We start from the raw sequence: 139,933 nt of genomic DNA on the forward strand, positions 1-139,933 counted from the left end.
GAGATTCCGGAGCGGGCACTCCCCGGCCGCGAGACTACAATTCCCGGCAGGCCCCGCGCGGCTCGGCGAGCCGGGTATCCGGTGTCTGCCTGGCTCCCGGGGAGGAGGCTTCGGGCACGTCGGGGCGGGTCGCGCGCAGAGCTCTGGGCCCCTGGGCGGCGGAGCATCCTGGGATTCGTAGTTTTCGACAACAAGGGGCTTGGCTCGGGGGCGGGGCTCGGGATTCTCTGATGTCATCGCCTGGAATAGAGCTTCGCGGCACCGGGATCTCTAAAGACAGGCTTCGTTCCTTTGCAGATAAGCTGTTTGCCAGCTGCCCCAGCCTCAGTGCAGGAAGCACAGACTCACTGGCTGTGGCGTGACCCGCAGAACCACGCTTCTCAGCTCCCGCGCCAATTCTGCGCCCTAACCATTCCTACCTAGAACTGTAGCCCCACCTCCTACCCTAGGGACCTGAGCCTCAGAGACACTTAAAGGGTCAGTTGAAAGTCAGAAAAGATGGAGCATAACCATGTCTTTTCAAAAATACTTATTCATAGTTAGCACCTACTGTGTGCCAAGTCCCGTGATGGGCACGAGGCCGACGTCTGAGAACGAGGCAGGCTCCTTCAGGCCTTCATGGAGCCTGCAGTCTGTAAGGGGAGCGAGCCCTTAAGACAATGATAGGTGTTAGTGCCAGGCAGTAACTGGGCAGTTAGAGGGTGGGGGAGGAGGGGCTCTGTATGGGGTGGTCAGCGAAGGCTCTCCGAGGAACTGATATCTGAGCTGGAACCTGAAAAGTGAGAATTATTCAGACATGCCAGGGGCTGGGAGAGCATTGCTTGCCATGCCTTCACAGTGCACGGCACCACCGGGCTCTCGGGCCCTGTTTGCTGTGTCCTCCTTCCTTTCCTTCCGCTGCCCGGCCTTAGATCACATCCTTCCCTCTTCACATCTGTACCAGCTCTGTTCACAACGTCCTTCCTAGAGGAAGATGTGCAGGAGACAGGTCCGTGCCCAGCAGGAGGACAAGCTGCACGGCCAGGACGGAAGGTGCAAGTTAAATGCCAATGAGCCTGCGGGCATGGCGGGAACTCCCACTAGTTAACCCCTCCCGTCGTTGGGAACTGGGTGAAAAGTCTGGGCCTGCCTGGCCAGCGTGGCTCGGTGGCTGAGCATCGGCCTGTGACCTGGGGGTCACGGTTCCATTCCCGGTCAGGGCAGATGCCCAGGTTGCAGCTCGATCCCAGTAGGGGGCGTGCAGGAGGCAGCCGATCCCTGATTCTCTGTCATCATTGATGTTTCTCTCTCTCTCTCTCTCCCCCTCTCCCTCCGTCTCTGAAATCAATAGAAATATATATATATTTTAAAAAATAAAAGTCTGGGCCCTCAGCCTGGCCTCCTGACTTGATTCTGTTCATGAGGCAGAAAATCGGATTTGGAGTGTCTTTGTTAGGATCCTAAAGGAGCTTCGACTTTATCTCATCTGAACCAGTGGGAAGTGGAAGACAGCCAAAGACTTACCTGCGGAGACTTACCTGTGTGCCTCGCTGTACTGGCCCTTAGCGGCCAGCTGCTCACCTCACAGAGTGTTCAGAGCCCCATGCACGGATGGCAGTGAAAACACCTCACAGGCTTCATGGAAGGCTCTGGTCCTGGCTTTTACAGACTTCCACCTTCCACACTCCCAAGACCACTGGTCCGTGTTCTTCCGGGAGACCCTGGTCGTGTGGCCCAGCAGACACCCGTCTTCTCCAGGCCTGGCGTCCTCACCTGCTCGCCGGGTGAAAGGGTTTGGTTTCCCCACAGTCTGTGCACTGCCCAGAGCACGGTTTCCTCCGGCCCACAGTGGCCTTGGGGGTTTTGTTTTGTTTTTTAATTAAATATATTTTTATTGGTTTCAGGGAGGAAGGGAGAGGGAGAGAGAGAGAAACATCAACATGAGAGAGAATCATAGATCGGCCGCCTCCTGCACGCCCCACACTGGGGATCCAGCCCCCAACCCGGGCCTGTGCCCTGACCGGGAAACGAACTGTGACCTCCTGGTTCCTAGGTCAGTGCTCAACCCCTGAGCCAGGCCAGCTGGGCTGGGCAGAGTTTGTTGTCGTCATCGTTGTTTTTAACGGAATGTGTGGCTAACATTTAAAAGTAGGGAAATTGCACGTAAAAACCCAGATGTCACCTGCCTGATCCCTCTAAACATTTGAGCTTGCCTTTCCTAGCTAGAAGTTCTGGAAGGGGTCTCCAACTCAGGAATTCTAGAAGATTCTAGATAGGATATTTGGGACATACTTAAAATGAAAAAAAAAAATGAAAAATCCCTGGTTTTTCTGAAATTCAAATGCAATGTCTTGTGCTTGATCTGAAAACCCTCTTAGACAGTGGTTCTCAACCTTCCTAATGCTGCGACCCTTTAATACAGTTCCTCATGTTGTGGTGACCCCCAACCATAAAATTATTTTCGTTGTTTTCGTTGCTACTCCATAACTGTAATTTTGCTACTGTAAACAATATGTAATTATATATGTGTTTTTTGATGGTCTTAGGCGACCCCTGTGAAAGGGTCGTTCGACCCCCAAAGGGGTCACGACCCATAGGTTGAGAATCGCTGGTCTTAGAGATCAGCCCATAGGGGCGGAGGGTCTCTCACACCCTCGGGAATCTTAGTCCTCATCGGTCTTCTCCTTCGGCGTTATTGGCTGAGGGCTTTGAAATTCTTCCCTCTCTCGTATTGCCCAGCAAGCCCCAAAGGTGGTTTGACATTGAGAGCCACGTGCATAGACAGCGAGGGAGCCAGAGACGGGACTCAGGCGAGGCTGCAGGGTTGGGGCTGGGTGGGGGTTGGGTTGGGGTTGGGGTTGGGGTTGGGGTGGGGGTGGGGGTGGGGGTGGGGGTGGGGTTGGGGTTGGGGTTGGGGTTGGGTTGGGGTTGGGTTGGGGTTGGGGTTGGGTTGGGGTTGGGGTTGGGTTGGGGTGGGGTTGGGGTTGGGTTGGGGTTGGGTTGGGGTTGGGGTTGGGTTGGAGTTGGGGTGGGGTTGGGGTTGGGGTTGGGGTGGGGTTGGGGTTGGGTTGGGGTTGGGTTGGGGTTGGGGTTGGGTTGGGATTGGGGTTGGGGTTGGGTTGGGGTTGGGGTTGGGTTGGGTTTGGGGCTGGGGCTGGGTCTGGGTTGGGGTTGGGTTGGGGTTGGGGTTGGGTTGGGTTTGGGGCTGGGGCTGGGTTGGGGTTGGGGTTGGGGTTGGGTTGGGTTTGGGGCTGGGGCTGGGTTGGGGTTGGGGTTGGGGTTGGGTTGGGGTTGGGGTTGGGGTTGGGTTGGGTTTGGGGCTGGGGCTGGGTTGGGGTTGGGTTGGGGTTGGGTTGGGGCTGGGGTTGGGGTTGGGTTGGGGTTGGGGTTGGGTTGGGTTTGGGGCTGGGGCTGGGTTGGGGTTGGGGTTGGGTTGGGTTTGGGGCTGGGGTTGAGTTGGGGTTGGGGTTGGGTTGGGGTTGGGGTTGGGTTGGAGTTGGGGGTCGGGGTCGGGGTCGGGGTGGGGGTGGGGTTGGGGTTGGGGTTGGGGTGGGGTTGGGGTCGGGGTCGGGGTCGGGGTCGGGGTCGGGGCTGGGGTTGGGTTGGGGTGGGGTCGGGGTCGGGGTCGGGGTGGGGTTGGGGTTGGGGTTGGGGTTGGGTTGGGGTTGGGGTTGGGGTGGGGTTGGGTGGGGGTTGGGTTGGGGTTGGAGTTGGGGTTGGGGTGGGGTCGGGGTCGGGGTCGGGGTCGGGGTCGGGGTTGGGTTGGGGTTGGGGTTGGGGTTGGGGTTGGGGTTGGGTTGGGGTGGGGTCTGGGTCGGGGTCGGGGTGGGGTTGGGGTTGGGTTGGGGTGGGGTCGGGGTCGGGGTCGGGGTGGGGTTGGGGTTGCAGTGTGAGCAGGCCTGGCGACAGCCTCCCGGGAGGAGGACTTGGGACCGGCCAGCAAATGCAGCAACAAAACCTGAGGATCCTCTCTGGCTCCTCCTGCCGGGCTGGGATGGAGAGGGTCATTACGTAACTGCTTTCTTCCGTCTGTGGACTATTCCCTTGTTGAGATGACAGCCTGGGAGCCAACCAGGAACATCCAGGACCCACAGACAGTGTGAGGAATTCTGGGATGTTCCACGGAGACTGGTCATCTGAAGAAAATGGTGAGGAGTCTGAAGTCAGAATCTGCCATTTACATTTTTTTATTCATTTATTTAAATATGTTTTTATTGATTTCAGAGCGGAAGGGAGAGAGAGAGAGAGAGAGAGAAACATCCATGATGAGAGAGAGTCACTGATTGGCTGCCTCCTGCACGCCCCACACTGGGGATCGAGCCCGCATCTGTTGACCTCGTGGTCCTAGGCAGACCCTCAGCCACGGAGCCACGCCGGCCGGGCTGCCACTTACCTCTACGCCATCACTGCCGTCCCAGCGCCATGCCCCGCGCGTCTAAAGCATCTGAAGTTCACCCGGGAACACTTGCTGAGCCCCTGCCCCGCGCCGTGTGGAGAGGGCACGTGGCTGGCCCAGAGCCACACAGGAAGTGACTGCGCACTGTTGCCCCTGGGATATCGCCCTCCCCGCCCAGCGCCGACCCGGCCTCTCCCCCTCCCCTTAGCCATGACCACCTTCCCACACACGCCGTGTTCGTCTGACTTTCTGCACGCCTCACTCAGCGTGCCCTCCACACACAGGCCCTGCCTCAGTCTGGCTCATCAGTTTACCCTCAGCGCCCAGAACAGAAATGCCTGGTCAGTGAGGAAGGCCACCAGTCCCGTTGGGAACGGGGTCAGAGTCCGACGTCAAGGAGAGGAGCACCTCCAGACCTCACCCCCCATCCCTCCGCCCGTTCCTGCGACCGGCACACGCGGTCCGATGACTCAGCCGAAGGACCACCGCTCAGAGGATTTTACGGGAAGGAAGGTGATTGGGAGCCAGCAAGCGAGGAGCACACAGGGGGCTCAGCAGTGGGTCCCCGGACAAAGGGGTGGATTCGTCTTTACTCGGGGAAACCCATGCATACACATCAAGGTGAGCCCCGTCGTCACGTGTAGGTGGAGACCCCTGTGCCTGCGAACATGCCTACACACACATCACATGGTCAAAAACGGCAAACAGCCTGGCTGGCGTGGCTCAGTGGTTGAGTGTTGACCTATGAACCATGAGGTCAGGGTTCTATTCCTGGTCAGGGGACATGCCCAGTGGCAGGCTTGATCCCCTTAGGGGGCCTACAGGAAGCAGCCAATCAGTGATTCTCATCATGGAGGTTTCTCTCTCTGAAATGAATTTTAAAAAAAAATTTTAAATATGGCAAAACACCTCCAGCGCAGGGAGAGGACTGTAGTGACGTAACGGAGGTTAGTGAGAAAGCCCCCAAGGAGGGCAGTAGAGGGTCTCCCAGGCCCCGTAGACCAGCTGCGGGTTGAGCTGCACCAGGCCCTGGTTCTCCACCTCAGCCCCATGGTCTCCCTGGAAGGCCGGGGGGTGGTTGGTGAGGTTAAGGATGGCCCGGGCAGGGACAGGGGTTCGCTGAGAGCGCCTCAGTCCCCCTGTCGCCTCAGCGAGTCACTGGGCGCTGTTCGCACAGCTTCGCACGACGGGGCGAACTCCGTGGGCTCCCAGGGCCTCCGAGCCAAGTTAGGAATTCTAGGTGAGAGTCTGCGGTGGGCTGCCTGCCAGGTGCCGGCCATACGCTCACACACGTGTGTATTTCACGTATGAAGTAAACACGAACCACTCTCTCTGGACCCAGCTCTTCCCGTTAGGTCCCCTGGAGAAACTGGGTAGCAGAGAGTTAAAAACAGCCTTCCCTATTCTTCAGAGTAAAAGTGAAAGCTGGGAAGGAACTCGGTGGGGCTGGCTTTGTGGCTGGGCAGTCAGCAGGCGTCAGGAGCCGCACAAACCCCACCCTCGCAGCTGCAGCTGAGACCGGCTCCCGCCGGGACTCCGCCCCGTCACCCCCACCCGCTCCTTCCCTCCCCGCCCTCCGCCTCCCTCGGATTTCCAGCGGCTGGAAGGGGGGCCTCGCTGGACCGCCAGACCCTGCACCCGATGGCGACGCCCCTGCAGCCGCGAGTCCTGCAGGATTCCCTTCCCGTTAAAGAGCTTTGCCCCATCCCTCACCCAGCACTGCAGGCCCCCCCCCCATGGCCTCACCCCGCACTGCAGGCCCCCCCCCCATGGCCTCACCCCGCACTGCAGGCCTCCCCCCGATGGCCTCACCCCGCACTGCAGGCCTCCCCCCGATGGCCTCACCCCGCACTGCAGGCCTCCCCCCCCCTCATGGCCTCACCCTGCACTGCAGGCCTCCCTGCCCTCATGGCCTCACCCTGTGATGCAGCCCCTTCCCCCCCACCCCATGGCCTTACCCGGCCCTCCCCCCGATATTTTTCCGTTGACTTTTAGAGAGAGTGGAAGAGAGGGAAAGACAGAGAAACATGAGGTGAGAGAAACACATCCATTGGTTGCTTCCTGCATGTGCCCCGAGGCTGGGCAGGGGAGGAGCCAGCAACCGAGGTAGGTGGCCCTTGATCAGAATCGAACCGGGACCTTTCAGTCCACAGGTCGATACTCTATCCACGGAGGCAAACCCGTTAGGGCTCCTTCCATTTTTAAGTAAAAGTGAAAAGGAGTGTTATGGACTGAATGCTTGTGTTCCTCCCAACATTCCCGCGTTGAAGTTCCCACCACCACTGTGACTGTGCCCGGAGACAGGCCTTTATGGAGGTAATTAGGGCTAAACGAGGTCATGGGGTGGGTCCCTAATCCAAGAGGATTAGTGCCCTTCGGAGAAGAGACTCCAGAGAGCTCACCCTCCTCCCTCCCCCACCAAACGCTGGGAGACTGAGCCAGAGGCAGCCTCCCCAAGCCCAGAAACAGGTCTCCCCAGGACTGGGCTCAGCCCAGACCTCGATCTTGGACTTCCCAGCCGCCAGGACTGTGAGCAGTAAGTGTCTGTCTAAACTGCCCGGCGTGTGGCCTTTTGTTATCGCAGCCGTCTCTATAGCTGTGTGGTCAAGTCTGCAACTTTTTTTTAAATTGATTTCAGAGAGGAAGGGAGAGGGAGGGAGAGAGAAACATCAGTGATGAGAGAATCCCTGGGGATCGCGAGCCTGCAAACTGGGCCTGTGCCCTGACCAGGAATCGAACTGCGACCTCCTGGTTCATACGTTGATGTTCAACCCTTGAGCCAGGCCGGCTGGCAAGCATGCAACTCCTAAATATGGAGCCTGATAAGGTGTGGTGAAGCATCCATCTTATATAGAAACTTCTGTTTGAAACTTTAACCCTCTACTTCTGGCTTCTGTAGATGCCTGCTGGCTTAAATAATAAGGAAAATAAGACAGCTCCCATTTCAGAGAGGCCATTAAACCTTCCCCGGACGAAGTTATCAGTGCTGGCGTCAGGCCAAGCCCTTGGTCGAGTTCTCAAAGCCCCAGCACATAGGGCCCTTTAAGAACTTGCAAAGGGGACCGGAAAAACCCCATATAAGGGAGAAAAAAAAGGGTAAAATCCTGTAAATATGAGAAACTTCGTGTGTGATACCACCCAGAATTTGAGAGACATTTCCTCTGGGCCCGCGCGTGGTACATGTAACTCCATCTCTCTAAGTGTTGCTTGGTTCTTCTCCGGTTTTTCTGTAACAATGTGACCACCACCAGCTCCGGACGCACCGCTAACACCCCAAAAAGCTCCCTGTAGCCACCGAATCGCTGTTCAGACTCGCCCGCCCTCGGTTAGTTTTGCCCGTCCTTGAACCTCCCGTCAACGTAACTGCAGCCGAGGTCACGCTGTCCTCGGGATCTGACTTCTTCTGTCCAGCCCTCCGTCCGTGAGGCGTGTCTGTCACCGTGTGCGGGGACAGTCTGTCCTGTCTGTTGCTGTGCAGCCTTTCATTTCACGAGCAAGGCACCGTTTCTCTCTTCTTGGGGGGGGGGGCACTTGGGGTGCTTCCCCTTGTCCTTTTCTCTTGTTGCCTCCTCGGCCCCCAGCTCAGCGGGGGCTGGCCGCAGTCCTTGCATTTCTCCCATTTCTCTCGTCCTCACGTAAGCCCGTGACCAGGCCATCCATGTGGTTCCACGCCCACCAGCCCAACCCACCCCCCCGACCCCGGCAGCAGCGCTCGGAAAGCCGTCTCTGGCCCACAGCCCTTCGCCAGTTCGTGCTGTTTGTTGTAGGACCGTCAGCATTGTTTACACGGCAGGGGTGGGGAACGTCTGGCCGAGGGCCATGTCAGATGCATGAAAATCGCGGGGTCCGGCCGTGCCAAGCATGAGGGGTGAGTGAGTGAGATGTTGACCAGATCCAGCAGCTGCCTTTGAAGGTGATAATTCTGCACGGCCTGCGGACGGTGCTATAAATACCCACATGGCCCTTGGCAGGAAGAAGGCGCCCGCCCCGGTCTAGGACATCTGCTTGTGCAAAGATCGAAATGGCCGCCTCTCCGTGACCTCGGCCCTGGCCCAGGACGCTGTTTTGAGGGGCTGTTACTGGTGCCGGACAGGCCTGAGCCCCAGGCCCTCCCTCCCTGGCACCTGTGAGCCCCCCACTCCAGTGCTGGGAGCTTCAGTTTCCTCGTTGGCGGGATGATCCCTCCGCTGCCCGCAGGTGGTGAGGACGGGGCCTAGCGCATAGTAGGTGCTGTCAGATGGTGTCCATCGGCAGAGGCGTGTGCCCTCTGCCCGCCCCACCTCACACCTCGACTCCCCGTCTTCACTTCCCAACGAGCAGGCCTCCCTCTGGAAGCGCTCCTGCTGCCCTGAAATGCACTCCTCTCTCTGGTGCCCACACATCACCCCCGCCTGTTTACTTGGGACGTGGGAGGCCAACCAGGGAGTGGCGGGCCTGCCCATGCGGCTCCTCACAACAAAAGCTGCGCCTGACTCACTGCTCGGAGAAGCCGGCACATCGGAGCAGCCCCACACCTGTGGGCCGTGGGCTCCCTGTGGGCGGGGGGGGTGTGGGGGGGGACTAGGGGTGGGGGGCGGGCGGTGCACAGGCAGAGGGACTGGACAGGTGCCTTTCAGCCAGGCACAGGGTACAGGCTCTGCCCTGGGGAAATGAGAGGGGACGCTGAAGGGGCTTTTTTTAACTTAAATAAATTGTTTTTAAAATGTATTTTTATTGATTTCAGGGAAAGAGAGAGAGAGAAAAAAAACCCATCAATGATGAGAGAGAATCATGGATCGGCTGCCTCCTGCGTGACCCACACTGGGGATCGAGCCCACAACTCGGGCCTGTGCCCGGACCGGGAATCCAACCGTGACCTCCTGGTTCTTGGGTCCCTGTTCAGTCACTGAGCCACACTGGCCAGGACGGGAATGTTTGTTTTTAAACCAACTGGTGCAGCCACTTCTGGAAGGGTGCACACAGTGTGGCCGCAGAAGCGCTCTCCGTCCCAGGAGGCCGCAGCCGTCCCCCAGGTGGGAACGGGGCCTGGCCGCATGGCCCTCCATGGGGGCGGCCAAGGGTGGCCCTTCCCTTCAGACAAAGCGGCCGGCTTGCCGTCGCTGCCAGTCGGGCTGTTTGGCGCCCTCTCCCCCTGTCACTCCTGTGCAAGCCCCTCACCACCCCCGGATCACAGCCAACCTGCTGCTGCTTTTTAATCTTCTCCTGAGGGTATTTCCTCCATTGACTTTTTTGAGAGAGGATGGAGGGGAAGGAGGAGCAGGGAGAAGGAGAGGAAGAGAGAAGCATCGATGTGAGAGACACGTTGATTGGTTGCCTCCCATTTGCACCCTGTCTGGTTCGATTCCAGGTCCAGGGCATGTACCTGGGTTTCAGGTTTGCTCCCCAACCCTGGTCGGGGTGCCTGCGGGAGGCAACCGGTTGATTAACTGTCTCACATCAATGTTTTTCTCTCTCTCCCCCACTCCCTTCCACTCTCTCTGCAAAGCAATGGAAAAAATATTCTCAGGTGAGGATTAACCAAATAATAATAATAATAATTATAATAATAGCCCTAACCGGTTTGGCTCAATGGATAGAGCATCGGCCTATGGACTCAAGGGTCCCAGGTTTGATTCCGGTCAAGGGTATGTACCTGGGTTGCGGGCACATCCCCAGTAGGGGGCGTGCAGGAGGCAGCTGATCGATGTTTCTCTCTCATCGATGTTTCTAACTCTCTATCCCTCTCCCTTCTTCTCTGTAATAAATCAATAAAATATATATTAAAATAATATATATATAATATAATATATATATATTATAATAATAATAAGTAAGTAAGTAACCAGCAGTGCCGGTAAGAGGGGTGACAATGGTACTTGGTGCAGAACTGAGTTCGCTCCCCTGGCTACCCCAGCGTGGCTTCTCCCTGCCCCGGGGTGGGGGTGGCCTGCACCCAGCAGTCCTGGCAGACGTGTGGGTGGCACTGGGTCGCTGCTTTGGGATAGGCTGTGGGCTTTAAATTCCAGTCTCAGGCAGCTGCACTTGTAAGAAGGGTTTGTCAGGCCAGCGCAGGAATGTTTGTCTCCGAACTTGTACTTCCCAAGTTCAGAGATTTCTGTGCCATCAACACCGTGGACGTCGGGGTGACTCAGCCTCGCCCGGAATGTGCAGAAGTTCCCTCTCAGCCCCCAGCAAGGGGGGCTCGTTCCCGGCGAATTCCCGCCACTCAAGTGCTGGTTCCCATTCTTGAGGCGGAGCTCGCCCCCTAGTGGAGAAGGCTGGCACCTCTGGATTCTAGCCGATGGCGCCCCCACAGGTGGGTGAGAGCCGCCGGCTTGTTCTTGGATTATGGCTATTATTATTTTTTGTCCTGGGTGAGGAAGGCAATCCAGTGTGAGGGGTTCGGGGGGGGGGGGACCCCGCTGAGGAACTGGTGGCAGGGGAGGCAGCCGGTCCATGATTCTCTCTCATCACGGATGTTTCTCTCTCCCTTCCTCTCTGGAATCAATTAAATATATTTAAACACAAATTAAAAAATAAAGTGGCGGAATGGTCAGCGAGTCGGCCACTCTGCACCTCATAGCTGCTTCCTTCCCTTCCTGCCTCTGGCTCCTGCCGGGCCCACACTGCGGGAGCCACAGCCAGGGAGGTGGCGTCCCCAGCGGGAGGGGGTGTTTCTGTTGGGGATCCCATCAAAGAGCCCCAAGAATGCAAAGTCGGGCTGGGCCCCAGGGGCCTTAGGGGGTCAGGGATGGCAAATGGACTCACGTCTCCCCGGCTTTCTACCCGCAGACAACACAAAGGTGGGCGCTATGGTCTGAACGTGGCCCCAGAATCCACATGGTGAAACCTAACCCCGAAAGTGATGGCAGCAGGGGACGGGCCTTTGGGAGGTGTTAGCTCACACGGTGGAGCCCTCACAAACGGGGTTAGCGCCCTAATAAAGGGGCCTCGGTGCCACCCCGCCTGGTCGGCCACATGAGGACCAGGGAGGAGCTGGCCGTGCATGAGCCAGAGGGGGACCCCCCAGACACCACGCCGCGTCTGACAGCGTCGGACCTGGGACTGCCAGACCCCAGGCCGGGAGGTAGCACATGCCTGCTGTTTACACGGCACACGCCGCCCGCCGCTCAGCCAAGAGCCGACGGAGGCGACGGCGCCAGCTCCACCGAGACCACTGCTCCCAGCAAAGCCAGCTGACACCTGGGTAGTCCCTTCAACATCACTTTATTCTCCTTTATGCAGAGCGGTGGGAGAGAAAACACCCCGTAGATTCTTCTGGAAGCTGTCAAGATGCTGGGAAGATGAATGAGAAGATGACGTAGATCGGGCTGCCCACAGTCTGGATTTCCAAGACCTACAAGGTGAAGCAACGCAAAGGCAGTGGGGCTGGAACAGGAGCGCGGGGCCCCGCGGCGGGGAGGCCCTTCGCTCTCAACTCTGGCTGCTCATTTGAGTCACCTGGCGAAGGCCTTTAAAATACGCTTAAAATGTTTAAGTATATGCCTGGCCGACGTGGCTCAGGGGTGGAGCATCGACCCATGAGCCAGGAGGTCAGGGTTCGATTCCCGGTCAGGGCACAGGCCCGGGTTGCGGGCTCGATCCTCAGTGTGGGGTGTGCAGGAGGCAGCCGATCCATGAGTCTCTCTCATCATAGATGTTTCTCTCTCCCTCTCTGAAATCAATACAAATATATTAAAAAAGCAACAACACCATTAGTGATTTGTACCTTAATGGAACTGATGAGAGAGAGAGAGAGAGAGAGAGAGAGAGAGAGAGAGAAGAAACGACCACTCACTTGGCTCTTGCAGGTCGGCCTGAAGAACTGGAACGTCTGCAGGATGGGCTTGGTCCCGAAATCCTGCCATTGGCCATCCACCCATGCATGCGCCCTGATCTCGTACCTGACCAGGCGCTGGGGCTGCAGGCTGACCAGGCCGTGCTCGCAGACCTCGGAGGGGAACCCCATGTCCGCCGGCCTGATTCTCTGGAGGAGAGCCGCCGCCTCAGGGTGGGCCGCAGCCTCCCGCCAGCCACCCCCAGCTCCTGGCCCCTCAGCCTCCTGCGAAGTGCGTGGACCAGGCAGGCGTTTCCCAGAATCCCATTTCCTGGGCGCCTGCTGCGGAGTCAGCTGCCGTCTAAGCCCTGACCATGTGCCAACCGCTGGCCGATGGACCGGGGTTCGGCCAACCGGGACTAACCAAGCTCCTTGACCTGGAAGATCTTCATGGCGCTTTGCCAGAACGTAAACACCCATGTGGCTCGGTGGTTGATGTCACTTCCTGAACCAGGAGGTCACGGTTTGATTCCCAGTCAGGCCACAGGCCCAGGTTGTGGGCTTGATCCCCTGTGGGCATTTCCTGTTGCCTCCACAGACAAATGACCACCTCAAACCACCGCCCATCCAGTAGGAAATGAAGAGGAACTAAGCCCCACACGTGGAGCCAGAGCCTAGAATCCCCTCGTCCCACTCCCCCCGCAGCTGTGCCAAAAGAGGCAGGTGACCAGGAAGGCACTCAGCCTGAGGGCTGCACCTGTTCCATGAGCTCACAATAGTGAGCTCCCTCGATTGTTGCAATCAATCAAACGCATCAGGTCTGTGAGTGGGACTATCACCAGCCTGGCGGCACACTTCGCGAGCTGCTAAGTAACGACTGCTCGGCTGTTATTGATGTGGGTGGCCTGGGCCCCGAGCTCGGGGGCCCCGCCCTGTTGCCGCGTCCTCACCTGCATGTAGAAGCTGTAGGAGGTGCTGCTGTTTCGGATGCCCCTCATGGAAAAGAAGAACCCGTAGATCGCAATCATTTCCGAATACGACGAGTACTCCTAAGTTGGGACAGAAACGGCAGCGTGACGAGGGAAATCCGCAGCGTTCACAGGCCAGGGGACAGCCCGGCCGGCGTGGCTCAGGGGTTGAGTCTTGACCTACGAACCAGGAGGTCAGGGCACATGCCCAGGTTTCGGGCTCGATCCCCAGTAGGGGGCGTCTGGAGGCAGCCAATGGATGATGTTTCTCTCTCATCATTGATGTTTCTATCTCTCTCTTCCTCTCTGTCTAAAAGTCAATAAAAAACATATTAAGAAAGAAAAAATAGGTTCACCCTCACAACCTTAAACACAGGCGTGGAGTGGTTTCTCTCACGGAGCAGAGGCTCTCTGTGTGGGGGCGGGGGTGAGCCCTAACCCAGTCTGCCCAGGCCTTTCCCAGTTTTAGAACAGAAAGCCCAGCATCCCAGGGACTCGCCCCCATTCCTGGGAACCGGAACAGCGGGCCACCCTCGGGGAAATGTTGGACGTGCCCATCGGGTCGCTGAAGGGCCTGTCCCAGGCCCCTGTCTTGGGAAGTTTATTTCCTGGGGGGCGGTGAGCGTGCGGAGGAGGCCCCTCCAGCTTCCTCTTCTGCCCCGGGCTTCGTACCAGAGGTCAGAGGGATCCTGCGACGATCCCGCCCACGCCCAGCGCCAGTACCTTATAGAAGAGCAGCCCGAACCTCACCGCCTGGTGGGCGAGGTCTTTCGCGAAAGCCATGTCGCCTCCGCACTCCATCTGCAAAGAGAACAGTTTACCGGCAGCCTGATCACCTTTTGGAGATTATGTATGTCTATTGATCTCAGAGAGGAAGGAAGAGGGAGAGAGAGAAACATCCCTGAGAGAGAATCATGGATCGGCTGCCTCCCGCACGCCCCCCACTGGGGATCAAGCCCACAACCCGGGCCTGTGCCCTGAGCAGGAATCGAACCGCGACCTCCTGGTTCCTAGGTCGATGCTCAACCACTGAGCCCCCGGCCGGGCCTGACATCAGCTCCACATGAGCGCCCCGGTCCTCACAGCCCACTGTCCCGGGTCCCGCCTTCAGCCCTCCGGCCCGACCACGGTGCTCACTGAAAAGCTACTCGGTGCCAGGCACCGGCTCACGGCCTTCAGAGAGCGCAAAGACAAGGGTGAGAGACGGCCGAGGGGTCTCCCCGGGACAACACGTGACCCGAGTGCCCTGATCACGAGGCAGAGGATGGCCACAGCCACGGCCACAGGCAAAGGGGGTCACATGGCCGCCTCCCCCCCAACCCCACCCTCACCCCCATCCCTACCTCCACCCCCACCCCCACCCCCACCCCCACCTCCACCCCCACCCACACCCCCACCTCCACCCCCACCCTCACCCCCACCCCTAACCCCACCCCCACCCCCGCCTCCGCCTCTACCCCACCTCCACCCCCACCCCCACCCCCACCCCCACCTCCACCCCCACCCCCAACCCCACCCCCACCCCCACCTCCACCCCTACCCCCACCCCCGCCCCCACCCCCACCCCCACCCCTACCCCCACCCCCACCCCCACCCCCACCCTCACCCCCACCCCCACCCCCACCCCCACCCCCACCTCCACCTCCACCCCCACCACCTCCACCTCCACCACCTCCACCTCCACCTCCACCCCCACCTCCACCCCTACCTCCACCCCCGCCCCCACCCCCACCCCCACCCCCACCCTCACCCCCACCCCCACCCCCACCCCCACCTCCACCTCCACCCCCACCACCTCCACCTCCACCACCTCCACCTCCACCTCCACCCCCACCTCCACCCCCACCTCCACCCCCACCTCCACCCCTACCCCCACCCCCACCCCCACCTCCACCTCCACCCCCACCACCTCCACCTCCACCACCTGCCGGCTGGGCTGGGGGAGTGGACTTCAGGAGGCTGACGTTGGTGGCAGGAGTGAAAGGAAGGAGGTGACTGAAGAGGGCGGTGGGCACTTCCTGGGGACTTCCTCTCCCCTCCCTCCCTCGCCCCTGCTCCTCAGAGTCCAGCCCTGAACTAGGTCTCAGAGCAGCTCCGTCCATGGGGTCCTCTCCTGGGGGCGGGGCCTGAGCGCTGTGGCTTGCACGTTACAATGGCTATTTGTTGAGCTGAACTGCATTTTAACGAGAAACTCAGGCAGCGTCAGAACTCAAACACTGCCCCGTTTCATCCCCAAACACGTGGGGCCGGGAACACACCAGGAGCCCAGCTGCTCGCACGGACCGTTCACAAAGGGGGAAATGCCGCAGGGAGAGCTGCTCCCACGCACAGCGAGGCAGGAAACGCACACGAAGAACGAGAGGCCGCTGTTCGACCTCAGGGAACAGAAGGGACCGAGAAAAGCTCGCCCCCGTGCCGGCCGGCGCCCAGGGAGGCCGCTCCGGTCGCCGTGGGGAGGGGAGCCATGGGGTCCCACGCTTGTTCACGTGAATTCAGAACAAAAAGGCAGCGTTTTCCTCTCTTGAGAATCTCCTGGGAGAAAACGACTCCAGGGGCAGTTGGAGAAACCAGCGTGTAAATATGTCGACCACACCGTCGTCTCTAACAGCCAACGAACCACGAGAAACACCGCGCACTTTCTACGGGAAGGGACGGAGCGCAGCACGGCTACAGGGCCTCCCCGGGAAGAGCTGGCAGCCATTGAAAACGGTGCCAGGGAGCCCGGCCGGGGGCTCGGGGGCTGAGCGTCCACCTGTGAACCAGGAGGTCACGGTTCGATTCCCGGTCAGGGCGCAGGCCGGGGGTGGGGGCTCGATCCCCAGGGTGGAGCCTGCAGGAGGCGGCCGATCCGTGATTCTCTCTCACTGATGTTTCTCTCTCTCTCCCTCACTCTTCCCCTCTGAAATCAATAAAAACGTATTTTAAAAAAGGGTGAAAGGCAATAAAATGTAATGAGGTGTTCGCAACGCTTGTCTGTGGATGAGGGATCTGAGGGTGTATATTTGATATGTGTTTTCTTTCAACTTCTCTGCATTTTGAAACATTTCAATAATGAAATGTTCAATAACGTGGCATTGGTGCTCCAGCTGGTGTGGCGCAGTGACTAGAGCGTCGGCCTGCGGACTGAAGGGTCCTGGGTTTGATTCCCCGTCAGGGCACGTGCCTGGGTTGCGGGCTTGATCCCTACTGTGGGGTGTGCCGGAGGCAGCCGATCCATGATTTCCTCTCATCAGGGATGTCTCTCTCTCTCTCTCTCCCTTCCTCCCTGAAATCAATAAAAAAATATATTTAAAAAATGAGATGCGGTGCCTGTTGGGTGTGGCTGCGCGCCTTGGCCCCACCTACCCCTCCTGGTCAACAGGACGATGCTCTAAGCACCTGGGCTGCAGGGCCTCCTGCCCCCCCCCCCGCCCCTTCCCGTGTGGCTGTGCCACGCGCCCTGGCCGAGGCCCAGATATCCCCACCTCGAAGGCCCAGAGGTTTCAAATGCCAAATGCTCCTCCCGAGAAAGCAGTCAGGGAGGCCGTCCATTCCGATAACCGCTCTGGCGGAGCCGGCGACTCACCGCGTGGTAATGGTTGGCGGTGACCCGGATCAGCCAGGACTCGGGGAAGAAGTTAAGGTGCCTCAGCACGTCCAGGTCCTGGCCTGGAGGGAACGCAGAGGGGGGTGTTAATGGATTTGCTCATCGGAGAGTCGCCCCCGTCTCATCTACAGAGAAAAGGGCAGAAGTCAGAGCGGAGGCCCTCCCCAGGCCCGGACTCACAGGGTGAGCGGGACCCGTGGGACGTTACAGAGCCCCTCCCCAACGCGCCCCCCATCCCGCCCGAGCGGGGGGAGGACTTCCCCAAAGCGCCCCCCATCCCGCCCGAGGGGGGCTGAGATCCGATAGTGCCTTCTGAGCGCCTCGGAGCAACTTGGACCAAACTGCCCGGGCTCCGTCTCCCGCCCCGGGTTCGAGAGCCGTGGGTTTTATCTGGGTAACCGGACATGGCTGTGAAAACGTCCTCAGCAGCCCGGCCGGTGTGGCTCAATGGTTGAGCGTTGACCCAGGAACCAAGAGGTCATCTGTCTGTTCCTGGTCAGGGCACATGCCCTGGTTGCAGGCTCGATGCCCAGTAGGGCAGGCAGTCGATTGATGTTTCTCTCTCATCGATGTTTCTATCTGTCTATCTCTCTCCCTTCCTCTCTCTCTGAAAATCAATAAAAGCATTTAAGAAAAGAAAGAAAAAGTCCTCCAATGCCCTTTCAGACACAAAGATCTCACCGGGTGGCCTGCTGGGCCGCCCCAAACACACTCGCCAGTGTGGTGTCTCCTCCTCTGTCCCAGGCCCAGCTGCCTCCCAGGCCCAGCCTGAGGTTGGGGAGCTCCAGGCTGGGCCACACACGCCCCAGAGTTTCCCCCAAACTCGGACACGGGCACCCAAAGGGGCTGCCGCCAGGAGGCAGGGCTCGGGGAGGCTTCGGTGGCCCTGGCAGCGTGTGCTCCACGTCCATCAGCCCCTTCCGTCCGCCTCCAAGCTCCCTGGAAGCTCCGCTATGACCATTGTACAGACAGATAAACTGAGCCCAGGCAGCCACTCCCCAAAGCCTCTCACGGCTCAGGAGTGACCATGAGGGATCTCAGTGGACACCTTTGGAACCATCGGGCGGGCAGGTCCCCAACAGCCTCCCACGGACGCACTCCATGTCCTCAGAAGCTCAGCTGGTGGCTCAGTGGTTAAAGCACAGCCCTGCACCCTGTGTGCTCAGTGGTTAGAGCACAGCCCTGCACCCTGTGTGGCTCAGTGGTTAGAGCACGCCCGCCCCCGCAGGCTCACCTCTGATGATGCCGTGCAGACGCAGGCAGAGGAAGAGCTCCATGAAGCCGTACTCCATGTCCTGGTCCAGGAAGCAGGTCTTCTTGGGGAAGCTGGTGGCGCAGGGAGAACAAAGGCCTCAGAGAGCTGCTCTCTGGAGCGAGTGAGGCAGCCAGAGCCAGCGGTGCCTGGCTCTCGGGGGGTGAGGGGGGGTAGGGAAGCAGGAATCCGAGGAGATAACCTTGTGAAGGCCGCCGGCCATGACAGCGAGACAGATGGCTCTGTTCCCCGCTCCGCCTCCTGCTGAGCCGCGCGCATAGTAGGTACCCAGCAAACACCTGCTAAGTGACCAATGCGCACAGTAGGTGCCCAGCAAACACCTGCTAAGTGACCAATGCGCACAGTAGGTGCCCAGCAAACACCTGCTAAGTGACCAATGCGCACAGTAGGTGCCCAGCAAACACCTAAGTGACCGACGCGCACAGTAGGTGCCCGGCAAACACTTGCTAAGTGACCGACGCGCACAGTAGGTGCCCAGCAAACACCTGCTAAGTGACCGACGCGCACAGTAGTTGCCCAGCAAACACCTGCTAAGTGACTGACGCGCACAGTAGGTGCCCGGCAAACACCTGCTAAGTGACCGATGCGCACAGTAGGTGCCCAGCAAACACTTGCCAAGTGACCAACGGGGACACACGTCACTTTACAGAGGATTTCGAGACTCACGTTCCCACTGAGCCTCCCAGGCTCCCGGGACAGACGGAGGGCGGGTCTCATCGGCTCCACTTTACGGGTGAAAGCAGCGGCTCAGCCAGGACTCGGACTTGGGGCGTCTGAGGCCCTCCCGGCTCGGGGCCCTTTGACTGGGGGGCCGGCGGAGGCCCTTCCAACGCGCTTTCGGGTAGAACCGAAAAGGAGCAGGCTCAGCCCCGGCCGGCGTGGCTCATCCGAAGGGTCTCAGGTTCAATTCCCGGCCCCAGTCGGGGTGCCTCTGGGAGGCAAACAATCTCTCTCTCTCTCTCTCTCTCCCTCCCTCCCTCCCTCCCTCTTTTCCACTCTCTAAAAATCGATGGAAAAAAGACCCTTGGGTAAGGGTTAACAACAGAAACTGATAATAAACAAAATTTGAACAAGGAACAGGCCGGCGGGTACGTGACCGGTGTCCGCAGTCACAACACAACTCGCCTCACCTGCGGTCGCCTCTCACACGCAGGGACGCGGACGGCGTTCGCCAAGTCCCTTTGGAAACGCAGTCACTCCCTCAGGCAGAGCCCGGTGCCGGCCCGGGCGCTTCGCGATGATTTTTCCATGAATCAGGCGCTGTCCCGGCAGGCTGAGTGCACCCCGCCCCGTGTCCGCACGGCCGTCGCCTCGGCTGGAGGCCCCAGCCTGGCTGGGCCACGGTTCCCACAGCGTCGGGGAGCCCCGGGAGGGAGGCGTGGGGGCTGGGGAGCCGGAGGAGGAAGGTGAAGGGCTGGCACTGTGACTCTCAGAGCCAGGGCGACCGCCACCTCCTCACACCCGGGAAAGGCCCGGACTCAGGCTGGTCAGTGCGGGGCACGGCTCTCAGTGGGGTTCATGATCTCCACCCCCCTCCATGTGGCCGAGCCTGGTCCACCTCAAAGGGAGAAAATGGCCCGGTCGCGTGGCTCCGTGGTTGAGCGTCGACCTGTGAACCGGAAGGTCAGGGTTCGATTCCCGGTCGGGGCACAGGCCCGGGTTGTGGGCTCCATCCCCAGTGGGGGGCGTGCAGGAGGCAGCCGGTCCGTGATTCTCTCTCATCACGGATGTTTCTCTCTCTCCCTCTCCCTTCCTCTCTGAAACCAATAACAATATGCTTTTAAAAAGAAAAGGAAAATGGTGGCCTGACTGGCAACTCCTGAAATCTCAGAGCCTCCACCCCAGCGGTCGGTACCCCTGCCCGCGGGCCACGGGCCGGCCGGCACAGCCGGGATCTGCCAGGCCTCCGAGGCCTCCCAGCCGGGCGCCCGCCCACCGGCCCCTCTCGGCCGCCTGGAGGGGACACGCTGCTCCATCCATGTCCGCCCTGTGTCGCGTGAAGGGGAGGCGGCGGGCGGCGGCCCCCCTGGAGGCTGTCGGTGGGTCAAAGGCGGGCAGGCTTCCCCTGGCGCTGAGCTGTCTGTGCAAAGGCCTCTTTGGGGTCAGCACTGACTTTTCTGGGGCAAACGTTCCAGGGACCGCAGACAGGTTCCGCCCAAGCCTCCCCGCCAGTGAATCAGATGAATCAGGTGGGCTCCGGCTCCGGCCGCCTCCTCACACGCCTTCTCCACTGAAGGCACGGCTGGTCTCAGCCTGGACTGTAAACCCCGCGAAGGTGGGGGCGCGGGTCTGGTTTGCTCCCGTGCGCGGCGCCTCTCACGGAGCCCGGCTCAGCCGCTTGCACACGAGGCTGAGCTGGTCGCCCCAGCGCCCCGGCCTCTGTCCCCCCAGCCCATCCCTCCACTCGCAGTGTATCTCCCAGAAGCGCCAGGAGTTCCGGCCCCGGTGCTTGCACACACGTGCACACATGTGCACACACGGACCAGGCTACTCCATGCTGCTTTTCCCATGCGCAGGGTCCCGTCCGCTGTCGCCATGGTTATCTGTTGGGCCAAGTCTGTTGAGATGCAATTGGAGGTTGTCCTGACGATGAAGACGACGATGGTCCTGCCGGTGCCCGAAGGCAGAGCGGGGCCCGGAAATCCTGTCGCAGCCACTGTGCCCTTCGCAGGGTCTCCGCAGCCAGACCTCCATCCTCCGAGCTCTGCTCGCGGCCGCCGCGTCCTGGGGCTGCCAGGCTACGTGGGAAGCCGAGACGCTACACGAGGAAAGTGCAAGGTTCGGAGGAACAGGCATCGAAGTTCAGGGACCTGGAAGGGACGCTAGGCCCCGGGAACGGCCGGCGAGGGGCGGGCAGTGCGGGGCGGGCCCGGAAGGACGCCGAGGGCGAGGACACAGGGTCAGGCATGAGCGGTCGTGCCCGCGGCTGGCGGAGCCACCGGGGGAGAGGACACTTTGCTGGGCCGCATGGCATGACTCATGGGGTATTTTTAGAGGAATGTTCTGGTAAGGAAATCAGGCGTGGTCACGCCCGGATGCTCCGTTTCATGACGACTTTGTGGCCACATCTGCAAATGCCATTCATTAATCACCAGAGACACGCGGCCTCTGCCCGCCCGGCGCACAGACCCTAGAGCGCTCCCCGCGAGACGCCGGGGGCCCGGTGCCTGGGGGGGCCCCTCTGGTGCTCCGTGGCGCAGTGGTGTTGGGTTCGCCAGCTGGTGCACACCCAGGCAGCCAGCCCACGCTCTCGCTGCTGAGAGAGGCTCCCAGGAGGAGACCAGTCTGTGCAGCTGCGACCCGGGAAGGCTCCCTGGAGGAGGCCTCGGCCAGCTCTCCAGGCTGCAGATCCGAGGGGCAGAGGCGGGGGAGACGTGGCCGCAGGGGTCGGGGAAGCTGGACAGGGTGGAAACTGGCTTGCCCGGCTGCTTGCAGTGACCCCTTCTCGCACGGTGCGAGCCCACGCAGGAGCCCATCTCCCAGGGGAGAGACCATTAAACCCATCAGGACAAGCACGACGGGTCGTGAATGACGAGCCCTCGGCCCAGGTCTCACAGTGAGAGCGAGAGTGGGGGGTGGCGGCCACGGTGAGGCTCTGCTTGGCCGGTCCAGCTCGTTTCCTGGCCCCGGGGCGGTGACGGGTTCGGGGTGAGCTTCGCGGGAGCTCCCCCTTCACTTCAGGCCGGTGCCCTTCTCTGCACGCATTTTAGACTCTGATTAACGGTGTCCTTTTACGCCCGGCCGTGGCTCAGGGGCTGAGCGTCGACCTAGGACCCAGGAGGTCACGGCTCGATTCCCGGTCAGGGCACAGGCCCGGGTTGCGGGCTCGACCCCCAGTGTGGGGCGTGCAGGAGGCAGCCGGTCCGTGATTCCCTCTCATCATGGATGTTTCTCTCTCTCTTCCTCTCCCTCTCTCTCTCCCTAAAGCTCAATGAAAACATGCTGACACGTCGCTGTAGAGAGCGAACAGCCGCCTGCTTGGCTCGGCTGCGGGGGGTGGGGTGGGGGTGGGGGGGCGCGGTGGTAGTCGGGGGGGGGGGTGGTGGTGATGGTGGTTTGCAGCTTCCCGGACCCCAGCTGCCAGCTGAGCAGAGAGATGGCTTCTCCGTGGGCGACGGCAGCCGCTCGGCACACGTTTGTGTGTGTTTTTCCTGCAGGAAACGTCCCGTGTAATTCGGGACAGGCTGTCTGTGTTTCTAAAATAACCGTTGCCTGGAACACAGGCTGTGGGAGTGGGGGTGTGTTTCCTTCCCACACGGCGTCCTCGGGCAGCAGCGAGGACCAGCTGGAGGAGGCTCCGGGCCCCCTGGGCGGTGGAGACACTGCCCCCACTTCCCCTCGGCCGGCGCTCAGCTCGGGAGCAGGAAATGCGGTCAAATGAGTGACAGGTGGAAAAAGAGCGACGAAGAAAAGGGTTTCCTCGCAGGGTCCAGTGGGGACCCCAGCCCAGGACGCCGAGGACACGCCATGTTCCTGGAGGACACCTCACGTTCCTAGAGGACACCCCATATTCACAGAGGACACCCCGCATTCACGGAGGACACCCGATATTCACGGAGGACACCCCACATTCATGGAGGACACCTGATATTCACGGAGGACACCCCACATTCACGGAGGATACCTGATATTCACGGAGGACACCCCACATTCATGGAGGACACCCGATATTCACAGAGGACACCCCACATTCACGGAGGACACCCCACATTCACGGAGGACACCCCACATTCATGGAGGACACCCCATATTCACAGAGGACACCCCATATTCATGGAGGACACCCCACATTCACGGATGACACCCTACATTCCTAGAGGACACCCCATATTCACAGAGGACACCCCATATTCACGGAGGACACCCCACATTCATGGAGGACACCCCATATTCACAGAAGACACCCCCCACATTCACGGAGGACACCCCATGTTCACAGAGGACACCCCATATTCACAGAGGACACCCCATATTCACGGAAGACACCCCGCATTCACGAGGACACCCCACATTCCTAGAGGACACCCATGTTCGCCAAGGGCTACAGACCGTGGCTCTCTCTGCCACTTGTCCGTCTCCGAGGCCACAGCGCAGGGAGCCAGCGCGGGGCTCCCTCCCATCCAGGTCCTGAGACGGTGCCGTCTGAGGCTACGCCGGAGCCAGGCGGCGACGCGTCCTGTGAGCGTGACAGGAAACCGGCCTCTGGGCCATTAAACGTGCAGGGGGCGGATACAACGACTGGTTCAGAGCAAATGATGAGCCCTGGCCGGTGCGGCTCAGTGGTTGAGCGCCCTGCGGACGGATGGGTCCCGGGTTCGATTCCGGTCAGGGGCATGTACCGCGGTTGCAGGCTCCTCCCCGGCCTGGGCCCTGGTCACAGGAGGCAGCCAATCGGTGTGTTTCTCTCACGTGGCTGTGTCTCCCTGTCTTTCCCTCTCTTTTCCACTTTCCCCCAGAAAAGATCGATGGAAAAATATCCTCGGGTGAGAATTAAAAACAAACAAAACACACACGACACAGACACCGAGGACGTACATAGCGTTCGGCGCCGATGGCCGCTTTCCCGTCATAACGAGGCAGGAACCGCTGCCGCGGGGACACCGCGCACGGGTGCCCCAGGGAAAGCTCCCGCGCCTGGGCCTGCCCGGCTCCGAGCAGCTCGGGGCGTGGGCACCTTCACTCCGTGCCAACAGCGGCCGCGGAGACTCCGAGGGGCCCAGGAACTCCCGAGGTCACCTCTCCGCACCCTGGTCCCCGGAGGCTGGTCCCGCTGCCCCTGCGTTCGCCGCTCACAGGCGGGGACAGGGACGCACCCCCAGGCACAGGAGCAGTAATTCCCTCACTCGCCGCCGGAGGCAGCCTCAGGCCCTTCTGGACACGGTGCTGTGCCCGGAGCCAGCGGACCGGCACCGAGAGGAACCCGGCCTCTGGGATCCGGAGCAAAGCATCTTGGGACTCGGCGGCTCTGGGTGCCAGGCAGACTCCATCCCTTACTGTGCGCGTCCGGCCGCAGGTAAGGGGGCTGGTCTCTCTCTCAGTTTCCTCATCTGGAGAATGGGAATAGCAAGCCCCGCCCCGGAGGATCGAGGGGCGCGCAGGTGAAACAAGATCACACGGGGAAGCTCGGCAGAATCCCTGCCTCTAGGAAGCGTCACCAAAAGGTGCTCGCTGTGCGGTAACGAGAGGCCCGGTGCACAGACTCGTGCACTTGGGGGGGGGGGTGTCCCTCAGCCCGGCCTGCGCCCTCTCGTAGTCCGGGAGCCCCCAGGGGATGTCCGCCCGCCAGCTGGCTGCTCCTAAGCACCGCCACCGCCGCTGTGCCCGCCAGCCGTGAGCCCGGCTTCTGGCTGAGCAGGGCTCCCCTGTGGGAGCTCACTGACCAGCAGGGGGCAGCTCCTGCCTTCAGCATCTGCCCCTGGTGGTCAGGGCGCGTCATAGCGACCGGCTGTCCCGCTGTGGGGTCGGTTTGCACATTATCCTTCTATTATATAGGCGTGTTCTTGTTCGCTTAAATGATGGTCTGACGTAGGCGCGTCTCAGGGGTGAGGTTGGGGTGGGACGGTAATTCTCCCGAGAGGAGTGCCCTCTCCTTGACTGGCACAGAGAACGTTCTCAGAAGCCCGAGAGCGCGTCAATATTCCCACACCTGCATGTCATTCTCTTTCTCAGGGGTTCGCTGGGTCGAAGGCCTCCCGCAATCCCGGCCCCGCACTCTGCCATCACCGGGGCGCCCCCCCCCCAATACTGTGAGCAAACAGAAGGCCGCGCCCTCCCCGTCACCTGCTGAAGAAGGTCATCACGTCCTCGTGGGTGGGCAGCACCAGCAGCCGCGGGTTCACTTGCAGGTAGACCCACAGAAGCAGCGTCTTCAGAAGGTGGAACTCGCTGAAAACGAACAATCTGGGCAAAACAAAAGACGGAGGGGGCCTGTCAGGAACGGCAGAGACCACGCGGTCAGGCACGGAGGGGGCCTGTCAGGAACGGCAGAGACCACGCGGTCAGGCACGGAGGGGACCTGTCAGGAACGGCAGAGACCACGCGGTCAGGCAGAGAGAGGGAGCAGCGCGTCCGGAACGCGGCCAAGGCGCTCGGCCTGCAGGCAGCCGGGGGACGGGGCGTCTTTGGGGACCATCCGTGAGCCGCCTGCTGAGCCCAGAGCTGGGCACACGGCCACGAGCTCAGGGAACCGCAGCCCGAGGTCCATGGCGGGCGGGTCCGGGCTCCGGGGCCCACACGGCCTGTAGCAGCCTGGGGCCTCCCGAGAAACGAGGAGTAAAGAGCGGCTGGACAGCGGGCGCGCGCAGTGGGTGGCGTCTCTGTTTGATTCCCGGTCAGGGCGCAGGCCCGGGTGGCGGCTCCATCCCCAGGGAGGGGCGTGCAGGAGGCGGCCGATCCCTGGTTCTCTCTCATCACTGAGGTTTCCATCTCCCTCCCTCTCTGAAGTCAATAAAAATATACATATTTTAAAAAGAGCGGCTGGGGCAGCCGTGGGCAAACTACGGCCCGCGGCCCGTTTGAAATGAATAAAACTAAAAATAAAAAAAAAAGACCGTACCTTTTTATGTAATGATGTTTACTTTGAATTTATATTAGTTCACACACACACTCCATCCATGCTTTTGTTCCAGCCTCCGGTCCAGCTTAAGAACCCATTGTGGCCCTCGAGTCAAAAAGTTTGCCCACCCCTGGGCTGGGGTCTGCCTATGTCAGCTCTGCCAAGTAAGGGCGACTCCCGAACAGCTTCTCGAACAGCCTCTGGGACTCGGCTACCTGAGAACTGGCCTCCACGTTTCCTAAACTGTCGTATTCCCGCCCTGGCCGCGGAGATGGCACCGTGGCTTCACAATCTCTCACAGCCCTGCCCTGGCGGCGGCTCAGTTGGCTGGAGCGCCGTCCCCACATGCCAGGGTTGAGAGGTTTTGGGTTCGCTCTCCGGTCAGGACACACAGGAATCAACCAATGCGCGCAAAAATAAGTGGGCAACAAATTGGTGTCTCTCTCTCTCTCTCTCTCTCTCTCTCTCACTCTCTCCCTTCTTCCCTCTTCCTAAAGTCAGTACATAAATTGCCCTGGCCAGTTTGGCTCAGTGGACAGAGCATCTGCCTGCAGACTGCAGGTCCTGGGTTCGACTCCCGGTCAGGGCACAGGCCCGGGTTGCGGGCTCGATCCCCAGGGTGGGGCGTGCAGGAGGCAGCCGATCCATGCTTCTCTCTCATCATTAATGTTTCTTCCTCTCTCTCTCTCTTCCTTCCTCTGTGAAACCAATTAACATGTATTTTTAAAAAGTAAAGTAAAAACAACAAATACATTAAAAAAGAAAAAGAAACAATATGTCACCAGCTTTTCACCCGTCACTTCCGTGGTCTCGGAGGGGGAACGCCAGCCAAGTCCTGGCTCTAACGGGCCTGGAGCGTCACCGCCCACCTGTCTCGCTGTGTCTGGGCTCGGGCACCGCCGCCCTCTGGCTTATGTTTAGCCACCGCAGGGGCCTGGCTGTGGCCCTGGCCAGACAGGACCACATCTGTCACGTCTGGGCAGCGATGGTGAGCAGGAGGGCAGACGTCACAGAGCCACTTGTCTGCTGTCCTCACCAAGACCCCTGCCAGGACTCCCACCTCTCGGCGGCCGGGCGAGCGAGGTGACTGGGCAGAACTCACGGGGGAGAGCCCCAAGCCCAGAGGGTTCTTTGAGACCTTACGGAAGGGGCGACAGGGCTGGGGGTGGGAGCCCGGGAATCAGGGCCTGGTTTTGTTTGTATGAGGAAGGGTCCGTGTTGGGAAAAGCCCCTGCCTTTAGCGCAATAGCAGCCCCTGGGGGTGAGCGCCCGCAGGCGATGGCCAGCCCCTGGGGGTGACACCTGCAGGCGATGGCCAGGCTGAGGCCGGCCGGCGTGTCTCAGGGGTTGAGCGTCGACTATGAACCAGGAGGTCCCTGGTTTGATTCCTGGCCAGGGCACAGGCCCGGGTTGGGGACTCGATCCCCAGCGGGGAGTGTGTGGGACGCTGCTGATGGATGATTCTCTCTCATCATGGATGTGTCTCTCTCTCCCTCTCCCTTCCTCTCTGACATCAATACAAATACATTTTAAAAATAATAAATAAAGCAGGTGCCCTGGACGTCAGTGGGGCGAGGCGAGTTTACTCCGGAAGACGTGAGTCAGGGCGCTGCTGGCCCGGCCACTGCAGGCGCGAGGGCTGCTGGCTGCCCAGCCCGCGAGGCTCTGGCCTCCTGGCGCCCGAGAGCCGGGGCGGCGGGCCGTTGGACAGCACCAGGAAGGGTCCGGGCAGCAGGGCCCGGTTTCCCATTGGTCATGTTTCCCCGAACTTGAGTCTAGACACGGGCACGCCATGTCCCCGGCTTCTGTTCCCGCCGCGTGTTTTCCAGTGCCCGGCCGGCCCTGGCGTCCTGGCTGCGGCCCGACGTCCCCCCTTTTCTCGGTGAAATGCTACCGGCCGGCAGCTCAGTCTTTCCGAGGGCGGGGCGCGCTATGGGACCTCTAGGACGCCCTGTTTATCTCCTCTCCAGTTTGCAACTCTGCCCCCCGGAGGGCGGGGAGGGCACTGCAGGGAGGGCAGGGGGACGGGGCAGAACGGCCCAGGAGGCATCCTGGAACCCGGCGCCAGACTGTGCTGTGGACGGCCTCGAGGCTCATCTCCATTTCTTTTTTAAAAATATATATTTCTATCGATTTCAGAGAGGAAGGGAGGGAGGGAGGGAGAGAGAGAGAGAGAGAGAGAGAGACATCAATGTGCCCTGACTGGGAATCGAACTGTGACCTCCTGGTTCATAGGTTGACGCTTAACACTGAGCCACGCCGGCCGGGCTGTTGGCAGGGTTTTTTAAAAAATTACTGAGGCGCCCTGGCCGGTGTTGCTCAGTGGCTAGAGCGTTGGTCTGTGACGGGACGGTCCTGGGTTCGGCTCCCGGTCAGGGCACACGCCAGGGTTGTAGGCTGGATCCCCAGTAGGAGCGTGCAGGAAGCAGCCGATCCGTGATTCTCTCTCATCATGTATGTTTCTCTCTCTCCCTTCCTCTCTGAAATCAATAAAAGTATTTTTTAAAAATTTACTTAGGTAATTAATTAATTACCAGATGGACACGTGAGGGTCCTTACCCTGATGAGTACTGTGAAGAGAAGCCCCGCGCCCCGCAGAGCACCCAGGTCAGGCCCCACGGGCGCCCAGGGGCGAGGAGTTTGGAATGGGGGAGGCGAGGTGGTGTGCCCAGCAGGGGGGTAGGTGCCCCCCAGCACCCCCTCTCCCCATCAGCCTGCTCCCCCAGGCGCCCGCCCGCACGCACGCGCGCACACACATGCACAGACAGGCATACCGTGCGCACACAGACACAAGCATACGTGCATACATGCGTGAGTGCGCAAACACGTGCACGCACACGCATGCACAGACAGACAGGCATACCGTGCGCACACAGACACAAGCATACGTGCATACATGCGTGTGTGCGCACACATGTGCACGCGCACACACATGCATACCGTGCACACACAGACACACGCACACGCGCATACATGTGGCGCACACGCGCACACGCGCCCTGCAGCCTGCACTGACCTGGGGGACCGCAGCACCTTGAGCAGCAGCTCCTTGGGGATCTTCTGGAGGTGGATCTGCCTCCCCACCTCGGGGACCAAGTTCATCTCCATCCACTGCTCACAGCAGGCGCTGAGCGGCCCCTCCTTGTACTGAGAAGGGAGAAGCTGGTGGGGGAGGCACCCGGGCTCTGGCGCCCCCTGCTGGGCAGTGGTGGGGCGACAGGCGGGGGACGAGGAGCATCATGCCCTGGCTCAGACCTTCTCTGTCTGCGGGGCTCGGCGCACGTGGTCCCCGTAAACCAGCCCTGGCTGCTCCGGGCGGCTCACTGCTGCCCCTCTGACCGACGGAGAAACCAAACCGAGGCTCCAGGAGCCCTCTTCTCGCCGGGGGGCCCAGTAAGCGCAGAGCCGGGTCCCACCCCCGAGTCCGGCCCCCGGGCCCCCGGCACCCCCGCACCCCCGGGCCCAGGCCGGTGACGGCCACGCCGGAGGGAGCTCCAGGTCCAGCAGCGAGTAGGATGAGAGTCCAGAGGTCACGGTGCAGGTCCTGGGGCTGCGGTGCCGCCACCCACCGGGGGCTTCCTGATCGCCGACCCGGGAAGGTGAGGGCAGCGAGTTATCTTGGAAAACAGGCGTTTAGGACAATCTCAGATGCACCGTGACATGCTGGTCCCGTGTGGCCGAGTGTGACGGCCAGGCGTGTCTGTGTTGGCGTGAGCGGCCTCGCTCTCGGGGGGAGGCTGCAATGGGGGGCCGGGGCTCGCACCCGGCACAGCCGCTGAGACACCACACCAGGGCGCCCCCTCCTGGGCCCCCGTGTTCTGCGAGAGCTGGATTATATCCTTCCCAGCCCTGACTGGGCCCAGGGGGACGAATTCCCCTTCCCCCCTTCCCCCCTCCCCCCGCCTGCCATGACTCCCCTCCCCCCTCCCCGCCAGCCCCCCCCCCCGTGTCCCCACCCTGCTCCCCGTGACTCCCACCAGGAGGTCCCAGAGGCGGTTTGCTGTTTTGGGGCAAAAGTCTGTGCTGTCCCCATTCCCCACCACCAAGATCAAAGCTTGTCTACCTTTTGGGTGTAAAAACATCCTTTTCAAATAAGTGGTTTTTCAAAACTGTTCACTTGGCGAAATAAAATGTCGGTGCCTTTGGGGGACACGTTGGTGCGGGGCCGGGGGTGACCCAGAGTCTGGCAGGCCCCCCGGCACTCACGCCCCAGCCAGCGGGCTCTTACCTTGCAGCCCGCCTGGTAGAAGTTGGCAACGTTGCTTGGCGAGAGCCCCTGGACCATGATGGCCACGCACCTGCGGAGGCAGAACTGCTGGTCCCGGGCCCAGGCTGCCTGGAGGGTCCCACTCAGCCCCAGATGGCAGCAGAGCCTGGGGGGGGGGGGACACGGACACCCCCACATGTGGCCAGAGCACCTCCTGTTTGAGGGCCCAGGGGGAAGGCTGTGTCCCACGGGCATCGGCTCGATGGGCAATGTGGGCGCTGGTCTTTGGATGTTTCTCTCCTGTAAGGTCGGCATGGACCACGGGTAACGTTTGGAAAAATAACCCGATTCACAAGAAAGAACAAGGCTCTGTCAGAAATGAGTGGGGGGAGGGGGCAGTGGGGGGAGGGGGCAGTGGGGGGAGGGGCACATGTAATACTTCGAACAATAAGGACTAAGTCCGGCCGGCGTGGCTCCGTGGTGGAGCGTCGACCTAGGAACCAGGAGGTCAGGGTTCGATTCCCGGCCAGGGCACAGGCCCGGGTTGTGGGCTCGGTCCCCCGTGTGGGGCGAGCAGGAGGCGGCCGATCCATGATGCTCTCTCATCATGGATGTTTCTCTCTCTCTCCCTCTCCCTTCCGCTCTCTGAAGTCAATAAAAATATAGTTTAAAAAAATTTTAAATTTAATAAAACAAAACCCCCAATAAAGTTTAAAAAACAAGTGCTGGGGGCGGGGGGAGTGGCCGGGGAGAGATCAATAGGGAAAAAAGGAGCCTAATCTAATACTGTAAACAATGAACAATTTTTTTAAAAATTTAAAAAATACAAAAGAAAAAAGAGAGATGAGCGGGAAAATGAGCCCTGACAGGTGGACAACGCCTGTCTTCCCATGACCAGCGTGTGTGTGTGTGTGTGTGTGTGTGTGTGTTGTGTGTGTGTGTCGGGGGGGCTCAGGTGGGCGGAGGGTGTGTCACTGTCTGGTTCCTCTGCAGCCTCAGGGCCGTGCTCTGGGGGAGAAACCCTGATGCGCAGCCCACGGGAGAGGAAGGGTCCACGGGGCGGGTCCGCCCTTCCCCTCCCCCTCCCCCCCTGCCCTCCCCTCCACTCCCCCCCCCGCCCCCGCGGGCCCTGGCCGCCTCCCCACGGCCACCTCTGAAACAGGTTGCTGAACTGGAGGGCGTGTGCGGAGGCCAGCACCCCCAGCACCTCATCCAGGCTCAGGTCCATCTGGCTCGTGTACAGGTTCTTCAGGGCCGTGGCGAAGGCTGGGGGGCAGAGAGAGAGAGAGAGAGAGAGAGAGAGAGAGAAAGAGAGAGAGAGAGAGAGAGAGAGAGAGAGAGAGAGAGAGAGAGAGAGCCATCAGCGTGGGGTCTGCACCCGCCTCGCTTGCAGCGCCTTCCGTGCGGGGTCTCTCCGCCAGCAGGCGGGAAGGAGCCGGGACAGCGGCCACACTTGCTTGTTTGTTTGTGTTTGAAGTCTGGGCGGCTGTTGGTCCACAGCCCCCCCGAAAATGAACACAGCCCGGCAGGCGGGGCTCAGGGGCTGAGCATCAGCCTAGGAACCAGGAGGTCAGGTTCGGTTCCTGGTCGGGGCACAGGCCCGGTTGTGGGCTCGTCCCCGGTGTGGGGTGTGCAGGGGGCGGCCGATCCGTGATTCTCTCTCGTCATGGACGTTTCTCTCTCTCCCCCGCTCCCTTCCTCTGTGAAACCAATAAAAACGAATTAAACAAAAGAAAGGGCGTGAAGCCGGGCGCACGTTACCGATCTTGGTGACCATGGGGTCGTGGATCCTCAGCGAGATGGTGAGCCTCTTCATGGCGGGCCTCTCCCGGGCCTTCCCGGGCGGCAGCCCTGCGGGAGGAAGCGGGGTGCGTGCCGGTGGCTGCCCGAGGGACCGCTCAGGCCCCAGCCCTCGGCACGGCCTGGACCTGGGCCCTCGCACGTGCTGCGTTTTGTTTGCGTGTTGGCCTGTCTGCGGAGTGGATGCGTTTGTGAAATGACCGCTCATTTGGAAATAGCTGAAGGCTCACAAGAAGCTGCAAAATAGCACAGAGTCGCCCTCGGCCAGCTTCCCGGGAGCCGCCCTGTGACGGTCAGAGCTGGGCATGGTGCTCACGCTGCGTTTTAGAGTTATCAACTGCCCCCCCCGCCCCGTCCCCCCCCCGCCCCGTCCCCCCCCCGCCCCCCTCAGCCTGGACCCTGGTGGGACGCAGTGAGCAGCGGCCGTGGGGCCAGCAGGGGGGTGAGGGCCCCCTCTCTGCAGGGCCCCCTCCAGGGCCGGGTCTGAAGCGCTCTCTGCGGCCAGCGCCGCACGGATGGTCTCGGGACACGGAGGCAGAAGGAGACACGTGCGCCACCCTCCCCGGGGCACGTGCTGTTTCTGCACCACAGGCGGCCGTGCCCGCCCACGGAGACTGAGGCGTGAGGCCGGGCCATGCAGCTGAGGGTGTGTGTGTGTGTGGGGGGGGGGGGGTGTGACAGCTGGCCCACATCTGGTTAAGCAACACCGTGGAGTGACCTGCCCCCTCAACCCCCCGTCGGCGTGGCCCCCTGCTCCCTGTCTGGGCGCGTGGCGTCTCCGTGGCTGCCTGTCGCTGGTCTGGGCACAGGACCCCCAGGCACAGCCGGCCCCGCTCCGGGGCTCAGGGAAGGCAGGGCCCCGCGTGGGCGCGGGTGCGGGAAGGTCACAGCCGCCGCTCCCCCGGGAAGGGCTGAGTCACGGGCCTGCGGCCGGAAGACTCGGGCAGCTGGGCCCTCCCGGGGCTCAGGCCGGGCGGGCGGGACTGGCCTCCAGCGGCCTGTCTGGCTCGGGAATTACTGGCTTTGCGGCCTCGCCCTGGAGTGCAGCCCCTCCCCCGGGCGGCGGGCTGGGAGCCGGGCTTTTCCATGGCACCTGCCTGGCAGCGCCGTCTCTCTTCCCCGGAGAGGAAGCGGGCAAGGCCGCCAGGAGGGCGACGGGATTATAGGATTAAACAAGGAGAAAGAGAAGGAAAACAGTGACCTGGGTTTTTTGGGAATGAGGGGTCATTAAGAAAAGAGAAAGGAGACCAGCTGGTGGGGCTCAGGGGCTGAGCGTCGGCCTACGAACCAGGAGGTCACAGTTCGATTCCCGGTCAGGCACGTGCCCGGGTTGTGGGCTTGATCTGTGTGTGTGTGTGTGTGTGTGTGGGGGGGGGGTGCAGGAGGCAGCGGATCAGCGACTCTCTCATCATTGACGTGTCTATCTTTCTCTCCCTCTGCCTTCCTCTCTGAAATCAATAAAAGTACATTTTGGAACAGAAATGAAAAGAGACTGCTGGTGGGAATGCAGACTGGTGCAGCCACTATGGAAGACAGTATGGAGTTTCCTTAAAAAACTGAAAATGGAACTCCCATTTGACCCTGTGATCCCACGTCTAGGAATATATCCCAAGAAACCAGAAACACCAATCAGAAAGGACATATGCACCCCTATGTTCATAGCAGCACAATTCACCATGGCTAAGACCTGGAAACAGCCTAAGTGCCCATCAGCAGATGAATGGATTAGAAAACTGTGGTACATCTACACCAAGGAATACTATGCTGCTCTAAAAAGGAAGGAACTCTTACCATTTGCAACGTCATGGATGGAACTGGAGAGCATTATGCTAAGTGAAATAAGCCAGTCAATGAAGGAAAAATACCACATGATCTCACTCAGTCATGGATAATAGAGACCATTATAAACTTTTGAACAATAATAGATACAGAGGCAGAGCTGCCTCAAACAGATTGTCAAACTGCAGCGGGAAGGCCGGGGAGGGTTGGGGGGCAGGAGGTAGGGGGGTAAGAGATCAACTAAAGGACTTGTATGCATGCGTATAAGCATAACCAATGGACATAAGACATTGGGGGATAGGGGAGGCTGGGGGACTGTCTAGGGCGGGGGGATAAAATGGACACATATGTAATACCCTTTGTAATACTTTAAGCAATAAATTAAAAAAAATAAAAAATCATTTAGGAAAAAAAAAAAAAAAAGAAAAGAGAAAGGAAAACAATCCACATCCACGTGTAAACCTCCAACCACACGGACACTCAGACCCGCGCGAGCCCAGCGCCGGAACCGGCCGTCCTCCCAGGAAGCCCACGGAGACGCGCCACAGCCCACGCGCCTTCTCAGAGACGCGCCACAGCCCACACCCCGGCCGACGACGGGTCCCGTGTGAAGATGACCGACCTTACTGAGCGCGCCCCGCCCCCGGCACGGCTCGGTGCCGCCCCCGCTGGTCTGCGCAGCACGGCGAGAGCTATGATCCCACTTCACAGCCGGGCAGACTGAGGTCAGATCCCGAGCTGAGGTCCCAGCAGGGGCCTCGCTCTCACTGCCCGAGCGACCGCGGCCCCCAGACGGCAGGCGGGGCTCTCTCGGGCGCCGGCGAGAACGTACCTGGCAGAAGCCGCGCCAGGTGACTCACGCGGCTGGTGGGGGCCTCGCTCAGGGCTGTGACGTAGAGCTTGGTCAAGGTCTCGGACTGGAAGAGCTGGGGCAGGTGCAGCTCCCACTGGAAGCCCAGGCACTGGAGAGTCACGACTGCGGGGAGAGAAGGAGCAGCGCTCAGCCCGCGCCCCTCCGCCCACCGCACGCCCGGCAGCGGGCGGCTCCGGAGGAAGGAAGCCGCACGGGGACAGGCCGCCGGGGCCTCGGGGCGCTCCCTGCCTCCCGGGGACACGCCGGCCCGCCCCGCTCTGGTCCCCTCGGACACGGGCAGGTGTGCCTCAGGTCAGGACTGGTCAGAGGGAGAGGGTGCCTCTGGGGCCGGCTCCTGTGCACCCTCCGCTCCCGAGGGGATCTTCCCCACTCATTCATTTTAGAGAGACGGAAGGGACGGGAGAGGCAGAGAGAGAACCAGCGATGCGAGGGAGACACACCGATGGGCTGCCTCCCACACGCACCCCGACCAGGGCTGGGGCACCTGCAGCCGAGGCACGAGCCCTTGGCCAGAATCGAAGCCGGGACCTTCCCGTCCGCGGGCCGGCGCCCTATCCACTGAGCCACACCGGCCAGAGCCGTGTGTCGTCTTTATCGGGACCGTTAGCACCTGGACACGCGTCTGCCCGGCTCCATTTCATTCTTCGCACATTTGACGCATGTTTATGGCGCCGGTTACGCCTCAGGTTGGGCGGGGGGCAGGGACGAGGCGCACAGGCCGGGGGTGTGGCCTCTGCTCGGTCCCTTCGGCCACAGGCCCCTGAGGCAGCCACCTGCCCACGGGTCCTGGGCGGGTCCCCGGGGCCAGGAACTCACCTCCATCCCCGCTCGGCACAGCCTTCTTCCAAGTCCCGCGGCATTTTGTCTGAATTCTTGGGATGCACAACCTCAAGGGAAAACACGCAAAAGCCCAGGCGTTGGCAGGAGGCCCTTCTCATCCCGGCAGCGTCTGCAGGACTGGCCACGCCTGCCCTTGGGCCGCCTCCGCAGCGCCCCGTCTGCCGACCCGACCGCCTGCGCTCCGTCCGATGTTCCATCCAACGCGACTAGTAATTAAGTCCCCTGTGCTGTGTGCTGGGGGGGGGGGGCTCCCCCAGGAGGCGTTCAAAGCTACGTGTGGCGGCCTGGAGGGCCCCTCTGTCGCTGAGACCAAAACAATGCCTGGCACACAGTAGGTGTACACGTCTAAGGGAGAGAAGGCTCCGGCACTTCCTGGAAGTTAAGGCTTCTGTGTGGGGCTCCGCACTCGCCAGTCTCAACGTGTCCAAAACCGGAACTCGGACCCACACCCCCCCCCCCCGACCCAGCCCCGAGCCCCCGCCAGGTTCCTGTCTCGGGGACGGGCCCCGAGCCCCCGTGCCGCCCGCGGACGGAGCGCTGGCCGTGCGATCCGCTCCTCAACGCGGTAACATTGCCTCCTGAGTTCATCCATCTCTCTTTACATTTCTACAGCTTTTTATTGATTTTTTTTTTAGAGAGAAAAGGAAAGGGAGAGAGAAACATCAATATCGATTGGCTGCCCCTGCACGCCCTGCACTGGGGATCGAGCCCACAACCCGGGCCTGTGCCCTGACCGGGAATCGAACCCTGACCTCCTGGTTCATAGGTCGATGCCCAACCCCTGAGCCACACCGGCCAGGCTCATCCATCTCTCTTTGCTCTGTTGCTCTGACCTTAGTCCGAGCTACCTCACCCCCCCCATCGCTGCAGGTCTCCAGTCCCCTCCCCACCCCCAGGCCCGTGCCCTCTGAGGCACCATGCTGCACAGCCAGCACTGCACACCCCACACTGCACACCCCACACTGCACACCCCACACTGAGCACCCCACACTGAGCACCCCGCACTGCACACCCCGCACTGAGGCTTGGGCCTGTCCCGAATGCGAACCTGGCCTTGCCTCTCTCCTCTGAGTCCTTCCCGCTCACCCAGTGCCCTCAGCCTGGCCAGGGGGCTCCTGCGGTCTCTGTGGCCTCGCCCCCCACACTCGCCCCACCCTTCTCACTCTCCCTCCTCCGCCCCTCCCCCATCTTACTCCTGTTGCCTGGACTCGGCCCCCTCTGCCCCCAGGGCTCTCTCCCGGCCTCTGCACCCAGCAGCACGCTCCTGTGCCTGCCCCGTGAGTGAGGGGTGTTTCCTCGGGGCGGCTGGGCCAGTGCCCTCCCCGTGCCCGCCCTGGCAGCACCCCATCCTGCACAGAGTCTCGGGGCTGCCGTCCTCCTCACGCAGACACTCCGCACCACGCCTGTCCCACAGGCAGAGCCCCCGGCCCAGCCCCGTGGACGCCGGCAAACACGCGTCAGGGATCGACGATGCACAGACAGAAGATGATTTCCGTAAACACGACCCTCTGCCTGCTGAGCGGGAGGAAGCAGACGGCGTCCCATGTCCCCGGCCCGGAGACGGCGCCCGGGAAGCGGGCAGCCCAGGGGCCCTCGGCCGCCACATCTGTCGGCGTCACCTTCGCCGTGCTGCTCTCCAGGACCCGGGGAACCCCATGGGCCCCGTGCGTGGAGGGGGCTCAGGTGCCGGAACCCTTGTCCAGATCACGGCCGGACACGCGTGGCCCTTTCCCCGTGGGGAGGCCGGCTGCCCGTGACGCGGCCCCGGAGGCAGGAGGGGCTCGACTGTTTGTGCGACGGGAGCCCTGGGTCTGACAACACCCACCCCCCCCACCCCCCCCCTCCCCCCGGCTCGGCCGCACGTCTGGGAAGAGCCACCGAGGTCAGGGGTTCAGGCCCGGATCTCAAAACAGAGCCACGGGATTTGGAAACGATGGGCGATGCCCATGAGCTCAGCCGCCCTGGCAAACACCACCGTCATCGCGGGCGGAGAGAGGCCAGATGGCGGGCGTCGGGGCCCTGCCTGGGGCCCTGGCTGCCGGCCCAGACGCACCGTGTGTGGGGCGGGCTCTGCGGTTTCCAGGCCAGGCTCCTCCCAGGCCAGTGATGGGGAACCTATGACACGCTGTCAGAGGTGACACGCGAACTCATTTTTTGGTTGATTTTTCTTTGTTAAATGGCATTTAAATATATAAAATAAATATCAAAAATATAAGTCTTTGTTTTACTATGGTTGCAAAGATCAAAAAATTTCTATATGTGACAGGGCCCCAGAGTTCAGTTAGGGTTTTTCAAAACGCTGGCACGCCGAGCTCAGAAGGTTCGCCATCACTGCCCAGGTCCAGGCCGACGGGGCGTTAGTGGGAGACGGCGCCTGTGAGCCGTCCTCGCTGCCTGAGACCGTGTGGCACGCGGGCCGCTGTGCGGCCGGTGCTGGCCCCTCGCTCAGCCCGCGCTTTCCTCCGATGTGTCCAGGAGGGCCCTGTGTGGGGCGTCGCAGCGGGACCGGCAGTGGGCGCGGACGGGCCATCTGGCCACAAGCTCAGCAGACGGAGCAGCGGCTCCTCATGGCAGGTGCTGCCCAGGGGCACAGCCAGGCGGGGACGCAGGTGCCGATGGCCCAGGGCAGGCGCCGGGCACATCAGGTCTAAGGCACCTGGAGGGCCTGGCTCAGTGGCTAAGCGTCGACCTACATACCAGGAGGTCAGGGTTCGAGTCCCAGTCAGGCACATGCGCAGGGTGTGGACTCGATCCCCAGTGGGGGGCATGCAGGAGGCGGCCGATCCATGATTCTCTCTCATCATGGATGTTTCTCTCTCGCTCCCTCTCCCTTCCTCTCTGACATCAATAATAAGAAAAAAGAAAAAGCTTGGAAAAACAGGTTGGTCTCTCTCTGCCGCCGATCAGCACCCGTGCGTTCTCAGAGGAGGGTCCCACGGCCCCGCCCCGCCGAGGGACGGTCCCTCAGGCACCATGCCTCGTGCCGGCCACCTGCCACCACGGGCCCTGCCCGGAAGTGCGGGTCACTCCAGGGGGCGTGCCCTCCGCCGGCGCGGCCTCCCTACCTGTCCGGGGCCGGGGCCTGCAGCGTGTCGTCCACGTCCAAGCACATGGCCTTGCACATCTGGGACAGCGCCAGCAGGTCCCGGGAGAAGGGCTCACTGGGGAGGCGCCACCGGTTGGTCGAGCCGGCCATCTGGCGCTCCGGCCGAGCTCGGTGCTTCTTGGGAGACAAGAGAGAAAATGGTTTCTCAATCGCACACGCATGCCAGCCCTGCCACACGGCACGGCCGGAAGCAAACCAGGACACGCCCCACTGCGGTTAACGCCCACGTGGCCAGGTTTCCCATGAGCCCTCTGTGCAGGGCGAATCCATTCTGTATCTGTCAGTAGGCGGTTCCAGCGATGGGGGACCTGGGACAGGAGGTGCCGGGGCTGAGCGTCCGGGAGAAGGTGCTCCTTTGCCTGTGGCTCCGAAGAACCCCGAGGCGGGCAGGTGACGCTCCAGGAGCTGCTCTGGGAGTCCTCACCCCAGCGAGATCCCGGAGGCCAGGCGGAGGCGGCCGGCCAGCGGCCGTTCGGTTTTTGTAAATTGCGGTAAAATACACAAGACAGACCCACCGTGTGTCCATTTCCCGGTGTCAGTTGAGCGGCCTTCAGTGCGTGACTGTGCTGTCAGCCATCAGCACCCCTAATCAGAGCACTTTCATTCCCCACAGGAAACCCTGTCCCCCCACCGCCTGCCCCTGCCCCCAGCTCCTGGCAGCCACCAACCTGCTCTCTGCTCCTGCAGGGCTGCTGTTCTAGCTATCAATTTTTAATGTTTTTATTGATGTCAGAGAGGAAGGGAGGGAGAGAGAGAGAGAATCATCAGTGATGAGAAAGAATCATGGATGGGCTGCCTCCTGCACACCCCGCACTGGGGATGGAGCCCGCAACCCGGGCCTGTGCCCTGACCGGGAATCGAACTCCTACCTCCTGGTTCCTAGGTCGATGCTCAACCACTGAGCCACGCCGGCCGGGCCTGGGTATTTTTATGTAAATACAACGTGTGTGGGGGGGTGTCTGGCTCGTTCACTCAGCATCATGTTTTCAGGTTCCACCCACGTGGCAGCATGCGTCCACATTTACTGCCTCCAACGCGTGCTGTGGCCGTGGGCGGGCGCTAGCCTCTGAGCCTCCTGGGCCTCGTACGGTGAGTGGGAAGATGACCTGATGGTGAGGACGAGGATGTGGTGCCAGTGCTGATGCGAAAATGATAAAATCAGCCCGGCCGCCAGCTCAGTGGCTGAGCATTGACCTGTGAACCAGGAGGTCAGGGTTCAATTCCCGGTCAGGGCACAGGCCCGGGTTTGTGGGCTCGATTCCCAGTGTGGGGCGTGCAGGAGGCGGCCGATCCATGATTCTCTCTTATCATTGATGCTTCTCTTTCTCTCCCTCTCCCTTCCTCTCTGAAATCAATAAAAAATGTATTTTAAAATATCAAAAATGATAAAATAAAACACGGGCTGGGAGCCGTGCCCTGGTCTAGTGCCTGGAGCGTGGTGGGTGGTGGGAACGTGGAATTGGGATCCCCACGTGGTGATCAGCCCAGGACCCAGCCCTCTGACCCACGTCCCAGCAGAGTCGGCCGCTAGGCACAGACCGGCCCCCCAGGAGCCTTGGGGCCACGGCTCCCGCCACGCTGCCCTCAGGAGAGGCCCACCACTCACCTGATTCAACATTTTCACCAACAACAGCGAGGATTCCACGGGGGCAGGAAGGGAGGGAACCACCTGGAAAACACAACAGGTAGTTTCCCTTTTCTTTCTTTTATAAAAAATATACTTTTATTGATTTCAGAGAGGAAGGGAGAGGGAGGGAGGTAGAAACATCATTGATGAGAGAGAATCATGGACCGGCCGCCTCCTGCAGGCCCCCCACTGGGATCCAGCCCGCAGCCCGGGCCTGTGCCCTGACCGGGAATCGAACTGTGACCTGGCTCATGGGTCGAGCTGGACCCCGGAGCTCGCCGGGGCACCGGGAGGCTGACAGTTCTCTGCAGGGACAGGGGCTCCGAGAAAGCAAAGCAAAGACAACCAGGTTCTTCCCTTTTCCCGAGGATGGGACCCCGCCGATCACAGACTCGCTAAGTGCGATGGTCCCTGGGCTCCCAGCCCCTCTGCCTCCAGCCCGGACCCCCCAGGCCCCCCAAACAGCGCCAGTGGGAGGAGTGAGGGCTCTCAGGGCTGGAGAGGAGCAGCCACACTCACTGCTCCGCGTGCGTCCACAGGGGAGCTCGTCCGTGTCCGTCGGAGGCGCTCTCACTGCATCGGCCGAGGCGCGGGCTGTCCACCCCCCGAGGCTGGGTCCTAGCGCGCTCGGGGCACTGGGCACCAGGCGCCCGGCTGGCTGTTTTCCCTGCAGGGTCCGCGTGCTCCGGCGGGTGCTGCCCTCGGCTTCCTGGGTGCTGTGGGTGCCGTGGCGACTCAGGGACATTCTGAGTTCCTGTTCCGGCCTGGTCTCCGCACAGCTGCCCACACAGCTGGGCTGCGGGCAGTGCACCTCAGAGCCACCACGGCCACGCACTGGGGCCAGGCACCCCCTCAGCCTCCCTCCTTAGGGGGCGGTTGGGTCACCCCACTTTCCTGTGCCCAACTCCTCACAGCACGGGGTGGCCTGGCAGGTTCTCAAGAACGGCCCCTGCCTCCGGCCTCCTCTGTGAAGGGAGGGGCTGGCCCGGAGGTTCTCGGCCTCTCGGCCCCTCGGCCCCTCCCAGCGCTGTGTCCTGGGGGGTCTAGGTCTACCTAGGGTCCAGATGTGGTTTGATTAAAAGATTTACATAAAAATGGGCGAGCTGTGCCTCACTGAAAGCCATGCCTCCAGCTTTGCTGTGTGACCCGGGCACACCCTTACCCGGGGGCCAGAGTCTATGCCCCAAAGGGGTGTGTGGTGTGTGTGTTGTGTGTGTGGTGTGTGTGTTGGGGGTGTGTGTTGTGTGTGTGTGTTGGGTGTGTTGGGTGTGTGTGTGTTGGGTGTGTGTGTTGGGTGTGTGTGTTGGGTGTGTGTGTTGGGTGTGTGTGTTGCGTGTTATGTGTGTTGGGTGTGTGTTGGGTGTTGGGTGTGTGTGTTGAGTGTGTGTTGGGTGTGTGTGCTGGGTGTGTGTGTTGCGTGTTATGTGTGTTGGGTGTGTTGGATGTATGTGTTGCGTGTTGGGTATGTGTTGTGTGTTGGGTGTGTGTGTTGGGTGTGTGTGTATGTGTGTTGCGTGTTGGGTGTGTGGGGTTCCATTCTGGCAGAACCTTAACGGAAGGAAGGCTGTCTGCAATGGGCCTCCCACTGTGAAAATGGACGTGACTTTCAAGGAGGAGAAAAGCAGCCGCGGCGCTGGGAGCTCCGGCCGCTCACGAGACCTCGGCCCTAAAGCAGACACACGTGATCCCACCCGTTGCGAGTTCCTGAAGCCGCAGGTCAGCCTCTCCCTTTGGTTCCCACTCATCACCGCGGCCACGATCGCGAAGGACCATCTAATCTGGGGACGAGGAGCGAGAGGCGGGACCTGACAGGACGGCACAGCGGCGAGCGGGCCCAGCCCCTCCCAGAAAACCCACCTTCGCCACACGTGTTGCCAAGATCCAAAGAAAAACCTTTTATTTACAATAGAGAACTGTGTTCGAAACATGCATGTTCTTTTCTTATTAAAACGAATCGGCAAACGCAGATGAAGTTACATCCTTAAGGCAAGAGTCCCTGTGCAGCGGAACGTGCTTACGTCAGATCCAAGAGCCACTCGCCCTGGGGACTCGGGGTCAAAGGGCACGGCCAAGGTCAGGCTGTGTCCTTCGTGAGAGACGGGGACCACCTCCCTGATGCGGGAACTCCGAGGTCAACTTGCTCTGAACGATCCCGGGAAAACGCAAACCCACAGCAAGAAATTCCGCCGGCCCCTTCGCACTGCGGACGGCCCCGTCCCGGGCTGAGCGAGGGAAGGCCGTGCGGACGCAGCGGCGGGAGCACCTGTCCCCGACCTGGGAGCACAGCAGGGTGCCGACGGGCATATTGCACGCAACGGTCCAGTCCAAATGTTTGGTTCAAAGTTAGCTTTTCCCCATTTTGGCAATCAGTTCATCGCAAATCTTGGTGAGTTCTTCGATCTCTTTATTCTGCAAGTGAAGACGGAAAATAAAAAGGTTGCTGAAACCTCTTGGTTGTTTGAAGTCAAGCCAAGCAGAATGGTCATTAGATTAAAAAAAGAAGTTTTTATTGGTTTCAGAGCGGAAGGGAGAGGGAGAGAGAGAAACATCAATGATGAGAGAGAATCATGGACCGGCTGCCTCCTGCACGCCCCACACTGGGGATGGAGCCCGCAACCACCCGGGCCTGAGCCCTGACCGGGAATTCAACCGCGACCTCCTGGTTCACAGTCAACACTCAATCCCCGAGCCACGCCGGGCGGGCGGTCACTGGATTTTAAGAGGCCTTCCGACCTCTTGGTCCCCCTGAGAAATGAGTGAGAGCCCAGTTTTCTACATCCCGGCTCTAGCTGTGTGGCCTTGGGCAAAAGACACACCCTCTCTGAGCCTGGTGAGCCTGGTTCCCTCTCTAAGAGGTGGAGGACGACGTCTCTCTTTCCGAGAATTAAATGAGGCTGAAAACGGACAGTTCCTCAGCCCAGTGACCCCGGGGTCTGGCCGGCCTGCCCGCTAGAGGCCACACCCCCGCCCGTTACCTTCTGCTCCAGCGTCCTCTCCAGGGCGTCCACCCGCAGCTGCTCCTTCCGCAGGCTGGCCTGGTAGGCGGCCTGCTCCTGCTGGGCCTTGCCCCGGACCTGGGCAATCTCAGCGTTGGCCCTGCGGGGTGGGGGCACTCAGGACGACCACCCTCCCCCGTTTCTGCCGCCCCCTCCCTCCTCCCAACCAGGCGGGGGGACCGTCTGGCTCCAGCTCCCACCTACAAAGGCCCAGCACGGGGCCCACGAGACACCCCGTCCCGACCCCGCTGTCCGAAGCCGAGGGGCTTTGGTGGGCGCCCCGGATGCACCCTTTGCCTCTCACAGCCCACGCTGGGTGCCAGCTTATCCCGAGCCATGCCGGACTGTGCTGAGCGACGCACCCCGACCTGCCCGTGTCGGGCCCCCCGTTACCTGTCCAGCTTCTCCTCCGCGTGCACCTTCAGGGCCTGGTACCTCTGCTCCTCCTTCTTCACGCGGGACAGGTACTCCTGGGCGCACTTCTTCAGCACCTCTTCATTCTGCCGCGAGAGAGCCGACGCTCAGCGCCGAGCCACGCCGGCTGGGCGGGCATGGCGTTTTAAGGGACAGGAGGCCCTTCAGGCCTGTGGGTCCCCCTGAGAAATGACTGGGAGCCAAAATAATCTATCCACATCCCAGCTCTAGCTGTGTGACCTCGGGCAAGTGACACACCCTCTCTGAGCCTGGTTCCATCTCGAGCCCAGGGAGGAAATGCCGCTGGGAACCCCAGGAACTCTGACGAGGGCGTAACTCGGACGGCCAATCCGACCCCCCGCCCCCACCCGCCCTCCCCGACCGCGCACGCACCTTGCGGAAGCCCTCCAGCACCTCCTTCATCTTCTCGTATCTCCGGAAGAGGTCGGCCAGGGACTTCTCCACGGAGTTCAGGTCGGCCAGGGCCTGCTCCTTCTCCAGCACCAGCTGCTGCACCGTTTGGTGGGAGACCGACTTCTCCCGCTGCTCGTCCTCTGGCGGGAGAGAGGCACGAAGCCATGGGCCCACGGGACCGGGCCTGGTGTCGGCGCCAAGGCCGCAGCCTCACCAGCAGGCAGCGCCGACTCAGCGAGACCCCGTTCTGAGCCCCCAGACTCTCCAGGAACCAACCCCAGGGCCCTGCCTCCGGGGCCTGGACGGGCGCAGTATCACACGGGGGGGTGGCGGGGGGGGTGTTGGCCGCCGCTCTTTGCGCTGATGGGGAAAATCTACGAGGAGACGCCAGTGGTTCCAACGGCCCCACCGGTAAGAGAGACACCATTCCCACTGAGTGGTGTGTTGGGCAAGAGTGACGGGTCCGCAGTCTGGGCTGGGGAGGGGGGGGGGGGCGGGGGGGAGAGGCGGGGGGGGGAGGGGTGAGGGGGGGCAGGCCCTCCTGAGTGTGGTCACGATACAGAGACGGCCCGGCCGGCGGGGCTCAGGGGCTGAGCCTCAACCTATGACCCAGGAGGTCAGGGTTCGATTCCCGCCAGGGCACAGGCCCGGGTTGTGGGCTCCCTCCCCAGTGGGGGGCGTGCAGGAGGCGGCCGATCCATGATTCTCTCTCATCATCCATGTTTCTCTCTCTCCTCGTCCCCCCTTCCTCTCTGACATCGATACAGACATATTTTCAGAGATAAAGAGACGAAGGTGTCTTCCCTGAGCCTCTCAGGGAGCTACTCCCGTCAGAACGAGTCTCCGTTATGCACCTAAGGCCGTGGGGAGGGGGGAGAAAACTGGCATCTGTCTGTGGCACGTCCCAGGGGGGGGCACACCTGGGGGACCCCAGGCCCGGAAGGTGCCCGATGTCCCCTCTGGCCCGGCCTCAGGGCGCCCACCCCGCGGGGCAGTGAAAAGCCACAGAGTCGGGGCCCCCGGGCGCCGCTAGTTCCCGCTGAGACCCCGGCCGGGCCCCAGCCTCGGTCTCAGCCTCCTTCCCGGAGAGGGAGAGGGGATCGCTTCCCTCCCAGCCCCCGGGACGAGTGAACCAGACACGCACGAGGCCTCCGACGCCGAGAACCCGTTCAGGGCCCAACGGCATCACCGCCCCGGCGCCAGCGCCACGTCGGGGGCCGGGACCCAGGAAGGGAGCGAACATGTAGCCAGAACAGAGCCGCCAGCGACCTGCTCGCGACGCGGAGACGCAGGGAAAGGCGTTTCCCGAGTCGCCAGCAGCCGCGTGCTTCTCACTCTCTGAGTTCAGTGGCCTCAAAGCCGGGGTCCCCGCGCCCCGTCCAGCACCCATGCGGGCTGCTGTGAGGCGTGTGGACACCGCACGGGCCTTGTGAGGGGAGCTTGTCACAGCGGGGCCCAGATTTCCAGGTTCCCTCCCCCCGCCCGCCCTCCGGCTCAGGGAGGCCCAGGCGGCGGGAACGCCCCCGTCTTGTCCTACAAGTGCAGCGCCCACTCCTCAGATCAGAAAACCAGCCCCAACCCGGGACTCCGCCCCCAACCCCGTCCCCGGACACCCTCTGGCTTTTTCCAGGCAAAACGCGATGAAACGGGGGGGGGGGGGAAGGGGGGGGCAGCCAACACGCAGAAGCGAAAGGAACGAAGGCGGGGAAGCGGACACCGGGTGCGGGGCGTCACGTCGGGGAAGCGCGTACTCACCCGGCTTGCCTGTGCGGTTTGCAAGCAAAGGGCAGAAGCAACAGAAAACGGAAGCAAAACATGGTCAGGGCGGTTAGAAAAGCAACCCCGAGCGCACCCCCAAGGCAGGCGAGGAGGCTCCTTCCGCCCTGAACCCCGGCCCCCACCCCGAGCCCGGGCACCCCTGTGGGAGCACACGGCGGGGACAGCAGGATGGAGGGACCGATGGGGGGGGGGTGTGCAGCCCCTGGGACCGTTAAACTGGGGCCAGCCCGGGAAGGGCCAGCGCGGGGCGGGGGGGGGGGGGTGCAGGGTGGGGGGGGGGGTGTATGGGAGCTGGTTTAACTCAGGACGCGACTCTGCTCTCTGGACCCGCGGCCCCTCCAGGAGCAGTGCTGGTTAGGTGAGCGCAAGCGAGGAGACAACATGGAACCAGATGCCACCGTGGGTGTGGGCTCCCCCGCGGGGAGACGCGTGGCCGGCCGGGGCCTCAGCCCTCCGTCCTCGTCTCCGGCCAGCACAGGGGGGCCGGGGGATCCAGGGCCCCGGTCAGTGGCCTGGGGCAGAGGGACATGGGACAGCACAGATGGCCGCCTCCCTGAGACGGGACACCAGCTCTGGAAGGTGAGGGACGAAGGGGGCTGCCCGTGGGGGAGCGAGGACAGGCGTGAGGAAGGGACACGGCGAGACCCACCCCCCAAAGATGCTGCCCAGGAGGACGCAGGGGCTCGCGTGGTGGGTGCCGCCTGTGCAGCGAAGGGTGAACGGTTCGATTCCCGGTCAGGGCACAGCCCGGTCGCAGGCTCCATCCCCAGTCGGGGGCCTGCAGGAGGCGGCCGGCCCATGATTCTCTCTCATCAGTGATGTTTCTCTCTCTCCCTGTCTTCTTCTCTCTCTTTAAATCAATTTAAAAACAACAACAAACAGCTAAGCAATAAAAGATGGCTGAGCGGCCTCCCCCCCAGCTCAACACTGGCCTCCACGTCACCCCAAGAGCAGAAGAAGGCGTGACCCGGAGCCCCAGGGCGCCTCCAGGTGAGGCCGCCTTCCCATCCCGATCGGGGCCCGAGGCTGTGCCCAGCGGCCGGTACTGGGAGGCGTGAACCCTCACCGGCCCGTTCACCGGCAGTTTCAGTGCCGAGGCCTGTGCTTTATCCCATCCACACGGATTCGTAAATGCTCCCTCCAGTCGCATAAACAGGCTTCATCTGATAGAAAGCGGGCACCGCGGGCAGAGCCTAGAAATACCCACAAGGCCCCTCCCCCAGTCCCCCCCCCCGCCCCCCCCCCCCCCCCCGCCAGCTGCGGGAGAAACGGCCTTTCCTACAATAAACCCAAACTACAGCTCCTTCGACCGGAACGCGCACCGTCAGCCTGGCCATCGCCCCAGCTCCTCTGACCGTGACCCCGGGGAGGCGCGGGCTGCGGCGTGAATGACACCCAGACGCTGAGGGAGAGGCCAGAGTCCGCGTGGACAGGGACGGTGGTGTGCGGGGAGCAGGGAGCGGGTCACTCCACGTCCGCAGGAGGAAATGACTTTTACGTTTTGTTACTCCTCACCCAAGGATGTTTTTCGATTGATTTTGTAAGAGAGTGAAGGGAGGAGGAGAGACAGAGAAACATCGATGTGAGAGACACATTCATTGGTGGCCTCCCACACGTGCCCCGACCGGGCTGGGGATCGAATGCCTGCAACTGAGGTCTGTGCCCTTGACCGGGAATCGAACCCGAGACCCTTACGCGTGGGGGGCGGACGCTCAACCACTGAACCACCGGCCAGGGTGGGAAAGATTGTTTTAAAAACTGGTAACATGGACCTAAGCCAATAAACAAACACAAAACGACCCCCTCGAGAAGTGACCACTCGTGTAGACACTGGGCTTGGAGCTTCTGCAGACCTCCCCTCGTTAATGAAGACAGACCAGCCGGGTGCAGCTCACACCGGGGCCTGGCTCCTCGCAGGCCAAAGCGGCCCACGGCGCTGGCTGCCGGAGGCTGTGCTGGGACGCCCTGGGGCGCGGCCGTGCCGGGCGAGAGAGAAAGTGTTGGTCAGATACCAGGCGCCCACATCAGGAGGGAAGCCGTGGGCAGGCGGCCACAGCTCCCCCAGCCTGGCCAGGCCCCGGGTGAGGCCGAGGGGCAGGTGAGGCTAAGCGACCTCGGGGTTTAGACTGGATTCCTCGTCTCTCCCAGGAGCAAAAGCCCAAACATCCCAGGAACCAACCCGAATCCCTTCCCCAGGTGGGCCGTCGGGCCGGTCCCGCGATGGCCATCGAGGTGACGCCACGGCCCCCACGGGCCTGCGTAAGGGCGAGGGGCCTCCGGCAGGTGTGTCCAGGAGGCCCCAGGTCCTCGGCCGGGGCAGAGCCAGGGATGCCCGACTGAGGGGACCAGGGGAGCCCCCAGGCAGGACACCCACCTATCATCTGCGCGATGGTCTTCTCGTACTCGGCCACGATCTTCCTGCGAGAGAAGGACACGTGTCGGAACCGTGACAACAGCACAGAACGGGTTTTATTTCACACGGGGCCGCGTGCTGGACGTCGGCAGCCGGACCGAGGGCCGGAGGACACGTCTGGGCTCACCCGTCTCGGGCCACCTCCAACCGCTGCCCTCGCCTTACACACCCAGGGGCTCTTTGCCTCGTGCCTGAGGCTGCTCACACCACGCCCTGTGCAAAGCCTTCCAGGTCTCCCCACCACCCACTGAGAAGAACCTAAAGGCCACACCTTTAGCCTGACCCCCAGGGCCTCCCCCGCCTGCCCGGGTCCTCCCCCATCTGACCGCCTTCCACGCCAGCTCACCGCCCAGTGGCCCGGGGAGAACAGAAGGCCTCCTCGGGCTTCCTGACCCCCGCGCCTCGCTGTGCTGTGCGTTTCCCTTCCTACTCCCTCCTCCCAGCCTCTCTGTTCCCCGAGGCCCAGGGCGAACGCCGCCGCCTCCAGCAGCCCTCCCTGGTTTCTCCTCGGAACTCCAGCCGTTTTGTCTGAATCTGTCCAGGCCACGCTAAGTCACACGGTGCAAGGGGCCGCCCACTCCGCAGATCACTGGCACGTTTGCCGTGAAAAATGGAAAGTGCTTGGAAGGATTCCCCGGACATGGTGCCGGCGGCTGCCCGCGGGGCATGGAGCTGGAGGCCGCGAGGGGGGAGGAGGGCTCTCACTGTGCGCGTGGGATCCCACCGGTCACCCCTGCCCGCGCTACTCCAACCCGAGTGAAACGGGGCACGCACGGTGGACTGTGAACCTGGGACGGGAGGACCCCGTCCGGGGCCGCCACTGACCTCATCTCCATGACCTCGCGCCGGCTCTCCTCGTGCCTCTCCTTCCACTCGGAGACCTCTCTCTCCTTGGCGAGGACCTAGCACCGGAGAGAAGAGGGAACGCTGGGCCGCGTGAGGGCGTTCAGACCCGCACAGCTCCCGGGCGGACGGGACCCAGCGATCACCGTGGAACGAAAATGTCCTACGCCAAGTAACTGTTTCCCGAGAGTCCCCGGGGCACGAGGCAGGAGGAGGCCAGACACCGGCCTTCACCACGCCCACTGGGAGCAACCGGAAGGCAGTGCTTTTCGTTATAAATCAAACGACCATAAAGGCTCGTTAACCGCGTGGAACCGACCGGCGTGGCTCAGGGGTTGAGCATCGACCTGGGAACCGGGAGGTCGGGGTTCGAGTCCTGGTCAGGGCACAGCCCGGGTTATGGGCTTGATCCCCGGGGGGGGGGGGGGGGGGCATGCAGGAGGCAGCCGGTCCATGATTCTCTCTCATCATGGATGTGTCTCTCTCTCGTGCCCTCTCCCTTCCTCTCTGACATCAATAAAAATCTATTTGAAAAACAAGAGAAACAATCGCATCAAGAAGATCAAAACCCACAGTCTGCGCCTCCTGTGCCTGCAGTGGTCAGAGGGGAAAGTCGGGGTCCAGAGGCGGGCGTGGGCACGTTTGTTTACTGACACGGGCCGACGCAGGGCCCCAGCCTGGCCTTGCCCGCCGCCCGCCGCGTACCTCTGCCCGGGCGACCTGCAGCGCGGCGTCCAGGTCCGGCGGCTGGAACAGGAGGCCGGGGGCCTTCTCCGCCTCCGCCGCCCCGATGCGGGAGTACAGGGCTGACTTGGAGATGGAGACATCGGCTGGGTGAGCGGCTTCTCTCTGCGGATGGTTTTTAATTAAAAAAAAAAAAAGCTCACATCAATCCTGGGACAGGGTTGCATTCATCCGCCACGAAGGGCCCGTTGTATGGTTTCGAAACAGAGAACGTCCCACGGATAAGAAGGCGCTAAAGCTAATGGCAGGGGGCGCAGGCACAATTGATGGAGATAGCCTTTGGCACCTGCGTGGGCAAAGAGGCTGGGCGGAGGCCTCCGGGCTCCCGGCTTCCGCCTCCCGGCTCCCGGCCCAGACGGCCATTTATCAGACACCAGGACCTAGGCGCAGTGAGGGAGACCCAAGGGCCTCCGCCAGCGGCTCTGCTTCCCTAAAACCTGGTGGAACGACGCTGCACCCCAGCCCACGCCTGCCGAGTCTCGAATGAAGGCAGATCTGAGTGTTTTTTATCGTCGCCCGAGGGTATTTTTCCATTGATTTTTAGAGAGTGGAAGAGAGAGGGAGAGACAGACAGACACATCCATGTGAGAGACACACATCGCTTGGTTGTGTCCTGCCTGTGCCTCCACCAGGGCCTGGGCCGGGGAGGAGCCTGTAACCGAGAAACATGCCCTTGACCGGAATCGAACCCAGGACCCTTGGGTCCGCAGGCCGACGCGCTATCCACTGAGCACACCGGCCAGGGCCGATCTGGTCATTTCTGTCCACGTTTCGTTTGGGGGAGCATTTGTTTAGCTCCATGTGGAAGCGTGTGACCCTGAAGGCCCCGGTGGCTGTCCACCTGGGCCGCCCTCCACGGGCGCGTTTCTGGGCGTGGAGAGGGTAGTCAGTGGGAGCGACGCTGCCTTGAGTCCGTGTGCCAGCGGGAAAACTGGCCCATGGCAACACCCACGCTGGCTGAGGAGACTCTCGAGGGGGGACGTGACTCCCCGCCCACCCCTGACCCCGGGCCGATTGCAGACGAGTCACCAGCCTGCGGCCACGGGGGGCTGTGGCCCCTCTCCCTCCCTTTCACACAAGGCTCAGCCATTCCCCACACGTGAAATGCGGTGTTAGGAGCACGTCCCGCCAGCGCAGCCAGGGGTCAGTCCAGCGTCACTGCACACGGCACACCCAGCCACCCCCCACTCTCCGTCCCATCCATGAACCCCCAGTCCCCGGGGTCCGACAGGCGTCGGCCATGCACGGCGTCGGCCTGGGGACTTAGGGGAAGAAACTGAGCAGAGAACAGGCCACCTCGGTGCCGGTGCCGGTGCCGAGGAGGACAGATTCCGGGAGAGCACAGAGAATGTAATGTAAGTAAGTAAATGGCAGCAGAGATGGCAGAACCAGCAGCCACCGGAAGGGGGCGCCCCTGCAGGGCCGGAGCAGTTTCCCCGGTCCAGGCACAGGCCTGGCTCACGGGCGGAGTTTATGGAGAGGAGCGGAGATCAGGGCAGGCCCCCGAGTGGTGCACATGCAGGCGGGGGCCCAACGGTGAGGGGTCCCCGCAGCGAGCCGGCTGCTTCCCTTCCTCTGCCCCTGCCTGGCCTTGAGTGTCTGGGATGCAAATGACAACTGCTGGTCAGAGAGGGGAGCGCAGCCCCCGGCCCCCAGCCCCAGGGACACGCTCCGCCTCAAACGGGACATGGGCCGCCCGAGCTTCCCCAGCGAGGCCCCAGCGAGGCCGCTGCCGGGCTGGGTCCAGAGCACAAGTTAAAGCCCCAGAGCAGGCCGGCCGGGGCCGGGCCAGCGGACGGACAGACATCCCCTCGCCGTGGGCGACCTCTGAGTCTGAAGGTGGCAGGGTCCATGTGTCCTAAGAGAAACTTCTCAGAAACCGAATAGAAAATGATACCAACACCCAGTGACTGCGTTTACGGGTGAAGTTCATGGACAGGGCTGCTGGCAGGGACTAAACTGTTCCTGTCACTTAAAAGTTTTTTTCTTCTTCTTCTTGATGTCAGAGAGGAAGGGAGAGGGAGCGAGAGACAGAAACATCAACGATGAGAGAGAGTCACGGATGGGCTGCCTCCTGCACAACCCACGCTGGGGATGGGGCCTGCAACCTGGGCATGTGCCCTGGCTGGACTCGAACCCTGATCTACTGGTTCATAGGTTGGCGTTCAACCCCTGAGCCAGGCCGGCCAGGCTGTTCCTATCACTTTTGAAGTAAAAGAAGGTGTTCTTTGAAAAAAACAACAAAACACACACACACAAAAAAACTAGAATAAGAAAATTGCAAAACAGAAAAACCATTTGATACCATCTTACTCATCCCGGTCCTTCCAAAGTTGAAAAAACTTGGGGACCTGAGAGATTTGGTAAAGGTTCCCCAGCCTGGGATTCGGTCCGGCCCCGAGTCCACCCGCGCCCCGCGGTGCAGGAGAAACGAACTAGAACGAACCCTGTCCCACTGGGCGGAAACCAGGCATGGCCACCGGTGACCGTGGCAGGGATCAATGGTCGGGAAGCTGCCTCAAGTCCTTTGTGAAACATCCTATATAATAAAAGGCCAACATGCAAATCAACTGACGGCAGAACCGGTTGCTATGATGTGCACTGACCACCAGGGGGCAGACGCTCAAGGCAAGAGGAGCGCCGCTCAGCCAGAAGCCAGGCTCACAGCCGCGAGCGCAGCGGTGGTGGTGGTGGCGGGAGCCTCTCCCGCTTCTGCGGCGGTGCTAAGGATGTCCGACTGACAGCTTAGGCCCATCAGTCAGACATCCCCCGAGGGACCCCCACAAGTGCACACATTTCATGCACCAGGCTCTAGTGATAGAATAAAGGCTGCTCCCTCCAGCAACGCAGCAGCTCGTCCTCGGGCCGCCTGGGGTGTCCATAAGGGACAGAGGAGCCCAGACCCCATGTGAATTACGACCCGAGCGTCTGCCTGGTAATGAAATTCTCCCCCTGCCCCCCCCCCCCACTGTGGCCCGAAGAGGCAGGCTGGCCAGCCCTCCAGCTACCGGTCAACGCAAGTTAAAGACGTCCATGGGGCGGCATTTTCTCAATCACAATCGGAACACGTGGCCGGAGAACAGACGTGACCGACAGGAAGTCAGCTGCTGGCCGATGTCTGTCCTCCGCCATCTCCCACGCGGCCTCAGAGGAAGGAGGCGGGGGTACCAGGCGCCCCGAACGCTCACTGCCTGATCCAAACTGCTGAGTAGGACATCCCCAACTCGCCTCACACTTCGGGACAGGAACAGGCCGCACTGGCAGTGGCCCAGCCTCCAGCCGCTACCCAAGGAGATCGAGAAACAAATCTCCTGGGGAAGGCAACCCTCGCCGCGTCGATTCCTGAGAATTCCGTTTTCATGGAAATCAGACCCAAGTGCATGGCTGGCCGCAAGGACAAGGGCACTCTATGTCCATATCCTGTCCCTGCCCTGGGTCCCTACCCGCCCGTCTGGACACCCAGTGCACCCACCTTCCTTCACTGAGGGGCCTCTGCCCCCCTCGCCCCCGGCTCCAGGGAAACCACGTGTGGGGTTGAGGGCAGGGGCAGCCGCCGAGCCCCTGATCCTGCACTAAGGACGAGAGACAGACACCACTGGCCCCTCTGCCCGGGGACCGGCTACTGGGGATGGACGGGCAGGGCTCCCCCTGGAGATCTGAGTGCCAGGTCCCCCTCGGGCTGGTTCATGGCTCCATCTCCCCCTGCACCATGGGGCCTGGACCACCTGCTGAGGAGCTGCTGCGAGCAAGCGTCTGACCAGGCAGTAGAAGCAAAGGGGAGGGCCAGCGAACAGCAGCAGCGCTCACGTCCTGCACACCTACTGTGCGCCGGGCACAGCCGGCTCTCCACACGTCACCTGCAATCCTCGCAGCAACCGGCGAACTCGCTGTGTCAGCCTCGCCTCACAGAGGCAGAAACTGAGGCTCAGGGGGCCCTTCTCACCACGGTCAGAGCGACCGGGCACGCTGGGTCCGGCCCTGGTCCCACACACCAGGACCCCAGGCTCCCCAGCTCGGGGTGGGCCAGGCCTCACAGGGCCACACGCCGTCTCACGCGTCATCAGCAACTCGGAAGCCAGGCAGACACCTCTGCATGCCCCGCCCGTATCACTCAGACTCCGGAGCAGGCTCCCTCCCACAGAGTCGGGTCGCAGACATGCGCTCGGTGTGCGTTCGCGCACGCGTTAGGCATCTAGCTTCCTAGGAGATCCTACTTCGCCGAACACCAGCCATGCCGGCCCGGCGGAGGGTTAGCACGGAAGCGCTCGGACCACACACCATTCTCCAGGCAGGCGGGCGCGCGGCCGCACCGGTACCTTGGCGTCCTGGCGGCTGCGGGCAGCCAGCGCGATCTGCCGGGCCAGCTTCAGCGCCTCGATCCGCATGATGGCAAACTCTAGCTCCTCCTGCCAGGGGGGGTGGGGTGAGCCAGGGGAAAGGTGCCCGACTGGGGGGGAGGGGAGGGGGGGAGCACGGGGAGCATGACGGGTGCTGGGGGAGCACACACCGGCTTCCTTTCACGTCAGCTCCGCAGAATCATGAAACTGTTTAATTTCCTTTTTTTAAAGATTATTATTACTTAAACGTATATATATGTTTTTTATTGACTTCAGAGATGGAAACATCAACCACCGTGGAGAATCACGGTTCGGCCGCCTCCTGCACGCCCCCGACCGGGAATGGAGCCCTGACCTCCTGGTTCACAGGTCGATGCTCAGTCACTGAGCCCCGCCGGCCGGGCTCCTATTTTTTTAAATCTCCCTAAGTATCATGCACACAACCATAAACGATTTTTTAAACAAAAATCAACATTTTCGCTGTCCTGTTTCCTCTGGTTTCTTTCCTTTTGGTTTGTCTCATGTGAAGGTGGCTAACAGCGCCCTCGAGTGGATGGCATCCGCCAGCGCTGCTCACAGCCTCTCCTTTGGGTCTAAAGGACGGGAATGAAGTTGTCAGATGTGAAGCACGAGGAGGCCATTGTCTCGGCCGCAGTGCGAGACCCAGCCCAGATGTTCTCTCTCCGGGACCGGAGCCTCGCGCCTGTGTGCTGCGCGGCTCCGCGGCGACCTGACCTCACACCCTCGGTTCCGGGACTCGATCACCAGCTGCTCCGGGCTTTCGAAGCTTCTGAAAAGAACGGCCCGGCTCCCAAGCGGAAACGCACACGGCCGGCTCCCTGCGCCATCGCGCATCGCACATCGGCGTCTGGGGTACCAGCCACACTCAGCCCCGCGGGGGGTGGGGGGGCGCCTCCCAGGCCCCTTCTCAGCAGCCACGCGTTCGATCCCTCCTCCCGGCGTCTGGCCGCGGAGGCTCACGCTCCACGGAGGTTTCGACACCCTCCCCGAAGGCCCCGCGAGGGCTACCCACCTGCAGCTTCTGCGCAAACACCGGGGGGTTCTTTTCCGCTAAGTCCGGTTCCAGGTAGTCGAGCGCGCCGCAGAGCGAGGCCGGGTCGGCCAGCCTGCTGAGCAGGGCGTCCGCGGAGGCAAAGGCGCCCTCCGGAGCTGCCTGGAGGCCGCGGAGCCGGACAGCGGAGAGAGAGAGACGGGAGAGAGAGACAGAGGAGAGAGAGTGACGCGATGCCCAGCGAGGACCTCGAACCCACGGGGGACACTTCTGCCTCAAGGTTGCAGAGAGCGTCAGCCAGCGGCCGACACTGCCCTTTCCTCCGGGCTGAGCCCAAGACAGACAATGGGCATCTCGAGAGCGGCCGGCCCAGCCCCACCCCGAAAGCGGCCTTAGCCCCCGCCCCCCACCCCTCACCCGCCTTCACTCCCTAACTGGCCCGTGGGGGGGAAGTAACCGTTTCTTATTTGAAAAGCTCGGTGGGCGGGAGACAAGCCACACGATGGGTTTTCCAAGCATCAGTCATGGAGAAAGCCCCTCCGTGTGAATATCAGAGGAAGGGAGGTTTGGGGAAAGATCATTTCCTAAGCGACTTCACAAGGGAAACGCATCTCCGGGTCGATCAGAAAGGCCTCAGCCTCAGTCACACCCAGGCTCTCTGCTCAGTCGTATTTTCCAGCTGACAGACACGTAGAAGGTGCTCAGCAAACACGGCTCACTACACGGAACTGAAAACCAGCTAACCGATGGCCGCAGGCCCCAGGGGATGGCTAGGAGGGCGGTGACAGCAGTGAAATACAATTCCCCTCGGACGCTCCATTTAAATGTGCGAGGGGTGGGGGCGGGGAGAGGCTCAGCTCGGCCCCTGCCCTGAGGGAAAGCCTGTCACTCCTGGTCTATGGACAGGAGGGTCCCTCCCAGGAGGGTCCCCGCCCGCCCTCTGAGGAGCAGCTACAGACTGAGAGACTCAGGACAAGCCCAACGCAGCCGCCCAGCCCTAAGGGGCTCGAGGTGGGAGGTCGATAGCCGAAGGCAGTAAAGCAGGTGGGTGAACAGAGCGCCTTGCGTTACGGGGCGGCCTCCTAGGCTGGCTTCTGGGGTGCAGGTGAGTATTGCTCAGAAGCCTGGCCCCCTGGGCGAAGGGGTCCAGCTGGCCCGGCCTCAGCCCCAGGGATCTCGGCCCCTCGACCCCACTTACGATTTCGATCGCCTCGGCGGCGGCGCCCACGGCCCTGGCCTCCAGCTCCTGGGCGGGCTTCTCCGGCACCGGCACCGGCACGTGCGGCTCCTGGGCGGGGGCCAGCCCTCGGGGCACCAGATGGGGGACCTTGGCCCCCGCGTTCACCAGGGCTTCGGCCTCCTCGAAGCTCGACCTGAGGAAGCAAAGGGCACCTCCTGTCTTCTCGTTGCAAACCCCACAGACATCGGCCGGGCTGCCCGCTCAGCCAGCCTCCCGAGGGACCCTGGACGGCCAGGCTGCGCCCAGAGGGGAAGGGGGCGGGTCTTGGCCGCCAGGGGCCTGTGGGCAGGACAGTCTGAGGGGGGCTCAGCCCACGCCGGGGCCTGCTGACGAGGGAGGTCGGAGCACAGATGTCCTGGCTCAGAGGCAGGAGCTGTGGCCTGAGCTGGAGGCTGGGCTGTGTCCCCAGGGCCGGCGGTGGGTCCCGGTCTCCTGCTCTGAGGGGGAGGCAGGGCCTCCGAGAGGGGAGGGGAGGCCGCCTGCAGGTGAGGCACCTGACCCGGCCGTCACGGCACCGTCGCTGCCGGAGTCACACCGCCACCACCCCTAGTGCCGCTCGGGGCAGATTCTGGGTTTCAGAAGGCAAAGCAGGAGCTTCCGTCCCCGGTCGCCTGGCCCAGTGGGTTGGGCTCCATCCCATGCACTCAGGTCGCTGGTTTGATTCCCGTCAGGGCCCAGGCCCAGGTTGTGGGCTCCATCCCTGGCAGGGGACGTGCAGGAGGCAGCCGATCGATGTCTCACCTTCACATCGACGTTTCCCTTTCCCTCGGGGAGGCCCCATCTCAGAGCGAGGCCCCCTCCACAGCCCAGCACACGGCCCAGCCCCCGACGGAGCTGACCTTCACATCCACAGGCATCACACGCGTGCGGCAGGGGAGCCTGCAACGCGGGGAGCCCCGCGGTGTGGCCCTCAGATCCCTACAGCTCAGTCACCGTTACTCCGCGTGACACGGGGGGGCAGTGACCTGCACGAGGTCCCGCAGCCAGCGAGGGGCGGGGGGAGCCCGGGCTCCGAGCGCTGTGGCCGCTGCCCCCACGGGACCATGACAGCGGCCGAGGGAGCACTGGGGCGCTCGGAGGGGCCCCCCCCCATTAGGGGGCGCCGCCCCCACCCCAGGGCAGCAGCAGCAGCAAGCCCGCCGTGCTCCGTCCCCGTGGACACGCGCCGGGAGCGCCCGCTGTCCGGCTGTTCGCACGGGAGGCGCATCGGGAGGCAGAGCCGGCGCTGGGGCTCGGGCTCTGTCTGTCACCCGCCCACGCGGACGGCGGAGACGCGTACCCGGAACACGGCGTCGGGGACTCCGACAGCCGGGCGGGCGGGGACTTGACCGGGCTCTCCTGCGAGGCGTCGAACATCAGGTACAGCGCCGGCTTCTTCGGGGCGTCGTCGTCCTGTGGGGAGCAACGCCGCGCGTCAGCTCGGCCGCCGCTGGCCTGGCCCCGCCACAGAGGGGACGGCAGGGCCCGTCCCACAGGAGACCTGGCTCAGCGGGAGGAGCCTGCCCTCCCCTCCTCCCCGGAGAGAGGAGCCAACGTGCTGGCTCCGAGGGGCGTCAGGAGGGAGGGGGGGCAACTGCGTGCAGGTGGGGGCATTCTTAAAAATATACTTTTGTTAAATATGTATATTTTTATTGATTTCAGAGAGGAAGGGAGAGGGAGAGAGAAACATCAATGATGAGAGAGAATCATTGATTGGCTGCCTCCTGCAGGCCCCCCACTGGGGATGGAGCCCGCAACCCAGGCACCCAGAAAGCTGCGGGCACCCGGGAGCTGCGGGCACCCAGGGAGCTGCGGGCACCCAGGGAGCTGCGGGCACCCAGCACCCTGGCTCCGAGGTCGGGGTCCCAGGGCGCTGGGACCGGAGCAGGCCCGGCTGTGTTGTCCGGCAGCGCAGCTGGGAAAGCACCCGCCCGCCGGCTGCAGCAGGGGCACTTACGGGCAAGGAGGAGCCGATTTTCTCCATGTACTCGATTTCGTAGGCATTCCGGTAGTCCAGCTCTGCGGGGAGACAGGGGGATCAGCGAGGGACAGGGACAGGGACAGGGACAGCACAGGGACAGGGACGGGACAGGGCAGGGACAGGGACAGGGCGGGGCTGGAGCAGGAGTACAAACTGTTCAACCAGATTCCAGCCCGGACACCGGAACCTTCCTGCTCCCCCCCCCCCGCCCCCCCGGGCTCTGCCACGGGCGTCACGGCCGCCCAGGCCCCGGGTCTGACAGGACAGACCCAGCTCCGCCCACCAAGCGTCCAGACCCGAGTGGGCGCCCTCCAGGAGCTGCGTTCCTCTGAGTCCCAGGGACCCTCGGTCGTCCCTCCCTGAGAACTCGCTGCAGCCACAGCCGGGAGCAAGGGGAGGACACGAGTCCCCTGCCGTAGGAGCAGCTCTGCAGCCGCCCAGCTGCCCCCAAACCGCTGTGCCTCCGGGGCTGCAACACCCACGCTCAGATCCAAAACTTTTTAAAAAACTTGTTCCATTTAGTTATTTCCGCTTTTGTTTTGTTCATCCTCACCTGAGGGTATTTCCCTACGGGTTTTTAGAAAGAGTGGAAGGAGGGGGAGACAGAGAGAGACACACTGATGGACTGCCTCTCACATGCGGACGAGGGATCGAGCCTGCAGCTGACGTAGGAGCCCTGGACCGGAATCGAACCCGGGACCCTTCAGTGCGCAGGGCAATGCTCTGTCCACGGAGCCCCCCCGGCCAGGGCCCAAGACAGACTTTGAAAGTCCAGTTCGGTGGAGAAATGACCTCGTTCGAACTGCTGAGACTTCAGGCTGCAAAGAGAACTCCCGGGCTCTCGCTGGAGACCCAGCCACGCACGCCCCGGTCCCGTGGCAGCTCCACACGGAGGCCCGCTCTGCTGCCCCCCGGGCCCCCTGGCGGGCACACGCATCCTGAGCACCTACTGGGCCCAGCGGACGCCCTGGCAAACGAGGCCCAAAGAGGCTCTTGGCACAGAAGCCGCCACCTGCAGCAGCCAGATGGCTCTCTTCTGCTCGAAAAGGGGCTGGAGGGGCCCATGACCGGCTGAGACACCCGCTGGGCAGGAGCGTCAAAGGTGATGCCTGGAGCCCGAGGCCTCCAGCAGTTTTTACGTAAAAACAGACAAAATAGCAGTTCTGGTTTAGAGCACCCGTTTCTACATACTGTTGAAGCCAACACTTAAAAACGGACTCCCTAATATGAGCTTTAGAATAAGAGACTCCGGTCGGGCAGGGGGGCTCAGTGATTGAAAGTCGACCTATGAACCGGGAGGTAGGGGTTCGATCCCAGTCAGGGCACAGGCCCGGGTTGTGGGCTCCATCCCCAGTGTGGGGCGTGCAGGAGGCAGCCAGTCCATGATTCTCTCTCCTCATTGATGTTTCTATCCCTCTCCCTTCCTCCCTCTCTAATAAAAAATCAATGATCAAGCCACAACCCGGGCCTGTGCCCTGACTGGGAATCGAACCCTGACCTCCTGGTGCGTAGGTGGACGCTCCGCCCCTGAGCCACACCGGCGGGGTTTTCCGGCCTTTTGTCCCCCGGGCGGGGTCCCCGGGGGCTTACCCTCGGTGGGGGAGCTGAACTTGGTCTCGTTAACGAAGGAGGACAGGTCCGAGGGCTGCGGGAAGTCCTGCTTGTCCGCCTCCAGGTCCACCGTCATGCACGCCCACTTCTGGCTGGTGACAGCCAGCTTCTCCTCGTCCGTCGCGTGGACCACGGCCGAGATCACCGGCGGCGTTTCCGGCGTGGCCGCGGGCGTGGGGTCCTGCGAGGAGGAGGGGAGCCGTCCAGTGTCCGCGCCCGCCCCCGCCCGCCCCCGGTCCGGCCCGTGAACGAGGAGGTGGAAATGCCCAGTGTCCCCCGCACACAGCTCTGCCCTTCGTGATGAAGCTCCTGTTCTGGTGGCTGGTCTCGGGGACCGGGGGCTTAGAAAAGTGGGGACGTTTGGTTATCGGGCGTCTCGGTCATTTGAGATGCTCCTGCTCATTCACTTGGAGGAAAAGGACACTTTTACTTCTCGTCATTTTAGTGCTTTGATGCCTGGGCGGTGCCCACAGTCGCTATGGGCTGTCAATCCTCGCACCTGCTGGTGGGGACAGAGGGCTCGCGCCTCCATGCCCGCAGGGGCCCATCCCTCATGCCCGCAGGCTGTGCAGCTGAGCAGGGGGGCGGGGCCCGGGACGCCAGGGCGGAGCCAGGGCTGGGACCCAAGCCCCGTCCCAGGCCCGTCTCTCTCTGCAGCCCCCGCCCGGCAGGGGTTGGCCGGCTCCTGCACTGGCTCCGATGGGGGGGGGGGGGGTTGTTTTAGGGCAGCGGTTCTCCACCTTCCTAACGCCGCGACCCTTTAATACAGTGCCTCATGTTGGGGTGACCCCCAGCCATAAAATTATTTTCGTTGCTACTTCATCACTGTCATGTTGCTACTGTTAGGAATCGTCATGTAAATATCTGATATGCAGGATGTATTTTCATTGTTACAAATTGAACATCATGAAAGCATAGGGATTCATCACAAAAACAGTATGTAACTAGATATGTGTTTTCCGATAATCTTAGGCGACCCCCAAAGGGGTCGCGACCCACAGGTTGAGAACCACTGTTTCAGGACCTGAAGGGCCTGGCACACCCACCGGGGGGCGGGACAACCTTCCCTCATCTGGTCTGCGACGGGGAGAAGACGTGTGGGTACTGGGTGGCGGAGCGAGTGAGCAGGAGCTGGGCCGCGGGCGAGGAGCCGGTTTCTTTACCTCCCACTTGACGTGGGTTACAAACTCCAGTGCTCCTGCCCGGCCAGTGTGGCTCAGTGGTGAGCATCGGCCTAGGAACCAGGAGGTCAGGGTTCGGGTCCTGGTCAGCGCACAGGCCCGGGTTGCGGGCTGGATCCGCAGTGGGGGGCGTGCAGGAGGCAGCCGATCTGTGATCCTCTCTCACCACTGATGCTTCTCTCTCTCTCCCTCCCTTCCTCTCCCTCTAAAATCAATAAAATAAATAAAAATTCCAGGGCTCGTCACACATGCTCAGGTGCCTCCCTGTGTGTCCATTTACCTCCACGACTCCCTGGACGTGATATTCATACACATTCTCAGCAAACGAACGGGAGATGGACGGCAGGTCCCCGAGGGGCCTCTAGCGCAGCGGTCGCCGGCTGGCAGTCCGAGGACCACAGGCGACCCGTGAGTCCGCAAGCCTGGCGACCGCTGGCTAGAGGCACCCCCACATCTCCCTGAACATCTTCCATCTCAGGGCACATCCGACCCCCGACAGGGAGGGCAGCCAAACGGTGTCTTGCTGTGGAGGAGGCGGGGAGGCAGGGAGGGTGCCGGGGACGCGGCCGTGTGGGCGGAGACGGGATAAACACCCACCAGCCCCCATCCCGGGCGAGCGGTTCACGCAGACACGTCCGGGGACGTCGTACCTGAGAGGGTGGGTCCGAGAGAGGAGACCGCTTCGGCGACTTTTTCACCCTAAACGTGTCACTGAAAACAAAATGGGAAATGTGAACACAACCAGGTCCAGAACGTTCCGGAACAGAGCAGACCGAAGCCACCGCCTCTGCTGTGTCTGCCGGACCCCCTGCCGCCCAGTGCCGCCCAGGGCCGCCCAGGCCGGGGCTCGCTCTGCGCGCCCAGCAGGTGTGACCGCGGCTGCGAGGTTCAGGAAGCTGGACCCCAGAGGGCACTGGGGGGCTGCCCCGATACCCCGACTTCCCCTGCAGAGCACATCGGGGCGCGCATGTCCGTGTCCTGGGGTCCACCCGCGTGTCTGAGCCCAGTGCCCGGGGGATGCAGGCTCCTGGCCAGTGACGGGGCAGCTCACACCAGGCAGGTCGGCTGTCACTGAATGGACCTGCTGGGGTTTTCAGAGAGGAGGCCTGGGTTTGGGGGGGAGGCCTGAGCTGGGGGGGAGGCCTGTGCTGGGGGGCAGGTCTGGGTTTGGGGGGGAGGCCTGGGTTTTTCCTAACTACGGGGAACAGACAAGATTCTGGACGCTCCTCCTCTCTCTCCTTCACACGAATAACGAGGCAGCGGGGGGTGGGGGGGCATCAGAGGAGACTCCTGAGGGGTCAGAGGTTAGCACAGACGGGTCCCCGCTGTCCCCTGGGAGGTCAGGGGTCCTTCCCAAGGTCAGAAAGGAGGCTCCTCCACCTGCAGACTGGCCCCGCCCCCTGGCCTCAGGCCCCGCCTCCTGGCCAAACCAGGGTTGGGGGTAGGGGAGCCCCCATCCTTAGATCCCACTCCCCTCCCGTCAACCAGTGGGCAGAACCCGGCACCCAGTTCCTCCCTGTGTCTCACAAATAACGCCCCACGGCGGCACCCGCTCATGGGAGATACTCGCACGGTTACTGGCAGCATCGATGCCTGGCACAGCACAGCGCACCTGTGACCGCGGCCTGAAGCGTGCCGCTGTCCATGCACATAATCACACAGACTTCTATCTTAAAGTTGCTCAGTAGCTCTAAGGTCCTGATCTCCCTGGGGCGGCAGAGCCTGAGGACTCAGCCCTCTGGGGGGCTGCACGCGCCTGGGACGGGCCAGGCCCCCTGTGGGGACAGGGAGGCAGAGAAGGTGCTGGCCTGGGCCCCTGGGAGCCGCCCACACGACCCTCCCGGCCGGGGAGGCAAAGCAGCAGAGGCCCTGGGCGGTCTGCTCCGGTCCCCCAGCCCCTCCACCCCCCGCCCCCGCAGGACCATGACCCCAGGCGGCATGCTGACCCCCAGCCGCCCCAGCAGCGGCAGCGACTCGCTCGGCCCTGGCCCTCCCCTCGGAGCCGACCGCTTTCAGGGGCTCCGCACGCCCCAATTTGGAAACAGCCCAAACATTCCCGCCTCCGTGTCCGCGGGACAAGCCGCCGCCGCCGCTGCCGGGGGTCGGCCGGGATGTGACCTCCACACGAAGCCACAGAACTCAGGGAGCAATGGCCGCGATCAACTTAAAACGCGAGAATGAGATGAGTTTACAAAGCACAGGCCTCCCTCCGCCGAAGACACCCACAGCGAGGGAAGGAGTCCATTCCCCACGAGCGGGCAGGCGCTGGGGCCAGACCCCACGGTGACACGGACCCCACGGAACAGAGAGACAGCCTCTGCCCAGCCCCCCCCCCCCACGTAAAACACGAACACGTGTAGCAGCAGCCGTGGTGAAAGCAAACGGCATGAGATGGACACGGACAGGCGGGCGCAGCGCGGGGGAGGCGGGGCGAGACGGTACTTACAACAGAGAACACACAGACATCACGTCTTCCACCATCCTGAGACAGGGAGACAGAGAGACAGACAGAGGCCCTGACACACAGCAGCCTGCGGCCGTCCGCGGGGTCCGCGGCAGTGGGGGCGCTTTCCGGAGAGGGCCCCCGAGGACCCTCCCGAGCTGGTTCCGAAGACCCCATAGAGGGCTACTGCCAGGAGCCTGGTGCCAGGGCACCCCAGCCACCGGCCCTGGAGCAGGACGGCTCGGGGGCTGGCATCCCGGACACCGGAGCTCTGAGGATGGAGCAGGGCGGAGGGGGCGCCTGAGGAGGAGGGGGTGCCCACAGGATGGCTCTTGAGCCAAAGATGACAGAACGAGTCTGCAGCCTGAGATTTCAGGCTCCTCTTGTTTGGGGCTTAAAGCTTCTGCCCTGGCCGGTGTGGCTCAGTGGGTAGAGCGTCGACCTGCGGACTGAAGGGTCCCGGGTTCGATTCCAGCCAAGGGCACGCACCTCAGTTGCAGGCTCGATCCCCGGACCTGGTCTGGGCGCGTGCAGGAGGCAACCAATCGACGTGTCTCTCTCACATCAAAGTTTCTCTCTGTCTCTCCCCCTCCTTGCCACTCTCTAAAAATCAATGAAAAAATACCCTCGGGTGAGGATAGCAAATGAATAACGAAGCTTCTCACACAGATTCTACGGCGTGTCCAGCAGAAGCCTGTTGGGGTAACCGATCTAAGAGTCCTGCTGGGGGGACCGGGATTGCCCCCCGCCCCCCTGCCCCGCACCAGCAGGAGCAGGGGGACCCCAGGCCAGGGGCCCGAGAGCCCAGACGGGAGGCCCAGGGCGCCACCTTGATCCGTGGGCGCCCGCAGCCGCGGCCGGTCCCGCCGGCCCCCAGGGCCCGGTGACGTGACTGACGACGCCTCACAGGAGAGCGAGGAGCACGGCCCGCCCCCAGCACGCGGCGCAGGCCCGCGGCCTCGATGAGGGGCTTGGAACGCGTGCTCGAGGCGGGACGTGCCGTCACCTGCCTGCACGTGTGGGCGGCCCGCAGACCCCACAGCCTCCAGGGCCGAGCGGAAGGCGGCTTTGCCCGCTCAGGCCCCGAACCCCTCTGGGCCTGCAGGCCTGCGGCCTCTCTGCAAATGCTGCCCGAGAGCGGGGTGCAGACACACAGGCATGTCCCACGGGTGAAGGGGGGCGGGGCGGGGAGGGCCGGGCCCCGGGCTCAGCGTGCTGGCCTCCTGGACTGATCTCGTTCACGGGCAGATGCCACGAATGTTAACAGTATTTTAAGGGCATATTCCCTAGCTTCCGGCCACTCCAAAAACAAACCACAGCTCACAGGTCAAATGGAAACGACCAACAGGGGGAGGCTGGCCAGGTCTCCCCTGTACGGTCCCCTTTCTGTGGGACCCCAACAGCCCCCGGAGCTGGAAGTAAAGCTTTAAGACACTGACTTACTCAGGCAACGAACCAAGGACTCTGTGCCTGGCCTGGCTCAGCGGCTGAGCGTTGACCTATGAACCAGGAGGTCGGGGTTCGATTCCCGGTCGGGCACAGGCCCGGGTTGTGGGCTCCATCCCATGTGGGGCATGCAGGAGGCAGCTGATCCATGATTCTCTCTCATCACCGATGTTTCTCTCTCAAATCAATAAAAATATATTTAAAAAAAAAAAAGATCGAGGACTCTGGACTCTCGGCCCAAAGGGTACATGGGTGGGGAAATGTCTGGTCACACGCCTGGCACCATTGTGTTAGGTGTGGGAGGGTGAGGGCACCCGCAGGTGACTGAGCCCGCAGCTGCCGCCCGCCCGCCCGCCCTGCACTTACGTCTTCAGTGGCGTCTTCTTCTTCTTGGCCGGCTTGCTCAGCCCGTCCCCGTCCACGCCGTGGGCGTCGGGGGAGCCGACGGGGATCTCAAAGGAGGCTGGGGACTTAGACGGCGAGCTGGGGGCCGGACAGGGCTCGGCGGGCTCGCCGCAGGCGTCGGGGGCGAAGCCGTAGGACGGTGGGGGCAGTTTGGGGGACTCCTGCATTTTCGAGGTGGAAGAGAAAGGGTTGAAATTGGGGTCGTCCCACTTGTCGATGTCGAAGGTGTAGGAGCCTTTGGCGACAGGGATGTCACTGGGCTCCGCGGGGGACCGGGGGGGTGAGGCCGGGGTGCTGTCCAGCTTCTCGGGGCCTTTCTTCACCTTCGGCCTCCGGAGGGGCATTTTGGCGCCTGGCTTTTTGCCCAGCTTCTTGGGGGCAGGGGCGGTGTCCTGTGCGCTGTCCCGGCTGCCCTTGTCCTCCGAATAGTCAAACTCCAGCCTCACCGAGAGCCCTCTGGCCGGGGGGTCCTCGGGGCCCCGGCTCTCTGCTGGGGTCACCCCCACTGCCTCGGGGGCCGGGGCAGGGGGCACCGCTTTCCTGCCAACAGGGGGTGAGTTCTGCACTCTGCCCCCTGCAGGGGGGACGGCCCCGTCTGTGCCCACGAAGTCCACGGGGCCGGCGGCCTTGGGCACAGCGGCGGGTTCCAGGGGCGCCTCCTCGGTGGGGGTGGGCCCGGGCGCTTCCCGGGGGGCCGACTCCGTGTCTGTCTCGGGGGCACCGTTCTCCTCGCTGGGCCCGGGGCTCTCCTCGGCCGGCGCCGGCGGAGTCTCTCGCACAGGGGGCGTTTCCGGGGGCTTCTTGGGGGGCTGCTTCTTCTTCAGGGAAGGCGGCCTCGGCTTCTTCGTCCGCTTGAGGGAACCAGAGTCGCTGCCCGGACCCAGGCTGCTCGCTTCGGGGGCCGGGGCCGCGGCCTCGGCGTCGCCCGCGCAGGAAGCACCATCGAGGTCGCCGGCCTGCAGGCTGAGGGAGCGGGGCAGCGCGGCCCTGGGGGCCCCGGCGTCGGGGGACCTCGTCCGCGCGTCCGAGGGCCGAGGCTCCGAGGTCCGGGGGTGGCCGACCAGCTCGATGCTGTCGAAGTCCAGGTTGTAGGCCCCGCTGCTGGCTATGGGCTTGTCCTCGTCGAAGACGGCAGAGCAGGAGTGGGCGGGCGGGCGGAGCGGGCTGCCTTCCGCGGGGCCGCACGGGCCATCGGGGCCGGGGGCCGGCTCAGCGCCGCCTGAGGACACAGACAGAGCAGCCCCTGAGGACGCGACACGCGGGAACACTCCCACCTCCCACCCCGAGCGCCCACGGCAGGGCTGCCAGCCTGGCCCACCGGGGGCACAGCTCCTGCCCCCAGACCGGCTCCACGCCCGCCAGGCCTGCGCCATGCCCTCCTCCGTCAGCAGGAGACGGCAGGTGACGGAACAGCCCGGACCACTCACTCATCCAAACGTTCACCGGGGCCCAGCCGGGACCGGGCGTCGTGCCGGCTGCCGGGGACTCGACGAGGAACAAAACCACCAAAACCCTGTGCTCCCGGGAGTCACGCTCTTCAGGGAGAAGACGGGCAAGAAGCAAGCAAACAGCCCGGCCGGCGGCTCAGTGGCTGAGCGTCGACCTATGACCCAGGAGGTCCGGGTTCGAGTCCTGCTCAGGGCACAGGCCCAGGTGGCGGGCTCGATCCCCAGTAGGGGGCGTGCAGGAGGCAGCCGATCAATGTGTCTCTCATTGCTGATGTTTCTCTCTCTCTCCCCCCTTTTCTCTCTAAATCAGGGGTGGGCAACCCCTGGCACACGTGCCAAACATGGCACGCCAGTAACTCTTGCTGGCACGCGAAACGCTCTCTTATAATCTTCCATTTACAATTTTTCTCTTAATATCGACTTTTTTATTTTTCAGATAAATTCATTGTAGGTGCATCTTAGATAAATAAATAATTTTACATAACAAGTTATCTTAACAACCATAGACATGGATTGAGGAGAGAGGGGAAGAGCAATTTCTGTGCCTCTGCCTTAACTCTCCCTGCCTTCCTAGATCCGACCAGTGTTTTGGTTTCATCCACATACGCTTGTGAATCTTTGTTCTCAGGGATGAATTTTGTTAAGTCTCGTAATAGGAGTAGCTGACGGATGAAAGTAGTAGCTCGTGTATATCTCTGAAGGTCACGAAATATACACCTGATGTCAAATCTCTGTCATCAGTGATGCAGCAGCAAAAGTCCCACTGATAATATCACACGGAGCCATAAAGTTTTCTGTCGGACTATCAGTGTACATGTATACATTAAAAAATAAGTGTATTACATGGATGTTAGGAAGGATGTTTCTCTTCCTCTCTAAAAATAAACTATTTAAATAAATTTTTAAAAAGACTACAAATAAATGTATTTTTCGTCATCATATACTGTGTTTTTGTCGCTCGAATGAATTTTATTATTTCTTCAAGGTTCTTCACGTACGTACACCTTAAGAGACATCAAGTAGGCGTAACATGTTCTCAAAAAATTAGGGTTGGCACGCAGAAGAATCTCGAGTCAGAGATTTTGCTGGTTTTGGCACGCACTCACACAAAGGTTGCCCACCCCGGCTCTAAATGAATAAAAACATGTTTTAAAAGAACCTGCAGAGTCACTGGGCCGTGCAGACCGGCCTTTTACACACAAAGAGCAGAAGCCGAGACGGCACCAGAGCCGCCCAGGACCCGCCGGCCCCTCGACCCGACTCCGGGTGCAGGTGAAGCAGGTGGAAGGCACCCAGAAGCCCCCGCACACCCCGCCCAGTAAACACAGAACCTGCAGTGCCACTACCCTCAGCGCCACTCACACCCACAGCCCCGAGCCCAGCATCCCCGCTGCAGGGGGTCCCGGCACCCCAGCCCCGCCCGGCGGAGTCCCCGTGTCTCCCTGGGGCGCGGGCCCCTGGTTACCTGGTTCTTCCGGGGAGGGGGGCGCGCTGACCTCAGGCTCCGGGACGACCTCGGGGGGCGGCGGGGGCGGGGCCGGGGGGGCCTTGACAGGGGTCGTCGACTCCGGGGTCTCAAAGGCTTCTTCCGAGTCAGAGCTCCTGACGGAGAGAGAGGGGGAGACACAGGTCAGCGGGGCCAGACGCGGGGTGACGGCGGCCTCTGGGCCCGGGGAACCAGGCTCCCTGCCAACGCCACGCTCCGGACGACGCGAGGAAGGGCGCCGTGCAGCGAGGCTCCCGGGAGGGCCCCTTATCACCCCACCCCACCCGCCGAGCACCCTGGCTCCGCCCACCAGCCGCACACACCCTTCCCGGGACCCCAACATGGACAGACACATCAGAGCCGCTGTGGACGGGATCCCAGGAGCCGAATCCGCAAACTATGGAATTCCGTGAGGAAGACTCATTCACCGAACCCGACGGGCCCACAGCGCTTCCTGCAGACGGACGCCCCGCGAAGGGCTGGCTGTCGCGGGCAGAGTGAATCGCTCCGGACAGCTCGGGTCCCGGCGCCCGTGTCTGCAGCAGCCGCTGCCCAGGATGAAGCTCAGGGCAGGCACAGGCTGAGCCAGGAGGAGTGAGAGTGAGGACCACCTCACGGCCCCGGGGTCGCCCGGCCCCACACCACACGCGTCAGGGGAAACGCTGGGGAAGTGACGGCGCTAACTGCCTCCTCCCGGGGCCTCCGTGAAGGACCGGCAGGCCGAGTCCCCGCTGCTGGCCACCCACAGCCACCGCCCACGGCCACCAGGCCCACGGCCACCACCACCCACAGCCACCGCCACCCACGGCCACCGCCTCCCACGGCCACCGCCGCCCACAGCCACCAGGCCCACTGCACGGGGCCCACAGCCACCGCCGCCCACAGCCACCACCTCCCACAGCCACCGCCGCCCACAGCCACCAGGCCCACTGCACGGGGCCCACAGCCACCGCCGCCCACAGCCACCACCTCCCACAGCCACCGACGCCCACAGCCACCAGGCCCACTGCACGGGGCCCACAGCCCCCAGGAGGTCGAGCCATCTCACCAAGGATCACTTCTGGCCCCACCCCCTAAGCCCCCTAATTCCCTGGCCGGGGTCTCTGGGACCTAAACCTCTTTAAGACGCCACAAAAGTCAGCTGCGAGGATGCGGTGGGCTTCTCGGGCGGCCGGCAGAGACCCTGGGGGGACCCGCGCTTCTGCCCCACCACCCGCCCCACGTGAGGCTGGGAGCACATAGGGCCCTGCTCTTCCCCGCAGCCAAGCTGATGCGCTCGGGTTCGAGCTGCGGAATCCCACGGAGGTCTCCCAGCCGCACACCTGCTCAAGGGGACGCCATGCACCACCGCCATTCACCGCCCGGCGCGGGAGGCGGGGCCTGCGGAGGGGCACCCCCAGCCCCTGTGGGGTTCCTGCCTGTTCACCAGGAACTAGTGATTCTGCACCAAGACCCCAAGGGCTACCGCGGCCCATGGTCCGGCATTCCCCCCGAGCTGCCTGCCTGGTGCACATTTCCACACCTCTCCCACCAGCGAGTTAATTAGAGGAGATGGGGGGGGGGAGCTGTTCAATTAGCTCCCCTCCCCTCCCCTTCCCAGTGTCCTGGCTGCACACATTCCCGGGAGCAGGGACTGCTGCCGTCCACCCCACAGCGCCTGCCCGCACGGAACAAAGAAGAGCCCCTCACAGCCCGGCTCCCGGCGGCTCCCGGCGGCTCCCGGCGGCTCCCGGTGGCTGCGCGTGGCTTTTCTACAACAGGGAACTACAGGACACGGAGCGCGCCTGCTCCGCTCCACACACTTTCCAAAGGAAAGAAGGAGATTCATTGAATTTGTTATGAAGATGCATCCGACAGAGAGACCTGCCAGGACAGTCCGCTACCCCGTCTCTAAACGACAGGAAACATGTTTACCAGAACACACGCACTGTTCTGTGTAAGTAAACATGCAAACATACGTGCACAGTCCTATGTAAGTAAACACGCAAACACACGCGCACACTGTTCTCTGTGTGAGTAAACACGCAAACACAATGAAACATCCGTATCAGTACATGTAAACACAGCGTAAGGAGACCGTCTGCCCTTAATGGCCAGACACGAAACAGGGTGGCTCCCAGGCCCAGCATGACAAGCGTTAGAATAACCCTCGTGTTGCCCTTTCTGTTCGCACCCGGCGCTGGGTTAGGCCCATTTCACAGGTGACAGGGCCCGGCCCCGAGGCACAGGGCTGCGCCCGAGCCCGTCTGGCTAGGAATCCCCGGGAGCCTCTGAAACCGGCCTCTCACCACACGAGTGGCTTCCAACCATTGTCAGCGACGGAACTATTTTTCCAAACGAGTCGTACGTAACATTCCTGTGCAGAGAAAAGGAGCACGCGTGTACTTCACACGTTTACAGCGCACTCTTCCCACAACGCCATCAGCGACAACCACCGAGCCATCCGGCCGATCTGACCAAGGGCACCCTCAGGGGGTCCGGGGAGGCCGAGGTCAGCTGAGGCCCGGACCAGACCCTTCCGGGGGCCACAGGATCTGCTGTGTCCTCACCCAAGTGTCTGTCTGTCTGTCTCTGTGTCTCTGAGTATTGGCTCCCTCTCCTCTCCTCTCTGTGCACGTGTGTGCAAACGTGTAAACACAGGCATGCATACGTGTGTGCCTATGTGCACGTCTGTGTGCCACAGCCCCTTGCTTCTCAGTGTCTCCTCCTCCCCCGCTAGTCTCAGTGCGAAAGGCGCCTTTGGAGGCCGCGCGGCTCGTCTGAGTCCTGCTCCGTTAATAATTAAAGCGCCTGCGTGTTGACTCTGCAATCCATCATTGATAATTTTGCCTTTAAATCGGCCCTTTAAAGCCTTGCAGGTTTCTATTCACAACAGTAATCGGGGAAGGATCTGAAGGTTCTCGCAGCATCAGCTACTATCACTGCGACATTTCACTCCACGTAAATATCCCCGAGGCACACGGGGAAGCCACGGTGTCTAACGAACACGCACACACCTGGCATGGGGGCTTTATTTTATCAGAATAGATATTTATTGATTTCAGAGAGGAAGGGAGAGGGACAGAGATACAGACACCAATGATGAGAGGGAATCATGGACCGGCTGCCTCCTGCACACCCGCCACTGGGGGTCGAGCCCAGAACCTGGGCCTGTGCCCTGACCGGGAATCCAACCCGGGACCCTTCAGTCTGCAGGCCGACGCTCTATCCACTGAGCTAACCGGCCCGGGCTCCCTCTTCTCTTTAAGTCAGTTTGAATTTGTGGGGTTTTCACTGGAAACAGAAGGTGCCTGGCTAGAGCCACAGGGAAAACCGTTCTGAGAAGAGACACAGACAGGCTGGAAGGACACAGGGCTGGGGTTAGGGACCCTCGTCACCCCCCCCCCACACACACACACACACCAGTGGCCTCACACACCCTCTGTGCATCCTGCCTTGTCCCCCCCAGAGCAGCGTCCCTGGAGACGGATGCTGAGGGGGGAGCCCCCGCCCAGGGGCCCTGCCCCAGAGTGTCCTCAGGGTCCTTGCTCTCCGGCCGCATGAGGAGCACACAGTCCCAGCCCAGGGCCTCTGCCCGAGGAGGCTGGGCCGGGAGCCCCAGGACCCTGTGTGCAGGCGTCTTCCTGAACAGCCTCTTCCTGGAGGGAAAGGCTTCCCGCAGCCCCTGCCCTTCTGCCCCTCCAGGCAGAACAATGGACAAGAGCAGCTGCCCTGGGCCGTGAGTGCTGACTCCTGGGGCCCCTGGGGCCGGACTGCTCTGAGTTGCAGAGACCGGATGGGGTCCTGGGGTCCCCCTGACCCCGGTGGCTGTGGGAGCAGCAGAGAGCTCACCCCCCTGGGGCGGCTGCAAGCAGGCTGGCAGCCTCACTGTGAGCGCCCCGCCCCCCGCCCCCTCCAGGGAGGGCCTGACCGAGGACCTCGAATGACCTGTCCCTCCCTCTCCTGGGGGAGGGGGCCCTGGCCCTGGGAGGAAGCCTGAGTTCAGCTCACCTGATGCCATAGTCCAGCTAAAAAGACACTTTTTAGCCAATTGAAAGTTAAAGCAGGAGGATGAACCGCCGCCCTGAGCCCTGACTCACGCTGAGCGGCGCTGCGCAGGGGGGGCCTGAGGCCTGACAGGCCGCGTGCTGTGGGTTTAAGGCAACTTCCTGTTAAGACAGAGCCCCCTGCGACGTCCCAGGTCCCGGTGGGTCCGGCGGTGAGAGCCCAACACCGCACCTTGGTGCCGGGACGCGGGGACGCGGGTGGCAATGGGCCGGCCCTCGGCCTGAGCCGTCAGCCTCCTCGGCATTCAGAGCCCCTGGGACCGGCCTCTGCGGGGCCGGGCGGCCCAGCCCAGCGCCAGCAGCTGCTGCTGCTTCCATTTAAGGAGAAGAGAGGAAGGAGAAAGCACGGACCCAGCGGATCAACTCTTCTCAGTAAGGCGAGCTGGCAGGGACGAAGGCGGGGGGAAGCCAGCCCGCAGCTCACCCCCACAGCCACCCAGGGGTGTGCAGAGGACGCACCTGCCCGCCAGGTGCCCACCGCCAGGTGCCCGGAGCCGCTCCCCTCTGGAAGGGCTATGAATGCAGGAACAAAGGTCATTTGCGGCTCAGCCCCACCAGCCTCCCCATGAGCCCCTGAAGTGCCCGCAGAGGCCTGAGCTACCTGGAGAGGAGCAGCTTCCTGGGGGGAGAAGCGGGCAGGGGGGCGAGTGGCGGGAGCCGAGAGCAGAGGTCTGGGAGAAAGCAGACGTCTAAGGAGCAGAGCAGCCGCTGGTGCGAGCTCCCATGAGAGACCCCGGAGGAGAGAGGAAGCGGGCGGCTGAGGAAGGGCTCAGGTGGATGGGACGGATGCAAGCGGGACATGAAACAGGATACAGAGGAGCATCAACCGTGAGCGCGATGCGACGTCTCAGAGAGAGAGACAGGAGGCGGCCCAGCCACAGACGGAGGACGCTGTACGGGAGACAGCCACGGGGTCTGAGGGAAGGGGGCGTGGCCGTCGTGGCCGCACCAACCAGCTATGACCAGGGCTCAGCAGCCTACAACCCACCTCCTGCTTCTGCAAACGAAGTCTTACCGGGTCGTCGGGTTACTAACGGTCCGTGTCTGCTTTTGCCTCTGACAGCAGAATTAAGTTGTTGCAACCAAGACCACACGGCCTCCGAAGCCTAAAGTACTTACTGTCTGGCCCTTTACAGAGAAAGTTAACTGACACCTTCGTTTCAGACACCCAGAGACCTCAGCTTCCATCTATGAACTGGGGGCAGGAGTGCCAGCTTCGTGGAATTGGTGGGTACAATCTGTCTGTATAAACGGCTAATTAATACGCAGTGTCCCCTTGGGAGTCCGACTGGGAGACCAGGAGTTCATTCACTCACTATGACCTGTGCTGGCCACCAGGGGGCAGCGCAGAATGAAGGCAGGCTCCGGCTGGCAGCTGGAAAGCCCATATCAGCCCAGATCACTGGCCAGGCCTAGGGACCTTACCGGTGCACAAATTTCATGCACCAGGACTCTAGTCTATAATAAAAGTGCAATATGCTAATTAGACTGGACAACCTTCCGGATGAAGCAAGGGCTTCGAGGGAAGCCCAGGTCCTGGGTGCCTGCCGGCAGCTGGAGGGAAGCTGGTGCCAGCAGCCAGGGGAAGGAAGGCCTTCTCTTGCACGAATTTCATGCATTGGGCCTCTAGTATTTACATAACACTAGAGGCCAGGTGCATGGAATTCATGCACAAATAGGGTCTCTAGGCCTGGCCAGGCATCAGGGCCGATCGGGGCCTCCCTTCCCCGGCTGCCAGCCACGGGCCAGGGCCTTCCTTTGTTCTGCGCTGCCCCCTGGTGGTCAGCACATGTCATAGTGAGCGAATGAACTCCCATGGGGACAATTTGCATATCAGGCTTTTACATATAGATAGATAGGATTGATGGATACAGTGTTTCTATAATGTGGCCTTGATGGATACAATGTTTCTATGCTGCAGGATTGATGGATACGGTGTTTCTATGCTGCAGGATTGGTGGATACAGTGTTTCTATGATGGGAAAACCGAGTCTGCTTGGTAGGGTCAGAGGCAGAGCTTCACTCAGCGCTGACCCTGCAGCGCCTCGATCTATTTCCACGTCTTCTGATGCAAACAACATGCCTGGTCTCCAGAAACAACCGCTAACGTGAACCTGTAAACAGAAACAGAGCCCATGCCTCGAGCTACTGCTTCCAGTGCGGATGGACGGGCGAGAGCAGTTCGGACTCACTTGGTCCTGTTGGCCACGCAGGCACCCCGTCGAGCCCGGCACCGAAGCATCAGTCCTTGAACAATCCGTTTTCACGGCACAACTGTTTACAAGGCCCGAGTCTTCATCCTTCATCTTAGGGGAGAGGCTGGGATTGTTCAACAGTGTTCGCTTGCCCACCGGTACCCTGCCCCAGCTCGGCCAATCCATCTGCCAAGAGCAGCCAATCATATTTCAGGCTAATGTGGATCCTAGGCAACCAAAACTACTGCCACAGAAATAGGCCCCGGACAGAAAGAAACATGGGGATGGGGGGAGAAGGGGCAACGGGGAGAGACCAGCCCAGAGTCCAAGGACCTGGATGTCACACTGTCCACAGTCAGCACCCCGGTCCTCACTGCCCGCCCCACTATCGGCAGGCGCCCCATCTCAGCGCCCCACAGAAAGGGATGGATGACCCCTTGACCAATGGTAGCACCTGAGGGCCTGGGGATGTGCTCACCATCAGACTTTACAGAAAATCTGCAGGTAAGTCCCACGGAGAAGGCAGTGCAGGGCCGGGAACCCCAGCACACGGGCGCCCGGCCCCAGGGGCGGGGCTGACAGCTCGGAATGAGAGACCAGCAAAAAGCGCCTGCTAGGAACTCAATGCTTGTGTCCCCCCCAAAAATGTGTCTGTTGAAACTCTAACCCCCAACATAACTAGGTCATGAGGTCACGAGGGTGGGGCCCTCATCATGGGATTAGTGCCCTTATGGGAAGAGACCCGCCCCCTCTCTGACCTGTGAGGACATAAGAGGTTCATCCATAAACCAGGGGGCCCTCTCCCGACACCAGAACTGAGGACACGTGGATCCTGGGTCTCCCGGCCTTCAGATCAATGAGGAATAAATGTCTGCTGTTTAAGCCCACGAAAACCCTGGTCTGTTATAGAGCCCGGACCACAGCGCCCGGGAGGTTCTTCGGGATCGGGCAGCTCCCTTCTCCAGGTAACTCTACAGCTCGTTCCGTTTCAGGGAAGGAAAATCGACGAATTGTGTCCGACAGGAGCATCCAGAGTGAAGTCTGCGTCCAGACACTGAGGAGCGGTCGCAGCCACAAGATGAACGCGGCCGTTTAGGCACATGACTCAGCCAGGGCCCCTCAGGCTTCGAAATGACCCGCCGTGGCCTCACGGGAGGTTCCCGCCAGGAGCCACGGCCCCTCTGGCCTCCGGGGGACTCGGTGCTGGCAGCTCTCCGGCCCAGTGTCCCTGTGTGTGCCACCGTCCGGCGCCTGCGTCTCCCGTCTTTGCAGACCTGGCACCTCACCTCTGAGCACCGAGAGGCAGGCGGCCGACAGGCCCGGAGCCTCTCCGCAGCCCCGACTGCAGGAGGGTCAGGAGCCCCGCGAGGACGAAAGGAGCAAGTCTCCGCTCTCTGGTCCGTGACCACAGATGCATGGATCGCCCAGGGAGGGGGGACCGGAGACCTCGCCCTGGGCCTGGCCGCTCTCTCAGCCACAATTCCGACCTCCCTCCCCCACCTGCTTCTCAAATCCCAGCCCAAACTCAGCAGCCTCCCCCGGACGTGCTCCCAAGCCAGTTCCCTCGTCTCGGGAAAGGCCACCTCCTTGTCCCAGTCATCCCAGGGTGACACACGTCTGTGCTCGGCTGGTGTGGCTCAGCGGTTGAGCACCGACCTATGAACCAGGAGGTCAGGGTTCGATTCCCAATCAGGGCACAGGTCCGGGTTGCAGGCCCCATCCCCAGTGCGGGGCATGCAGGAGGCAGCCGATCCACGATTCTCTCTCATTATCGATGTTCCTATCTCTCTCTCTCCCTCTCTGAAACCAATAAAAATATATTTAAAAAATATACAGAACAGCCCTTGGTGCTCTCAGGGGACAATGGCCCCCCAGCTGCTCCTTGCTGGCGAGGGTGAGAACTTTCTGGAAGCAGAGGCCGCCCCTGGAATGAGGGCCTCCAACCACACGAAGGACAAGGAAGCCGCGCTGCTTCGCCAGCAGACGCCGGGCCCCGGGCCGTGGGGAAGGACGGCACGCCGAGCGGCTCCCATCGATGGACTCGACCACATTGGCTCGAGCACTTCCTGTCCCTCCCGTGCTGCCCTCCCACCCACGCGGAGAAGCGTCTCCCTGCTGCCCCTCTCCCATGTGGGAGCCATGGGGACGGTGGCTACACTTCTCTCCAGACGGTCAAGAGCAGCGGGAAGTGGCCAGAGGTTTTGCCTGGACCAGGATGGGAGTCTCAACCCGCCCCAGGCTCCTGTCTGTGCATAAAGGCCGCCCTCCGCACCTTCCCCAGCCTCTAGATGGGAAATGAGCAGATCCCTCCACACCTTCCTCAGCCTCTAGACCAGAAATGAGCAGATCCCTCACACCTTCCCCAACCTCTAGACCGGAAATGAGCAGATCCCTCACACCTTCCCCAACCTCAAGTCCGGAAATGAGCAGATCCCTCACACCTTCTCCAACCTCTAGACGGGGAATGAGCAGATCCCTCACACCTTCTCCAACCTCTAGACCAGAAATGAGCAGATCCCTCACACCTTCCTTGGTTTCTAGACGGGAAACGAGCAGATCCCTCACACCTTCCCCAACCTCTAGACGGGAAATGAGCAGATCCCTCCACACCTTCCTTGGTTTCTAGACGGGAAACGAGCAGATCCCTCACACCTTCCTCGGTTTCTAGATGGGAAATGAGCAGATCCCTCACACCTTCCCCAACCTCTAGACGGGAAATGAGCAGATCCCTCCACACCTTCCTTGGTTTCTAGACGGGAAATGAGCAGATCCCTCACACCTTCCTCGGTTTCTAGACGAGAAATGAGCAGATCCCTCACACCTTCCCCAACCTCTAGACGGGAAATGAGCAGATCCCTCCACACCTTCCTTGGTTTCTAGACGGGAAATGAGCAGATCCCTCACACCTTCCTCGGTTTCTAGACGAGAAATGAGCAGATCCCTCACACCTTCCCCAACCTCTAGACGGGAAATGAGCAGATCCCTCCACACCTTCCTTGGTTTCTAGACGGGAAATGAGCAGATCCCTCACACCTTCCTCGGTTTCTAGACGAGAAATGAGCAGATCCCTCACACCTTCCCCAACCTCTAGACGGGAAATGAGCAGATCTCTCCACACCTTCCTTGGTTTCTAGACGGGAAATGAGCAGATCCCTCACACCTTCCTCGGTTTCTAGACGAGAAATGAGCAGATCCCTCACACCTTCTCCAACCTCTAGACCAGAAATGAGCAGATCCCTCACACCTTCCTTGGTTTCTAGATGGGAAATGAGCAGATCCCTCACACCTTCCCCAACCTCTAGACGGGAAATGAGCAGATCCCTCACACCTTCCTCGGTTTCTAGACGGGAAATGAGCAGATCCCTCACACCTTCCCCAACCTCTAGACGGGAAACGAGCAGATCCCTCACACCTTCCTCGGTTTCTAGACGGGAAATGAGCAGATCCCTCACACCTTCCCCAACCTCTAGATGGGAAATGAGCAGATCCCTCCACACCTTCCTTGGTTTCTAGACGGGAAATGAGCAGATCCCTCCACACCTTCCTTGGTTTCTAGACGGGAAATGAGCAGATCCCTCACACCTTCCTCGGTTTCTAGACGGGAAATGAGCAGATCCCTCACACCTTCCCCAACCTCTAGACGGGAAATGAGCAGATCCCTCCACACCTTCCTTGGTTTCTAGACGGGAAACGAGCAGATCCCTCACACCTTCCTCGGTTTCTAGACGGGAAATGAGCAGATCCCTCCACACCTTCCTCAGCCTCTAGACGGGAAACGAGCAGATCCCTCACACCTTCCTCGGTTTCTAGACGAGAAACGAGCAGATCCCTCACACCTTCCTCGGTTTCTAGACGAGAAATGAGCAGATCCCTCACACCTTCCCCAACCTCTAGACCAGAAATGAGCAGATCCCTCACACCTTCCTTGGTTTCTAGATGGGAAATGAGCAGATCCCTCACACCTTCCCCAACCTCTAGACGGGGAATGAGCAGATCCCTCACACCTTCCTCGGTTTCTAGACGGGAAATGAGCAGATCCCTCACACCTTCCTCGGTTTCTAGACGGGAAATGAGCAGATCCGAAGAAGAGCAAGCCCGGGAGGATTAAAAATGGCGGCAGAGTAAGTGGATGCTACGAGGACATGCTCCCAGGAACAAACTGGAATTACAACTAAAATACAGAAAAGCAGACCCCGTTATCAGAGAGCAGAGATGAGTTTCAGAGAAGAATGGTTTCCAGGAAGGGCAGCGGCCCCAGGCAGTTCCTCTCTTTTCATTTAAAAAACACAGAAAATGTCAGGCAGAGAAGGTGGGCTTGGTGAGCGGTAAGTGCACTATGGTCACAGAGGTCTATCTATGTTAGAGACCAAGCAGCAGGTGGCGGGAGGGGCCTGGCTGTGGGGCCAGCTCAGCCTCCCAACCTTAGCAACGTTACATGTAGCCAAGCGCCCTCTCCCCAGGCAGAGCCCCCGGGACTGTCTCCGAAAAGGCCCGCATCCAGCAGAAGCTCCCCCCACTCAGGCCTCACTCACCACAGACTGTCCCGCAGTCTCTCACCCGGGGAAGAGGGCGGGAGCTGGGAGGGGGCCGCGCCCCACGGGCTGAGGCCTGTGTCCTCACACCTATCACCGCGTTGTCCTCCCAGGCCTCTTACCCCCTTTCACAGCCTGAGCCCTGAGAACCAGCGAGTGCCCGGTGAACCGATGTCCGTTTAGAGACTTTAAAGAAACGGGTTGGAATGGCCCTTCTCTCCGGAGCCGTGGGCCCTCCCGGCATCGGCATTTCCATCATCTGACAACACACTGCACGTGGACAGAATCCAGGGCAAGCGTAGGCTCCGGGCGAGAGAGAGAGAGAGAGAGAGAGAGAGAGAGAGAGAGAGGGAGAGAGAGAGGGCCCTCCAGCTGATCAGCCTCCACGGTAAGACATGCTCTCGAGGCACAGGGAGGAGGACAAATGACCCGCACCCCTGCTCCTGGGGGAGGTCGCTGGAAACCCACTGGGCTCAGGGGCATGACGTCACCGCCCACTCCCCACTGCAGCCCAGGCTGGGACCATGAGGCAGCCCCACGGCCACCTGCCCCCTGCAGCCCACAGCCCGGCTCTCAGGACACAATCGCTTCACCCCCGCGCCCGAGGCCCCAGGACTTCTCTCCTTTTGGGGGAGGGAGTGCAGGTCGGGGTGGAACCTTGAGGCTCAGGGTGCACCAGCCTGGCCTGCCCAGCCGCCCAGCAGCCCAGCAGCCCCGCAGCCCGATCGATCGATTCGGTGACCCTCCTCCACTCAGGCCCGGCTGGGAGGTTACGGAGACGACGGCGGCACAGAAATGGCAATTCCCACAAACACCACCCAGGACACGGCGGCTTCACAGCACATTCGCTCTGTGGTTCGGGAAAGGATGGGGCCCCGGGACCCAGGCTCAGGCCGACCCCCAGGCCCTGGGCCGATGGCCGGCTGCGGCTGGCTTTCCTGGGAGAGCACTCGGCCTTGTCCAGTGTCCACCCGGGAAGGAGTCGCGGGGCTCAGACCTGCAGGTCCCGGAGGCCCCACGCCATCCACCGGCCCCGCGACTGGACGCCCCTCCACCGGCTGGACGCACGGGCACCGGCTGCCCACACACGTGTTCTCCCACCGGCCCCAGGGGTGCCTGGCGGTCCCCCGGCAGGAACCCCACGGGGCGGTGCAGAGCTCCGATGCGGGGGGCAGAGGTGGCCCCGGGGCCGGGCTGTGGGTAACCGCACCAGGGCCCGGGCGCTCCAGGCCGCAGGGCAGCGGAGGGCGGGGGGCGCATCACAAAGCCCAGGACCCCTCGGGGCGGCGCGGCGGGCGGGGCGCACTTACATGGCCTCGGGCGCCTCCGGGCTCAGGTCGCAGGCGGGGGCTGGCTGCAGGGACTGCGACCCTCCCATCCTCGCTGCGCCCCGGGCAGCCTAGGCGCGAGCAGGGCCGGCGTCCGGGCGCGCGTCCTGCAGCCGGGAGCCCGCGGCGGGCGGGCCGGCGGCCGGGGCGGCTGCACTGCAGCGGGGAGCAGCCGCGGGCATCCGGGCGGCGGCGGCGGCGGGAGGCTGGGCTCGGCCGCCCCGGAGCCCGGGAGCGATGGCCGCGGAGGTGCGCGCAGGAGGGCGGGGGCGCGCCTCGGTGTGTGCGCGGCTCGGCGCGGCCTCCGAACGCGAGCGCCGTGGGGTCCGAGGCTCCTACACCCCAGCAGCCGGCTCGTGGGAGCGACGCGGTGATGTCATCCGCCCCAGGCCGCCGATCGGCTCCACAAAGCTCCGCCGCCTCCGGAAACGGCGGGGGGAGGGGCGGGGCGGGCGGAGGCGCGGAGACCCCCCTCCCTCCGCACCTACTCGCCCCCAGCCCCCACCTCCGCGCGTGGCTTTGAAATGCAAACGCCCCGGGCGGCGAGCCGGCGGGAGGGGCGTGGTGGCCGGGGCTGACCACGGAGCAGGGGCGCTCCGGCTGCTGGTCCCTCCCGGGGAAGAAATGGACTCGCCCGCTCGGAGGTGGCGGCCCGCAGGTACACAGGCTGCCTGGGCGGGGTAGGAGGTCTGCAGGCTCCGCGGCGGCCTCTGCCTCCGTGCGGGGTGCCAGGCCCTGGGCCGGAACCGGAGAGTGGACCCAGGCCGGGCCTCCGAGGACACCTGGCTCACAGCTGGGGAGGTGGGCGCGGGGCTGGGCCAGCTAGGGAGGAGACGCAGGACCTTCAGGGCCTGCAGCCCACCCTGGGCCACCATGTGAGGTCCCCTTGGAGACAGGGAGGCCAGCCCAGAGCCCCCGCCCCCAGGTCCCTAACGCTGCAGGGAGGGCGCAGCGAGAGGCAGCTGGCGGAGACCTGCACAGGGGGCCTGCCTCTGCCCCGCGGCCTGGTTGAGCGTCCACCTGTGAACCAGGAGGTCAGGGCACATGCCTGGGTAGCGGGCTCCGTCCCCGGGTGGGGGTAGGGGAGGGGGGCGTGCAGGAGGCTGCCGATCAATGATTCTCTCTCATCATTGTTGTTTCTATCTCTCTTCCTCTCCCTCTCCGACATCAAAAAATATATAATAAAAAAAACACACAAAAGAGTCCATTTCTAATTCTAAACCCAGGTGGAGACTGCAGGGGGGAATATGGCACCTACCCCAGGGCCCCCAGCACCCACCCAGGGCCCCCAGCACCCATCCAGGGCCCCTAGCACCCACCCCAGGGCCCCCAGCACCCACCCCAGGGCCCCCAGCACCCACCCAGGGCCCCCAGCACCCATCCAGGGCCCCCAGCACCCACCCCAGGGCCCCCAGCACCCATCCAGGGCCCCCAGCACCCACCCCAGGTCCCCCAGCACCCATCCAGGCCCCCCAGCACCCACCCCAGGGCCCCCAGCACCCATCCAGAGCCCCACCTGGTGCTCCAGCCGGGCAACCAGGCCCCGCTGCCCAGGTCCCCACACCGGCTTCCGGCTCAGAGCCTCGGCTGGGCTCCTGGGCCTGACAGAGGCTGGGAAGCTCTTCCTTCCGTCCAGGGTCAGCAGGTGGCGCCCACCGGGGAACCAAGGGTCCCTCCTGCCCTCTGTCCAGCGCGGCTCCACTCTGAGCCCAGACCCTGACTCACGACTAAGTGGCATGAACCCTCAGGTGGGACATGGAAAACAGCCGCCCGTCCCAGCTTTCCTCGCCCCCCACCGTCCCCCCAGCCCTGTAAGCCCCGATGTATCTCCTTTGCAGCCAAAGAAAACGAAAGGTCAGCAAAAGCGCTCAAAGCATTTAAAATTGTTTAAAACACACGGAGTGTTTCCTGCTGCAGCCACGGATGCGGGTGCGTGGACGGGTCCCCTGAGGTAGCGGCTCCTGACGCCAGACGGTCCAGAGCTTCCTGGTGGCCGCCTCGCCTCGGCTCCTGTTTAAGATCGGCGCCACCCACAGCCAGGGAACCAGAACTTTCCATAAAGAGAGTCGCTTGGGGCCGAAAGAGTCAAATGCGAGGGGAAGGGTGTGCACCCTGAGAACCTGGCTGGGAAACACGCCGGGCTCTTCGCTACCGGGAGCACGAACATATGGGCGTCATTAGAGTCTACGTTTTGTTCAATACAAAGCAAATCCCTTTATGACTGTTCTAAGGTAAAGTCCCAGTGGGCCACGGGCCCCGTAAACCCCACCCCAAGGTCAGGCTCGCACTTAGGGGTGGAAGCACGTCTCCCTCCACACGGGGCAGGCGGACCGCGGGCCTCGCCCGGCCAGGTCGCGGCTTCCGCTCGGGCTCGAAGCGCAGCCCGTGTTCGTCTTCCTCCTCGGGGAGTAACTTCCAAGAAGAACAGAAAATGCCAGAGGCACCAGGACAGCCCCTCAGTCCTTGTGAAGCGCAAGCGTTTGGTGTGAATGTCGGGGTGCTAAGCGGCGGGTTCCAGAGGCCCCCGCGCGGGAGGAAGGCGAGGCCTCGCGAGGAAAACTCGGGTGTCCACAGAGAGGCGCGCTCGGAGCCCCAACACCGCCCTGGCCACAGGCGGCTTCTGGAGAAACAGGTTGGGAAACGGAGGACCGTCCACCTGCAGCCCAGGAGGGTCCCCCGGGGCCCAGAGCCTGTTCCGGGTGGGCCCCTTCCAGAGGGAACCCAAACAGCAGGCTCAGGAGCTCCGCACCTGCAGGTCCTTCCTGCCGGGAGCAGAGGGAGGGCCGGAGCAGGGCCGGCGACAGCGGCCTGGAGCGAATGGCTTCCGTGCTATCAGCGGGGACACGCCGCCGCCCTGCCCTACTTGTGAGCGGAGGGAACCAGGAGCCGAGGGGCAGAACTGCTGACTCAGCTCCAGACAGAACAGAAATCCGAACGACGGGGCCAGAGCCAATGAGTGTGAGGTGAGGGCAGACGGTGACGAGTGTGTGAGCCCGCTGTGTGTGTAGGCATGTGTGCACGTGCATGTGTGTCCGCTGTGTGTGTGCATGTGCACATGTGTCTGCTGTATGTGTAGGCATATGTGCACATGTGTGTGTGCCCGCTGTATGTGTGGGCACATGTGCGCATACACGTGTGTCCATTGTGTGTAGGCATGTGTGCATGTGCGCCCGCTGTATGTGTAGGCATATAGTCCATCCTTGCTGTTTCAAGGGACCTGGCATATATGGCATACTGTTCTTAATATGTTTGCTCACCTTCTTGGCACTATGTGTTTTAACCAAGGTTTCCTCTCTGAGAAAGGTTGTTTCCCCAGGTAGGGATTTTCCCCTGAAGTTAGGGAGGGAATAAAACCCCTTAACTAAGTGCCAGGCGGGTAATTAATCACTTTAACTACGAACAATCACGCTTAAGCTACATAACCTTTACTCCCTGGAATGGAGATAAGAAACGCCCTAACCTTTGGAATAGAGATTGATAGGATTGGAATCAACTGGTATAAATACAGATGTAACCAGACAACAGGACACGCACATGCATGTGTGTCTGCTATATGTGTAGGCCTGTGTTCAGGTGCATGTGTGCCCGCTGTATGGGTAGGTGCATGTGTGCCTGCTGTGTGTGTAGGCATATGTGCACATGCGTGTGTGTCTGCTGTATATGTGGACGCATGTGCACGTGCATGTGTCCCTGCTATATGTGTAGGCGTGTGCAGGTGCATGTGTGCACACTGCGTGTGTAGGTGTGTTTCTGCACTTGTGCACTACAAGCCCTAACAATATTTCCTCCTTTTCATAACCATTACCGGGCTGTCCACACTGCAGCCACAGGGCCCAGAACTCTGGCCTTGGCGTTCTTCTGTCTTTTCTTCCTCCGGGGCATCCAGACCATCAGCAAATCTCCCCAAATCTGTCTGAACGCGAGCCTGTCTTCTGCCACGATCTCTGCTTCTCTCCTGATCTCTCCATTTTCTCCTCATTCTCTCCATTTTCTCCTCATTCTCTCCATTTTCTCCTGAATCTCTCCATTTTCTGAGTTTTCTCTGCTTTCTCCTGACCTTTGACCCTTGGGCATTGAAATCTGGCTCTTGACCCCTAAACTGTAACACTTGATCCCTAACTCTTGACCCTTTGACCCTGGCTCCTTTCACTTTTGACCCCAGATCCTTGACTCTGAGCCTTAACCCATAGCCCTATGACCCTTGACCCATGACCCGTGATCCCAATCCGTCATGACCCCTGATATCTGACCCTCAACCAATGAGCTTTGACTGTTGACTCTTGGACTCTGATATTATTTTACCTTTAATCCTTTAACCCATGACCCCCATCTTTGACCCTTGACCCTAACCCCTAACAGAATGACCTTTTATCTTTGACCCTACAACCTTGAGCATTTACCCCGTTTGTCCCCTGACCCTTTGACCCCCTGACCCTTTGACCCCTGACTCCCGACCATGGCCATGACCAGTGTCTCCTGGTTCTCTCAGGTCGGGGTCAGAACTCCTGGGGAGCCAAGGCCACCTGCCCCCCCCCCGGCCCCCACCCCCACCCCCCCGGCCCCCCCACCGCCCCCCCCGGCCCCAGGCTGCAGGTCAGGGCATTTCTCAGATGTGTCCCCTGTCCTCCTGGGTCGGCGGGCACCGTGGAACCAGCTTCCTCCCGGCAGCGGCGCCAGCGGCAGAGCGAGGGCAGCTCTGAACAGGGGCCTCGGGCCCACCCAGCAGGCTCCTTGCCACAACCACCCTCCTCCCGGGAGCCAACCCGTGGTCAGCGTGGCCGCGTGGCCGGAGTGAGGCTCCCGCCCGTGTTCCTGGAAGCCTATTGTCAGCCACCGTCAGCCTCCCGGAGCCCAGCCGACCCAGGACGCTCTCCGTCCATCAGCTCGGAGGCCGGCCCGTGGGGAGCGTGGCCACTCGGTCAGCGTCCCTCCCGGGAGACGTGGGAAGCGGAGAAAGGAGGCGCTCCCTGCCCCCACCCCCTCCGCACATCTGCCCTCCCCAAGGCTACTGCTTCCCAATGGGCGAGGGGGTGGGGACCCCAGGAGAAAGCCATTTGCACGGGAAACGGGAACGGGAACGGCTGTGTGGTTTCCCCGCAGCCGGCGGAGGCGGCGAGGCAGCAGGAAGCCGCCGCATGTTCGCAGGCGCAGAACATCTGTCCGTCGGAGCAAGACGCGGCCCTGGCTCCTGGCAGACACCGGATCCCACGGCCCTGCCCCCTCCAGGGACAGAGGGGGGCCGACGGAGCCCCAGATGCGGGGACTGTGGCCGCGAGGGCCACACGCTGACACGGAGGCCGCCGGCGCCACGGCAGAGGCTGACACGGCGGGATGGAGGGTGGACCCCCGGCCCGGCCCAGGCGCGGGGCAGGCTTCCACGTCAGCGAAGTGAAGCTGCCGCCCGCACGTTGGAAACTGGTTTTGAAAACCTCGGGGGCGGCCGCCAGAGGGAAGGACAAGGGCCTCTGGGTCCCTGGGTCCAGGCCACAGAGACAGTGGAGTTGGCATCGCCGGGAAGGGGAGGCGATGGCACCACAGCTGTCCCTGTCCCCGTCCCCTCCTGCCCCATCCTAACCCTGTCCCTGTCCCCGTCCCCGTCCCCTCCTGCCCCATCCTAACCCTGTCCCTGTCCCCGTCCCCTCCTGCCCCATCCTAACCCTGTCCCTGTCCCCGTCCCCTCCTGTCCCATCCTAACCCTGTCCCTGTCCCCTCCTGCCCCATCCTAACCCTGTCCCTGTCCCTGTCCCCTCCTGCCCCATCCTAACCCTGTCCCTGTCCCTGTCCCCGTCCCCTCCTGCCCCATCCTAACCCTGTCCCTGTCCCCGTCCCCTCCTGTCCCATCCTAACCCTGTCCCCGTCCCCTCCTGCCCCATCCTAACCCTGTCCCTGTCCCTGTCCCCTCCTGCCCCATCCTAACCCTGTCCCTGTCCCTGTCCCCTCCTGCCCCATCCTAACCCTGTCCCTGTCCCCTCCTGCCCCATCCTAACCCTGTCCCTGTCCCCGTCCCCTCCTGCCCCATCCTAACCCTGTCCCTATCCCTGTCCCGTCTCATGCCACAGGACCAGGCTCGGAGCTGCAGGGCATGGGGCCTGGTTAGAGCTGGAACCGCTCCTGCCCTGCCAGGAGCGAGAGGTCCTTTAGAATGCAAATCTGACCAGACCTTGACCTGCCTCCAGGCTGGACACGTGCACTGAAGTGTCCCACATCCAGGAGTCAGCAGCCTGGGGCCGAAGCTGGAGCCTGTGAGCAACGAAATAAACACAGCCGCACGGGGTAGCACGCCAAGGCACGGGACAGGAGCGAACACGCTAAAGATGGGGGGAGGACAGACCCACGGAAGGGCTCAGATCCCTGACGGCCGAGGTGGGACCTCAGTGCCCCCTCCGAAGGGGACAGTGTGGGCGGGACCACAGCGGCTGACCGGGGGACCCGGCAAGCCCGGCCGAGCCCAGCAGCCAGGCCAACCTCAGCCACAAACCGCCCGCCTGGCAGTGTGGGCCCCGACGTGACGGGAGGGCTCCCCTGACCTGCCTCCCCACACGCCCCGCAGTCGCACCAGGAGAAACACAGACAAATCCCACTGGAGGGACATGCAACCCGTGTGAGTGTGTGCGCGCGTGCGTTTGTGTGTGTGTGTGAATAGGGGTATGTATGTGTAGGCGTGTGTGTGTGTGTGTACGTGGTGTGTGTGTGGTGTGTGTGTGTATGTGCGTGTGGGGGTGAGGGTGTGTGTGTGTGTGTGTGTGTGCGTGGTATGTGTGTGGTGTGTGTGTGTGTGTGTGTGTGTATGGGTGTGTGTGAGAGAGAAAGCGCCTGCTCCGGCCCTGAGACAACGGGGGGTGCAGGCAAGGACCCCGCTCTGGGCCTCAGGACCTGCAGCCTCGGGCAGCTCTCGGCTGTGCCCACAGAGCACCGTCCCCACTAGAGGGCGCAGTCCAGTGCCACCCCCTCCTCGTCGCCCTGTGTGCCAGGACCCCGACCGCACACGCTGACCATCTCCCCCGACTCCCCCGTCACCTCTGCCCTCGGTTGGACATGGCTGCCCCCCGACAGTCTCCTGGGCGCAGTTCAGGGGCCTCGGTGCCCCCCCCCCCCCCCCCCGGCCACCAGGGTCCCCGAGGCACAGGCTTTCCCTCCGACACACCCAGGAGGCCGCCGCTCGCGCCACCACAAACGCTGTCCAGGAGGCTCGTCGGGCGGGACTCGCCGAGCAGATGGTCTGTCCCAGCCCCCACTGTGCACGGACAGAGGGCTCTGCACACGAGCTGGAGGGCGAGCTTTGCGTGGCCGTGGCCGTGGCCGTGGCCAGGCCGCGGGGCCAAGCCAGCGTCGCTGAGGCTGCACCTCTGCAGTGAGGCTGACGTGCAACCAGCGGCCTGAGCACAGCACTCGCCCTGCACTGCGTGGGGGCATCATCCAACGGGGAGGGGGGGCCGTAAAGGGGGGGGCCTTAAAGAAAGACCAAGGTTGGGGGGAGGGGTTCCGCCAGCAGGAGGCGCTGCCACGCCGCTCTTCCCTGGGCCTGAGCCTGCCGCCCGCCCTGCAAGGGTCAGACTCGCCGGGCTCCCCATTCCCATTGGCCAGTTCCTTAACATCAATCAACCCGTCCCTCCCCCGACACCCTCCCTCCACCCCCCCTCTCACACACACACACACACACACACACACACACACACACCCTGCTGGCTTTGTCTCCCGGCACACGCCTGCTGACACGTGCTCTCACAGGCGTCGCGTTGCTGCCGGAAGCTTTAGGTCACCTACATGGCGTGATCACAAACACGGCATCACGGGTCCAACTGTCAACGCCCTGTTGGTGCCACCCCAGTGCAGCTCCCCCAGCCTGGGGGGGGCTCCCGGGCGGGGCAGGGGAGGGCCTTGCACGGTACCTGCCCAGGTCCTTGGCTGCCGCCTGGCAGGCCCCTGCGGAGGCTTCTACTCCATCACCAGCCGCGGCGGGAGGCGGAGACGCAGGTCCAGAGGGCGCTGAGGCCGGGGGCGGGCGAGCAGCACGGGCAGCGGCCGGGGAGGTGCTGGGGACACAAAGGGAGGATTATTCCAGAGAGCGGGGCCCACTCATGGCGCAGTCATCGCCCGCCCCCCCAGGGAACCGGCTGTTCCCAGACCAGCACCCTCTCCCCGTCCCCACCCGGTCCCCAGGGAGGCCCGGCTAGTTCCTCCTCCTCCGGCCCCTGCAGGACCCGGGCTGCTGGGTGGAGGCAGCTGGGTGTTCAGGACACAGTCGTCTCGTGTTACTGGGCGAGGGGGCTCCTAATGGCTCCTCCACACGCAAGGAAGGAGCCTCTGGGAACTAAATGGCGACGTTGTAAACGCCCCGAGATCTGCCCCCGGAACCCAAGGGTAGAAAAGTGAAGGCCAAAGGCGACGGGTGAGGAGGAAACTTCCCTGCTGGTCGGCTGCCTCCCGCCCGCTCCCCCCCGGGGATGGAGCCACAACCCCGGCACCGGGAATCGAACCCTGACCTCCGGGTTCATAGGTCGACCCTCCACCGCTGAGCCACACTGGCTGGGCAGTAACGCCTCTTCAAGATGTTACTTTCAAGGAGGGAGTCGAGCCCTTTCCAATCCCCAGTGCCACGCCCAGCCCCCCCGGGCACAGAGGCAGGAGCCGAACTGGGGGGCCGGCACCTCTGACCCCCTGGCCGCCTCCTCTGGGCATGGGTAAGGGCGGGTGACCTTCAGCTGTGAAGGTTCCCATTCGAGGAGCTGACCCACGCTCTCCGCGTCCCGTGGGAATAACGAAAGGCCGGACTCGCGCCCACGCAGAGAGTGTACTTTTGACGGTGAAGGCACCGACTGCACTGAGCCCGTCACGTATTTTCTCAGAGAAGGTTCACAAAGAAGGCGCATCAGCCGCGAGCTGCCGCTCAGCCAGGGCCGTGGGCGCACACGCTCCTGGCGGCCCAGCTGGCGAGGCCCCCGGGGCCGCGGCTAATGGCCGGGCCTCCCACTCCCTCCCAAAGAGCAGCTGGTCCGCCAGCTGCTCGGTGCCCCCCCCCCACGGGCCCGAGGCCTCGGGACTGTCCCCTCGGGGCTGCGTCTGCGGACAGCCTGGCCGGCGGCGTGGGCAGCTGTCAGCACGGCCATCTCCCGGTCCCACTCCGAGCCCTTCCTGGCAGGTCCCCCCAGAACGGACGGCGCCGGTCACCTCAGAGATGGGCCAGAGCGGCCCCAGGACGCCCTTGTCCGAGGACAGGCCCCGAGGTGACCCCGGCGGCCCCCGAGGGTGGTGCCAGCGCGAGGGACCAGGCAGATCGCGTCCCATCCCGTCGGCAGATGGGCGGCGGCCTTATCTCCGTCTCCGGCGCCATCTGGCAGGCATCAGCCAGCCTCCCGCACGGCCTCTCCCCTTTCCTCTTGCATTTCCAGAGTGGAGTGCGAGGATCACATAATAGGGCGCGAGGGAGGGCAATGCCGGCGAGGGCGGCGAGGGGCGAGGGGCGGGGAGGGCCGGGAGGCTGCTGTTGGCAGAGCTCAGCATGGGGGTCAGGTCGGAGCCTGGACAGCCCGCCACACCGAGGCCTGGGGTTCGCCAGAGCGGGTCCGGCGACGGCAGACAGCGCGCTCCTCGGAGACGGGAGACGCAGCCGCGGGGCCAGAGGTGCCAGAGAGGCCTGAGACCGGCTGGAAACGCCGAGGCGGCTGAGCTGTTTCGCGTCGCCTGTGACTAAACCAGCACGTGAGCCCCGTGAGGACAGAGAGCGGCCACAGGGGACGCAGCGGCGGGGGAGGAGACCGAGGACACGGCCCCAGGCGGACAGGACTCCCGGCGGGCGTCCCCCGAACTGTGTGCACACCGTCACCTCCCGGCTGGTGGCGCAGCCTCCACTCCTCAGGGTTAACGAACGTGACGTGACGGGCGAAGCCAGACCAAGCTTCGCACGAAGAAAACGTACCCTAAGGCGCCACCAGACTCCTTCTATGGGGACACGCGAGGTTTCCGGCACAAAACCTGGCAACAGCCGACGAACTGAGGGCACCAATGCTGAACCAAATGACTCTTTTTTAAAAACATGTTTTTATTGATTTCAGAGAGGAAGGGAGAGGGAGAGAGAGAAACACCAACGATGAGAGGGAATCATGGATCTGCTGCCTCCTGTACGCCACCCCCCTCCTCACCCCTGCACTGGGGATTGAGCTCGAGTGGGCCCTGACCGGGAATCGAATCCTGACCTCCTGGTCCATAGGTCGACGCTCAACCACTGAGCCACGCTGGCCCGGCAGCATCACGCTGAGCACCGAGACGCCGCAACAGCCCATCTGATCGCCAAGACGGCCAGTTACTAAATGACCAGCCGGCAGCAAGTGTAAGCAGCAAGGGGGGGGGGGGGGTCGCCAGACAGAGGGAGGACTCCCATCCCGGGCAATTTCAAACGCATGAATGGGTTATTTCTGGAATTTTCCATGTACTATTTCCGGGCCCCCATTGACGGCAGGCAACCAAAACCGTGGAAAGCGAACCCGAGGATCAGGGCGGCGGCTGCGTATACTGTCGTCTCGTTAACGTCAGATTCACGGCCAACATCCCTGAGCCAACTCACACCCAGCCAAGCTCGGCTAACACAGAATGTTCCCCTCGCGGCAATCACAGCCTAGAAACCCGCGCCCGCGCTCCAGCACCGCGCAGGCCGCTCTGGAGAGCCAAGCCGCCCCGGCCGGGTGGCTCAGTGGATACAGCGTCACCTGCAGACTGAAGGGTCCCGGGTTCGATTCGGTCAGGGCACAGGCCCGGGTTGTGGGCTCGATCCCCAGGAGGGGGCGTGCAGGAGGCAGCCCGTCAATGATTCCCTCTCATCATGGATGTTTCTCTCTCTCTCTCTCTCTCTCTCTCTCTCTCTCTCTCAAATCAACAAAAAGATATTTTTAAAAAATAAAGAGCAAAACCATCAACAAAACACACAGAATTACCGAAACGACGTGGCCTCAGTCTGCCGGGAGGAACTCGTTCGCAGCGTGAACGCAGCAACACCCAGTCAGAGGCCGGGCTCCCCGGGGCTGGGGCCAGGCCCCTGTTCTGCACACGTGGCCACAAACAGCCCAGGACTGACCTTGACTTGCAAAGACACCAGCGAGCGGGCGAGGGCACAGGCGTGGACCCTGTCCCGGCGCGGGCTGCCTGGATCTCAGGGAGACAGCAGCTGATGAGCCAGGCGGCCCTTGCTGCTGCCTGCACTGCCGCGTTCCCCCAGGCGTCCCGGCGGCAGGCGCCGAGGCCGTGAAACCCCGACTCCCGGACACGGCCCTTCCGCTTCCGAGAATTTGTGCGAAGGAGACGATTAAGTGCGTGAGCCAAGGGGCTGGTCACGGCCGTGGTCATCGTAGCAAAACAAAAGCGAACACCGGACGCCCCACGCCCAGCAGGGGGGGCGCGAGTCAGCGGGAGGCCGCAGCCGGGGAAGCAGGGCAGCGTTCAAAGCACAAGCCAGAGCCCACGTGCCTGCCGGCGAGCGTGTCCATCCAGAACTAAGTGTGGGTTTAAAAATCTCCGCAGCGCGACCAGATTCTATGTGCGTGTGCATCGCTATGTAAGTATGTATGTGTGCGTATGTACACGCACGCATGCACATGTATGTATAAACACACAGAGAAAGAGAGCAACAGAGGGAAGAGCCCCAGCCACATGGAAGGGCTTGCGCCAAGCTGCCCATAGAGTGAAACCGTGGGTGTTGTTTCTTCTTCGTTGAATTTATCTCTATCTCTAGTTCTGTGCTGAGCACGTGCTGGTTTTAGGACAAAATAAAGACGACATTTTGGAGGAGAATCGGACGTGCATAGGAACACCTTCACCCACCACTCGGTGAGTTTTAGGAGCTGGGACCGTCGCCCGGCCGGCGTGGCTCAGGGACTGAGCGTTGACCTCGGAACCAGGAGGTCAGGGTTCGATTCCTGGTCAGGGCCCGTGCCCGGGGTTCGGGCTCCAAACCCAGCAGAGGGCGTGCAGGAGGCGGCCGATCCACGATTCTCTCTCATCACTGATGTTTCTATCTCAACCTCTCCCTTCCCCTCTGAAATCAACAAAAAAATATTTTTTAAAAAAGATAAACTCGTGTGTGAGTGTGTACAGGTTCCCTGGGTGGAGCCACTAAGAAAACACCGTGACAGGCACACTGCACCGTCCGCCTGGGTCTCTGCCTTACTTCCCGGGACCCGCTTCCGCTTGGGGCCGCGACGGGGCGAGCTGGTGTCTGGTATGGGCAGGGCCTCACGGACAGCTCCCGGCCGACTGGCACCGGCTATCCATGGCTCCAAGTCCTACCAGTGGTGCTGGGACCAGAGTGACTGAAATATTTCTCAGGGGAGAAAAAATCTGAGACTTTACCCCCGGCTGCTCCTCAGCTGCTGGGCCCGCAGAGGGTGGAATTTCCGCTGGAAGGGCAAGGTGGGAGCTTGTGTTAACAAGTGCTTCCCCACAGGCCGTGAGTCACCGCCTGAGCCACGGGGCAGAGAGGGGTCTGCCTCTGAGAGGAAGTCATTCACACTCTAGTCTGAAATGCGACACTTCAGTTCTCCACATGGGGCCTGGCCACAGGGAGAACTCCTGGCCGGCACCAGGATAAATCAGGGGATAGAAAGTATTAATGATGATGATAATGATGAATGGGCAGGAGAAGCGTGGGGAGCTGATGGGGAGTTATGGCCTGGGTGGTGGTAATGGTTTCACAGGTACATTCTTATCCTCAAAGTCATCGAGTTGTAAGATTCAATGTGCACGGCTTTCTACAGGCCAGTCAGACCGCAAGGAGGAGGCTGTGTTTTTACAGGATCTCACATTCCAGGGCTGACTAAGCAGAGCAGGGAAGTTCAGGGTCTAGAGCAGTGGGTCTCAACCTTCTGGCCCTTCACATACAGTTCCTCATGTTGTGACCGAACCATAGAATTATTTTCGTTGCTACTTCATAACTGTAATGCTGCTACTGTTATGAATCGTCACGTAAATATCTGATATGCAGGATGGTCTTAGGCGACCCCTGTGAAAGGGTCATTCGACCGCCAAAGGGGTCGCGACCCACAGGTTGAGAACCCTGGCGTAGACCATCTGGCAGAAAAGTCACTTTTTGACTTTGCTCAATACTGGATCCTTTCTTCGACAGACCTTCATCCCGGCCGGAGTGGGCGCACCCAGCCGGCGCCTGCCTGGGAAGGGTGAGGTGTGCTCACCGGGGGTCGGCTGTGGCCCGGGCACCGCCGCAAAAAGGCTCTGCTCCGCCCTGGCCAGTTGCTCAGTGGTTAGAGCATCGGCCCCTGCACCAAAGGGTCTTGGGTTCGATTCCCGGTCTCGGGCACGTACCTCAGTTGCAGGTTCAGGTTCCATCCCTGGCCCCAAGCGGGAGGCAACCACTCCATGTGTCTTTCTCACGTCTATGCTTTTCTTCCTCCTCCCTCCCTCCCACTCGCTCGAAAGGAAACAGGGAAAAATACCCTCGGGTGAGGATTCAAACATCATGCTCTGCTTTTTCAGTCACTGTGAACGGCTCGTCCTGTCTTGGCGTGGCAACGAGTGGGACCAGAGTGCCCGGCATCTCTGTGTCCGGGTCAGGGCCGGGCCAGGTCGGGGGTCAGGGCTGGGTCGGGGCCGGGCTGGGTCGGGGCCGGGCTGGGTCGGGGCTGGGCTGGGTGGGTACGGGACTCCTAGCGCAGCGAGGACCACTGCCCGCGGGAGAGAGGAGGATCGAAACCCTGCGCGGCGAGGGGCCTGCCCGAGGCCTCGTGCCACCTGCCTTCGCTGACAGCAGCATTTTAGTAAACACCAAACACGCGACCGAATTAACGACAGGAGCTCCAGTGTAACAGCGAGTGCGCGCCAGCGACCTGGTGGGTGTCTGCCTGACGTCAGCCCGGGGGGGGTTCGGGGGGGGGGGCGTGGAGTCGGGACCCAGGTCCCAGAGCCCAGGCCCCAGGGCAGCCCAGGGGAGCCCAGGGGAGCGCCCTGGCCGACCGGAGCTAAGAGAGGGGACGCTCACAGGACAGGGGGAGCCGCTGCGGGAGAGATCGTGCCGGAGAAAAGAGAGGTTTCCACGCCCAGATTAAAAAGTCCATAGTTTAGCCCTCGCTGGTTTGGCTCAGGGGATAGAGTGTCGGCCTATGGACTGCAGGGTCCCGGGTTCGATTCTGGTCATGCACACGCCAGTGGGGGGCATGCAGGAGGCAGCCGGTCAGTGATTCTCTGTCATCGTTGATGTTTCTCTCTCTCTCTCCCTCTCCCTTCCTCTCTGACATACATAAAAATATATTTTTTTAAAAGTCCACAATTTAAAGATTTAGCCTCCAGCTTAAAAAAAAAAGTGATAAAAATACACGACTCCTTGTACTTGTACAGCATCGTGGGGCTCTGCTCCGAACGCTGCCCCTCTGGTGCTCCGTGCCCCACGCAGACGGCAGACAAACGACTTTATGGAACAGGAGGCAGACTCAGGAATTCAGAAACTTGGCAAAGAAACACAGTGGCGGGAACCGGCCTCTGCCAGGCCTCGTCCTCCTCCCCGGCCTTCCCCAGCGGCACCGTCCCCGGCCAGCCCTGAGGGCAGGAGGTGGGGGGGGGGGCGGGCATGGAGTCAGCAGGGCCGCCAGGAGCTGTGGCCCTGGCAGCAGAAGGACCCTGCGCCTTGCTCCCTGCTCCACCCTCAGCCGGAGTCAGCAGGGCCACTGCTCACCGGCGGGCCTGGAGCAGCAAAGCCCGGGAGGCTGCGCAGAACTGCAGGCTGCCCCGTGTTTACATCACATGATCACACCCCACCCCCTCCAAGCACGCAAACCAGGCAGCGGGATAAGTGTCCCCACCAAGTGTCCCCACCGTGAGAGCCGCAGCCGGACTCGGAGATGGCCAATGACTTGCTCCGGTGGCACAGGTGACGGGGGGGGGGGGGGGGGGGGCGCGGGTTCTGGGACAGGACGTTTGTCTAAGTTCAGAGCCTCCCCCCCTCCCCCGGGGGAGTCAGTCCTGGGCACCTGGCCTCTTAATGGGCAGATGGACACGTCTGCCGAAGGGCAGGCTGGACGCACAGGGGAGGGGTGGGAGGGAGGGCCGGCCGTCCGGGGACCCCTCGCCCCCCCACAGAGGCTCTTCCTGACAAACGGGGTCCCGGCTCTTTCCCAGGCCGGCGTGTCTCCCACATGGCCTCATAGTCCCGGCTGCTCTGCCCACACAGGGAGTCGCTGGGGAAATGAGGCCGTAAACAAAGGACTGTGAGCTCAACGGGGAGAGGCCGGCCAACCAGCCACACACCCGGCACAGACCCCACGGGGGAACAGGCCGGCACAGACCCCACAGGAGGACAGGCCGGCACAGATCCCACGGGAGGACAGGCCGGCCCCGGCACAGACCCCACGGGAGGACAGGCCGGGCACAGACCCCACGGGAGGACAGGCCGGCACAGACCCCACGGGAGGACAGGCCGGCCCCGGCACAGACCCCACGGGAGGACAGGCCGGCACAGATCCCACGGGGGAACAGGCCCGGCCTCGCCCTCCCGCTCCCTCCTCACCAGGCGCATCCACGCCCGTCACCCGCCTCCTGAACTCCACCCGCTGGTCTGCGCCAGGGTGCCAGGGTCTGCGGCCCAAACCCCGACCAAGGCCCTTTGCTTTGGGCTGAAACCTGAGTCCCAGCAGAACACACACAGGATGTGAATGAACACACACAGACACACACACACACACACACACATTCTCACACACACAGACACACACATACTCTCTTACACACATTCTCACACTCATACACTCTCACATGCACACACTCTCACACACTCATACACTCTCACATGTATACACACTCTCACACACTCTCATACCTCTCATACTCACACATGCACACACTCTCACACACACACACTCACACACTCATACACTCTCACATGCACACACTCACACTCACATGTACACACACTCACACACTCACACACTCATACACTCTCACATGCACACACTCTCACACACGCAGGCTCCTGGAAGCAGAAGCTGTCCTATTCACTCCCGCCACCTCTGGAGTTCAGGAGGATGGGATTACAAACAGACAAGTCCCCCAGCGTCTGTCTCCATGGAAACGACAAACATAAACAACCCGGAGCTGGAGGAAGCCTGCAGGCCCGAGACACAGGACGGAGCCCAGAGCCCCCCAGGCCGGTGTCGCCGGGGCTGCAGCCCCTTCACGCGGGACCCTGGCCAGGACCCTGGACGCTCCGAGGGCCCGTGTCACACCCGCGAAATGCCCGGATCCTCCGTGTCCGCAGCCGACACGTTCCGAGCACCCACGCCTCCAGGCGGAGGGGCACCCAGAACCAGGGCCCAGAGGCTCGTCCCCAGGGGCGCCCCGAGGTGCGGGCCCTGGTGCCTGGCCTACCTGCTGGGAGGCGACTCTGGGAGCCAGCGGCCTGGGACCGAGAGGCCGCGGTGTGGGCGCCGGAGGACGGCCCTGACCTAGTTGGGCTCGGAGGCTGCCACGCCCACCCGAGCCGGAGCTGAGCCGGCCCAGGGCCCCGGGGAATCCACGCCCTTCCCCGCCGCCCGGCCCTTCCAGGAGGAGCCGACCCACAGCGGGAAGCCAGCGTCTGCGAGGGGCTCACTCCAAGTCCAGCAGCTGTCCACGCCCCACCCTCTGAAGCACAGAACCGGACCGGACCGGACCGCAGGGGCACCGCTGCCATCCCGGCGTCACTCCCAAGTGCAGGGAAAACTGCCTTTGACCCCAAAGAGCCAGGATAGCGTCACCCGTGGCAGCGCCTTCCTCCCGGGGGCAGGCCGGTGGGGGTCCCCTCCGCGGCCAGGACTGTGCCCAGGGGGCGTGGGCAGCGCTGGGACACGTGCCGCTCGGCTCGGGTGTAGGGGCCGCACCCCGCGCAGGCCCGGCTGCCCCGCCCCCGCCCCCCCACCCCCTACCCCCCACCCCGGGCCTGGAAGACACGCTTCTCCGTTCCAGTCGGATTTCACCGGCTGCGCAGTTTCCTGCCTGACGCCGCAGGAGGCGGACATGAGCGCAGACCGGGAGGTCACAGGCCGAGGGGACCCTAGACCACGGGACGTTTCCACTCGCGTTCCCAGGACGCGCAGAGGCAGCCGCGGAGCCGGGGGGGGGGGGGGGTGCAGTCACGTGCTGCGCCCCGGCCTGAGCCGCCGGCGATGACGTAGCTCCTGGAGAATTTAAAAGTCCCGAACGCGCAGGACACGCAGCCCAGTGTCAGGGCCGATCCCCGGGGTGGGGGTCGGGGGGACCACACGGAACAGCCCGGCGGAGCCAGGCCACGGGCGCGGACCCCAATCACCCCGGCGCCGCCGCACCCCAACCGCGGGCGGGGATCCCAACCGCGGGCGGGGATCCCAGCCGCAGGCGCACGGGACCAAGGGCGGGATCCCGGCCCCAGACACCGCCAACAGGAGGCTGCGCGCAAAGGGGCCGGGGCTCCCCGACAGACACACCCCCTGCCTCCAGGGGACCCCGAATGCACGTCCAGCCCCCTTCCTCCCAACCAGCGCCTGTGGGGGACAGACCGCGAAGGTCCTGGGGCCCCGGCGCCCCTGACCCCGTGCGCGCCTCCCCTGGCGCCGCGCACTCACCGGCCGGGACGACCCGGCGTGGCCTTCCTGCGGGGGCGGCGGCCCCAGGGCCCGGGAGGCCGCGGCTTCCCCGCCGGACAGCGGACAGCGGCGCACGAACTTTCCGGCGACGGCGCGGGCGGGCGGGGAGCGGGGCGCCCCGACGGGCGGGCGGGCAGGGCTGCACAAAGGCCGGGAGCGGAGCGCCGGCCAGGCTCCTCCCCCGCCCGCTCCGCCGCCCGGGGCCAGCTGCTCGCCCGCGGCCGGCTCTCCGCCCGGCGCAGGAATGCGCTCCGGCTCTTGGCGGGCGGCGCACCCAGAACCCGGCGGCGCGGGGCGCGGTCGGCGGCCCCCCCTCCCCGCGTGCGCTGCGCCTCCGTCCAGGAGCCTCTGAGTCACGGCCACTTGTTCCCGGACCGCGCTTCCCACTGCACTTGGCGGCGGGGGGGGGGGGGGGGGGGCGATGTGTGAAGTCACCGAGGCCTGAACCCCAACTGCGGAGCCGGGGAAAGGTGGGGACCAGGTCGTCACGTGCGAGACCGAGCGTGGCGAACCCGGGTCCACAGAGCGCGCGGGGGCTCCGCTCCGACCTCCTCCTGCGCCGCTCGCCGCGGGGACCACTCCCCCCTCCGTTCAGCCCCTGCAGCTTCTGTCCCAGGGGCGGGTTTGTTTTGTTGTTTAGTTTTTAAATATGTTTGTATTGATTTCAGGGAGGAAGGGAGAGGGAGAGGGAGAGACATCGGTGAGAGAGAACCATGACGGCTGCCTCCTGCGCGGGGTCCTGGGACCAAGCCCGAGGGGGCGTGCGCCAGACGGGATCGGACTCCTTGGCTCACAGACAGACAGACAGACACCTGCCCCGGGGACGCTTACCCGCCGGCCACGGCCCTCCTCGCTCTCCCGGGAACCGCGGGAACCGCGCAGCCAGGCCGCGCAGAGGCCCGAGGTGGGGCCGGCTTCCTACTTAAGTTCAGAGTCAAGAGCGCTTTGCTGTTTCACGCACTTGGGGACCAAAGGGCGCGGGACTCACGGATGACTCAGCGCTTCCCTTCCTCCTCTTAAAGAAGCAGGTGCCCGCAGCTCCGTGCCCACAGGACTCTCATAGAAGAAAGAAGCAGGCTTTCGTTGCCTTCCACTAAAATACTATTATTTTTTTCAAACACCACGCTTCTAAGAGTCCCGTGTCTGGTGGCAATTTAAATCGATCCCTTGTTTACAGAGTCGTAATGGGCCCATTTCACAGATGTGGTGGCTGAGGCTCCCATAGGCTAACTGGTTCGCATGGGTGCCACCAGCAGCTGATGTCATAAAACGCACCCACGCACGCCTTTGCAAGCTCGAGCGCTCTAATTTGGCAAAGCTCTAGGATGAGTGTGAGGTGCTATTCCTTTCGTGTGAAGCAGCCCCTGCCCGGGGGCGGGGCACATACCCTCCTGACGCAGGAAGGCATCGCTGTGCTTCCAAACCGATCGGTGTGGCCTGGCCGGCGTGGCTCAGTGGTTGAGCGTCAACCCAGGACCCAGGAGTTCGCTGGTTTGATTCCCAGTCAGGGCACAGGCCCGGGTTGTGGGCTTGATCCCCAGTAGGGGGCGTGCAGGAGGCAGCAGATCCATGATTTTCTCTCATCATTAATGTTTCTCTCTCCCTCTCCCTTCCTCTCTGAAATCAATAAAAAAAAAAAACTTTTAAAAAGTAGGATGGCATAGAATTCCTGGATCTCTACGGATCTAAGGCCTTGCAAAGAAATTGGACAAGCAATTATCAAAAAAAAAAACAACCAAAACCAAAAAGACGAAGCCAAGAGCTCCCAAGTCTCACTACAGGGCAGAGATGCATCCACACCGGAAACCCTCAGGCAGCCCACACAGCCCTGGTCCCGGCCACAGGCAGCCCCGTGCCAGGTCGCAGGCCTGAGGCGCTCCTGCACGCGCGCTGCCCTTCTCCAGGGAACCACGCCCACTGGTGCAGAGGAAGGAGGACCCGTGTCCGTGTCCGTGTCCGTGTGAGCACTCACCCCCTCGGGGGTCCCAGAGTCCACAGGAAACAGACTGAGTCGCGGGCAGGAAGGCTGGACCTTAGCCACTGCAGCTGTGGCTGAATCTTTCCGTCCGAAGGACTTCCCGGGTCAAAGTACAAGGCCACGTCTCCCCAGAAATGCCGTCTGTGGCGTGTTTGCAGAATGCCTGGGCAGCAGCCATTACACCCCCTTCCCCAGCCTAGGGTTTCCGAGGGCGTCTGAACGGCTGCCTGTGTGGCACGCACAGCACCCACAACCACTCTCCCAGGTGCCCACGGGCGTATGAAAAAGCATAAGGCAGCCCCGGCAGCCTGGCTCCGTGGCTGAGCATCAACCTAGGAACCAGGAGGTAGGAGTTCGATTCCCGGTCGGGGCACAGGCCCGGTTGCGGGCTCCATCCCCAGTGTGGGGCGTGCAGGAGGCAGCTGATCAATGGTTCTCTCTCATCATTGATGTTTCTCTCTCTCTCTCCCTCTCCCTTCCTCTCTGACATCAATAAAATATTTTAGAAAAGAAAGTGTATAAGGCAGGACCCGGCCGGAGGGAGAAGGGAGGAGCAGGAGCAGGAAGTCCGCAGACACAGAGGCAGGCGAGGCGCGTTTGCAGCCAACACCACCGGAGGGGACGGGACGGCCTGTGTTAGAAGTTATCTCTGGAGACTGAAGGGAGCCCCGCTGTGTCCACTTGTATCCTTTCTGCCTATTTGACCTTCTCGGCCCTGGCCCCGGCCCCTCCCCAGACTGCCCGTGCCCCGAGGCGATCCATGGAGGAGTGTGGGCAGCCGGCCAGCACTGGAGCCCCATGAGGCTGCTGGGAGCTGCTGGGGGTGCAACGCGGGGAGATGGTGGGGGTGCGACGCGGGGAGCTGCTGGGGGCGCGACGCGGGGGCCGCGGCCAACTCCAGGGACAAAGAGCACGCTCGCTCCCGGCAGGGCTGGGCATCCAACGCATTGCTGGGCCCCGGGCGATGGCACGTTGTCCTTGGAGAACCACCGGGCACCCAGTTTCACAGGCCGGTGCTCAGCCACTGAGAACACTGGCCAGGCAAAAACTTAAAAACTAAATAAGATTAAAAAAAAAATATGTATTGATTTCAGAGAGGAAGAGAGAGGCAGGAAGAGGGAGAGAGAGAAACATCCATGATGAGAGTGAAGCATCCATCTTATATAAAAACTGCTGTTTGAAACTTTAACCCTCTACTTCTGGCTTCTGTAGATGCCTGCTGGCTTAAGTAATAAGGAAAATAAGACAGCTCCCATTTCAGAGAGGCCATTAAACCTTCCCCGGACGAAGTTATCAGCGCTGGCGTCAGGCCAAGCCCTTGGTCGAGGTCTCAAAGCCCCAGCACATAGGGCCCTTTAAGAACTTGCAAAGGGGACCGGAAAAACCCCATATAAGGGAGACAAAGAAGGTAAAATCGTGTAAATATGAGAAACTTCGTGTGTGACACCACCCAGAATTTGAGAGACATTTCCTCTGGGCCCGCGCGTAGTACATGTAACTCCATCTCTCTAAGTGTTGCTTGGTTCTTCTCCGGTTTTTCTGTAACAAGAGAGAATCACGGATCGGCTGCCTCCTGCACGCCCCCCCACTGGGGATCGAGCCCACAACCCGGGCCTGTGCCCTGACCGGGATTCGAACCCTGGCCTCCTGGGTCATACATAGGTTGATGCTCAGCCTCTGAGCCACGCTGGCGGGTGAATAACTTTGTTCAGCTCTGATAGCGAAGGTCTGAGAGCACTTGCTGCGCAGCTGGCGCTCTGCCCAGTGGCTCCCCTGCCCTCGCTCCGTCTGAGCTCCGTCTGAGCTCCGTCTGAGCCCTGTGCTGGGCACTGCCATTGTCCCAGCCGACAAAGGAGGCGGCGGACTCGGAGGGGGACGGCTTTCACTCGGGGCCACACCACGTGGATCCAGGTTCACACGCGGGCCGTCTGGCCGCGCGCCACACGCCTGGCCGGCTCCCTGTGGCCCTCGGTCATGGTGACGGCCTCTGAGCACATCAGCGGGGACGACACCTCGCGGAGCCCAGGAGCGGCGCCCGCCCCAGCCTGGGAGCCCAGCCCTCGTGCGAACAACACGGACACTGCACGGTGAGGCCCGAGGAGGTTGTTGTTTTTCTAGAAGCATCCGTGCTTGGGCTCCTGCGCCACATCCCAGGAAGGGCTGCCCATGTGTGCAGGCGGGAGCCGGGCATCCAAAAACAGCCGTCACCTCGCCCAGGCTACAATGAAATGCCAGCCTGAACCCAAAATACACCCAGGAAACGTGTGGGGGCAGCTGTCCACACGGCTGCTCAGCCTCACCCCGAATTCCTAGAGAGGCCCTTGGGCTTCCCCTGCACGCACCAGGCCACTCCCACTCCCACGCAGGCCGCGGGGCTCGGGCTCGGGCGTGTGCGTGTGCGTGTGCGCCGTGGGGCTGCCTCGAGGTTGGCCTGGCCCCACCGGAAGGCAGTCTCTGACTATGGAGCAAGCAAAGCTCCGCCCGCTGCACCCGTCCCCTGGGGGCCCTACTGTGCGCTCAGTTGGAGACCTCGGGTCTAAGGGGCGCAAATCAAAGACCCAGCCTTTCCACGCAGGCGCCCCTGTGAGGGAGGAGGAACCACATGACCGTGTGCCGTGGAAGGAACCTGGACCAGCGACTTTTATTTCTCTCCTGAGTGAACGACCAGAGAGACACGCCCTCTCTCCACAGGACAAGGCACAATCGTGCTGCAGGCCCTTGTTGAGGCCCTGCTACGTGCAGCCCGCTGTGCTGGGGATTAGGACCAGGCGGAGACCCTGCCCTCGAACGGCAGCAGCCGGGCTCTCAGCACCTGCCCACCCTGGGCAGGCACGTCCCACACACGATCACACCGAATCCTCACCAGGGAGGCACTCATTTTACACCCATTTTACAGATCAGGAAACTGAGGCCTGGAGCAGTTAAGCAGCTTTTTGTCCGAGGCCCCAAGGGACAGAGCTGAGCTCAGACCCGCCCAGCTCACACCACCTGAGCTCTCAGCAAGCATGAGTTCCTCCCTGACAAGCTAGCACCTTCGCCGCCGTGCTAACATTGTGGTCCATTTGCGGAAAGGATGGGGGGCGGGGGGCGGTCTCCTGGGCGCTGGGGGGAGAGGGCGTCACGGCCACTGCATGTGCCTGAGCCTGTTCAGTCTCCTGAACAAGAATGTGGTCCCTGAGCGGCCAGCAGGAGGGTCAGCCCGAGGCCACGCGTGGGAGTCTGGGCAGCATCTCAGCCTCGCGGAGCTTCCTGCCTCCGACGCCTTCCGAGTCGGCCTGGCTCTGCGCTCACACCTTCCCCCACATTTCACATCAGAGGGGAAGGAATTTAGAGGAGGCCACTGAAATGCCCTTCACCAGCCCCAGAGAGTCCCGGGAGGGGGCGGGGAGGAGGCGGGGAGGGGGCGGGGAGGGAGCAGGGAGGAGGGGAGCAGGGAGGCGCCAAGGAGGGGGGAGGAAGGAGCGGGAGGGGTGACAGTCCTCCAACTCAGGCCAGTTATGAGCCCCAAATGCAAAATGCTAGGGGAGCCCTGGCTGGTGTTGCTCAGTGGATAGAGCATCGGCCTGGGGACTGAAGGGTCCAGGGTTTGATTCCTGGTCAGGGCACAGGTCCGGGTTGTGGGTTCGATCCCCAGTAGGGGGCGTGCAGGAGGTGGCCAATCAATGATTCCCTCTCATCATTGATGCTTCTATCTTTCTCTCCATGTCCCTTCCTCTCTAAAATCAATAAAAATATATTTTTTTAAAAAAAATGCAAGGGGAGCTTCTGAAATAAAAACTCACCCCCGCCCCACCCCGATGTGGGGCCTTTTCTACAGAAAAATGAGTCGCCACTGAAGATAAAACATGAACCAAGTGAGAGCCTACGCATCACCCAGCAGGGAGTTTCCTGCAGAAAAACAAACGACACCCGGTGATCGGTGCTCGATAAGGGCTCCTCCCTCCCAGGGGTCGCGGCCGCCCGGCTGGGAATCTCAGCGAGACCACGAGACTCAAGTTTCAGCGAACTTTCTCCTGCGCCCACGCCCAAGGGAAACTGCGCCCCCCCCCCCCCACAGCACCCGCACACACACCCCCAAATGGCGGGGGTTCAAGAACCCACGTGTCCGACCAGCTTCTCACACTGTGCCTCCTGCCGTCCTGCCCGTGCCCTCAGCCACCAGTACGCGGCCTGCGCGTCCAGAGGCTGCGGCCGGACTCACTTTGCAAAACCAGGCTGCACGGGCAGCCTTCTGGGGCGCCCCGAGGACAAGGTCGCCCTAAGTCACGACCAGCACCCCAAAACGATCCACAGCGGGGGGGGGGGGGAGGACCTCCCTCGGCCGGGGCCACGGGGGTAGGTAGAGCATCACTCACAGGCCGTGCACTGACCAGCTTCAAAGTGAGCTGCTCTGTTTGGCCAAGCGTGTCATTAGCTCACCCCCAGTGCCCGGGCAGGCCAGACCCCACGGTTTCGTGGGCCTTATACAGCCCGCAGGCCGGCGTCCCCACCCCTGCTCTGCAGCCTCGTCCACCGGGCTTCCGGGGCGCTTGCTGGCACAGCCCAGGTGAGGCCGGTTCACTCACCACGGAGCCGGGGGTTTGCCGGAAGGGACGCCGGCCTCCGGGAGGAAGAAGGCCTTCGGTGTGACTCCAACCGGCGGCCCCGGAGCTGTGTGGCCTCGGGAGGTGGCTCGGCCTCTCTGGGCTCAGGTTTCTGGGCTGTAAGACGAGGATGCTGACGTCCTGGCTCTGATATTTCAGGAGCCAGAGAGCGGGCGGGGCACCTGGGGGGCGGCACCAGGCCTCAGCCGCCGCCAGAGGAGCAGCTGCCCGACATCCTGCAGGGGGGACCCCGAAAGCCCAGCCTGGCGCTGTCCTCTCCCCGAATTCTTCTCTCTTTCTGCCGACTCTGGCCAGGCACCTTCAGATGCCAGCTGCCCAGCCGCTCGCCAGGCGGCCTCCTCCTCCAGCTGCCGGCTGTGGAGTCCAGACGACGGGCTGGGCCAGACAACGTGCACCACGGCCCCTCCCTCCGGGTCCGGCTTCCAGGACGGCCTCGCACTCAAAACGCCTGGTGCCGAGATCGCCGGGGCATTGGTCCCATAAAGTGCCCCCCGAGCTGGCGTTGGGCTGGTGCGGCCGGCGGGCTCACCCACACGGGCGCTCCCTCCCTCCCGCAAATGGTAGGTTTCCTCTCTGCTCGGCCGCTCTTGGCAGGAGGTGAACCCCAACGCCCTGGCTTTGCACGGAGGGGAGCGCATCCCCCACGTGTGGGATGTGCTTCAGATACAATGTTGCAGCCCTGAGGCCACCCGGCGAGGCTGCTAACCCCGGGGGTGCGGGGGAGCTCGGAGGGGAGGGGGCCCGGGGCAGAGGCGCCTGAACTTCAGCAAGTCCAAGGTCCAAGCCCACGTGAGCACCAGGAACCTGATGACAGCAGTGAGCATCCTTCCGATGGTGACGGTGATGCCGGTGATAGTAAAACGATTGCCCTGGTGTGCGAGTGCTCAGCGCGTGCCAGGCAGGCGGGGAGCAAAGCTTTTATGCATATTGTTTTGTTATTTTTTAAACATACAGTTTTATTGACTTCAGAGAGGAAGGGAGAGAGATAGAAACATCGATGTGTGCCCTGACGGGAATCTACCAGTGAGGTAGACGCTCAGCCACGGAGCCACGCCGGCCGGGCACGCATGTTGCTTGTATGTCATCTCCATAATAAGTCCGTGCAGTGGACACGCGTTACACAGGAGGGAAACCGAGGCTGTGGGTGGCTGAGAACTTGCCTGACCGGCCTGTGCCTCTGGTCCTGTCCTGTTTCCTGGACGGGAAGCCCCCCCTCCCGAGAGCCGCTGGGTGAATTATTCAGCGAGTGCTGGGCCTGCCCACGGCGCTGTGGAGTATCGGGTGCTGGGGAGCCGAGTGTCTGCCAGCCTAACGGTCCGGGGGCAAGACCACCACGTCCCCTTGTCCGGAGGCCGGACCCACTCTCGGCTGAGATGACCACCGACCCGCGTCTGAGCAAACACGTCTGGACAGAGCACTCGGGTCCTGACCCACCCCGAGTCGCGTTGGACTCGAGGTCCGGCGAGGGGGCTGCCGCCCTGGGTGGGGGCGACGGACGGAAAGGGGCAGAGGTCGCTGTTGCCGGACCTCTGCTGCCGTTTTATTACGCGCTTACCCCACACCAGGCATCGGACCGGCTGCTTTGGAAACTCCCATGTCACGCTCACGCCACGCCAAGGCTTTGCCCCATTGTACAGGCGTGGAGACTGAGGCTGCGGCTCGCCCAGGGCCACGCGGGGGGCGGGGGGCGGGGAGGGAGCCTCTGGGAGGAACAGGCCTTCCTGGCTCGGCGCCCCCCTCCCCCTTCGGGAAGAAATGGTTCCCGGTGCGAGGCGTGTCCGAGCCACAGCCTGTCACGGCCCAATGTTTCTCAAAAGGACGTTTAGCGGCTGCCTTTCCTTCGCTTTAATTTTCTCAGCGGCGGCTCCCTCCACGCCGACCCTTCACTCCAGACGTGGTAATGTTCGGAGGAGGAGGAGGAGGAGGAGGAGAGAAGGAGGGAAGAAGGGGAGGGAGGGAGGGAGGGCGGGCGGGCGAGGAGAGGGCCGGCTCGTCCTGGTCCCCCGGGCTCCCTGGGCCGGCCCGGCGCCAGCGGCTGCTCTCAGCTCCCCCCTCTCTCCCCTCCGTCAACTTTTCACCCCACGGCCCCGCAGGAGCCGCCCGGCCCGCGTCCACACAGAGACGCCGGGCACCTGGGAGTCAGTCCATCGTCTCAACCGGCACTGACCACGGAAGAGGATATTTCCAACCGTTTTCCCAAGTGGGAGAGGAAACCCCTCTTATTTACTTACTTACTCATTGAGTATATTTTTATTGATTTCAAAGAGGAAGGGAGAGAGAGAGAGAGAAACATCAGAGAATCATGGACCGGCTGCCTCCTGCACGCCCCGCACTGGGGGTCAAGCCCGTGTCCTGACCGGGAATCGAACCATCACCTTCTGGTTCATAGGTTGATGCTCAACCACTGAGCCACACGGGCTGGTGAAAAACCCCTTTTACATAAACTTTCAGCAAAAAATACCAGCGTGGCGACGCCCACACTGGATCGAGACCTGCACACCCGACCATCAGCGGGGAGTAAGCACAAGGCCAAGTTCTGAACTCTCCATCCACATGGGAGACCCGTTCATATCCTGCGTCACAACCCAGCCAGGCCTCTGGGCAGAGTCTACGAACCCGCGAGGCTGTCGGTGGCCCCGGACGTGCACGGGGAGGGGCCGCTCAGGGGCAGAAACCCACAGCCGAGCGCCTGCCAACCCCGCTTCTCGGACCTGCCACGTGCCCTCGGCAGCTGGGGTGGGGCTGGAGGGGGGCACGGCCAGGGAGCTGGTGGCCCGGCCCCAGCAGGGCCGACTTCACGCCCAATGTGGGGGACTAAATGGCGAGCATATCCGTGCCGCCTGCACCCACACGCGTGTGAGGCCGGGCCCTCGCGCTGCCGTCACACAGACACGAGCGACCGGCTCAGACCCTGACCCGCGGCGGAGTCGGCTGCCCACGTGCCAAACCCCAGCGCAGCGCCGGGCCCAGCAGGAGGGGGACCTGCTTTGGCCTTGCTCTGCTCTTCTCTCGGCAACTCAACACAGGATCTCTCTGTCGAGACGCCCCGCACGGCAACACACAGCCACGGTCACACGTGCGGTTTGACGACAAAACACATCTCCAAGCCTTTGAACCGGAGGCAGACCCCACAGGCCACATGGAGAGAAAGAACTCACTCCCCTGGGCCGTTCTGCCATTTCAGCAGACCGGGAGCTCCGTGCTGGACAGGAGAGGTGGCCGGGCCGGAACCCGCCTCAGGAGGGCAGTCTCGCCCGCCCCGGAGCCGGAATAGGGCACCTGACACCCGCCAAGCCCCCGAGCCTGAGGGCATCGCATTGCCTCCGTGACCTCAGACCTCTCGGCACCTGGGTGAGGCAGGTGCAGAAACACCCATTCTATAGATGGGCAGACTGAGGTTGTGTGCATCACCAGTCAGGGCCAGGGCCGGTGGGGATCTGGAGCCCTGGGACGAGAGTCCTGGCAGCGTCCACTAAAGTGTGGCCACCCAACCTCGCCCAGACCGCTCCCTGCCACCCCGCCTGCAACACCAGCTGCACCGTCCCCCTCCCCCTGCCGCCACCCGACTGTCTCCGAGACCTGCCCGGGGCGTGGCACGGCTCCCCGGGGGGGAGCAGCTTCCCCAGAGGGGCCAGGCCCCCTCCTCAAGGCAAAGCAGCGTTTCCCACGCTGGTGCTCCACGTGCAAGAGTGCGGCTGCCGAGAGGGACAGGCTGGAGGCGCCATGGAGGGCCGGCCCCCAGCGGGCGCCACTCTCGGAGGGGCTGGGCGTGCGGGACGGCACCACCGGCCACTTCCCGCCGCCGAGTGCTAAGAAGTCACACCACCTCAGCCCCGGAGATCTGTTTGCGAGGAGCCCGGCACGGGGGACGGACTGTGAACATTTACACAGAAAACGGGGAAAGGCCGGGAGCCGTAACTAACAGTGGTCGCGGGGCTGTGGGTGCGAATCCTCCTCCTTCCTCTGCTTTCCTACATCTCACACTCCCTTCACGTTGATCAGGAAACCACATCCTGACATTTAAAGCGATGAAGCCACCAGCCCGCAGTGCAGTGCTCGCTGAGCTCCTGTGCCCCGGGCCGAGTTCCCAGGGAGGTGACAGCCGGGGTCGGGGAGAAAGGAGCTGACGCATCACTGTGGGCAGAGGGCTCCCGGTGAGCACACCCCCCTCCGACGGGGACGTCAGAATCCTCGCCAGCGAGTCAGCTCAGAGGCACGTGCCCCGCGGATCAGACCCGCGTCTGCTCGGCCAAAGCGCCCGCCGCGGCCTGAGGTAGGACCAGAGCTGCCCTGTGGGGCCGCGGAGGCAGCTGGTGTGGGTGGAGCGCCAGGCGGAGGAGCAGGCGACGCACATTCCTCCAGCGCCTGAAACGGAGCCCCCTCCCAGTGAAATGCCTGCAGCTGTTGGGGAGGGAACGCCGCCGGCGCAGGTGCTAATTGAGAGCCCCGCCCTGCTCACGCACGCATCACGTGTGTGCACACATGCATGCATACACACGCTCACATGCATGCACATGTACACACGCACGGACACACACACAGCCAGAGCAGCTCTTGCTGGACCATGTGGAGGAGGCGGCGGATGGCGAGAAGGCGCGTCTCTCCCCGTCCCTGTGAAAAGCCCGTGTCCCCTTCAAAGCTGTGAGTGGCGACTGCGCCCAAATCCCGAGAAAACAAACTCGCTTCAGGCCGCCATTGGGCTGAGAAGCGTGGGGACCCTCCAGGCCTCGGCACAAACAAACCAGATCCCAAAGCAGAGGCGTTGGGGCTCCAGGGAGACGAATGGCCGACCACGGCCTCCGACCCCACGGTGCCCCCGCCAGCGAGCCGCTCACGCCTGTGAAAGTGAGTCGATGGGGCCAAGGACACGAGAAAAGGCGTGAGGCGAGCCCAACGGCCCCCACCCTCTGCCCCTGCCTCAGGCTCCCCCGCGCTCAGCCATCCCCGACGGCGAGCAGGTCCGTGTAGCCCAGCGGTTCTCAACCTTCTGGCCCTTTAACTACAGCTCCTCATGCTGTGACCCAACCATACAATTATTTTCATTGCTACTTCATCACTGTCATGTTGCTACTGTGATGAATCATCATGTAAATATCTGATGTGCAGGATGGTCTTAGGCGACCCCTGTGAAAGGGTCGTTCGACCGCCAAAGGGGCCGTGGCCCACAGGTTGAGAACCGCTGGTGTAGGCAATTGAGGTGGAAAACTAGCTTCTCACGCCCGCCCGTCTACGTGACTGACGGACAGAGCGGAGGGGACCCCTGGGGAGGCCGACCCCACATTCCAGGGAACTGGCTCTGACTTACCTCTCCTCGCGGGAGGCCTCTGGGGCCAGGCGGGGGTCCCCAGCTTCTTCAGGTCCTGGAGGTGAGGCGACGCCTGCCTTCCTGGCCGCTGGGGGAGTGGGCAGCTCGGGCGTGGGCTGCTGGGGCCCCTCGGAGCTGCCCGGGCCCCCGTGGCCCCCTGGCCGTCCCCAGGCGGCAGCCACCGCAGAGGGCATCTTCATGGCACCTGCCCCCGGAGGATCACCAGGCGCACGGGCCCCGGTCTCAGCTGTGCTCAGAGCGACGTCGCCCTCTGCTTCCCTGGCACCTCCTGCGGCCAGGCCAGGCCCCGGGGCCTTCTGTGTCTCTGAGATCCCAGCAGCCCCTCCATGCCCCTCGCCCACAGGTGTGCCAGGCGGGCCGGGCTCAGGGGCGGCCTTGGGCCCCGTCAGAGCATCCCCACTGGGCGAAGGGGCCCCCAGGGCAGAGGTGGACGCGGGCACGTCCCCGGGAGCTGCTGGGGGGGCAGGGCCCCCTGCCTGGGGTGGCCGGCGGCCGGCGCACGCGCCCGGGTGCTGCTCTCCGGAAGGAATTCTGTCGTCTGGAACCGAGTCCGCTTCCCGGGGGCTCCGGGCGGGCGCCTCTGGTGAGGAAGGACCCGAGGCCGCCTCCTGCCGGCCGCTGCCCCGCGGGGAGCGCGAGTGGGTCTGGCCTCCCCGCGCCAGCCCAGCCCCCCGGGCCCCCTCCGGCTGCTCGCTGTCCTTCGGCACCGGGGGGCCCCCAGCCACGACCTCGCCCGCCCGGGCGCCTGGCGGGTCCTGCCCCCCGCCCGGCTCTGCGTCCACGCGGAGGCCGGTGGGTGGGGCGAGCACAGGGGCGGCGGCCACAGCTGGAGTCCCGTCTGGAAGCTTCCCTGGGCTCAGCGGCCCGTCGAGGTCCTTGCCCCCCACACTCCTGGGGGCCCCCACCTTCTCTCCGGGTGCAGGTGCGCGCTGGGGCCGGTCGGCCAGGGCTCCGCGCACCGACATCTCAAAGATCTTGGTGATGTGCTCCCGGAAGTCGGGGAACCCAGCGATGGGGCTGCTCTGCCTGGGGCTGGCGTCCACGCCGCCCAAGGCGCCCCTGCCGGGGTCGTGGGGGGGTTCCCCCGTCCTGTCCCCACTGTGCTCCGGGCCCTGCTCACTGGCAGGGCTCGCAGGGACCTCCGGGGCCCGGGGGCCGGTTCCAGGTGCGGCTTCCTTCCCCCCTGTCACCTGCTCGCCACCGGCCGGAAGCGGCGTGCTGTCCAGGTAGGGCACGGGGTCCCCGGGCCCCTCAGAGGCCCCGGCCACAGGGACGTCGCCACGGGCAGCTCCGGGCGAGAGGGAGGCGAGGTGGCCAGCAGCCAGCATCCCGGAGGCCGAGGTGGCATTTCCCGAGGCAAATGGGGGCTCCCCCAGGGGGCCAGGGCCTTCACCTCTGGGACCATCTTCTGCCCCTTTCCTGGGGGCGCCATCTATATGCAGGTAAGGGGTGTCCCGGGCAGCCTCCACCAGGGGCCCAGAGGGCAGGACCCTCTCCAGGTCGGGAACAGCCTGGGCCGCAGGAGTGTCCACCTGGGCTGGAGGAGTGTCCACCTGGGCTGGAGGAGTGCCCACCTGGGCTGTGGGAGTGTCCACCTGGGCTGGAGGAGTGTCCATCTGGGCTGGAGGAGTGCCCACCTGGGCTGTGGGAGTGTCCACCTGGGCTGGAGGAGTGCCCACCTGGGCCGTGGGAGTGCCCACCTGGGCCGCGGGAGTGTCCACCTGGGCTGGAGGAGTGCCCACCTGGGCTGGAGGAGTGCCCACCTGGGCTGTGGGAGTGCCCACCTGGGCTGGAGGAGTGTCCACCTGGGCTGTGGGAGTGTCCACGGTGCTGGCAGAGATAGTGTCCACCTGGGCTGGAGGAGTGCCCACCTGGGCTGTGGGAGTGTCCACCTGGGCTGGAGGAGTGTCCATCTGGGCTGGAGGAGTGCCCACCTGGGCTGTGGGAGTGTCCACCTGGGCTGGAGGAGTGCCCACCTGGGCCGTGGGAGTGCCCACCTGGGCCGCGGGAGTGTCCACCTGGGCTGGAGGAGTGCCCACCTGGGCTGGAGGAGTGCCCACCTGGGCTGTGGGAGTGCCCACCTGGGCTGGAGGAGTGTCCACCTGGGCTGTGGGAGTGTCCACGGTGCTGGCAGAGATAGTGCCCACCTGGGCTGGAGGAGTGCCCACCTTGGCCGTGGGAGTGTCCACCTGGGCTGGGGGAGTGCCCACGGTGCTGGCAGAGGGCAGCTCGGTGTGGCCGGCTTCGCCCGGGGCAGGGGCGGGAGCCTGCTCCCCGGGGCAGGGCCGCTGCTCGGGCTGACGGGTGCCACTGCTCAGAGTGCCTCCCCCTGGCTGGTCTGGAGGCGGCTGCACCCCCAGGTCCCCTCCGTCAGCGTCCTCAGCGGCCCGGGCAGCCGCACCCTCCACACCCCGCTCCTCCGCGGGTGGGCGACGTCCGAGACGGTCTGGGGCCCCTGCGTCCATCTCCTCCCACGGGGCGGGCACTGGCTGGGAGGCGCCTTCCCGGGGTTCACCCCCCGCCTCCCTCTCCGGGGCAGCCCCTGTGGCTGTGAGGCCGGGGCTGGCGGGCGCCGGGGCGGGCAGGCAGCGAGCTGCACCCCCTGGAGCTCCTGAGTCAGGCCCGCGGGGCAGGGCCCCCGCCGTGTTCCCACTTGCCCCCTGCGTTGTGCCCACGCCCTGACCCGGAGGCCAAGCCTCTGCGGCTTCAGACTCGCCCGCGTCGCCCGGACACGCTGCTCCACGCTGGCCGCCGGCCTCCCGCGCTCCAGGCTCCTGCTGGGACCCGGGGGGGCCCTGCCCAACACGGCTCTCCTCGGTGCCTGGGACCCCTGCCAGGGGCGAGGCCTGTGGGGGGTCCGCTGCAGGAAGCAGGGCCCCGGCGGGCTGGCTGGCACTGCCTGCTGCCTCTGGCCCAGGCCCCCCGAGCGAGGGCAGCTCTGACCGCTCCGTCACTGGGCTCTCCGGCTCGGAGTCCTCGGGGCCTGAACTCGGGGTACCAGGCAGCCTGCCCTCGGGGAGCCCCCGCTGACGCTCCGATGTGGAGGCTGGCCCCTCTCCTCCGCGGGTGGGCAAGCTCGCATCCTCCCGCGGTGCCCGGGGCGCGGGGACTTGGGGAGCGTCCGCAGGGCCTGGATCACGCGGAGAGTCCTCACGCTCACGTTCACACGGCCGCGCCTGCTCCCCGGGCACCTCAGAGGCAGCGGCGTCTGGCCCCAGCTGGCCTGGCTGGAGGGGGGCTCCCGGGGGCACAGCTGCTGGTCCTGGGTGCCCCGGGCTGTCCTGCTGATCGTGCCCCGGGATGAGCAAGTCCCTGGCCCCCCTCTGGCTCCCGTCACTGGTCACCTGGGAAGCCTCCTCTTTGTCCGTCTCTGGGTCAGGCCTGTGGCCGAGGGCCTGGGGCTGCTGTCCCCCCAGGTCCCCAGGCTCTGCCCCGCCGGGAGGCTCTGGGCCCTGCTCCTCTCCCCCTGGACCAGCCCTGGGTGGTCGGCTTCCCAGCTCGGCCCCACTTGGGCCGTCAGGGGCCTGGGCCTCATCCTGTGGCCCCCGTGACTGGCTGGCGCCTTCGTCCGATGTGCTGGGGGGACGGGGCGGCACCCCCTGCTGGACGTGGTGGCTCGGCTCCATGTCCCAGGGCTGCCCGCTCTCCTGGGGCGCACGGGCAGGGCCGCCTCCCACACCTCTGAGATCTGACGGGCGCTCCTGTCTGGCCAACCCCACATCCGCCGGCTCTTTGGCCGAATCTGTAAGCATGGCCACCTCGGGGCCGGACACCGTCTCCCGGGCCAGCCGGCCGGGTTCTTCTGCGGCCACAGGGGCCTGAGCGGCGGGCAGGGCAGCGGGTCGTGGCTCCTGGGTGCCCACGGGCAGAGCCCCCTCGGGGGGGCCCCCTGCCGCCATGCCGACGGCGTCACTGGGCTTGGCTCCCGGCACCCGTGTCTTCGAGGGGCACTGAGTGTCGCTGGCATCTACAGTCTCCGTCCCAGAGCCCCCGGCTCCCGGCCCCAGGGCAGGAGGCGGCGGGTCCTGGCGGCTCTCCTGGGGGGCAGCCCCGGAGATGCTCCCCGTGGGACGGCAGGCCCCCAAGTCCGCGACGAAATCCGGGCGCGGCCTCTCTGCTGAGCAGCTCCCTCCGCCAGGGGCGCTGGGGGCTGGCTCCTGGGGGCTGGGGGGCTCAGGCCTCGGGGGGCACTGCTCCAGGCCCGCTGAGCTCCCCTGGCCGGACGGGGCTGCAGGGGGGCTCGTGGGGGGCACCTGGACAGAAGCGGCCCCCCGCCCGGAGGCTGGCAGAGCGAGGTCACCTGCAGCCTCTTCCCTCTGGGACTGGACACCCCGGGGCCGGCCGGCCTCCCCGCCCAGCGCTGCCTCCATCCGCCCTCCGGGAGGTGCTGGCGAAAGTCCTGGCGGCCGATCCCTGGACCCGAAGGAGGCTGACTCCGGCCCCTCTTCCTTCAGGGCTCCCACTCCTCCAGCCCGGGGGCCAGAGGCAGCCACCGTGCGCTGGGCAGGGCGGCCCCCAGGAGGGGCGAGCGATGTCAGGGCGTCTCCCTGGGCCCCTGGAGAAGGCTGCCTCCCGGGGCGCTGAGCGAGGGGCTGGACGAGGGGCCAGTCCTCAGGCGCTGCGGGGGGGCTGACGGAGTAAGCTTCAGGGGGGTCCTCGGCCCCGGGCATGGAGCTGGGGGTGCTCTCTGGCTCCCGGGGCGCTGGCGGGCTGGGCAGTGGAGAGCCGGCTGGGCCCCCGGCTTTCTGTGGGTGCTTCCTTGGCTCAGTCACCTCCGGGGACGCGATGCCTGGATCCAGGCCGGCCGCACCCTCAGAAGCGGTGCAGGCGGCTCCGTGCGCGACGCTGCCAACAAGGAGAACAGGTCACGTGTCATCGGGTCCCAGGATGCCAAGGACAGAGCCACACGCAGGCAGAACCACCCCAATGCGCCCCCAGAGGCCACAAACACAGCGCCCCCCGCACCTCATTCCTCCCCACGAAGAGAGCCCCCTACCCCTCCCATAACCATCGCACATGGCATCTCCTTCCCCAAAATCAACACGGGGGCCCGGCCGGTGGGGCTCAGTGATGGAGTGTCAGCCTATGAACCAGGAGGTCAGGGTTCGATTCCCGGTCAGGGCACAGGCCTGGGTTGCCGGCGCGATCCCCAGTGGGGGGCGTGCAGGAGGCGGCCGATCCATGGTTCTCTCTCATCATTGATATTTCTCTCTCTCTCTCCCTCTCCCTTCCTCTCTGACATCAATAAAAAAATATATATTTTAAAAGAATGGCTGAAAATTTTCCAAATATGATATAAACTAGATATCTCCAGATCTAAGAATCTAACTCTAGGCACAAGAAACAAAAAGAGCCCTGGCCGGTTTGGCTCAGTGGACAGAGCGTCGGCCTGTGGACCAAAGGGTCCCAGGTTCAGTCCCGGTCAAGGGCATGTACCTGGGTTGCGGGCACATCCCCAGTAGGAGATGTGCAGGAGGCAGCTGATGGATGTTTCTCTCTCATCGATGTTTCTAACTGTCTAACCCTCTCCCTTGTCTCTGTAAAATCAATAAAATATATATATTTTAAAAAGCACAAATAGGTTAAAAGGAAAAGATTCGGGGCAGGAGAATAAACCGTGACAACACTGATCGAAAGGAAGCCGCGATGTCCATATGACAAGGAGACAAAGGAGCTCTGGGAACAGGCGCTACCGGCGTAGGCGAGGCCCTCCCACTGTAAATGTCCGCTTCATACAGGATGCGAACGTCCTCAAAGTCCATCCAACGCCAGATCTCAGCCCCCGACTGTGACCAGATAGTACCCGTCCTTTTCCAATAATCGATTGACATCGGGGGATAGCAGATCAGCGCGGACCCAGGGGTCCACCCAGCACCGTGGCCAACACGCCCCCCCCCCCCCCCGACCTCCCCTCAGCACCAGCCAGGGCGGCCGGCAGCGTTCCGTCCAGGCGCACGGGGCACGGCGACGACACCGACCGCGTCCTGCACATCAAACAGCCGCGAGAAATCCAAAAGGATTCCAATTATGCGAAGTATGTGATCTGGCGACCGTGGAGTTACACCAGGAAGCAGGCGCAGAAGGCCGCCTGGAAAGTCTCCAACGGTCCGGGAACGAAATGCAAGGCTTCTAAGGCGCCCGTGAGTCCAAAGGAGAAACGAGGGGGAAACGGGAAAGAGCTCGAACCAAATGACAACACAAGAGACCAAAAGTGCGGCAGAGGCTGGGCGTGCCGCGGCTTTTCACGACGGAGAGCATCGCTCCCCCAGGAGCCCGCAAAGCCGGCCGCACGGCGACGCGGTCACACTGCACTCCTGCGGGTTCGTTAGGGGTGAGCGGTGTGCTGTGCAGGGTTAACATCACAATGAAACTAACAAAAAATCAACAAGCAGCAGCGGGTAAAGACCGAGTCCATGAGCTGTTGACCTCGTTTCCGTGAGGGCTACCAACTGGCAGAACCGACCCGGAGGAAGCGGTCAGACCAGTTGTTAGTCTCCGGACAGGACGGACGGGGCGGGGAGATGCTCTGGGCGATGGCGATGCTCGGACCCGGGGGGAAGGGGGACCCAGGTGCCGGGGGGTAAACACCCACCGAGCCCCCAGACTCCACTCCAGCGGGGGGTGTTTATACCAACGGAAAAAGATAACAGTAAAGACACGGGCCCGGCCTGGGGGCTCCGTCACGGAGCGTCGCCCGACCTATGAACCAGGGGGTCGCTGGTTCGATTCCCGGTCGGGGCACAGGCCCGGGTGGTGGGCTGGATCCCCGTGTGGGGCGTGCAGGAGGCGGGAGGTTGGTGATGTTCCTCCCTCATCAATGTTTCTATCTCTCTCTATATTTCTCTCCCTTCCTCTCTCTCTAAAAATCAATAAAACATTTTTTAAAAACACCAACACCCCATGGGGACAGGGAGAAGATCCGGGCGGCCAGCGGTTAGAAGGGAGGGAGGGGGCGAGCAGGTGGAGCGCGGGGGGCTTAAGGCCCTGAACCTCCTGTGACAGGTAATGGGGAGCACGGGCTACACGGCGTCGCGCATTCGTCAGACCCATGGACTGCGCCCCTCGAGGGCCAGCCTCGCTGTGACTCCAGATGCCGTTGATGACGATGCACCGCATGGGGGCACGCGCTGCAGCAAAGGCAGCATGGATGCCGGGGGGGGGGGGGGGGGGCGGGGAGCCCACAGAAACCTGAGGCGGCGGGTGGGGGTGCGGGGGGGGGGGGTTCTCGGTGCTGCTCGCGGCTCCGTCAGCCGGAGCTGCTCTCACGCAGCCTATTAACCCTGCAGATGTGCGTTCGTATCTAATACGACAGGAGGAGGTATGAGCTGCTTTACGTAAACACGTTTCCTACTTAAAGGTGCCTAAACAAACGTGCAGACAGACACACAGGCATCCCACAGTCAGGGAAGAACCGAGAAAGAAGGGAAAGTCCGAGGGAACGCTAGTGTTTGGGGAGCCGTGGTCTGTAAACGGGGGAGTTGGTGACCCCGCACCCCCTCTCCCGTCTACTCTCCGCGTCCCCGTTTCCCACGTTGTCCCGTGAGGGGGTGTCGTCTTAGGAGGCCCGAGCCAGCGAGAAGGCCGGCAGGCCGGGCACTGAGGCAGCCTGACCCTCTTCCCAGCCGGTCGCCGGCCGAGTCCCCGCCCCCTCCTCTCCTGTGGACGTCCTGCCGGAGAAGGTACCCAGTTAGGAGCGGACGGAGGCGGCGCTGCCAGCTGGGCCCACCCTGCCTGGGCCTGGGCCGGGCGTGGACAGGCCCGTCTTCACGGAGGCTGCTTGCCAGGCACAGGGAGCGCCCGCCTGGGCCCCCGGCATCGCTGTCCCCAACCGGGGCCTTCCCTGCCCCTCCTGCTGTCCTTCAAACCAGTTCAAAGGTCACCGCCTTCCCTGACCCTCTCAGCCAGCCCTGGAGGGCGCGGCAGAGCACAGATGGGGGGTGGGGGTCCACCCCTAGAGTCTCTCATCCAGTGAGTCTGGCATCCCAGCAAGCGCCCACGTGACGAGCTGGCCAATCAGTCTAATCGATCCATCGATCCGATAGGAAACCTCACCTTGAGAACCACCATCTATTCTAAACGGCTACGTCCCTCACACCCACGTGGTCTGTGCGAGTCCGACAGTGTCTGAGAGGGTCTCTCCTCGAGGCCGACTTCCCCCCAGACCTGCCTCCCCCTGGAGCCGAGACCCCAGGCCCCTGCTAAGGCTGTGGGCCCCGTGCCCTAACAGCGCCAGGCCCTGAGCGATGCCCATGGGCGTTTGCTGAAGGAAAGAACCCAGTAGAGAAGGCAGGGGCAGGGGTCGGTGCCCCGAGTCCGGGGCCTTAATTAAGTTCCCAGAAATGCAGACGAGAGTCCGCGGGTCGTTACCGGGAGAGTCACCCCGGTCAGTGTTCCCCACACGGCTTCTCACTAAAATCGGCTCCTGGGCTCACCACGTCTCCCCGTCCTGGTCCTGAAGGAGCGGCCGGGAACGGGGTGACTTAGCTGGCGACCAGGCAGAGCCGGCCACACCCCGTGTTTCCCCCATTTCCCTGCTCGCGGGAGCCGACGAGGGTGGGCGTTGGGAACACGGATTCCGGCTCCACAGCCCGGGGGTCCGTGTGTATAACTGACATCCCGGTGAACCTTAGGACGGGGCCCGGCCGGCGGGGCTCAGGGGCTGAGCGTCCACCTAGGAGCCAGGAGGTCACGGTCCGATGCCTGGTCAGGACACAGGCCCGGGTTGTGGGCTCGATCCCCAGTGGAGGGCGTGCAGGGGGCAGCTGATCCATGATCCTCTCTCATCACGGATGTTTCCATCTCTCTCCCGCTCCCGTCTTGACATCAATAAAAAAAAGACCCCAGACCCTTGAGGCCCCACTCCTTCCCCTTCAGCGACAAGGGCTCCACCAGAGAAGGCCGGCCTCTGAAATGCCCCCGGCTTTCCTGGGGCGAGCAGGCCACGCTGACCCCCCAAGCTCTGTCCAGCCTTTGTCCCTAATGTCCTCCCGGCGACCTGCAGCGCTGGGAGGGTTTAAGGAAAGGGCTGCCCATCCCTGGCTGGTGGTCCCCCGGGAGGGAGAGGGAGTCTCCATGGATGGGGGCGGGGACCCAGGGCTGCTGTGCTCAGGAGTGGACAGGGGCGTCCCCCAGGCCTCCCCCAATCCCGGCCGGGTCCGGCCAGTGCAGGGCCGAGTTACAACAGCGACACCGTGTGGCCACTGGAAGGCAAGGCAGTCGAACTGGGACTCCCTGAGCGGGTCCAGCATTTGCCCCGCGAGGACCTGGGGGGCTGCTGTGTGGGTCGGAGGGAGGAAGGGCCTCCGAGGTCAGGGAGGGTGTGGGGGACCATGGCTGCCGAGCACGGGGCACAGGCGACAGGGCGATCCGAGCCGGGTTTCCACCCAGAGCTGCGGTCACGCCTGCCGGAGGGACGTGCTTCTCCTGCCTCCCGGCCCCGCCTCCTCCCGGCCCCGCCTCCTCCCGGCCCCGCCTCCTCCCGGCCCCGCCTCCTCCCGGCCCCGCCTCCTCCCGGCCCCGCCTCCTCCCGGCCCCGCCTCCTCCCGGCCCCGCCTCCAGCTCCCATTGGCAGGAGCCCGGGGCGGCTGTGTTTCTCCCGGAGGTTTTACCAGCAGGAAACAGGGACACTTTGAGGCCAGTGGCTCCTCCCATCTTCTGTACAAACCGGTAACACAGGGGTCCCCCCTGACCCCCCAAAATGTATGCACATTTATCTTTTCTTTTCTGATTTAACCTATGGGAATTAGTAATTATGCAAAGTGCACACTTGTGGGGGGACACCCTGTAGGTCCTTTGGGGAGAAAATGCTGCCTGAGCAGAGACCAGGTCTTAGAACGCGGGGTGCGGGCTGGTGAGTGCGGGGGCCTGAGGGACAGAGCGTGGGGCTGCCAGGGATCCCCCAGGCCCAGTGTGGCACGACGGACAGGGTGGCCGAGCAGGGGGCACCCAGGGGTGAGGGGCTGGCCGCTCGCCCTCGTTCCTGCGGGGTGAGTCCCGGGCCTCCCCATGGAGTTCCCGCGTTTAGGGGGAGCGCTGTGGTTTCGTGTGAGCAGCCAGTGGCTCCTCCGGGCCTGCTCTGCGAAGGCACCCCGTTACGCTCACCCCGATGCCATGTCGGGGAGACGGCTGTTCTTCAAGGGAAACAGTGATTGACGGAAGCTGGGGAACAAGACACAGAGCCGGCGGTGGCCCCTCCGGGGAGCCGGGAGCCTCCCTGGCACCGGCGGCGGCTCCTGGGCAGAATTCCAGGGAAGGGGGTCCCCCGGGAGCCGCACGGGCACCACAGCCCGTGCCCACCGGCCGCCTGGCCCCCTAGAACCAAACGGTAAAACCTGCGTCCAGCCACCCCGACCGGCTGTGGAAGCGGAGCGGGGCCACCGAGCTGCTGTCCGAGGCGCACGCTGTGCCCCGGCCCCGACGGCTCACCGTCCCCGGAAGAAATCACACGGTTCCCAGGAGGTTCCCCTGGGAACCCCATCCAGAAATAGCACCAAAAGTCCGGCCACCAGGGGTCGCTCTCGCCCATGACCGGCCCCAGTGCACAGCCACCGCTGCGAGGGCTGCTCAACTCTTGGGGTGAAAAGCTACTGCCAAGCACTGGGGACCCAGCTTCCCTGTCTATTAGCATTGCGGGGGGCTGGGGGAGACCTGTCAGTCAACTGTTCACCTTCCCCCCTCGGGCTCCGGCTCGCGCCTTCCTCGGGCCTGTGACGACCGCCTCCCGGAGGCTGGCTTCCACTGTCCAGGGCGGCTTCTGATCACATCATGTGCTCAACCCACTGGCAATGATCATTATTTTTAATATGTTTTTATTGATCTCAGAGAGGAAGGGAGAGAGAGAGAAACACCTATGAGAGAGAGAATCACGGGTCGGCTGCCTCCTGCACGCCCCACACTGGGGATCAAGCCCACAACCCAGGCCTGCGCCCTGACCAGGAATCGAACCCTCACCTCCTGGTTCAGTGGTCGGCAAACTGCGGCTCTTTGGCCCCTTGAGTGTGGCTCTTCCACAAAATACCAACTTCTGCGCATGGGCCACGAAGTTTCAATCACACTGTACACGCGCCCCCGCACATGGTATTCCGTGGAAGAGCCACACTCAAAGGGCCAAAGAGCCGCATGTGGCTCGTGAGCCGCGTTTGCCGACCATGGTCCTAGTTCATAGGTCGACGCTCAGCCACTGAGCCACGCCGGCCGGGCAACCCACTGGCAATCACGAGTTGCCTCCAGTGTGCCTGGCCCGTGTCCTTCCTGGGGCCTGGCCGTTCCCATCTGCTGGCTGCTGCTGGGAGGAACCCAAAGCTGTGGGTGCCAAACACGGCTCGGGGGGCGCCCATCGGACTCTTCCCAGCAGTCGGCAGGGAGCCAGGCCCTGACTGTGGGTCCACACGGAGCTGTGACCGACGGGCCACCTGCACTGGCCACGTGTGGCCGTCTTGTTTCTGGGAGTCACCCGCCTCCGGGGACTGAAGACGCCGGCCTCTCAATCATAGTTCTGGGCGCCGCCCCCCCCCCCCCCCCCGTCTCACCCACGGGGCCTGCAGTGAGGGGGTCAGAGCAGGTCCCCAGGGCGAGCCTCTTGGCATGATGTTGTTGATCCTCACCCGAGGCTAGATGTCCATTGATTTTTAGAGAGAGTAGAAGGGAGGGGGAGAGAGAAACATCGATGTGAGAGGCACATCGATTGGCTGCCTCCTGCATGCACCCCAATCGGGGCTGGGGGTGGACCTGCAACCGAGGTCTGTGCCCCCGACTGGAATCGAACCCATGACCCGTCAGTCCTTGGGCCGGCGCTCTAACCACAGAGCCACACTGGCCGGAGCTGGCATGAGGGTCATTCTGACCTAGAAGCAATGGGGACCTTGCAGGCTCCAGAGAAGCGTCTGCCCCCCTCACCCCACTTACCACCTGGAGGTTTAAATGAAGGGCTTTGCCCACGATAAGATTTACGACCAGAGATAAGGCTCTGTGCCTGTCCGCGTGGCAGGTAAACACGCAATCACGGGGCCCGTCCTGCTGATGACACCCCTCCCCGCGCCCAGGGTCGCCCCGCGCCCTCGCCCACGTCACAGGTGCCGCGTTTTACCTGCCGTCTCAGCCTCTCGTGTGTGTGTGTGTGGGGGGGGGGGGGGGTCTGACTCTCTCATGGGGGGGAGTGTGGGGGGGTAGGTGTGGGGGGGATGGGGTGTATGTGTGGGGGGGTCTGACTCTCATGGGGGGGAGCGTGGGGGGTAGGTGTGGGGGGGATGGGGGGTGTGTGTGGGGGGTCTGACTCTCTCATGGGGGGGAGTGTGGGGGGGTAGGTGTGGGGGGGATGGGGTGTATGTGTGGGGGGGTCTGACTCTCATGGGGGGGAGCGTGGGGGGTAGGTGTGGGGGGGATGGGGGGTGTGTGGGGGGTCTGACTCTCTCATGGGGGGGAGTGTGGGGGGATGGGTGTGTGTGGGGGGGGTCTGACTCTCTCATGTAGGGGGGTCTTCTATGCACACAGTAGGTCATTACATTGGGTTCTTTTCTCCTGTTGACTTGATGGCTAGACCAGCGGGAGGACCTGGATGAAGAGGGAAAGGTCCTCCTCCCCCACAGCCGGCCCCACGTGGGACCAGGCGCTCCTGCGAGCACCTTGGGGGCCCCCTTTACGCTAAGTCTGACAACGAGCACACACCTGGCACTGCTGGCAGGGAAGCCTGCGTGACCAGCTCCGTCTCTAGGCAGAGAAGCGTGAATGCTCCCACCGCACAGGCTAGGCCGTCACGGGAGGCCTGTGAGCCGCTGTCTCGAACCCCTTACCACCGAGGAGCAGGCCTGGGGCTGGGGGTCAACTTTTCCAAGCACGTGCTGAGCAGGCAGTGGGACGGCCACACGGCCACACGGGTCCTACCTGGGTGCGTCTCCGTGGCCCGCGCTCCTGGGCTGCTCCTCCGGCTTCCTCTTCGCGCTCCGGCTGCTCCCGGGGGGCTGTGGGGACCCCGGACTCGGCGCTGACGAGGTTCTCTGAGCCGGGAAGAGACATCAGAGAGGAAGTCAAATAGGAATCTCTGAAAACACCAACACATTTCTCCATCGGCCTCTGACCACAATCCTCAAGGACTGGACCATTTACCTGGCCGTCCCACTGGGCACCCACCCACGGGGCAAAGCTGCACTTTGAGGACAAGGGGTAGCAGAGCCTGGCGGCCCCTGCCGTCATCTCACGGAGCAGAGACGGTGGTTCCGGGGGAGGATCTCTGCGTGAGTGAGGACCCAGGCGGGCACCTCCCCACGTGGGGGTCCTCCGCTCCCTGGAGACCGTGGGCACGTGTCACCTAAGGCCTGAAAGGATCCCGCGTGTTCGGGTCATGCATTTTCCTCCCACACCGTGGTTTTGCTCAGCAGAGTTCAGCTGGGAAACTAGGGAGAAGTTAGGGACGGAGCCCTGGCCAACTGGGCCCAGTGGGTAGAGCGTCGCCCCTGGACTGAAGGGTCGTGGGTTTGACCCCGTAACGGGCATGTACCTCAGGTGCAGGCTCGATCCCCGGCCCCAGTAGTGGCCCGTGCAGGAGGCAACCAACCAGTGTGTCTCTCACACGTCAGTGTCTCTCTCTCTCTCTCTCTCTCTCTCTCTCTCTCCCCCCCCCCCTTCCTCTCTTTCTAAAAATCAATGGAAAAAATATCCCCGGGTGAGAATGAGCCACAACAAAGTGTCCCTCGTGGCTGCACGGCTGAAAATGTTCCCTATCGTCCCCCAAGAATCACAGCACAGAGGGAGCGACATTTTCACATGAGGGCCCGGGTTTTTAGAACCGGAACCCGGCCCTGCTTGGCTGAGGGCACAGGGGCCTGAGCGGCAAACGCCCCCGCAGCCAGGCCTCCGCCCCCCCCACCCCCTGCCGTGAGTGATTCCCCAGCATGTGTCAGACGCGGCTCCTGCCCGCCAGCCACGGTCAAGGCCACTTCAAGGTCGTTCTGAAGAGACGCCGCGTGGCTCACAGGCAGCGGCGGCAACAGGTGGGCGGGGGCAGGTCTTCGCTCCGACTCGGGGCCACGGGGGCCACGGGCCGACCTTCCTCCGGCACAGGAAACAGGCCCTGGGCTCAGCTTCCTCCTTGAAGAAGCAAGGAGGGAGGCCTCTCCCCCTTCCAGCCCCGCCTCCCCCAGCAGGACGCCAGGGCAGCCGCCCCCTCTGCCCCCCTGCCCCCCATCCTGCAGACACTGGGTGAGGGGAGAGCAGCAGCGGGTCCCAGGGGAAGGCGTCGCACTTTTCAAGTTCGGTGCCAAGGCGCTGAGGGCGGAGCAGGCGGGAAAGGGACATCCGTCTTCCATGCCCCCCGCCCCCCCCAGGGAGAAGCCAGGCTGTGGGGGAGCTGGGCCAGGTCTCGCTCCACAGTCATAATAACACCCCCTTGTTAACCGTCACCCCAATAAATGCAATGATAAGAACACCCAGCGCCTACGCGACACTTCGCCTGCAGGAGCCATCGCAGCACACGGGTCACAATGAACAGTCCGTGTGCGCGTTCCCGCTCACTCAGGCCTCACAGCAGCCGTGTCACGGGCAGATCCCTGAGCACAGAGACAGGAAGCCACCGGCCCAAGGCCGCACGGCGGGCAGCAGGGGGCCAGGACGTGGACCAGAGGGTTTGGGTCCGGAGCCTGTGCTGCTGACCCCGACCTCACGCTGCGTCCGCCGACGGTGGACACGGCTGCGCGTGGTCACTGCCCCCTCCCTGCCTCGCTCCCAGCGGCTGAGACAACCGGACGCGACTGCAGAACGCGGCCCAGGGTCACCCCCGGAACAGCCTGGCGGAGAGGCGCCCAGAAAGGCCATGGAGCGTGAAACGCGATCACCCCCTCCGCCTGGGGCCGTCTGCCAATCGGCGAAGCGCACCCCGCCCTCGGAGCCCTGGCTTCTGCCAGGTCCGCCAGCATCCCGGCCTCCTCCTGCCCTGGCTGAGTAAACACAGCCGCTCCCGGGCTCAGGGCCTGCGTCGGCGTTAACAGGTATGCGGCGTGCCAGCCTGGGAAGGACACGTTCCCAGGAGACCAAGTGTTTCGCCATCAAAAAAAAAATTCCCACCTAACCGGTGTGGCTCAGTGGATAGAGCATTGGCCCGAGGGCTGAAGGGTCCCGGGTTCGAATCCGGTCAAGGGCACATGCCTGGGTTGTGAGCTTGATCCCCATTATGAGGCGTGCAGGGGGCAGCTGATCCATGATTCTCTCTCCTCATTAATGTTTCTGTCTCTCTCTCCCTCCCCCTTCCTCTCTGAAATCAATAAAAATCTATATTTTTAAATCCCGTGACATTACCTCTTGGACGTGGGCCGTCTCTCTAGACCGTGGCTCCCTGGTTGTGCCAACCAAGGGGTTCCTGACGCGGTTAGACCGGACCAGTGTCTTGCCGACGCGCCCCCTCTCTGCCGAGCTTCGGGGAGCAGCCCGGCTGCTGGTGAGGCCGGGACGGGAGCAGAGGTCACCCACGACATGGGCTCCGGCTTCAGAGCCACTGCCGGCCCCCAAAGGCGCAGCAGGGCCCATGCTGTCCCACGAGGCCCCGTCCAGTCCAGGCCTGCGAGGCCGTCCCAAACGTCTCCACCTCCGAGGCGGAAAGCCAAGATCGGAGCAGCTCGCCACAGCGGCCTCCAGGGTCCCTGCGGGCGCCCGGCCAGGCCTCGAAGGAGCAGGCCCCAAGGGTGGGATTTCAGGCCTCCCCCAAGAGATGTGGTAGAAAAACGAACAAGCTTTAGGTCAGAGAGCGCTGGGTTCGAATCCCCCGTCCCTGGAGGGCGGGCACCTTTCCTGCCAAGGGCCATGTGGACCTGACCGCATCCTTCGAGGCCGCACAAAACGACCAGCTGAACCAGCGCCTGCCCTGTTTGGTCAAACAATTAATTAGCTCACCCGATGCCTTGGCAGGGCCAGACCCAGCGATGTCCTTGGCCTTGTACGGCTCAAGGGCCGGACGTTCCCCACCCCTGGATCGATAGACCACAGCTCGTTTATCCAGTCGTCTGTGTTTCCAAAAATATATGTTTATTGATGTCAGAGAGGAAGGGAGAGGGAGAGAGAGAAACATCAATGATGAGAGAGAATCATGGATCGGCTGCCTCCTGCACGCCCCTCTCTGGGGATCAAGCCCGCATCCCAGGCCTGTGCCCTTGACGGGGAATCGAACTCTGACCTCCTGGTTCATGGGTCGATGCTCAGCCCCTGAGCCACGCCGGCCGGGCTGGCTGTTCTGAATTAACATCGTCTTGGATTCCCAGCCGCTGCAATTGGGCCAAAAGCAAATAAACAAACAAATGAAACGGACACGGATCTGAAGAGCGGAAATGCCGCTTTCCCTGCAAACGCCGTACCCGTCTACAGAGAATGTGCCAGGGACTGGCCACAAACCTCACGGCACTGACCAGCCAGTTCACAAAATCACAGGACACGGGCCATCCACCCGCAAAGTCAGCACCCTGACAACGCGCCTGCGGACACCCACATGAAAGCATGACGCCCCTCACACCACCGCAGAGAAAACGAAACGCTTGGGCACAACCTCGGACGCACGCAGAACGTGTCCGCTGAGCCTGATGAGCCGGGAGACGAATCCAAGGGACCTTCATGACGTGACACACCATGTGTGCATGAACCGAAGACTGGACGGAGGCAGGACGTCAGTTCTCCCCACATCGATCTATATGTTTAATGTCCTTCCTAGCCCGGTCCCAGCAAAGGATTTTGTAGACACAGAAAAGCTTATCCTACAATTCACATAAACAGCCGTTGGCCCCGGAATAGCTAAAGCAATCTCGAAAAATCGCCAAGCGGAAGGAATCGCTCTACCCGGCCTCAGCCATCGAGAGCGCAGGGGAGCCGCGTGAGAGAGACACGCAGATCAGCGACACGAAGAGAACCAGAGGCAGCCCCACAGAGCACGGCCAGCTCCTGGTCTCCAGGGCAGGAGACCAGTTCCCACACGGGAGACTGACGGGTGAGCGGGGACGGGCCAGACACACACACCCGCGAACCTCAACCTGAATCTCAGGCCTTCCACACAAAACGCACTCAAATGGGTCATGGATTTAACTATAAAACTACAGAATTTTTAGAGAGAAAATTGTCAGGACGTCAGGGCTGCACAAAGAGTTCTTGGGTTTGGAGCCGAAAGCCCTGCCTGTGACGGGAAAGCTGACAAACGCGCCTCCTAGAAGCTGCTGCTGCGAAGACCGCGCTCAGAGGACGGACGCGGAGCGGGAGTGGGAGGAGGGATTCGCAACCACGTCTGGCGAAGGGTGGTCTCCGGGCCGTGGAGAGAACTCTCGAGACGCAACAGTGAAAAAAAATGCGGTTAGAAAACAGACACATGAGCATGTGTTTCACCGAGAGAATCGCAGATGGCAGTGAGCTCATTACGACGCCCGACATCCGCTTACAGGGAGCACACAGCAGAGCCACCTGGGAGCCGCCCCACACACGGCCTGGCCTTGCCCAGCGGTGGCAGCGCCAGGGGGGGCAGACCCGACCAGCCCACCCCAACGGGCCCACCCCGCGGGGGGAGGGGGGCAGGGGGAGGGATGTGACGGGGCGAGCGGTTCTAGAAACACAGCTTGGCGACCCCCTCATTGCACATGTGACGACCATCCGACCCGGCAGGGCCCGTCGGGCATTCGTCTCGCGAAGTGAAAACATGTGCGCACAGAAGCCGCAGGCGAACGGCACGCTCACGGCAGCTGCACGTGTGACGGCCCCAACCCGGGAGCGACCAGATGCCCCTAATGAGCGATGGGCGAGCGGCCGTTCCCGCGTCCCAGGGACGGTGCTCGGCAGTGAAAGGGAGCCGACGCTGGCCCTGGCCGGTGTGGCTCAGTGGATAGAGCACCCGCCTGCAGGCAGGAGGGTCCCAGGTTCGCTTCCCGTCCAGGGTGCGTCCTTCGGGTGCAGGCTCTATCCCTGGTCAGGGCCCATGCGGGAGGCCACCCGTCAATGAGCTTCTCTCACATCGATGTTTCTCTGTCTCTCCCCCTCCCTTCCTTTCTCTCTAAAAATCAATGGGAAAAACATCCTCAGGGGAGGACTAACCAAAAAAATAAAAAGGGATGATGTCTGACGCACGCAGCCACCTGGGTGGGTGGGAGGGAATTCCGCGAGTGGACACAGCCCGTTCCCCGAGGTCCCGTCTGCGTGACTCGGGCCAACTATACAACAGCCTCAGATGTCGAAATGAGAGAGAACAAATGCGGGGCAGCCAGGGGTGGAAGTGGGGGACCAGAGGAGGTGGGGGTGGCTCTGAGGGTAAGAAGAGGGACCCCCTCCTGGTGATGGGGCTGCTCCAATAATTTTTTAAAATATATTTTTATTTCAGAGAGGAAGGGAGAAGAAGAGGGAGATAGAAACATCAATGAGGAGGGAGAACCATGGACCTGCATGCCCCCCACTGGGGACCAAGCCTGCAACCTGGGTGTGAGCCCTGAGCGGAAATCGAACCCGGGACCCTTCAGTCCACAGGCCGCCGCTCTATCCACTGAGCCAAACATGCCAGGACGGGATGCTCCACAGCTTGGCATTATCTCTGTCAGCGTCGGCTGTGGTACCAGAGTTTTACAGGATGTTATCCATTGATGTTACCAGGTAAAGGGAAAAGAAAAAATCGTAGGTAAAGGGTCCATGAGATTTCTCTGTATCCTTTCTTATGGCAGCGTGTGCATCTCCCATTATCTCAAAAGAAAAGTTTAATTATAAACAATTAAGATTTCATGGAAAAGAAATGTGGGCTCCTGACCTCCCTTGGAGAAGGGGGGGTGGTGTCACAGGGGCTCCCGTGCCCACACGCATCCATCGGCCGAGTGGAGCGGCTGCCCCCCCAGACAGCAGGACAGGAACCCTCTGCCGCCACAGTCCCTCCCGCTCCCCCGTCTCACGCCCCGCGTTTAACGGAGGACTGTTGTTTCCGGCCGCCCCGGACGCCTGGTGTGGCCCCTTGTCTTTGAATGATTCTTGTTTCAGAAAGGCGGTGGCCCGGAGGCAGAGGCTGCGGGAAACAGTGAGATGAGCCGGCCTTTTGCACCCTTTTCTCACTCCAAGACCTCCGTACCGGTCGCCCAAGTTCCGCTGAGAGACGAACGGGAAGTGTCCCCGCGCCTTCGTTCACCAGGGCGGGGACTTCACGTTCCAGACGTGAAAGGGGAGCTGAAGGCGGGAGCGTCTGAACGTCCCAGCCGCACGCGCAGCCCAGCAGCGAGGGCCGTGCCTCAGTGGCGAGAACCCTCCCAGCCCGGGGGCGACGGTTCCAAGTCCATTTGCTCAATGTTGATCGACGATAAAACCACTTTTAGGGCCAAACGCCATTTGGGGGAGGCGTGCGCGAGAGGCCTGCGTTTCACCGCCTCTGCGCGCCCAGGCCAGCTGATGGGAGGGGCGGGGAGGGCACGAGCCAGGAAAAGGGGCCAAACTCTCACTCTATTAAGTTTAAAGCACAGACTGGAAAGAACAACTAGTGCTTATAGCTCCAGGGCTCGCCTTCAGCCGGGAATCCCGAGGATGAAATGAAGGCGCCCCACCGGCCCCCGGTGCCCCATGCGTCGGGCTGGCTCCTCCTGGGCCGCGGGCGGGGGGGGGGGGGGGGGACGACAGCGGGGCCCAAGGGGCCGTCGGGAGGAGCCCTGCCACCCACCTGGCTCTCCGAGGCGCTCTGCTCGTTGCCCATGGCCAGTCCCGGTGCCCAGCGTCCCGCGGGGTTTAGCAGAGGCGCCTGGAAGACAAGAGGACATTCACGTCTGAACCCCAATGAGGCTGGAGCCGGGCTCACCGCCACAAGCCGGACGGCGGACGTGTTTGTCCCGCAGCCCCGTCACGGACACGCTCTCGGAGGGTTTCCTCTGCGGTTTGCCACCCAGGCCTGTTCACAGGACCCGCGGGCGTCTGGACTCCCTACTCAGGGTTGGCAGACGCCTCAAGAAAAAGGGTTTGCTGCTGCGTCGCTGAGTTCATGCCAATCCACACACACACGTCCATCTGCACACACATACCTACCTACATACACACATGTCCCTCTACACATACATGTCTACCTACATACACATCCATCTACACACGACCATCTACACACACGTCTACCTACACACACACATGTCCCTCTACACACACGTCTACCTACATACACACATCCATCTACACACGTCCATCTACACACACACGTCCATCTACACACGACCATCTACACACACGTCTACCTACACACACGTCTACCTACATACACACACGTCCATCTATACACACACGCCTACCTAAGCACACATGTCCATCTACACACATGTCTACCTACACACACACGTCTACCTACACACACACGTCTACCTAAGCACACACGACCATCTACACACACGTCTACCTACATACACACGTCCATCTACACACGTCCATCTACACACACACGTCCATCTACACACACATACACGTGGCATGACGGAGCATGTGGGGAGCGTGGCTGCAGGACACGCTCTTCTAACGGTGGGCTGTGTGGAACCAGAGCGCAGGGCTCAGATCCAACATCAGGAGGCGCGAACCCCACTTCTCTTCAGCAGCCGTGGCCTTCATGGCTTTTCCTCTAACCACGAGTTCCTGTGTCTAGGGGGCCGGGCGGACGGGAAGGAGCCGCCCCAGGGCGAGCAGCGGGACAGGGGGCCCCGAGGTGACGCTGTGCACTGGCCGTCCTGGGGGGAGGGCGCTGCCGCAGCCTCAGAGAACCCAGGCACGGAGAGCCTCACGCACCAGACTCTCGGCCGGGGAGGCCAGGGTCTGTCCAGGGCGAGCGCTGGAGGCCGGGCGGCCCAGGGCCCGGTTCTGGGGAGGCCGACGCTGGGCGGAGCTCAGTCTCCTTCCTTCTCGCTCCAGGTCTCCTGCCGGCCAGGCGCCGGGCTCCCTGCCGTCCTCACACACACCTGTCCCCGCCCGCTCCCCCGACGCTGCCCGAGCAGCGACCACAGCTCTGGCTCCTGTGCAGCAGCCACCAAACATACAACTGCGTGTGGAGAGCGGCCACAGCGTTCGGACAGGTTCAAGCCTAGGACTAATGAGAGGGCACAGTCCTCTCCTGGCAAAGCCACGTGCAAGTCCCAGCACAGTTACAGCCGAAGGCTATGGCTGTGAGCGTGACCTTATGGTCCGCACCTGTGGGCCCACGTGGCTGAGTGATGTGGGCTGCGGGAGAGGCAGCAAGTAAACAAAGCTTGACCAGGTGCATGTAACTGAGTGGATTCGAAACCTGCGAGAACGTGTGACCACACCCTTACTTTGCTCGTGGGATCTGCTATAAAATAAAGACTCGGCTCGCAGGCCGTGGCGCTGTCTCCATCAGAGAGCAGCGTCCCACCCAGCCCCAGCTCTCTTCTCTTGTCCGTCTTCTCCATCCTTCACCGCCCGCCTCCTCCTCAGGCTCATTGAATCTGGCTGTGCCCGGCCCACTACGCACCTTGAATGACCCCAATTAAAATGCCCCAAACTGCCCGGCAGGCGTGGCTCAGTGACTGAGGTGACTGACCCGGGAGGTCATGGTTCCATTCCCGGGTTGTGGGCTCAGTCCCCAGTGTGGGGCATGCAGGAGGCAGCCGATCCATGATTCTCTCTCATCACTGATGTTTCTATCTCTCCCCTCTCCCTTCCTCTCTGACATCAACAAAAACAAACAAATAAAATGCCCCCAAACTGAGAAAATCGTGACCTCAATTCTCTCACTCCCAACCCTTGAATCAAAAGACAATCCCTTTCGTCCCTTCTCGCCATTTGCTGTGTATAAGATGGACGCCCCCTCCCCCGCCAGTCACAGGCTGACCTACAGCGCAGAAACGAGTCACCGATGAAAACCCATCCCTTCAGGTTACTTTCCCGCGCTCACGGGAAAAGCAGGCTCCTTAGGAAGAACAGGGGACAATCGCTGTGCCCCCCGGCCGTCAGGGTGACTTCCTGTCGCACCAGCTGGGACCCAGCGGCTGGGACTTCACCAGGCGCTTCAAGGAAACAGTTTCGGAGACTCTGCCTCCTTCACCAAATTCAATTCCCTCCTCTTACTGGAAAGCAGAACCTCCGGACCAGCTTTTAGAAACGGGTCCGCAGACTAAGAAAAGAGCAGAACCACATCTGCTCCGTGTGAGTCTCAGAGCAGCCCGGCCGGTCCGGACGCGCCCCCTCCCGCTCCCCACTCCCCACTCCCCACTGTTCCAGGGGCCGTCAGCCCCGCCAGCTACTCACGTTCGCCGGGGAAGGCCTGGGACTGGGGGAAGGCTGGCTCGGCGATGGGACTCTCTCCTCGCAGGAGCGGGTGCGGTCTGAGCGGAGCTGAGCGCACGGCCGTCTCCACCCCCACGCGGACGCCGCCAGCTGTGCCTCATACCTGGGCTGCGATTGCACACACCTGCCCCCGGGCTCCCCGCCCAGGCCGCTCCCCCTCGGAAAGGCCAGCCGCTCACGCACGCCCGCCCGTGGCCGCCCTGAGGGCGCAGGAGGCCGGGGTGGGCGCGGGCGGTCGGGAAGGGACACACCTGGCTGTCGAGGAAGGAGAGACGTGCTCCCGGCTCTGTGTGCACCTGGAAAGCCACGTAAACGACGGGAGAGACGAGAAAACGTGTGGAAACGGGCGGCACTGCAGCCGGCACCTGCTGTGGGTGGGTGGGTGGGGGGGCAGGGTGCGCTGACGGGCGAGGCCAGAGTTTCACCAGGTGAGGTCATGAGAGCAGCCGGCTGGCCCGCTGCTGCCGGTCGGACCTGCCACGGGCGGGAGGAGGCCCGGTGCCCTCGGTGGGACCCACGGGCAGCCGCCCTGGCCAGCCGCTCCCCCCGGGGGCTCTCGGTGCCGACCGCCGCTCGCGCCTGCACGCAGCCAGCTGTGCTCTGTCTGCGAAGGCGTGTGCAGAGCCTCACCCCGCACAGGGCGCCACCCGACCCCGGCAGGGGAGAAGCCGGCGCCTCCTGGCGGCTGCGGACGGTCCGGAGCGGCTGGAGCGGCAGCTGGGTGTGGGGGGCCGGTGCCCACTCCCGTTCACACAGAGCAGAAGCGTGTGTATTTGCACAGATGAGCGGGTCAGCAAACTGATCTCACCACATGATGGAATACGACTCGGCCCGGAAAAGGAGCGGGCTCCACACAGGCTCCGATCGAGAACCTCGAGGGCAGGGGTCCTCAGACGTCTTAAACCGGGGCCAGGTCACTGTCCCTCAGGCCGTTGGAGGCCGGACTATAGTTTAAAAAAAACTATGAACAAATTGCTATGCGCACAGCGGCGGCAAAAACACCCGGCGGCCGGATACATGTTTTCGGCGGGCCCATGTGGCCCGCGGGCCTGCAGTTCGAGGACGCCTGCTCGAGAGCATCGTGCGAAGTGAGGGGAGCCGCACACAGGCCGCGTGTGTGTGAGCGCGTGTTGTGAAGCCCAGGACGGGCGGGCAGGAGGCCGGGGGGGGGGGGGGGTTGGCGGCTGCCAAGGGCTGGGGGTGGGGGTTGGGGGGCAACTTCTGGGGGGGCTCAGGCTTTTATTTCGGCAGGACGACAGGTTCTGGAACCAGACAGGTGGCAGCTGCACAACACTGAGTTGTTGTTTTTTTTGTTTTTTTTTTAAATATATATTTTATTGATTTTTCACAGAGAGGAAGGGAGAGGGATAGAGAGTCAGAAACATCGATGAGAGAGAAACATCGATCAGCTGCCTCCTGCACAACCCCCCTGGGGATGTGCCCGCAACCCAGGTACATGCCCTTGACCGGAATCGAACCTGGGACCCCTCAGTCCGCAGGCCGAAGCTCTATCCACTGAGCCACACCGGTTTTGGCAACACTGAGTTTTTTTAAATGCCACTGAATCGCTCGCTTTAAAATAGTTAATTTAAAAATACATAGACTTTTACTGATGTCAGAGAGGAAGGGAGAGAGAGAGAGAGAGAGAAGCATCCATGATGAGAGTCATGGATCGGCTGCCTCCTGCACGCCCCCCACGGGGGATGGAGCCCACAACCCGGGCCTGTGCCCCGACCGGGAATTGAACCCTGACCTCCTGGTTCCTAGGTCGACGCTCAACCCGAGCCCGCTGGTCCGATTAAAAGAGTTGACTTGAATGCTGTGTGAGTGTCGTCTCCATTTTTGTATGAGTGGTTGTCACGCCTTGAGGTTCTGCACAGGGTGTTGGAGGGAACGGCTCCCGACGCCGTGAGGAAGCTGGGCGACCGCGGCTTTGCGTGCTGTCGCCGGGTTTCTACTCGACGACGGAGCGGAGGCGTGGGAAACAGGACATGTGCTCCCCCGCCCCCCCGCCCCCCAATCACAGAGACTTTTTCTAGAGAAGACAGTCTTTTTAAGCGAAATATCTTGGATGAGCCAGCTGGGCAGGACAAGGTCCCGGCAGGTCTGCCCCAGGGAGGCAGTCAGAGCGAGAGCCCCGAGGAAAAGGGGAGAGTTTGGGGGGAGGCCGGCAGGAGTCACCCAGGACCCTGAAGGTGGGTGATGTCCGGGAGTCGGTGTTGAGAGGTGGACTCTGTGATGCGATTCCTCCGTGAGCCCCCGCTCCCCGCCCCCGTCATCCCGGAGCCTCACAGCACCTGTGACTGGGCCCTGGCCCCCAACCGGATGCTGGTTGTCATGCCGACACCCGTCCCGTCACTGCTGTCCCGGCCACCACTGGCCACCAGAGAGGCCGCCTTCCCGGGGAGAGCAGGGGATGCCGGACTTCTCCCTGCCGTTTGTCACCAGAGCTGCCGGCGCGGGGCGGGGCCGGGCGCCCACCGCCCAGAGCGCAGCGCCCACACTCCTCCGTGACCGCCTCTCCCCCGCAGGACTCCAACGAGGCCCCACATCAGCCTCCCCCACTTACCACTGCCCACCCGTGTGCGTGGCCGGTCAACGCCCCCCTCTGGGCGCTTCTTCCTCCAGCAGGACCTCAGGCCACTGGCCAGGTGTCTGTGCCCCCACCGACGGGGAAGGCGCCTGACCCCCCGGAGTCCCCACATGCAGGGCTGTGGTTATGCCCAGGCCCAGGGCCGCGGCGCCGACACCCGCCCGCCCGCCCTCACCCGGGGTGACCGGCGAGTGATTGCACGTCTCGGCTCGGTTTGCCATTCTGGGCGGAATCACGTGGCCGTGGCGTGTTGACTCCTGCGGAGCCGGAGAGATGAGGCCGGATAAAGCGCTGACTAGTGTCGTTTATTGGCCGTGAGTCTCGGGCAGGAGACCACACTTCTTCCCAGATGACTCGTGGCTTAGGCTCCTCGTGGGTTCAGGGAGGCTTGCCCCAACCAAGACGGACCCACAGGGCTGCCCTGCCCGCCGTCCTGTGTAGATTAAAATGTAAAATTCTTGCCCTGGCTGGTGTGGCTCAGTGAGTAGAGCGTCGGCCTGCAGACCAACGGGTCCCAGGTTCGATTCCGGTCAAGGGTACGGACATCAGTTACAGGCTCCTCCCCAGCCTGGGCCCTGGTCGGGGCGTGTGCGGGAGGCAACCCATCGATGTGTTTCTCTCACTTGGATGTCTCTCTCTCCCTCTCTCTCCCTCTCTCTAAAATCAGTGGGAAACATCCTGGGTGAGGATTCACAACAACAACGTTAAATTCATTCTAGAAGCCGGTAGTTTGGGGGAGTTTCCTTTTCAGCGGGTGCACGGGTGCCGCGTCCTCGCCACCCCAGAGGCGCTGACAGCAGCCAGGCAGCCTTGCCTCGTCCCGCACTGCCTGTCCGTCCATCAGCCGGGGCTGGTTTCAGGGGCCTGGCACTGAGGTTGCTCCCTGTTGTCCAAACGTGTATTTTAAAAACGTGTTAAACGCACTGGGTGACAGTGGCTAATCACATCACGTAGGTTCAAGCATCTGTTCAGGGTGTTTGTTCACCACCCCAGGCACGTCTCCTCCGTCACCATCGGTCCTTTCCCTCTCCCACCTTCCCCACCCCTCCCTCTGACAGCCCCTCCTGCTGTGAATGCCAAAGCCGAGCTCTGGCTGGGTGTTTCCTCTTTATGGGTAAACAACCGAAGCCCAGAGCGGGCACGGGTCCTGCCCAAGACCAGCCCGAGGGGTGAGGCCTGCAGAGGAGACCAGCCCAGCCAGGTGAGGCCCCGCGAGGCCCGCCCGTCCTGCGGCGGCTCCGCCCTCGGCCACGCAGCCTCCAGCCCGCCAGGTCCTGGTCAGCCGGGCCGGGGGAGGCTCCTGGCAGGAGTCCAGGTGCCATTTGCTCCCCGAGGGTGAGCTCAGAGTCACCTGACCCTGCTCCTCCGGGGCCTGGACGAACCCAGCCACCTGGTCCCGTGCTGTTCCCGCACTGGCTGCGACCGGATTCCTGGCTCTGACCTCCACCTGCCCTCAGCCCCAGCGGAGCTACTTATAGCTCTGTTATCGGGCTCCTGAGCGACTGCAAACAAACAGCCGTCGCCTGGGAGGGACCTGCCGGGAGGCGCCGCCTGCTTTTTGCTCTGTGGTTAGTGGCGGCCTGTGGGTGCGATTCCCAGTCAAGGGCACCCACCTGGGTTGCAGGTTCGATCCTCAGCCCCAGGCAGGGTGCGCACAGGAGGCAGCCAATTGTGTGTGTGTCTCTCTCTCTCTCTCTCTCTTCCCTTCCCTCCCTTCCACTCTCTCTAAAAATCAACGGGAAAAAATATCCTTGAGTGAGGATTAACAACGACAAAACTATCACATCGAAACGAATACAAAATAATATTGACTGTAAACTGTAATTAAAAAGAAAATAAACATAGGTCTCATTTTTTGCTGCTTGAACAGTCGCTGCAGGGAAGAAACATCTGCACAGCATATATTTCAAAGGACCTGGCATATTGGCATCCTGTTCTTAATATGTTTGCTCCCCTTTTTAGCGCTATGTGTTTTAACCAAGGCCACCTCCCCGAAAAAGGTTGTTTCCCCAGGTGGGGATTTTCCCCTGGAGTTAGGGAGGGAACAAAACCCCTTAATTAAGTGCCAGGCGGGTAGTTAATCACCTTAACTATGAACAATCACACTTAAGCTACATAATCTTTACTTAGGATAATCTCTTTCAGTTACTTCCTTGTAGCTTAACAGAACAATAGAGGAGTGACCTTGGAATGGAGATAAGAAACGCCCTAACCTTTGGAATAGAATGGATAGGATTAAAATCAACTGGTATAAATACAGATGTAACAGGAGAATAAAGAGAGAACCTGGCTAGAGAACCTGGTTAGGCTGATGATCAATTGAATACTGCCTCTGTGTCATTCCTTCTTTTCGGACTCCGTCCACACCTTTGGGAACCCCTGGACCTGCTGGGGTTGGACCCCAACAGTATCCAGCACCTACAATGTATCAGTACAATATCCAAAACACCAGAGCAAACAGCCGGTATGTGAAGAGGGAGAACAGTGGGTATAACTAGACACAGAGATAACCCAGACATTTGAATTAGCAAACAAGGACTTAAGGTTACTCTTATAACCATGACAAAAAGAACCTGCAGGAAAAGAGAGCTGTAATGGTGGCAGACACGGGAAATTTCGGGTGATACTAGTGTATATTAAGGAGAATACAGGAGAGAGATGGAAACCGGAGGGAGGAGGGTGGAAAAGCACCTTAAGAGATACAACAGCCCAAAGCAACTTGTGGTTCCTGTTGGGATCCTGACGTAAATAAAGTGACCGTAAGAACAAAACAGAAAAAACGAGACAGTCAGGGACCTATCTGAACACTAACATAATCTTTCATATTAAGGAAGCATTGTGTGTTTTTTAGGTGAGGTCATGATGTCATGATTATACGCATACAAACAAAGAGTCCTTATGTTTTCAAGATGCATGCGCTGCTATTACTGATCGAGTGATGGGATGATTTGCTTTAAAACAGCGGTTCTCAACCTGTGGGTCGCGACCCCTTTGGGGGTCGAACGACCCTTTCACAGGGGTCGCCTAAGACCATCGGAAAACACATCTATAATTACATATTGTTTTTGTGATGAATCACTATGCTTTAATTATGTTCAATTTGTAACAATGAAAATGCATCCTGCCTATCAGATATTTACATGACGATTCGTAACAGTAGCAACATTACAGTGAGGAAGTAGCAACGGAAATAATTTTAGGGTTGGGGGTCACCACACCATGAGGAGCTGTATTAAAGGGTCGCGGCGTTAGGAAGGTGGAGAACCGCTGCTTTAAAACAATATGGAAGTGGGGGAGGGGCAGGCATGAACGGAAAGCAGAGAATGAATGAAAGGCCATGGGCTGCATGTAGATACTTGTTGAACCCAGTAGTGGGTAGGCGAGGACTCTTGTGACAGTCTCTCCACTTCGTGCTTGAAACGCCCATGATAAAGAATTTAAAAAGAAAAGGAAGAAAGCGTCCTCCTCTTTAGTGACGGGTCCACTCTGGTGCCCGAGCCCACCCCTGCCGGCCCCGGGGGAGCTGGGAAGGGAATCAGGCCATGCCTTCCTGGGCATGTGTCATGCGATCTGCCAGGGATTTAAGCTGCTTTTGATTTGCATTTTCCAAACCAAATTTCCTTGTTGAACTTCAGATGTGGGACCCAGGTCTCCCGTAGGCCTCGAAGGCCAAGGGCTGCTTCCCAGGCCCTCGGTCAGCCCTCCTCTCCCGTCCAAGTCGGCTTGGTTCCTAGGACTGTGTGTCTGGCCGCTGCTACCTGGCTTCCATGTGTGAGGACCCCTCCCAGGGGTAACGTCCCGGGTTCCGCCTTCTAGGACCCGCCCATGTGACAAGAAGCCCCGGTGCCAATGACGCTGGTGGGCACCGTTTCTTCTCTCTCTCGGGGCTTCTCCAAGGTTGGAACCTGGCGCTGGCTCCTTCCCTCCCTCCGCTGCTGACCAGCATGTCCACCGGAATCTTTCCTTCACGCTGACGGAGGAGGAGGCGTTTGTGAGCCGCAGGGACAGGCTGGGGCGGGAGCCGGTGCTGGTGGCGAGGACGCACACCCAGCAAATGCCAGGGGTGAGCTGCCCCAGGGCAGGGCCAGCAATGTCGCCAAATGCTCTTCCCGGAACGGAGCACGCACTGATCTTGTGACTGACCTGCAGCAGGGCTGTGTCTCATCGCTCTGCTATGAAACGGGAGACGCAGAGTAGCTCTGACGGTCCCAGCGTGAACCGTGGTCAGCGGCCGCAGAAGCACAGTCCAGGCCTGGGCTCTGCGGGACCGGCCGCCAGTGGACACAGAACCTTTTGTTTTTGTTTGAATCCTCACCCGAGGATGTGTTTTTATTGATTTCAGAGAGAGGAAACGCGAGCGAGAGAAACATCCGTCGGTTGCCTCCCAGACGTGCCCCAGCTGGGGATCGAACCCACAATCTAGGGAGGGGCCCTGACAGGGAATCCAACCCTGTCAAGGGATGAAGCGCAACCAACTGAGCCGCCCGACCAGGGCAATACAGACCCATGTTTCTTAATCTCAGAGTCACCCACAAAATCACGTCCCCTCGAAATGAAAACGGGGCCCCCTTAGACACGACCACGCCAGCCTCCCCCCACCATCCCCTCTGCGTCCTTCCCCACAGAGCGGCACAGCCCGAGAGGGATCACGGGGAGCCCCCCCCCAGGTGGCCCGGCTCTGGGGGGACCCGGACCTTCCACGTGTCCCGGCCTCCTGACCACCCAGGTTGCGCCATCCCCGCGCTGTATTCAGACGTGGGCGTGTGGCTGGGTCTGATCTCTCTCCGACTCTCTGGCACCGCCCCCCTGACTGCGGCTGGAGCAGGTTCCCCTCTTTAGGTGACACACTCGGGCACCTGGCCAACGGCAAACAGCACCCCCCCCCCAACATCTGGGACACGCTGGCAGGTGGCAGCTCTCCTCCGTGGCTCCAGCCGCCCACGGCGCTGCCCACGACTGAAACATGCACCCGCGTGGGCAGCAGGTAGGATGATGAAAACACCTTCTCCGCTAAGGGAGGCCCGGGACAGGCCCCGAACTGTCCAGGGGCTCAGAGGCTCGCCCCCTGGCTGGTCTGTAGGGCAGCTCCCTGCTGCTCTCACCAAAGACTAGGAATTGACGGCAGCTGCGGTTCCCAGCGCTTCAGGCTAGGCTGGGCCTCCTGCGGTGAGATGGACACCCCCCCCCCCCGCCCCCTTGGGCTCCTTTGCAGATCAGAGCCTCGGACCAGGGTCGGCATCAGGGTGAGCTGGGTTTCCTGTACTTGTCCTGGCCCCCCACCTCCATCCCCCCATCCACCCCCCATTGCCCCCCCAACCACGCCAGGGGCTTATTAAGCAACCCCCTCGCGGGCCGCCAGTGCACCTGTCATTGCACCCAGCGACCCGCCCGAGAAGTCACACGCCTGGGCCAGTGGCGTCTGGGGACCTGCCTTTGTCCTTCGCTCTGAAAACGGCTCATTCTTCTTTGTTGTTTTATTATTATTATTATTATTATTATTGACTTCAGAGAGGAAGGGAGAGGGAGAGATAGAAACATCAGTGAGAGAGAATCATGGATCAGCGGCCTCCTGCA

At 62.4% G+C, this 139,933-nt stretch overlaps 2 protein-coding genes across 3 annotated transcripts; both read right to left on the bottom strand.

Moving 5' to 3' along the window:
* Positions 1–11,566: 11,566 nt before the first annotated feature.
* BTBD16 (BTB domain containing 16) lies at positions 11,567–40,491 on the bottom strand (the record flags this gene model as incomplete). Its single annotated transcript, XM_081104548.1, has 16 exons — positions 11,567–11,711; positions 12,153–12,341; positions 13,082–13,180; positions 13,823–13,900; positions 16,665–16,747; positions 17,920–18,011; positions 24,739–24,858; positions 28,530–28,660; positions 29,742–29,886; positions 30,872–30,986; positions 31,482–31,571; positions 31,649–31,692; positions 34,068–34,275; positions 34,990–35,060; positions 38,079–38,236; positions 40,321–40,491. 16 exons carry the CDS (start codon positions 40,489–40,491, stop codon positions 11,643–11,645), a joined length of 1,863 nt encoding a protein of 620 aa, XP_080960674.1. The 3' UTR covers positions 11,567–11,642.
* A 1,130-nt stretch (positions 40,492–41,621) lies between these two features.
* On the bottom strand, positions 41,622–80,069 carry TACC2 (transforming acidic coiled-coil containing protein 2; the record flags this gene model as incomplete). Of its 2 annotated transcripts, XM_081105159.1 has the most annotated exons (17): positions 41,622–42,155; positions 42,722–42,842; positions 43,136–43,242; positions 43,550–43,710; positions 47,724–47,767; positions 48,588–48,664; positions 49,311–49,454; positions 53,666–53,755; positions 54,720–54,860; positions 55,897–56,071; positions 57,218–57,330; positions 57,875–57,936; positions 59,489–59,690; positions 61,341–61,401; positions 64,946–66,203; positions 67,898–68,034; positions 80,002–80,069. In XM_081105159.1, the coding sequence occupies 17 exons, from the start codon at positions 80,067–80,069 to the stop codon at positions 42,090–42,092; spliced, it is 3,027 nt and encodes a 1,008-aa protein (XP_080961285.1). In that variant the 3' UTR covers positions 41,622–42,089. The 2 variants fall into 2 exon arrangements, with proteins under 2 accessions (XP_080961285.1, XP_080961286.1); XM_081105160.1 differs by lacking the exon at positions 53,666–53,755.
* Between the last annotated feature and the right edge of the window lie 59,864 nt (positions 80,070–139,933).

Source organism: Myotis nattereri (assembly GCF_964212035.1).
Source record: "Myotis nattereri genome assembly, chromosome: 13".
In the NCBI taxonomy this organism is placed as follows: Eukaryota; Metazoa; Chordata; class Mammalia; order Chiroptera; family Vespertilionidae; genus Myotis; species Myotis nattereri.